Source organism: Marmota marmota, unplaced genomic scaffold, assembly GCF_001458135.2.
Source record: "Marmota marmota marmota unplaced genomic scaffold, marMar, whole genome shotgun sequence".
Classification (NCBI taxonomy): domain Eukaryota; kingdom Metazoa; phylum Chordata; class Mammalia; order Rodentia; family Sciuridae; genus Marmota; species Marmota marmota.
The window spans coordinates 371,501-488,679 of record NW_025999987.1 but is presented as its reverse complement, the minus strand read 5'-3'; the positions used below and the strand labels follow the sequence as shown (position 1 = coordinate 488,679).

The 117,179-nt window shown below is 41.6% G+C and overlaps 5 protein-coding genes across 14 annotated transcripts in view; 3 read left to right on the top strand and 2 right to left on the bottom strand.

Moving 5' to 3' along the window:
- The first annotated feature begins 26,277 nt into the window (after window positions 1-26,277).
- On the top strand, window positions 26,278-54,287 carry Trim26 (tripartite motif containing 26). Of its 2 annotated transcripts, none has more exons than XM_015507456.2 (8): window positions 26,278-26,574; window positions 44,544-45,030; window positions 45,188-45,283; window positions 46,498-46,728; window positions 50,094-50,116; window positions 50,536-50,651; window positions 50,897-50,929; window positions 51,484-54,287. In XM_015507456.2, exons 2-8 carry the CDS (start codon window positions 44,593-44,595, stop codon window positions 52,161-52,163), a joined length of 1,617 nt encoding a protein of 538 aa, XP_015362942.1. In that variant the 5' UTR covers window positions 26,278-26,574; window positions 44,544-44,592; the 3' UTR covers window positions 52,164-54,287. The 2 variants fall into 2 exon arrangements, with proteins under 2 accessions (XP_015362942.1, XP_015362941.1); XM_015507455.2 differs by lacking the exon at window positions 26,278-26,574 and adding an exon at window positions 27,045-27,219.
- Window positions 54,288-69,408: 15,121 nt separating this feature from the next.
- Window positions 69,409-76,891, bottom strand: Trim15 (tripartite motif containing 15). The gene is made up of 7 exons (XM_015507484.2): window positions 76,508-76,891; window positions 76,065-76,160; window positions 74,285-74,515; window positions 73,358-73,380; window positions 71,721-71,836; window positions 71,327-71,359; window positions 69,409-70,323 (listed from the first exon to the last, which is right to left on the bottom strand). The coding sequence occupies exons 1-7, from the start codon at window positions 76,889-76,891 to the stop codon at window positions 69,809-69,811; spliced, it is 1,398 nt and encodes a 465-aa protein (XP_015362970.1). The 3' UTR covers window positions 69,409-69,808.
- A 2,215-nt stretch (window positions 76,892-79,106) lies between these two features.
- Trim10 (tripartite motif containing 10) lies at window positions 79,107-87,302 on the top strand. 2 transcript variants are annotated; one of them, XM_048806035.1, is made up of 7 exons: window positions 79,107-80,132; window positions 81,482-81,601; window positions 82,205-82,435; window positions 83,171-83,193; window positions 83,773-83,888; window positions 85,043-85,075; window positions 86,446-87,302. In XM_048806035.1, exons 1-7 carry the CDS (start codon window positions 79,704-79,706, stop codon window positions 86,961-86,963), a joined length of 1,470 nt encoding a protein of 489 aa, XP_048661992.1. In that variant the 5' UTR covers window positions 79,107-79,703; the 3' UTR covers window positions 86,964-87,302. The 2 variants fall into 2 exon arrangements, with proteins under 2 accessions (XP_048661992.1, XP_048661993.1); XM_048806036.1 differs by having other exon boundaries at window positions 79,110-80,132; window positions 81,506-81,601.
- Window positions 87,303-89,723: 2,421 nt separating this feature from the next.
- On the bottom strand, window positions 89,724-112,483 carry Trim40 (tripartite motif containing 40). 8 transcript variants are annotated; one of them, XR_001505905.2, is made up of 5 exons: window positions 107,320-108,439; window positions 94,950-95,045; window positions 94,233-94,442; window positions 93,665-93,927; window positions 89,724-92,857 (listed from the first exon to the last, which is right to left on the bottom strand). XR_001505905.2 is itself a non-coding variant. In XM_048806046.1 (5 exons), the coding sequence occupies exons 1-5, from the start codon at window positions 107,662-107,664 to the stop codon at window positions 92,791-92,793; spliced, it is 741 nt and encodes a 246-aa protein (XP_048662003.1). In that variant the 5' UTR covers window positions 107,665-108,439; the 3' UTR covers window positions 89,724-92,790. The 8 variants fall into 8 exon arrangements, 5 of the variants coding, with proteins under 5 accessions (XP_048662003.1, XP_048662004.1, XP_048662002.1 ...); XR_007348764.1 differs by having other exon boundaries at window positions 93,665-93,868; XR_007348765.1 differs by having other exon boundaries at window positions 93,687-93,868.
- Window positions 112,484-116,193: 3,710 nt separating this feature from the next.
- Window positions 116,194-117,179, top strand: part of Trim31 (tripartite motif containing 31) — a 30,156-nt gene continuing 29,170 nt past the window's right edge. The window contains exons 1-2 of the mRNA XM_048806034.1: window positions 116,194-116,534; window positions 116,811-117,083. The gene's annotated coding sequence lies outside the window, so the exon portion shown is untranslated. The remainder of the gene's footprint in view (window positions 116,535-116,810; window positions 117,084-117,179) is intronic.

The window sequence follows — 117,179 nt, the reverse complement described above, 5'->3', positions numbered from 1 at the left end:
TGATGGGCTCCCTTCATGCTGGAGAAAAAACTAAAGATATTATAGCTCATTGCTTACAAAATTTTGCCACTGTGGGTGTTCCAAAACAGTTAAAAAAAGATAATGCCCCTGGTTATACTTCTACCTCTTTTAAACAATTTTGCTCATCATTTGGCATTACTCATATAACAGGAATTCCATACAGTCCACAGGGACAAGGCATAGTTGAAAGAGCTCATCAAACTATTAAAATATACTTATTAAAGCAAAAAGAGGGAATTGAGAAGGAGTATATATCCCCCAAAGATAAACTTAAAATAACCCTTTTTACTCTAAACTTTTTAAATTTGGATTCATCAGGGCTTAGTGCTGTGGAAAGGCACATGTGTCCAAAAAATGTACATAAGCCTAAGGTACTTTGGAAGGATATTCTAACAGGACAATGGAAAGGTCCTGACCCAGTGATTGTCTGGAGTCGGGGGTCTGTTTGTGTGTTTCCATAGGGAGAACAGCAGCTGATTTGGGATCCAGAGAGATTAACTAAAGCGATTTCTACAGACCAAAAGGAAGATGATTTGACTCAAATCTGTAACAGCTGATATCCATTACTCCAGTTTGGCTATCCTTACATCTGCGACAGTGGTTCTTCCACACCTGGAGGCTAATGAAACCAGGATGCTTTTTTCAATATCTATTTTATTATTGCCCTTTCCCACATCATGAAGTTCTATTTTGCTTTTTGAGCTCATACAGTCCTAGGTTAATGTTTTGCTGATCAGTTTTATTTTTTGACTATGGAGTTTTTAAACATTGCAATGGAGATTTCACCTGTAAAAAGTTACAAGGCCTTTACTATTATGTTATGTATTGTATATATTATATTATGCACATTATATATGCACATACAGACATACAACACAAAACACAAGTGTGATTGTGTTTTGTGTTGTATGTCTGTATTGCATATGTCCATATATCATATATGACGAGCACTCATGAAAAAATGGATCCAAATATTTTTTCTTATTTACATGATTTAAATGGTTTAATTTAAATTGGGTAAACAGCTGTTGAGGATTGTTTTAATATGTGAACAAAAAAGGAGGTTAATAGATCTGTTTGTTTACTTTCATTTTTCCTTTTCATTATATTTAATAATTCTGTTCAGGATAATGTAAATTGTTCAGAAAATTGCTTTCTTTTAGTGCCTGATGGAATGTTACATAATTTTTTCTTTAGCCATCATTGCCAGAATTCCTATCTTCATCCCAGTGCCGGTGAAGACAAAGATAAAACCAAACTAAGCTTCTGCAATAGCTGTCACAACAAACTGTATAAACTGATGCATCAATGAATAATGTAACACAACAAGTGATGTTCAATCAAAAAGTTGATTTGCTTTGGGAGGAAATGGACATATTAATGGATTCCTCTGCTTTGAACTGCTTGCAGAACTTGCCTGGACTACGTATCACTTGTATGAATTGTGAACTATCTGTTGGTGCAGTGACTTGTAGTAGTGCTGGGGTATTTTTGCTGATGTGTCATCAGTGGTACAATTTTCTGCTTGTGATGGTCGTTCAGCTAAAATTTGGGGGCCAACAGAGGTGAGGCAAAGAACCTCACCCCCCCACTGGTACAAAGGCCTATCCACAGTTGTGGCTGTATGCTGGACCGGTAGTCAATGACGGGTAAGATCCAATTGCAATGGTACCAACCTAAGACAGGAGGCTGACACCTTGAGGTCAGCTCATCTGATGATGGGTAAGGACCATATGTACTACTGGACAACCTAAGACAGGCACGGTCCCTAAGCCACATGCTTGTTGTTTAATTAAACAGAGAGGGGGAGATGTTGAGGGCGGCGCATCTTGGTGGCGGCTGCTCAGGGGCTCCCGCATCCTCCTCCGTGTCCCCGCCTTCCCTAGCGGTGGCCCGCCCTGTCTCCACCTCCCTCCGCAGCCCAGGAGGCGGCCGTCTGGGTGCCGCGAGCTGGGCCCAGGTATCCACGCTGCCCACGACACCTCTTCCGGGCGCGGGCTGAGGCGAGAGCAGGCCTGGTCCCCGGCCGGCGACCAGGACATGCACCTGAAGATGAGCAGGGAAATTGCCCAGCTTGCTGAGGTGAGGGGCAGGGCGGGGACGGAGGCGACCCTGTGAGCGCCGAGCCAACTCACTGGCCCACCTGGAAGGCAGCGAGCCCTGTCCCGGGGTGAGCCCAAGGGGGCCACCGAGCGCAGTCTGCAGTCGCCACCTCAGCCACGCTGCTCCCAACAGACTCTTGCCCGCCGGCAGCCTGCAGCCCTCTGCTGGGCACTTAGGGTCCAGCACGCACGCCTCCGCAGTAGCCGGGGGGCCCCAACAAACTTCCAGCTGATTGGCTCCTCTGCAGTGACGCTCATTGGGCTATTTCCCCCGCCTTTTCAGACCATGGAGCTGCTCATTGGGGGACTCTTTTGGCTCCGCCCATGCGACCCAGCCAATCTGCCTCAAGAACGGGGAAAATTGAAAATAACTTAAGAGTTCAGGTTGAGTGTTCTCGCCAGAAGTGCCAGAGGTGGTGGTTGGGCTCTCGGGAATTCCTGGAGAGCTCTCGAGGTTCGGTGTGGGTGCTAAACATAAAGTTCGTTCCTGCTTGACAAGTGGCTCTTGAATTGTGCCCAGCCAGACTGCGGCATCTGCCATTCTCAACCATTATTTCCTTCTGCCTTTTTGAAAATTCCAAGTGCTTCTCTCCTACTCCCCTACCTACCAGCCCCCCCTCCACCAAACTTTTGGAGAGGTCATGAGACATTGGAGCCCCTCAGATTGGTGGAACTGCCCAAATCTAACACAAAGAAGGGAGAGCTAGAGGGGAATGCAGTGAGAATAGAAAAGGAGACCTGTGCTCCAGCTTGTCATATAATAGAATGAGGTAGATATCTGGAAACAAGCCTCGTTTTCAAGCAGACATGAAACTGGAGAGCCTGAAGATCTAATAGGGACACAAAAGCATAGTTGTCTGGCTCAAAGACAATTATATACATTGGTATCCTAGAATTTTTATTTATTTATTTATTTTTTCATTTTATTTTATTTTTTAGACAGGGTCTCTTGATAAGTTGCTAGGGCCTCACTAAATGCCTGAGGCTGTCTTTGAATCAATTCTCCTGCCTCAGCCTCCTGAGCCCCTGGTATTACAGGCATGAGCCACCAAGACCAGCTAATCCGAAAATTCTTGCCCCACATTTTCCTTAGAGTACCAGTGGAATGGGATGAACCCTTCTGGGACACACCTCAAGTGCCCTACCTCCTCCAGGTGCCGCAGTCTGGCTGGGTACAAATAACCGGGAGGTCACAAGCCACTTGTAGATTCAAGCACGAACGAACTTTATTTCCGAACGCATGCGAACGCCACCCACGGGACCCTCCAGGAACTCCAGGCGAGCTCAACCAGAACTCAACGGGAACTCCGCAAGAACTCTACGGGAACTCAACCATCCTAATGGCTCGCTGGCACCACCTCTCAACCACTCCCCCTGGCAAAACGCCAGGCGCCATCCCAACTCGGCTGCGGCTCTCAACATCCAGGCATGCCTACAATTACCACCCAGTCAGTCCACTTACGCTAGGATGAATTTAATAGGTTACAGCTTTCTCAGTCCAATTGTTTCACCTCCAAACATTCCTGCATTAACACATGGGTTTAGGGGAACACCTCATATCTAAAGCAAAACAGAAAACAATTCCATTTATATTAGCATCTAAATAAATCCTCAGAAATGAACCTAACCAAAGAGGTGAAGATATTTACACTGAAAACTAAAATATATTGCTGAAATTAAGTAAGCTCTAAATAATTTTTTAAAATCTTTTTATTTCATGGATAAGAAGACTTAACCTTGTTAAAATGTCAGTGATACCCAACATAATCTACAATTTCAATGCAATCTATCAAAATTTTCACAGCCCTTTTCACAGAAATGAAAGAGCAGATCCTCAGATTTATATGGAATTGAAAGGAACCCCAAATAGCAAAAACAAACTTAAAAAACAAAACTAAAAGTGTCACACTTCCCAACTTCAGATCTTATTTCAAAGCTACAGCTATAAAAATAATATGGTACTGGCATAAGGACAGACATTTAAACGAGTGAGGTAGAATACCCAGCTGAGAATAAACTTTGACACATATTGTCAAGTGATTTTCAACAAGAGTGACAAAGCCATTTACTGGGAGAAAGCACAGTCTTTCCAAACAAATGATGCAGAGAGAACTGGATAAACACATATAAAAGAATTATATTGGATCTTAACTTTACATCAAAGCCCATTTGAGCTAAAATTATGAGCTAAAACTATAAAGTACTTAAACTAAAACATTGGTGAAAATATATGGCATTGAATCTAACAACAATTTCTTGGATATGACATCAAAGGCACAGGCAAAAAAGGGGAAAAAAACAGATAAATTGAGCTTCATCAAAGTTAAGAACTTTTGTGTATCAAAGGACACTATTGAGAAATCAAAAAAGAAGTGTTTAGGTGGTAGAAAATATTTGCAGGTCATAAATCTGAGAAGGACTTAATATCCAGAATACATAAATAACTCCTATAACTCAACAACAAAAAGGCAGCACAGTCAAAAACAGGAAAAAGACTTTAATAGACATGTCTCTAAAGACATATAAATGGCCAATAATAACATGAAAGGATTTTCAAAATAAAGGAATACAAATTAAAATCACAATGAAATACTTCTCTACACCTACTAAACTGATCAAAAATTTTTTTAAATGGGAAAATATCAAGTATTGGTAAGAATCTGGAGAAATTGGAGCCCTCGTTCATTGTTGGTAGGAGTGTAAAATTGGTGCAGCCACTTTTATACTCCTTAATCACTTTGCTAATTCCAATCACTTTGGCAATTCTTTAAAAAGTTAATCATAGAACTTCCATGTAATCCAGCAATTGCCCCATAGGTCTATGTCTAAAAGACTCAAAAGCAGGGATTGAACACCAATGTTCATAGCAGTTTTATTCACAATAAGTAAAAAGTGTAAAGAACCCAAGTGTCGGGCTGGGGATGTGGCTCAAGCAGTAGCGCGCTCGCCTGGCATGCGTGCGGCCCGGGTTCGATCCTCAGCACCACATACAAACAAAGATGTTGTGTCCGCCGAAAAACTAAAAAATAAATATTAAAAATTAAAAAAAAAAAAAAAGAACCCAAGTGTCCATCAACAAATGAATAAACAAACTCATTCATATGTATACATGAAATGGAAGGCTATTCAGGCATACAAAGAATGGAATTTTAACACATGCTTCAACAAGATAGACCTTACAACAAAGCCCATTTGAGCTAAAATAATGTCTCCTTGAAGACATTATGCTCAGGGAAATAAGCCAGATGTAAAAGAACAAATATTGTAAAATTCCACTCACATGCATTCCCCAGAATAGGTATATTCACAGTCACAGGAAATAAAATAGAGATTACCAGGCACTGGAAGCAGGAGAAAAAAGAGTTGTCATAAACAGAGTTCTTGTTAGAGAAGATGAAAATATTTGGAATATATATATATAGTGGTGATGGTTATGCAACATTGTGAATGTTAATGCCACTGAATTGTATGTATACTTACTCTTGGTTAATGATATACTTAATGATAAATCCAGTGTATTTTAACATTTAAAATGTAAAAAAAACAAAATGTATATGTATTTGGTCATTATGTCACAACTTACTCCAAATCAAGAAATAAATAGAATTACTGAAACAAAATATGTTGGGTTCTATGCATGTTAGTACAAGCTCTAGCAAGCCCAAAGTACTCTGTAGTAATTTTTAAAGAAGCAAGGTTTTAGAATAAAGGTCAATAGTTAGAATTGAGGTTAATGATGACTATGGTAGTCATTATTGTTCACAATTAATTTCTGGCTTTCCACTGTCCCTTTTGTGTGACCACGTGAGTTACTTTGGCCAACGAAATGTGAGCAAACCCTAGTGTATGTTGCTTCTGGACTGAAGCTTTAAGAGTCTCTCTCTCTCTGTATCTTTGTCTCTTTCTTTGCCATTACAATCAACAAGATTCCAAATAATTAGCTGTTCTGTCATCCTAGATCCCAATTTAACTACAAACTACAAAGTTGCAGCTGATCATGAATAAAGTATGAATGAGAATATACCTTTAGTCTTTCAGCTACTGATATTGGGGTGTTTCTACTGCAATAGGACCTAATTTATCCTGACCCTGAAATTACAGAAATCATAAAATCTACTTTTTTCTTCTTTCTTTTTCTTTTTTCTTTTTTGCCTTTTTAGTTAACATGAAAATAGAATCGATTTTGATATAATTATAAAAGCATGGAATATATCTTGTTCTAATTCAGTCCCCAGTATCTCTACTTCCTTTCCTTTCCTCCACTCCCTTCTCCCTTCCCTCTATTGATCATTCTGTCATTTACCCATAGTTATTTTTTACATTAATTTATTGTGGATGTACACAATGGTGAAATTCATTGTGATATATTCATATATGTTCGTGGGAAAGTTATGTCAGATTCATTCCACTGTCTTTTCTTTTCCTATCCCCTATCCCTTCCCTTCATTTCCCTTTGTCTACTCCACTGAACTTCTTTATGCCCCACCCCAATTGTAGGTTAGCTTCTACGTATCTGAGAAAACATTCAACCTTTGGTTTTTTGGGATTGGTTTATTTCACTTAGCATGATAGTCTCCTTTATCAGCAAATGTCATAAAGTAATTCTTCTTAATGACTGAGTAATACTCCATTGTGGATCTATATCACATTTTCTTTATCCACTCATCTGTTGAAGGGTCTTTCTTTTGCTTAAGAAAAGCTACTTTCTCATTCTTATAATCATTGTAGTGGATTATTACAATGAAAAGATTAAAATTATCAGAAACAAAAGGTACATACGGACGTGGGGATATAGCTCAGTTGATAGAGTACTTGCCTCGCATGCACTCTTCCTGAGTTTAATCCCTAGTACCACACACACAAAAAAAAGGTACATAGGACAGAGTCCAGCACACCAGTTTACCACTTGTCCTCTCTGGATAGATTGATTGATAGATAATTGATTGATTGATTGATTGATAGACCTAGCATTTTATTATCCCAACAATGATGTATGACAACACATAAGGAGTATTGCCAACCAAGAAGTCCACCTGAATCTTTAATTTCCGGGGTGTTTTGTTGTTGTGGTTTCACTGTTGTTGGTTTGTTTATTGTTGCTGTGACACTAGGAATTGAATCCAGGGGTGCTCTGCCAATTGACACAAATTTTGACCAGTGTCTAATCAAATGCATGGCTATCACACTCATTGGTAAAACTCTTAAATGGATTAGAGTCTTAGAGGAAGGTTTCAACTAAAAGATGATGCCTTGTAAATCCTTTCAATTCCATGAAATGGCTCAGGAAAAAGAGACTGGGAATGTAGCTCCTCCAGAGAAGCCTAATGGGCTCAGTCCCTGGAATTAAGCTTCACATTAGAGAAGGACATGAGATTGAGAAAGCAAAGAAATATAGCAAATACTACTATACTATCTAGTAAAGAACTGTTGGTATGGTTATTGTCACATGGAGATTACAGACATAAAATAGATTTTTTTTTAAATTACAAGTTTTTGAGAGTTACACATCAAAGGTCTACTAACCTAGATTTTAAAACAATAGTTTTGAGACTTACATTGACAGATGCAAGAGCTTCTAAGTCCCCAAGTGAGAAATATTCCCCCAAAGAACTGTGAACTTGCTAAGGGTCAGGTGTACCAAGCTAGTCAAAGAGCAGAACCAAGGCCTTGAAAAATAATGGACTAGGAAACCTCTCATAGAGATCAGAACTGGGACCTAACTGAGAAATATTCCCTATGCCCAGAGTGAGCCTAGAGGGATTTCAGATTGTGTAGCAATTGGTTCTTTAGGGTACACTCTGGTCAGTTCTCCAGCTCTATATGTAGTAGTCAAGTTTTTTGTGCATTGACCCATATATTTCCCATCCCATGCCTCAGGATTCCCATTTTTTTTCAAACAAGGACCCAATTTTACCATAACAGACATGGTAATATTGAGAATTCAACTGTCTCTATATTTCAACTTATCTTGTCATTAAGCCCTGGACCTGGCCCTCAGTTTTATCTACCTTCCTGCTGCAAGAGATAAGGCCATGGGTTCAAACCCCAGCCCCTACTAACAACAAAAAAGATATATTTAGGTAACCTTAAAAAAAAATAACTAACTATCTTGAGGAACTGTGGAGCTGGGGTGGTGCTGCAGATGTTGCCAAGATGTCCTCTGACTTTTAAACTTAATCTTTGACCACTGATTTATTACCTTTAGTCTTATTACACTCCGTAGTACAATAATTGCTTACATATTCAGCCCTACAATTGTATTTTAAAACATAATTCTATTTTGTCTTTATTTTCAGATGATTTTTTACATTGTATCCACTGATACATTTCCTTCCTCTGGTACTTTATCCCAGTTTACTGATGCTGGAAAATTTAACAATTGTGTTCCTAACTATGCAGTGGCTATCATTGTTTCACCTACCACCAAGAATGAGGAAAGCCAGCAAGTAATTCATATACTCCCAAATCCCATTTTACACGTCATTTTTTTTCTTGGCACTGGGGATTGAGCCCAGGGGCATTTTACCACTGAGCTACATCAATACATCAATAGCCATTTTATTTTATTTTTTATTTATTTTATTTTAGGCAGGGTTTCACTAAGTTATTTAGGGCCTAAATTGCTGAGACTGGCCTTGAAGTTGCAATCCTCCTCTCTCAACCTCCTAAATTGCTGGGATTACAGGCATACACCACCACACACAGCTTGAGATCACCTTCTGAGACCTCACTTTTGGTAGCCTCTGTTTCAAATTGAGTTCCCTGAGTAGCAGACTCTAAAGACAGGGATTAATGTGGAGGAAGTTGTTAGGGAGTACTTTCAGGATGTATGTCTGGAAAAATTGGAAATTGAGCACAACAAAACTTCAACTATCTTGGACTGGGAATGTAGCTAAGTGGCAGAGCATTTGCCTAGTATACCCTAATGCTTAATTTGAATTGTCAATTTGATTGAAGTAAGAAATGCTAAAGATTAACAGGATTATGAGTGTGTCAAGGAGGGTGGATTTAGGAATGACAGGCATGTGGGATAGCCAACTAAAATAGAGACCCTCCCTAAGTGTGTGCTGCACCGTCCATTAGGATGATGGCTTGCATGTAATAAAAGTTTGAAGAACAGGGGCTGGGGTTGTGGCTCAGCAATCGAGGGCTCCCCTAGCACGTGCAAGGCGCTGGGTTCAATCTTCAGCACCACATAAAAATAAACAAATAAAATAAAGGTATTATGTCCAACTACAACTAAAAAAAAAAAGTTAAAAAAAAGTGGGAAGAACAAGAAAGCAGCAGCAGATGCAAGCTAGATTGTTATTAAGCAGGTTCTTGATTGCTGCTGCAATCATCTGAGGATATCTGACTCTCGCTTCTTCACTCTTCCAAAGTGGACTCTGCCAGTGATTCTCCAGAGGCCTTTGGTCTCAGACTCATATAGCATCATTGATCCATCTTGTTCTTGGGCTTCAGCCTCTTGGACTGTGCAGCTTACTGGTTCTTCCATCTCTCCAGCCTGCAGATGGCCATTGTGGATTATCCAGCTTCTGGTTGCATAAGCCAACCTAATAAGTCTCCCTTTTATAATTATACTTCTTGCTGGTTCTGTTCCTCTAGAGAACCTGACTAATACACATATGAAGACCATGAGTTCAATCCCCAGCCCCTACTAATAAAAAAAAAAATAGGTAACCTTAAAAAAAATAACTATCTTGAGGAACTGTGGAGCTGGGATGGTGCTGCAGAGTCATCCTACACTGAGGCAAAGTCTAGGCCTTTGGAACTCAATACTGACCAATCATGACATGTAGGCTGCCCTTGGGAAGGGAACATAACAGAGCCAGGCAGCACTCTTTAGCAGAGGAAAATCTTTGGAGGGAGAGTATAAACTCTTGGTCACCAAGCCTAAGCAGCTAGAGAAATACATGCATAAATTTCATGGGGAAAAATTCTGAATGAACCTCTCAACATAAAGTATAATGATCCAGCCTGTAGATATTAATCACCCTGATGCTTGATCAATAGATCTACATACAAAATGGCCACCGTGGCAAAGCTGGAGGTTATGCATAGCTCAATAAAAATGGACTTTGACCCCAAAACTTCCAATACTGGTGAACTCTCAACCTCTAAATCAACTCTTGGCTCCTGATACAGGATAACTCATGAGAGGGCCCAGCTAATTACCAGATGATAGGTTGATTCTATTAGATCTCTTCCTTTATGGAAGGATATCACTTAGACCATACAGAGATAGATGCTTTGAAGGGACAGGATTGATGGTTTGCTAAAGACTCACCAGAACCAAAGACTGCTATATTCACATGACATATATCATATAACACAGCAAAAGTATACAAAATAAAATCAGCAAAGGAAATAGGCATACAGGGTGAAGTCCAAAGGAAACCAAAAGTTCAGGTTTTCAAGAGTCCTTTCCCAGGAAATTCACACAGAACATGCTTAATTCCTGAAGCAAAAATGTGTGACAATATATGTGAAGTGTTACCAATCAAGGAAACCTCATCTAAGCCTAGGAGTCTACATTTTTTATTTTCATTTATTTTTATTTTTATTCTCTCCAGAGAGAAAGCAGGTGTCCACACTAAAATACATGTATTGTTAGCCAGGCATGGTGGCACATGCCTGTAATCCCAGCTACTTCAAAGGCTGAGGCAGGAGGATCACAAATTTGAGGCCACCCTGGGCAATTTAGCAAGACTCTGTCTCGAATTTTTTATTAATTAATTTTTAAAGTTTAGGGATAGCCAGGCATGGTAGCACATGCCTGTAATCCCAGTGGTTTAGGAGGCTGACACAGGAGAATTGTGATTTCAAAGCCAGTCTCATCAACTTCAAGGCACTAACCAACTCAGTGAGACCCTGTCTCTAACAAAACTACAAAATAGGGTTGGGGATGTTGCTTAGTGGTTAAGCATCCCTGAGTTCAATCCCTGGTACCAAAAAAATAAATAAGTAAATAAATAAAAATAAAAGTTTAGGGATATAGCTCAGGGGTAGAACACTCATGGATTCAATCCCTAGTACCACCAAAAATAAATGAAGAAATAACAACAACAACCAGAAAACATGCATTTGGAGTATAAACTGTCTAGAAAAAAATGTATGGCTCAAAATCCCACACGTGTGTTTTAATCATCCCTCTTTTCATTCTGTGGGTAAGTAAAGGATGCTCGCCTTAGGGTTTGGGATGGCCAAACATATGATGCTTAAAACTAGAGAGGTTAATTCATTAGCAATTTATTAGCCATATATACTCATAAACCAGGGAAAAGAACACTGCACACCATTCAATGACATTTTGGGGTTGCATTTGGTAACAGTAAATAACCAGTGGCTGTACAGGCAGACTTTATAGTATCAACATGGTAGGGTACTGCCAAGATACTCTCCTGAGGGAGTTTGTGATTTGCTTATTTAATTAATTTTTCAGGTTGTCAGGGAACTGAAGTCTACTACTCAGGGATAAAAAGGAACTGAGCCAGCCCCTTTTGATAAGGAAGGTTGTTTAGTTATAGGACTTTATTGCAAGATCAGGATGAGGAGGGAAACTTGTGGTTAGGCCATTTGAGATCCTCCCAATTTTACCAGATGTGGAGTTTAATATTAACAAATAATATTAAACTTGCAATAATTTTATAAAATTAAGCACATAATTTTAGGCCTCATACTACAGCATACAAAATATTCTTATGAATCAGGACATTCAAAGAGCTCAGTTCTCAGGAGCTGATCAAGGGCCAGTCATGAAAACAGGCTCTTTTTGGTAATAAGAAGGGTTTGGGCAACACAGGTCTGCTCCAGGGTTGACACAGCCCTGTAAACTTAAAGAATACTTTGTCACCGTGGTGTTCCATAAAGAGTTACATTTTAAAGTGACATATTTGGCAACCTAGGAAATGTGGAAATAGGTTTATGCCCATGGAATTCACTGATCTTAACGCAGGTCCCATCACCCAGAAGAAGTTGGGTTCATAAAATATTATAGTGGTGTACTGAACTCTCTTAATAATAACTGGATGATAACTTGTGCTACAGTTTGAATGTGAGTCATGTCCCCCCAAGGCCCATGTGTTAATGAGTCTAATTCTGGTCTCATTAAACTAAAGTCAAGATGTCAGCTGGGCTGTGTTCCTTCTGGAAGTTCAGGAATCTGTCCCATTGCCTTTTCTAGTATCTAGAGGCTACCTGTATTTCTTGGCTCATGGCCCACTTCCTCCATCTTCAAAGTCAACAATATTGCATCTCTCAGATGCTTCTTCCATCCATCTCTCTCCCCGCCACCACCTCCCTCCCTCTTAAGTCAGGAAAGGTTCTCTGTTTCTAAAGACTCATGTGATTAAATTGGACCTGCCAGAATAATCCACAATGATTTCACTATTTCAAGTTCCTTAATCTCAATTATCTGCAAAGTCCCTTTTGACATGTAAAGTGACATATCCTGGAAAATCCTTTTGTTCCAGGCACTCTATACCACTCGTTTGTCACAACTGTGACCAAATAAATGATGAAAAATTATTTCACTGGAAAACATTGGAGACTCTTTGTAAAAGTAGTTGCATGGTAAATTGTAAAAATAGGAAATTTTTATTACATATTTGATTTTCTAAAACGTTTAGGATTATTAAAGTATTAAATCCACATTTGGAGGCTCTTGAAGAGATAGAAGTAGGCTTAAAAGCAGTGTTTTGTTATGTGTAAAAGTGTCTTGCTTGTTCAAGTGTGGGGTCCCAGCAGCATTCCAAGAACGTGCATCAGGAAGATTGAGTGCTGCCCAGAAATCTGAAAGATAAGAGAAGAGGGTAGCAATCAATAGTAGTTAAAATGAATTAAATGTGTGATTCTGGGGTTTATATTTTGTCCTTGGTGAGCAGAACTCTTTTTTTCCTCTGCTTTCTTGTTGGCATGTTCTGAGATGCTTTTTTCCCACCATACTCTTCCACCATGATATTCTGCCTCATCTCAGACTTGGAGCTATGGAGTCAGCCAACAATGGACTGAATCTCTGAAACCATGAGCCAAATAAACTTTTCTTTCTTTATGTTGTTTTTGTCAGGTCTTTTGGTCACAGCAATGCAAAAGCTGACTAAAATGCCCTGCCTCTCTGGTTCCATTTTCAATAGAGTAGCCATAGAAATTAAAACATAAATTAAAGTCAATAGTTGGAGCCTTTGTTCAAAATTTTCAATGACCTCCATCTTAAAGCAGAACAAAGTCCTTAGAATGGCTGGCCTGGTCTTCCCCAATCTGGATCCACTCATCTCTGACCTCATGAACTCACATCCTACACTCCACCTCTTCTTTTCTCTGATGCAGGCATACTGGCCTCCCTACAGTTCCTTATATATGCCAGGCATGTTCCTGCCTCAGAGCCTTTTTGTAAGCCCTTCTCTTTGCCTAAAACACATTTCTCTCAGGTATTCTTAAAGCTGACCCCCTCATATCTTTTAGGTCTTTGCTAAATGTCACCTTCTCTGTGAGGCCTTCCCTAATCTCCCTACTAAAAATTGTGATATCTACTCCCTATCTTACTTCATTCAGGCTGCTATAATGAAAATACCATACTGGGCAGGTTAGACAGCAAATATTTATTTCTCACCATATTGGAGGCTGGGAAGTCTAAGACAAGGTGCTAGTGCATTTAGGTTACAGTGAAGGGTCTCTTTGAGGTTGTAAGTAGCCAACTTCTTACTGTGTCCTCAATGGCATAAGACAAGAGCACTCCCTGAGATCTCTTTTATAAGAACACTAATACCATTTATTAGTGTTTCACTATCATAAGATAATGACCTCTCAAGGGTCCCACCTCCAAAAGCCATCATACTGGGGGATAAGCTTCAATATACAAGTTTTATAAGAATATTAATAGTCAGTACATAGCAGCAAAACTTTAAAATATATAGAAAATACTGTAGGAAGTGGGCACAGTGGTGCATCCCTGTAATCCAGCTACTTGGGAGGCTAAGGCAGGAAGATCCACAAGTTTGAGGCCGACCTGGGCAGCTTAGCAAGAACTTTTCTCGAAATAAAAAATAAAAAGGTCTGGGGATGTGGCTCATCCCCCTGGGGTCAATCCCCAGTATCACAAAAAAAAAGGAAAAAAAAGGTTTATTTATCTGTTTCTGTACTGCAAAACAGCAACAACAACAATTTTTAAATAATAATAATAATGTAAGATATTACCTTTGTGATTTCAGGACAGGATAGGACTTATTAAATTAAACTCATAGTCTAAAATATAAAGATTGATAAATTTAAATACTTTAGAATGAAAAACTTTTTTTAAGAGATACCATAGGGAGAAAAGACAAGTCTGAAACACTAAGAAGTTATTTGCAAAAAATATAAGCAATGAAACATTAGGTCCCAAATACATGAAAAACAAATACTTCCCATACATCTATAAGGAAAATAAAAATAGCCCAATGGGAAAAAGTATTTAAAACATAAAGGACAGTACAAAGAAAGAGGAGGACAGATGGCTAAAAGGAAAGGAAGTAAAGATAAATGTTCAACTTCACTAATAATCAGAAACAAGAAAAATAATCAGAAAAAAGCAAATTAAAACCAAAACAAGACATTTCACACATCAGAAAGGTAAAATGGCTAACATCAACAATACCAAGTAAAGGTGCTGCTATGATTTAGATGTTGTCTCCATGGGTTCGTGTGTTAGAGGTTTTGTTTTTGGTGTGGCAGTGTTGAGGTTCTGGGAACTCTAAGAGAGTGAGAGGTCATTGGAGGTACTATCTTCAGGAGAGATATAGTAGTTTTGGGGGGACCCCAATTAATTCTCATGATAATGAGTTGTTATAAAAAAAAAGTAAGAGGGCTGGGGATGTGGCTCAAGCGGCAGCGCGCTCGCCTAGCATGCGTGCGGCCCGGGTTCGATCCTCAACACCACATACAAACAAAGATGTTGTGTCCGCCAAAAACTAAAAAATAAAATATTAAAATTCTCTCTCTTTCTCTCTCTCTCTCTATCAAAAAAAAAAAAAAGTAAGATCATGGCTGGGGATATGGCTCAGTTGGTAGAGTGCTTACCTCGCATGCACAAGGCCCTGGATTCAATCCCAGCACCACAAAAACAACAACAACAACAACAAAAGAGTAATCCCAGCAGCTCTGGAGGCTGAGGCAGGAGGATCTTGAGTTCAAAGCCATCCTCAGCAACTTCAAGGGACTAAGTAACTCAGTGAGACCCTGTCTCTAAATAAAATACAAAATAGGGCTAGGGATGTGGCTCAGTGGTTGAGTGTCCCTGAGTTCAATCTGCAGTACCAAAAAAAAAAAAAGAGTAGGATCAGTCCCTTGCTCTGGCCTTTTGTCTTATGTGATGTCTCCTTCTTCCACTTGCTCTCACTATTGTGGTGCCATCTACTATGAGCCTTCACCAAAGCTGAGCAAAAGCTGGCACCATGTCCTTGAACCTCCAGAACTGTGTGGGGAAAAAAAGCAAACCCCTCTTTTCAATATGAAGTAATCAACCTCAGGTATTTCATTATAATAGCAGAAAACAAGCTAATATAGTTGCAGATGTGACTTAATGGAAACTTTGTCTACCAAGAGGAAGTATAAATTATACAACTCCTGGAAAATAGTCTCCTCTTACCAAGTAATACTATATATATACATATATTGTAAAGTTTTAATTCCATACCTAGTTACATACTCTAAAATGTCTTATAGGTATGTGTCAGGGTACATGTGTGAGAGTCTTTGTAGCATAATTGATCATAATAGGGAAAAGATGAAGACCAATCAAATTCCAGGAATAGTATAAGAAGAAAAAATGTAGGGGCTGGGGTTGTGGCTCAGTGGTGGAGTGCTTGCCTAGAACGCGTAAGGCACTGGGTTCGATACTCAGCACCACATAAAATAAAATAAAGATATTGTGTCCACCTATAACTAAAAAATAAATATTAAAAAAATATTCATACTTGAACCACTACACAGCAGTAAAAATGAATAAGCCAGAGCCACGTGCATGAAAATGATGAATCTCAAAAACAAAGACAAGTCACAGAAGACGACGTACATACATGGTGCTATGTGTATATAGTTCAGAAATAGGCAAACCCAGAAAATGTCCTGTTTAGGAATATATACATGTATAAAAGAAGTACAAAGAAAAGCTAGTGAATGATTGTTATAAAAAATGCAGACATCGACACATAAGATTTCCAAGTTTTGCTATAAACAGGGGGCAGAGAAATAGGGGAGCAGTTGCAACAAAAATCCTTTAAAAATTTATGATATCAAGGAGTTTATTTTATTTTGTTTTTAATGGGAGAAATTTATAACATGTTTGTATGTTCATGAGAATAATTCATGTGTAGTAAAATAAAACTGCTTACACAGGATATGAGGTATTTATGTGTGACTATTTAGTCTGAGAAAACAAGGGGGATAGAATCTTGCCTTGTTAGGTAGGATGCAACAGTGGCTCACTGGATGGTAGAGATATCATGGTGATTCTATGAAGGCAGAACTTGCTGGAAATCTACCCTCTTTGGAGCAGGCAAAAGCTGTTTGTACCGGGAACTCTCCAGCGCGAAACCTCTTCAGAAGTGGTACCTAATTAACAGCCACTGGCTGCTGGGTGTTGCTGATTATGCACTGCAGATGCTGGATGCTATGGAATTTTCGGGTGCTGCAGGAGCAAGTGCTAGAAGAGCTATGCACATGTTGCGGAAACCTGGCAAAGAGCTGACCACACCAAGAAAGCAAAATCTTTTTTTCTTTTTCCTTCAATGACTCTCCAGTGCCCTCTACTGGCAAAGCTTCAGGGCCAGCTGGCAAAGAAAACACTTAAAGGGCTCAGGACCATTTTTGTAGTCAAAGGGCAGTAAATCCATACCCACACTATGGGACGTGGAGGAATCAGGCCAGTAATACTTGCACCTTCTATCAAAATTAGCACCACTGAAAAAGGGATGGAGACCATATGCCTCTACATGTGATTCAATGGGTACACTGCACTGTTTATGAACTATTCTTGTCTTTAAAAAAATTGAGCCCAAATTTGAGAAAATCTCTTGATTTCCCAGTTACAAGATATACAGGGGTTAAGGGAATAAGTTAGTCAACACCATGAGGAAGTAACCAGCCAAATCCAGAATGTGGACCATTCTACAGGATAATGAACTGGTTTCTCCAACAAATCAACAACATGACAGTAAAAGAAGGATGAATTGCTATAGATATGAGGATTTAAAAAAAAAAAACATAAAAATACAATGCAATGTGTTTTCAAAATAAAAATTTTAAAAAGTTTAAAGCAGGATATCTCCTACTATGGTTTGAAAATGGTTTGTCCCTTCCCAAACTCCAAAACTCATATTGGCATTTAATCTCATTGTGAGGTATGAAGAGGATGGACACTCAAATCAATTGACTATTGTGTTTAGATGTGGAACCTTTGGGAAGTGCTTAGAATTAGATAAGGTCAGAAAGATTTTAGAAATATTGCTCAGAATAAGAGAAACTCTTCAATAAACTCTTATTGAAGGGATAGGAAAAGAGAAAGGGGACATTTTTCATCAACGTGCCTCTCTTGCCCTCCAGTTTTATTGGGGATGCCAGTGAAATTTCCAGAGTCCTTCCCAGGTCCACCTCTTGACTATTGACTGACAGCAGAGTGTCATCAGACTTCCAAGCCTCCACTGCTATGGCAACTCTAGGTCACCTTGGCCCTCGCTGACTTGTTCTAATTGGTTTCTTAACCATACATTCTTACAGATTTTATGGTTAGGAGAAACTATATTCATCTTCCAGAATCTGGTCTGTAAAAAGGGTCACAAAAGTCACTGCTTTCAAAGTAACTTGGTTCCCTCTTATCAACATTATTTTCTGCCTGCATTTTCTTACAGATAACAGGTAGTTTGCTAAGAAATGTGACATATCCTGTCCCCTTAGGCCAGGCAGGACTATAGACAAATTACTTTTTGGTAAAGAAAGCATGTGGGGGTCAGCACAGTGGGCCCATTTTATAGAATTATTCTCTTAACCTCATTCCCACCATCTTCATTTGTCTATCCCCTAATATTAACAGGGGTACTCACAAAAAGAACTAGTCAGAAGGGAATTTAAAAGACTGAACATACACAGGCACTGTCAAACATACATCTTTCCTATTCTACTGAGCAAAATTAATTTACATTGCTGTTGACCAAGAATTATTTACATCAATATTACTTTTCTACAAACAATATTACCCTTAAAGAGTACTCTAAATACTAAAATAGTAAGATAAAGCAAAGATACCCTAGAGAATTATATAATTCTGTGTAGGCCTGTTAGAAAATGCTCCAGTGCCATAGAGAAAGGACATAAAGTCATCATTTTGCCTATTTTCAAGTTTGGGATCCTTTTTTGCAAGGGAGGGGGCAATCAGTGAGGATTGAACCCAAGTGTGCTTTACCACTGAGTTATAGCCCCAGCCTTTCTATTTTTTATTTTGAGACAAGGTCTCGCTTGCCCAGACTGGTCTTGTAACACCAGATTTGTGGGATCCCAATAGACCTCCAGGAGCCGAATCCAATGCAATCACACAAGAGTCTTTATTGCAAGCTCGAGCCTGGACTCAGTGGTCCCGAGGAGTGAGTCCTGGCCCTTAGTCCAGTGAGGATTTATAGGTTTTTTTGGTATACTCTATGCATCACAACATCACACAGCAAATCATTTCATGCCGCAGTCTGGCTGGGCACAAATAACCAAGCCTCCACGAAGCACTTGTAGGTTCAAAACAGCAACTCTTTATTGCCGAACTCCACCAGAACTCCACACACGCTCCTCAGGAACACTCTCACCCTCCCCCGGGGTCCTCGCCACACTCTCCCTCGGAACCGTGAGAACTCCCTGGGAACTCCAAAGTAGTGGGCGCCGGAGGCAGCAAGAGCCGCCCTATTGCCAGACAGTAAAGGTCAAATATACAATTGAATACACAGCTTAACATAACCATCATCATCTCAATGGCTCCCTGGTCACCTCTCAACCACTTCCTTCTGGCAATATGCTATGGTCATCCTGACTCAGCTGTGGCCCTCAAAATCACACAACAAATCATTTCACATCTCGGGAAAATCAAACTACTCTTAACATTGATTAGCACATTCACTGGCGGGAACAAGTTGGGTAGGGGTGATTGGTTACTATAAGAGGGGGATTCCTTTGAACTGATTGGTTTAAGCCACAAGGGGAGTTCGTGCTGAACTACATGGTTTCCCAACATTTAACAACCACCATAAACTACTGGGGGGTCATCTGGCATCCCATCTGGTCATCTGGTCATCTGTCTCATTCTGATTGGTGGTTGCTAGGGGGTTGCTATGGGTCCTCACCTAGCCTAACTGAGTTGGGGACACTTGAGCCTCAGATCTTTCCTGTTATTGCAGACAAACAACTCAGCAGGGTGGGTATGTGCCTAGGAGTGCTCTGTGGGTTTTTCCAAGGACAAGAGCCACCCTCCTTCCCTGGACAGGCTTTGCTCTGAGGTAGAGGCTGGTTTCTTAAAAATGGAGTCACATCAGTTTCTCAGTCTCAAACTTGCCAAAGATGGCCTTGAATCCCTGCCTTAGCTTCCTGAGTAGCTGGGATCAACATGCATGCACCACTACAGCCAGAGGGTTTTTATTTTTTTTAACTCTTTCATACAAATCTTGTTTGAATCTGAATTTTGACAACTGTACAAATGTATCTTTGGTAAGATCAAGCAATTTTATTATGAATTGGGTATTAATATTGTAAAATTATTAAGTCTTTACATGAATAATTTGGTGTAGTGTAATAATGGCATTTTTATGTAAGCAAAGTCTATTAGAAAAGCATCTGGAAGCATTTACAGAGGAAGTGGAATATGTCTAGGATTCGCTTTAAAATATTCCAGTTTTCTTGTTTGTTTGTTTTAGTAGAAGAGCAAGGCAAACATAGCAAACCAAACAGCAAAATGTTGTTAACTATTGAAACCTAGTGATTCACAATATTTTCTCTACTTTTTTATAGGTTTAGAAACTTCCACAATAATTTTTTAAAAATATGTCATGAGGTATACCGTTTCATATTCTGGGGAACCATCAGTAAGTATATAAGGCTTAAACATCTTAGAAATTTTTAAGTTAAAGGTTGAATTGTCCCTGTTTATTGTACAACCTATTTTCACTAACTTTTGAATTAAAAGACTTAATATAGGGCTGGGGTTGTGGTTCAACGGCAGAGCGCTCGCCTCGCACATATAAGGCCCTGGGTTCAATCTTCAGTACTGTAAGGGTCCCGCGAAACGTCGGAGAAAGAGACCACCACCAAGTGACCACTCATGCAATTGGCAGAAGGGGGATTTATTGAACCAGCATGCTGGGGCTCCGTGCCCACTCAAGAAGGGAAAGCAGCCCAGAGCCCCCAGCAGGGGCTGAGCACTGCTTAAGTACACTTTTTGGGGAGGGCGGAGTGCTTTGTATACATCAGAACAAATCATCATGAGGCGCGGGAAAATTTAACAACAACTCCTAAACATGATTAGTTCATTCATTGGCGGGAACAGGTCAGGCTGGAGTGATAGGTCATTCCTAAGGAGAGTACACATTCAAACTGATTGGTTCAGGCCCTGCAATGCCTACGTGCGACCACACAGAGCCCTTATTAAACAACCAAATAGTCAGGGGGAAATATTTACTGGGCAGTTCCAAGCATTGTCTTAACAGCTACAGAAATTTCAGGTTTTGCAGGTAACATAGAAACCTAACAATACCTAATCCTTTACATTTTAACTCAGACCTTGCAGCTTAGAAACTTTACAACACCCGGTCTTTTACCCTTTAACTTTTACGCTTTAACTTCAATTTCTTTTACCCTTACAGTACCACATAAAAATAAATAAATAAAATAAAGATATTGTGTCCAACTAAAAGCTAAACTTAAAAAAAAAGACTTAATATAAACGTCAACAAATTTGGAAGACAAAGGATTTTAAAAGACAAAACAAGTCACAGAAGAAATTGGCTCAGGCTATGCTTTCTTTCTGCTCAAAACCCAGCAGTTAATGCTATTAGTGAAGCCAGATTTAAAGTTAGGTAGTCAGTGTAGTTAGATAAATCGGGTCTAATGCCGAGTGAAATCTAAAATGGAGGCCATGCTGGCAATGATTCCGGGAAACGCAGGACAACTCATGGAATGCTAATGAAGTCCCGAAAAGGCCCTAGGCCAAAGTCCACCTCAAAGAAATGTTAATGAACAGCCCCCAGCAAAAAGGTGCTGACTCAGAAGTCCTTCCTGACCAGATTACTTCTTTGGCCCACCTGTGTCCCACCCCTTGGGCCTTCCCACCTACATTCCATCACTGAAAGAACTATAAAAAGGGGAAACAACCGCACTTCCACGGATTCCACCTCTTGGGTCCCCTTCTTCCTCCGGGAGAAGTCTTTTCTGCTGTCCTTTAATAAACTTCTAATTTCTACTCTGACCTTGCCTCGGCGTGCTTCTTTGGTGTTATTCTTCAACATTGGGGAAGCAAGGACTCCTCACCGGTCAACAGCGGTAACATTAGCATTCAAAATGTCTTTTTTTTTCTTTTTTAAAGGGACAGTTAAGGGCTGGGGATGTGGCTCAAGCGGTAGCGCGCTCGCCTGGCATGCGTGCGGCCCGGGTTCGATCCTCAGCACCACATACAAACAAAGATGTTGTGCCTGCCGAAAACTAAAAAAATAAATAAATAAATATTTAAAAAATAAATAAATAAATAAAGGGACAGTTAAACTGTTAATTTTTAGTCTACAGCCCATTCTTAGCATAAAAGCAGCCAGTTCTTAGTAGCACAAAAGTTGTTTATTAGTATCTCTGCTAGAAACAGACATTCAGATCTACAACTCATAGTTCATGTAACTTTCAGTTTTTCATAGCAAGATATCCTTCACATAAAAGATTCAGATTATTTGTATCTTTCAAATAAGAACCTCATAGTTTTAAGTATTTTTTGATTGTTGGAGACCTCTTCTAAATCCTTTAGCATTCTTCAAAACTTTAGATTCTGAATACTACATTTTAACTCAATAAACTTATACTATGTATAGGAGATAAGAAGTAATATCCTCTCTCATAACAAGGTTTAAGACTGAGACTCCTGTAAGGAAAGATGTTAATAAGACAAAAAAAAACCATTTTTTTTAAACCCAAATTTTACATGACATGGGACCACTCAGAAATGAATACCCAAAGAAACAGGGAGATCTGTGTGTTTTTATGGATGGTCAAGAAGTATGACTGAAGGACAAAAGGGTATTATCTAATCATAACAAACTGGGGCGCAGGGGCAGTTAGCAAGGCCTGTTGGTCAGGTTCCTTCTTAGTGAAACTCCTCCAGAACTTCATACTGAGAATGAAAACAGTAACTTCCTGTGGCCTGTGGCTAGCTCCAAGGAAATTAAAATCTACAAGTTCTCTGGCTATTACAGCCTAGCTAAATCTACATGGTTATCTCCTGGCTTTTGTTTCTATAAATTGTAACTGCTTCTGTAAGACCTGTTGAAAAATAACCTGACTGCTTCCTTCAAATTGCATTAAATTCATTTTTCCTTTTGTTACCGCTGTTGACCGGTGAGGAGTCCTTGCTTCCCCAATGTTGAAGAATAACACCAAAGAAGCACGCCGAGGCAAGGTCAGAGTAGAAATTAGAAGTTTATTAAAGGACAGCAGAAAAGACTTCTCCCGGAGGAAGAAGGGGACCCAAGAGGTGGAATCCGTGGAAGTGCGGTTGTTTCCCCTTTTTATAGTTCTTTCAGTGATGGAATGTAGGTGGGAAGGCCCGAGGGGTGGGACACAGGTGGGCCAAAGAAGTAATCTGGTCAGGAAGGACTTCTGAGTCAGCACCTTTTTGCTGGGGGCTGTTCATTAACATTTCTTTGAGGTGGACTTTGGCCTAGGGCCTTTTCGGGACTTCATTAACATTCCATGAGTTGTCCTGTGTTTTCCCTGAGTCATTCTCCGCATGGTCTCCATTTTAGATTTCACTCGATATTAGACCCGATTTACCTAACTACACTGACTACCTAACTTTAAATCTGGCTCCACTTTTTACATTTGTCACTTTTTCATATGCGGGCACCTGACTCAATCTAGCCAGCAGGGATCTAGGCAGGTTCCCTGGATTAATAGCCAGTAATGTTGGCATCCCTTTGTGACATTCTTTTCTTTTTTATGTAACATAGAAAATTGTTCACATAAGGGTCTTCAAGGGATAAGAACAGAGAGAATTTCCTAGGTTTTATGGTCTGTCAACGGAGAAATGGAGACAGGAATCCTAATTTCTATGGTCTATTTCAGGGGACAAAGAACAAGAGAAGATCAGAAGTATTTTCTGCTTCTGCTGTCTCCTTAATTTTCAAGATGACATATTTTGGGGTACCATTTCCTGTACCTCATTATATGCAAACTCATTTTTAGAGGGCAATTTCTAGTTCTTCCTCAGGTAAAACCTGAGCTGCTCAAGAACATGCTTACTAAATCTTTTTGCTTGATTTAAGATTCTCATTTCATATGTAAGCTATTTAACATACCATCCTCTCTGGCCTAGTCTACACTTACTGTTTCAAAGTTTTACATTTAATCCCCATGACAACTCTATGAAGTAGATCTAATTTTCATTTCCCTTTTATGGACGAAAATCTGTGACACATAGAAGTTGAGTGACTTGTCCAGAAAGTGAAAGGAAGGAGGATTCAAGCCCATGTTGTCTAGCTCCCTTTAGGCAGCCCCATGTATTGCACTGGACTCCCCCTGATATAAGCACAGGACTGGAGTGCCCAAGCAAAGAATTTTAATTCTGTTCCAGGAACCTAGAGGGCAGTGAGTCATCCCAGCCACTAGAGTGGCAAGTGTGACACCTGCTACTTACTGTAAAGGTGCTTTGACCATGAAGCAAGCACTGGAGCTGTCACCAAAAGATTTCCTTAACTTCGAGGTGAATGAGGCTCTTGACAAACATCATAGAAAAAAAATTAAGGACCTTAACTCAGGATGAGTGGGACTCTTGACAAACATCACAGAAATGAATTTAAGGATCTTAACTCAGGATGAGTGGGGCTCTTGACAAACATCACAGAAATTAATTTAAGGACACATCAGTAAAAGACATAGAGATTTATTAGGAGAGACACATTTAAGGAAGAATGCTGGCTATCGAGAGTGAGATGCTTTGGAGGTTCTAGGGGAAACCTGGTCAGGGACTGTTGGGAAAAGTATAAACGGCAGCCATACCCCAGAGAAAAACCCCAACATGGCGCCTAAGGACTTCTTCTTCCTATCTTCTTCTTTTCTGCAGTGGCGGGAAAAGTTCCCGCCTGTGTGAACTCTCCCGCCAGCGCCAATTTCAAATCTCGCTGGCGGGGAACCTTAGCCCCAATGAGAACTAATTCCTGGGCTCCGAGAACTTGCCAATAAACGGGTTGCCTGCCATTTATCTAAGCCCTACCATCTCCCCCTTAGTTCTATATAAGCACACAGCTTTTTGCAATAAAATTGGAATTCTCCCGGCGAAGTGTCTTTGCGTGGGGAATTCTTTCAGGGACCAGCATGGGAAGGTATGTGAGAATGATATGTCTAATGACTAGTGGTCTGACAATTATCAGGATACTTTAGGCTGATGTGGTCTCCAATATCTGAGCAGTAGATAATGTTAGAAAATGCCTGATATTACAAGTTTCTTAAAATATTGTATCTCTTTACTAAATCTATTTATTACATTGGCTAATTAACAGTGCGCAATGTAATTCTCATAAATGGGTTCATTTATGGTAACTCTAATTTACAATTCTCTTAGAAATTTGAGAATGACAGGCTTGGGAGAGAGAACTGGCTTGGGGAGTGACAAGCCTAGGAGGAAAGATATGCAGAGCTTTAGCATAGCTATAAGGCTTTTAGATTGAAGTTATATTTTCCTGATCCTTCCTATCTTTTTTATTTCTTTTAACCTACCTCAGAACCACCTGTGTTCCCAGTGTTCATCGCTAATGTCTTTAGTTAGACTTGAGAAGCTGCATCAACCAACATGTAACATAATGAGAGAAGACAGTGCAAGAGTGATAGTGCTTCCAAACAAAGCCATACAGCTTTAGAAAGAATTTAGAAATACTCAAGCTGAGCTCTTTCAACATCCATTTATTGAGTGAAGACCATGTGCATGAAAGACAAGCTATGTCTCAGCTCTCATGGGGCTTACATTGAGGGGGAGGAGGAGGATGGACAAAGAAATTAACAAGATATTTTCAAATGGTGACCAGTGCATTAAAAAAAATCAACATAGAATAAATATAATTGGACATGATTTAGACTGAGGGATGGAGAAAGGCCTTTCTGAAATGCCAATTAAGCAGAAACATGACTGATAAGAATCGGGCAGCCATGCAAGGGGCTAGGGTGAGTGGTTAAAATGCAGGAAATGAGAAGGTGACAACAAGAGGTCATACCAGCCCTCTCCCACCCCCAGGCCCTGCAGAGGTCTTCCATGCCCCCCCCCCAAGTGTGCTGGAAAGGTATCAGAGAATTTAAGTCAAAAAGGGTGTGTGTGGAAAGACTACAAAGGGCTGGACCAGTGGACTGAGCAAGTTAAGTACCTCCTAGGATTCTGGGAGAGAACAGCTTAGTAGCATGATGTTATTTGAAGAGTATTTCAAACACACTTTCTTCCCACAACCCTGCAAGAGCAGGTAGCAGGTGGGTGTAGAATGTGTTGACACCATATCCAGAGCATAGGCCTGCCAGAGTTGTGTCCCATCCCCTCCTCCATTCACTCCAAATTTCCTCGCCCTCAGCAGCAGATGGGTGGAGGCTGGATGGGTTTTAGGATTTAGGACCCTAGGATCACGAGGTCATGAAAATTCCCCACCCCAACACCTGCAACGCACCGACAACGCCGCCTAGGTGGGCCCGCGCCTCTGTCTAAATCCCACTCTTACGATCTGGGAACTGGCGGACAGCAGAACCTTCAACGCCTCTTGCCAGTTTCTCCCAGCTCCGTGCCAGTACTGAATGTAGCAACCTCCCAGCTGCCGGGCAGTCTAGAGTATTTTCACGCAGCAGTGCCTGGGATACGGCGACGTCAGCACAGGGGATGGCCTTGCCGTGAGACCAGGTGCAGCGATTGCAGGCAGAGCAGGAAACCAGCATAGGCTGAGAAAACGGGATGCTTCGTCGTGGTTAGCTTCCTGGGCCGTGGGCTGCTGGGACGCGCCGAAGCCTCTTGGAAACCTCGCCACCAAGGTCCCTGGGAACCCGAGTCCCCGTCCACTTTGCGGGTTTTGTAGTTTCTAAATTCAGCGCGCAAGAACGGAAACAGTCCCACTGAGCCGGGCTAGGCCCCTATGCTCACAGAACCTCAGCTTTCTTTCCTGTCGGATGGGGACAGTGCCTGCCTTGCAGAAGGATATTTTACATACAGCGACTCACTTCGGAAATGGTAGTTAATTTTTGTAAATAGTCCCCTGAGAATATATGCTTGTTAAGATTCTGTCTTGTCCTGGAAACAAATTTAGGTCACGTTGAGAACAGGGAGTCGTTTAATGGTGAGCCTTGGCGAGCGCCACTTCGCATTAAAGCCGCCGGCGACCCTGAACCCGTGCAAGGAGATCGGGAAGTGGGGGCGTCTGGGGAAGACCAGGAAGGGATTATAGCACCCGAGTCCTACACGGGTGCTTCACTGGGCCTCATAAGTTAACTCCCTTAAAGCTTGTAACTATATCCGCAGGCACCAAACTTGGGCTGCGGATCTGACCAGTCTCTGCCCTTCCGTTTTCAGTTTCCTTTTCTCGGGCCCTGCTGCCCCACCCCCCGGCCCCTGCCGCCCCACCCCCCGGCCCCTGCCTGGGGATTTGCCCGGTGATCAGTGACGTCAAGTAGACTAAAGTTCCCATTGGAGGGCGGAGTTCAGCAGGGGCCAATCCCGGGGCTGATCGGGGAGAAATCTCGGCGGAGGGCACCGAGTAGCCGGGAGATTACGGGGCGGGGACGCGCTGTCGCGCTGGTTGCTCCAGCCTGAGTCGACCCGGAACAGACCGGTGCGGGAGAGAAGCGACCCGGGCCCTCGATTTGCGGCTCGGGACTGGTGAGTAAGGGGCATCCGATGAGAAATGCCGTGAAACAGCAGTCTCACACACGCGCCCCAGGCTTGGGGTGACTGAATGCGGCCGCAGGGCCTTGGGACAGAACCCGGCCTGGCCGCCGGGCGGGCTGGGCAGGGGGTCGAGTTCGTTGCGTCCTCTCTGCCAACCGAATCCCTCCTGCTTGCTTGACCCTTCATTCGCCCTTCCTCGTCAGTCTTTCAAGCTTTCCCGAGTCCAGCTCAGACTCTAATCCCTTATAGTCCCCAGGGCTAGAAGTAAGCGGGACCCGGATGAAGGTCTGGTGGCTTGGAGCCCTGTAGATAGCCATTTCGACTCCATGACCAAAGTTAAGTTTCCTTTCCTTTCTTCTTCTTTGGGTCGGAGTAAACCAGTTTCACCACACACACTTGGAGATGTATATTTTCCCTGCTAATTTTATCCCTGTTTAGCTTTAGGAAAAAAAGTATATTAATTTAACCTTAAGGAGTAAATAGGAGGGAAACATTTCAGAATTCCCAGTAGATTCCAGATTTTGACACCACAACCATTTGTGTGTGCTTCAAAAGAGGGGAGAATGACATTCATTCGTTCATGCATGCCTGAACCTCCTGTTTAACTGTTAGCTGAAATCATAATCCCTAGCATGTTTTTTTTCCACAACTTTTTTAAAAAATCACGTTTTCTAAACATAGATTTTTAAAAATGTTTCAAAATTAGTTTTCTTTTTTCGTAGACATTATTTTTTAGAGCAGTTTTAGATTTAAGAAAAAAATTGAGAAGATAGTCTAGAGCTTCCATATACCCCAAACATTTTACCCCTTAACGTTTTACATCAGTCTGGTACATTTGCTGCAAATAATGAAGCAATATTGATACATTATTGTTGACCAAAGTCCATAGTGTATTCAGATTTGCTTTTTTTGCCTGAATACTTTTCTGTTTGATGATCCCATCTGTGTTAACATATTGTATTGTTGTCATGACTCTTTGGTTGTGTCAGTTACTCAGACTTCGTTTTGATGACCTTTGATGCATTTTCCTTCACTGTAAGAAATACGTGAGATAATTAACTTAAAAAGAGAGAAAGTTTATTTTGGCTCACAGTTTTGGCGATTTCAGTCATGATTTATTGATCTCTGTTCTACTCACTTCATGGCCAGAGAACCAAAAAGAAGAGAAAGAGAGGAAGAAACTGGGGTCCCTTCTAAGGCATACCCTCCCCCCACTCATGATGTAAAGACCTTCCACTGGGCCCCTACCTCTCAAAGTTTCTACCACCTCCTGTGGTGCCAAGGGCAAGCCTTTAACACATGGACCTTTGGAGTATACCTATATATAGCCAAACTGTAGCAAATGGACATGTATATTTTAGGGTAACCCTCTGTTGGAATTTGCCTGTTGTTTTTCTCCTAAGACTGGTCTTATGGGTTATTTGGAGGAAAACCACAAAGTAGATTTCCATATTCATCACATCATTTCAAGGGTTTTATGAGGTCATCATGATTTATGACTCGATGCTGATCTTGATTACCTGACTGAGAGGTTTCTTCACTATAAAGTTACAGACTCTTATTTTCTCCCCTTTGTGTACTGTATTCTTGGAAGGAAGTCATTATGTACACTCCACAGGTAGGGAGTGGGGGGTGAATGATCCTCCTCCTTGAGGGCAAGTATCTCCATATATTATTTGTAATTCTGTACAAGGGAGATTGAGCTCCTCTTCCCTACTTAGTGATTTATTCAATCATTTGTTTATATCATTATGGGCTCAGATATTTATTTTATGCTTTGGGTTATAATCCAGTACTACTTTATTCTGTTGCATAATTGTTAGAGCTTTGGCCATTGAAATTTCTTTCAAGTTGGTTTCTCTGCTTCTCCTGTTTTAATAATGCTCTTTTGCTATTGAAAACACTTTTACTTATGTGACCTCTCTTGAACCTCAGACAGCTGGTAAACTTAGCAAAACATTTCCCCATGTTAAGAGGTAAGGAAACTGAATCCTGGGGGCAGTAGGTGACTTCTTAGATGTCACTTCCTGCAAGGGAATAACAGGCTGAACTTAGACTAGGTTCAACCACCATAAAAGACACTATAGCCGGGTGGCACACACCTGTAATCCCAGCAGCTCTGGAGGCTGAGACAGGAGGATTTCAAGTTCAAAGCTAGCCTCAGCAATGTCAAGGCGCTAATCAAGTCAGTGAGACCCTCTCTAAGTAAAATACAAAATAGGGCTGGGGATGTTGCTTAGTGGTCAAGTGCCCCTGAGTTCAATCCTTGTACCTCCTCCCAAAAAAAAGAAACTGCAGACCTCAGATAGAGCATCCAGGGGTGATTTCAGACTTAGACCCCCAGGATCAAAATAAAAAATACACAGAGAATGAGAAGTTGTTTTGTAAACAAAGGCTTAATTTGACTGTCATCCAAGATGAATTAGAATTTGCCAGCTTATTGACTCCCCCCATATCCCCCAAAATGAGTGTGTGTGTGTGTGTGTGTGTGTGTAGGCCCAGGAGACCTGAGTGATATTTATGGCCAAGAATATCTCTTAGTCTGCTGTGAAGCAAGTTTGTAAAGTGGAAAGGGAGAGTGTGATGAAAGCTAGGGAGAATGGAGAAGTAGTGGGGCTCTGAGTCTGGTGACACATTAATTTCACAAACATTTTATAGACACTACTTTCACTACTTTATGCCATATACTGGAAATAAAAAGAGACATGACCCTTGGGTTCATATTCTTATTGGGTAAGAAGAGGGGTAAAAATACCAAGTATGAGGCAGTGTGATAGTATTATCATAGAAATACAGTACCTCCAGACTACAGGAGGTAACTGAGGTAGGGGAACAGGAAGGAGCTCATAGATAAGGGAACCAATCCTGTTTAAGCCTTCAAGGCTGAGCTCTGCCTGAGAGAACATGTAGGAGGGCAAGGAAGAAAGTGGGGAGTTGTGAAAGGGGCGTCTTTCCTATACACGTAGTGGTCAGAGCATCAGGCAGGGTGAGGTAGGGTTGGGGGCTGGACTGGTAAGTTGGAACCAGATTGTGGAGTGCCTTGTGTGTCCCGATATACAGTTTTAACCTCAGCTATGAGTTTTGAAGTATGAGAATGACAAGATCCTTGTGTAAGAAGGATGATGCTCGCAGCATTTTGTAGGAGATAGACCATATTTCACCAAATATGAGATGCCATATTATTTTATATGCCCTTAACTGGAAAAACGTTTTGCCAATTAAGTTTATGATATATCATTGAACACAACTAATATAAAATGGATGGTATTGGTGTCTCAACCTTGATGAAAAATAGTGACTCCTTTAACTGCTGGTTTAGATGTCTTTCTCCCCCTGGTTATGAATGGTTAAAATATCTCTATTTCATTAACCCATATATGTTGAGTTCATTGGCTTCATTTGTGATCTTGAAACACTAGATATGATAAACTGGTCTTTTTCTGTGTAATAGAGAGAGAGAAAAGATAGAAAGATAGGTTGCCAAAATCAGCACAAAAATATTAGTGTTTCTGAACCAAAGATTTTAGCTATGTTTATTCTGCTTTGGTTGCTTTTATTAAGAGCAATTACTGTGCTTACGTTGCATATTAAATTTGTTGGTGTACCTGCCAAACCTTCATTTCAATTTGTTGTGTGCATGGGTTTTATATTCTCTGACCTCCATTTTTTTTTATGGGTTAGGGTTAGGATTAGTGAAGTCCAGAAAGATCAAGATTCTAGCCCTGGGCGACACAGCAGAGTTGCTGAGGCTGGGTAAAAATCCAGATGTTTTAGCCTTAGCCTAGGACTCTACTGCAAGCCTTGGTTAGAAAGGTTGGCAAAGAGTGGAAGAAGATTCTCCCTGTTTCCTCATTCAGAATTCATGGGAGCTGTGGGGAGCGACCATGATGGCTGAGAGCAAGTTGGTGATCTGTTATGTCCTAGCAGGTTTGTTCAACCCTTGAAAGCTAGCCAGAGAACTGCTCCTTGATGGGTGTCTGTGTTTGTTGCAGATATATCGACTGCACAAGCTATTTGTGTATTTCAGCCTAATAACCTTTATAACTTCCTCTGTTGGATCAGACAGTATCCTGTTTTTGCTGAAGATAGACACGTTCAAAGAAAGAAAAAATTGTTTGAGCATAGAGCTAGCTTGAGGTACAGACTGACAGGATTTGGAAAGATGCCTTCAGGATCTGATATCCTTCAGTTCATCTTCATCTTCTTGGGTAGATGAAGTCTGGCTGGGCACAAAATAACGGAGCCGCCAGGAGGCACTTGTAGGTTCAAACAGGAACTCCTTTATTGCCCCAACTCCAGCGAATGCCACCCACGCGGCTCTTCCAGGAACACCACACCACAAGCGGAACTCTCTCCACCAGGACTTCCTCCGCCCTCCACCCAGCTCCGGGAGAAAGAGGCAGTAGGAGCCGCCCTATTGCTGGACAGCAGGGGTCCATATACAACTGAATACACAGCCTGTTTCAATCCAGCATCATCCAGTCACAGCAATTATACACAGCTTAATTTAATTATCATCATCTTAATGGCTCGCTGGTATCACCTCTCAACCACTCCTTCTGGTAATATGCCAGGCGCCATTCTGGCTGTGTCTGTCAACACTTGGGTTGGCTTTATTTTCAAAGAGACTAACCTTCTGATTAACAAGATTGTTTTAGTATCTTCAAACCAAGCTTACTTCTTGAATGTTCCCAAGAAACCACCAAAATCTCCCCTCCCCAACTGAGTCTCCTTGTGACTGGCTATTGAGTAGTCTTGTTCTGCCCTAAAGCAACTAGTGATGGGGTGTGTGTGTGTGTGTGTGTGTGTGTATATGTAACAGGCCTTAAGATTTGTCACCTTTGAACTGAGGGAGAGCTTTGTCCTAAGCACAGGATCCCCAGAAAGGAATTGAATGAAGTTACCAAAAGAAGGAAGAATGGAATCTGAGTGGGTCCCTCCCCTCCCCTCAAAGATAAACATTTATAATGCTTACTAGTTAAGTCAGTGAATTCAATATCTTTTGCTGCTATAGGATTCCTATTATTGGGCTTCTCTCATGTTGTTTCTTTTCTTTTTATATTTTTACTGTTAAAAACGTACACATACGATGAGATTCTATTTCTGACCACCAGATTAGCAAAAACTTTAAAGTTGACAGTAACAGATGCTGGCATGGCTATGGAGCACCTCGAATACACCAGTACTCTCATTTTGGTAACAGTTTGGTCTGTTCTGATCAAGCTGAGGATGTGTCTACTTGCAAGGGTGTTCTAGGACATGTGTGCACATATATTCATGGGACCAGTGTTTATAATTGTCCCAAACTGGAAATAAACTCAGATGGCCAGAAGTAGATGGTGTTAAAGTTTATACAACAGCACCAAAAAGTTTAAAAATCAGCTCATAGTCACATGATTGAGCCTCATCAAAATGATGTTGATTACCCCTCCCCCCCAAAAAATTACATGCTGTTAATATGATTCCATTCATTTGAGGCTCAAAACCAGGAAAAAGAAATTATACTGTTTATGAATGCATGTGTAGGTCTAAAACTAAAGTAAAGGGCAGGCACTATTATAATTTATTCCACCACAACTATTTTCTCACTTTCTTCTCTCCTGGTTTCCGCACCTTTTTGGAGCCAAACCTTGGATACTGTGACCCAGTGGTGCTGTGCAACCCACTGTTCTCCCTTCTACAGGAAAAGAAGAAACCACCTTTCTCCCATCTTGCTGGAGAAAAAGGACAGAGGCTAGGACTGCTTGTATTCCTTCAGCAGACACCTACCATCCACCTTCTTTGCATCAGACATATAATTGCATGGACTTTGTCTAGTGGCTTCTTTTGGTCAGGAGGGGTCGGGGTGTGTGTTGGGGATGGAACCCTGGCTAGGCAAATGTTCTACTGCTGAGCTACATCCCAAGCACCATTTTTCTTTTCTTTCTGGTATTAGGGATTGAACCCAGGGACACTTTACCAAGAAACCACCAAAATCCCCCTTCCCCAACTGAGTCTCCTTGTAACTGGCAGTTATGTAGTCATGTTCTGCCCTGAAGCAAACTAGGGGTGGGGTGTGTTGTGTGATTAACAGGCCTTAAGATTTGTCACCTTTGAACTGAGGGAGAGCTTTGATCTGCAGCCTCAGTCCCTTTTATTTACATATTTTGAGACAGGGTCTTGCTAAGTTGCTTAGAGTCTCACTGAGTTGCTGAGGCTGACCTCGAAATTGTGATCCTCCCAAATTGCTGGGATTGTAGGTGTATGCCAGCATGGCTGGCCTAAGCAAAGGGAATAGTATTTTTAAAATATTGGGTTGGGACATGCAGTAGCACTTTAAGGTATAGAGAGGGTTTGTTTTAGCTGTGGATAAATTTGGAGGCAGGGAGCGTCAGGAAATGATCTGGGGACAAGAGCTGGGCCTAGATTATCTGGGGCCTCCCAGAAGAATGGAAGGGAAGGAGTTTGACTATCCCTGGAGCACCAGAAAGCCATTGAGGGGTTTCATCCAGGGGTGTTTACATAAGCATATTGACACTTTTAACATGTGGCAGGGTATGCTTGAGGGACAGAAGGAAAGCCAAAATGGCTAGAGCATTGAAAGTAAAGGAGAGAGGAGGTTTAAGTAAATTGGACACCACTGAGAGTTTGATAATCCTCACTATTGGATCCAATTTCAGCTTTTAAAGGATCATTCAATTATATCACTAGTTATAAGCTCTGGAAGGGCAAGGACTTTGCCATTTTTGTTCTCTTCTGTAACCTCAGTGCCTGGCATATAGTAGGCACCCAGTAGATAACCTGTTAGCTGTTGAGTGAATCGTGACATCCTCCTTCTTAAGCCTTCAGTGGCTTCCAGAGCTGTTAGGATTAAGTCCAGTCTTAATGTGGCTTGCATAATTTGTTCCTCCTTTTTCTCCACCTTCCCTCTGCTCAAATCCAGTGGCCTGCTGTGCCCCTGCCCCTGCCCTGCCCACCCCTGGCTAGTTGTCAATTCCTTGTACTCATAGCCATCCTTTCCCTCCATTCTTCTGCCTGTGAGGCTGTCCCTCCACATCACTTCTAGTGGTGAGGGAGGTTTCATTCTCCACACCCCAGAGTGTAGTGTGGGGCAGTGGAAGGAGTTCTGGGCAGGGAGGTGCATCTCCCACAAGCTCTGCCACTGAGCAAGCCAAGTCAAGCCAAGGCTCTGACCCTCACATTCCTCATCTTTAAATAAAGGGGTTCAGCTAATGTCCCAGTTCTGACTAGACATTAGAATCACCTGGGGAGTTTTTGTTTTTTACTTTTAAATACCAAAGCCAGGCCCACCTCTGACATTCTGACTCATTTGGTCTAGGTATGTGTTGAAGCCTCCTCCCCAGGTGATTTTTGTGTCATTTGGGCTGCAAACCATCCCACTAGAGGATAAAGGATTCCTTCTTCTTTCATTTATTTATTTATTTATTCTCCCCATGGTGCTAGTGATTGAACACAGGTCGTCAAGAATGCTAGGTAAGCGCCCCAAGATTACTTCTTATATTCTCAGGTGCACAGCACACAGATGACTTTCGGGAATATTGTAGGCAAAAGAGAGTTTGGTTCATGAGTCAACATAAGACAAATTTCCAGTCAACAAACACCTAGAACTTCCAATTTTCTCTTAGGCAGGGTTGCCCAGTAGACTGGCTGCAAGACAAGGACACTTTAAAGCCTTGTCTCATCTACCTCCCAGCTGGTGGCTGCCTCTGAACCCCGTGGGAATTGCTGCTGCTTGGAGCATTCTCAAAGCCTGGTCCTGGTGGTACACAGGGCCCACACTGCCTTAGGAGCACCACTATTTCTTGGCCTGTGGGAGAAAGTAAAACCCACATGGGACCACAGAAATGCACTGTCCAGGCACCAGGATCTCCTGGGGATAGCCTGGTGCTCAGTACTCAGCCACAACCAGGGTTATAAAATTTGGGTGCTAGGGTGCAGCCACTCCTCTAGTTTGCACATCTAGATCACACTTGCTTTTTGCCCTGAATTCTTTTTTTTCTTTTTTCAATATTTGTAGGCAGCCAAAGGAAAGTAAAAGTTTTTGCCCTGAATTCTGTTCTTTCTTGGGTTACTTGAGGTGTCTTTTGAAAGCTTGCTTCTAGGAGAATTTACTTATTTTGCATTAAGAAATGGACCTTGATCTGGGGCCCCAAAAGCCCTTAAACGAGATTCCCACAGGGCATGGACTCTAAATGTTAAGATGACAGGAAGAAGAAGCTATTATTTGGAGGCCCTGAACCTGTGGTCTGGAGGCAAGGGTGGAAACCTAGGTCCTTCAGCCTCAGATTACATATCTGGGATTAAGTGTTTTCTAGGGTACCTCTCTGTGGCTTCTAGGAACCCAAAGCAGCAGGATGCAGGGGGAAATGTTGCTCGTATTAGGGTACAAGAAGCCATAGAGTCTTGAGTGAGGGTTTAGCACTTGCAGGAGCAGAAGCTGGCTGCTGTTAAGAAGCACAGGGCTAGAGTTCTGACCCCTTTCCTTTGGAACTGGGCCCAGGCACAGGTGGAGGCAAAGAGTGCCAGTATCTGCCCACAAGGTGTGGACATTGACAGCAATGCTTTCCTCAGCTAGGTTTTAGTTCATAGTTTCCACATGCTGAAATGTACTGCCAGGAATTAATGTCAGCTCCTGCCAGTCTGTTGATATATGTAGATTAGATATCTACTTGTAAGACAGAAATGGATTATGGAGAAAGGGAAACTCAGCCAAAGGTAGAAAGTATCCTCAGTTCTGCCCATGAAGAGGGTGCCAGGAAGTCGCAGACCTTAGTTTTTGAAGCATCATCTTCTTTTGGTAGAATTGCATCTGGCTTGTAGCTTATTGAAGGGATACAAGAATGCTCCCACAGAAGTGATATGTGACCTCAGGTACAAAGTAATTCATGAAGTAACTTCCTTGGGATTTAAAATTGTTTTATGAGTAAAGGGAATGGAGGTAGACCACATTTGCTCTGAGTTGTGTTGTTTTGTTTTTCTGGCTCTACTCTTTTTTATGGTCTGCCCAAGATCCAAGGTGTAAAAGGGAGAGTAAAGGTTTTTGCCTCTTATTGTGGAAATTTGTGGAGATAATCAGAGAGAATATGCTGAAGGCACAATGATAAAAAGGTCAAAACCATAGAGGAATGGTGGTTGAGGGAAGAGTTTTTGGAGAGGATGATTATACACAGGATCTGACAGAACTGGGCATGGGAAAAAAGAAAAGCTTTTCTGGTTTGCCCATGTCTGTCATACCCAACCTCATTTCCTCTAGTTATGAAATATTGAGATCCTCCTTCCATCACTGAAAAGGAAAAACTGCTATCCAACAGGACTACCTTATGTAAAGCATGCAATAGTGATGGCTAGGGTACTTTCGGTCAGTATCAGCAGAATATGTGTCCCTTTTTTTCTGTCAGCACGACTCAGCTCACAAAGCCTTCAATGTAGATGACCTCATCAGAGCATCCTAACAAAGGAGCTGGCATTAGACCCCATTTTACAGTGTGCTTGGGTTGGGGAAAGAGTGTGATGAACTGGGCTGAGGTATTGGCAACAAACACTGCTTTCTAACCCTAGTGTTCTTGGACAGGTTGCTAAATCCATTGAGCCTCAGTTTTCTCAGAAGAGGATCCTGAACATGAAATATTGTTCAGATGTATAACTGGCAGATACCATTGCCCAGAAGTTGTTGTCACCTGGTTATTTGGTCCCAGAGCCCAAACTTGAACCTGTATTGTTCAAACCTGGGGTCTTATTTGTAAGTATTTAGCAGTACCACAGTCTTCAGTATACATGCAGATAGAGTCTGTACAACCAAGCAGTGAGATTTGTGTCCATCATCTTTTCAGTACTGTGATAAAATATCTGAGAAAATAAACTTAAAAGTAGGAAAGGTTTTTGTTTTTTGTTTTTTTTTCTTCACAGTTCAGAGATTTCAGTCCATGGTTGCTGTATTGGTCAGCTTGTTTGCCTCTGGGACCAAAAGGTAATTTTAAAAGAACAATTTTAAAGAAGGAAAAGTTTATTTGGGGCTCACAGTTTCAGAGGTCTCTGTCCATAGATGACCAGCTCTATTGCTCTGTGCCTGAGGTAAGGCAGAACATCATAGCCGATGGCTGTGGTGGAGGAATGTAGCTCAGGACATGACAGTTAGGAAGTAGAGAGAGAAACTCTACTCACCAGAGACAAAATGTATACCCCAAAGTCATGCCCCCAATGACCCACCTCTTCCAGCTACATCCTATCCTGCCTATGGTTACCTCCTAGTTAGTCCCTATCAGCAGATTAATGTACTGATTAGGTTACGACTCATAACCCAATAATTTCACCTCTAAATTTTCTTGCATTTTCTCATCCATGAGCTTTTGGGGAACACTCATATCTAAATCATACCAGTTTGGCTGGCTCCATTTTTTTTCTGGCTTCTTAGGCAACACATCATGGTGGAAGGGGGAGTATGGTGGATCAGACCTGCTCACCTCATGACAGGAGAAAGAAAGAGGGAGAGGGAGGGCTCAGGGACAGGATTTAGTCCCCAAGGGCACATCCTCAAAGACTAGTTCCCTTCAATTAGGGACATTAGCTCTGAGTTGTTTTGTTTTGTTTTCCTGGCTGTACCCTTTTCCTGGCTCAACTTCTACCTCCTACAGTTTCCGCTACCTCCCCATAGTGCTACCAGCTGAGAATCAAGCCTCTAATACATGAGCTTTTGGGGACATTCCAGATTTAAATGTAACAGGATTGAAAACGAGTGTGGATCTGTTTCATTTGTCTAGTTAGGGCAGACTCTGGAAGAAGAAAAAAAAAGTTCTATACAATTAACATTGTCTTCAATTCCGTTGAATCCATTTGTTTGTTCAGCACATGTGTGTTGAGCTTCTGCAAGGTTTCAGACACTTTTATCTCTATTGCAATGATTTAAATATTTTTGTTAGTTTCAGCTAGAGGCTGGGTGTGGTGGCTCATGCCTGTAATTCTAGCAACTTGGGAGTCTGAGGCAGGAGGATTGCAAGTTCAAGGCCAGTCCAAGAGAGTTAGTGAAGCCCTAAGCAACATAGTAATACCCTTTCTCAAAATAAAAAGAGCTGGAGGTATGACTTAGTGGTAGAGTGTCCTTAGGTTCAATCCCCATTGCCAAAAAAAGAATGTGATCGAATCTATAAACTCTTTCCCCAGAATATTTTTCTTTTTACTTTGTTTTGTTGAGCCATTTCAAATTGAGGGTTTTTTATGTTTGTTTGTTTGCTTGCTTGCTTTTTGTAATCTAGGCCATTAGATTACAAGTGTATGTGACTGCACCTGGCTCAAATTAAGTTTCAGTCATGCCACTCTGAATTCTGAAGAATCCATGGCCAAGAAATATAATATTCCTATTCAAGATCTCAATAAATGCCATTAAGGAAATAATCACCCAAATTATTTTCAAATTAGTCCCCCCAAATTTTTATAGCTTAAAAAATTACAAAAACAAAAACAGGATCCACTCATGTTTTTTTTTTTTTTGCATTTAGTTTTTACTTCTCTTCTATGACATTGACTTTAATAGACCAGGCCATTTGTCTTGTGGAATGTCCCACATTCTGGATTTGTCTGTTTCCTCTTGGTGTGGTTTAACTTCACTATCAGCACTTTTTCTGTGGTGACATACTACAGTGTTCTTTTATCCTTCATATTTTCTCTAAACTGGAAGTCAAATCTAAAATCTTAATTAGATTCATTCATGTTGCACATTTTTGGCAAGAAATCTCTATAGATAATGCTGTATAGTCATATGATGCTTTATTAGGAAGCATATGCCAGTTTGCCTCATCTGTTAGTGATGCTGTATTTGGTTACTTGATTAAGAAGATCACTAGATTTCTCCCTTATTAAGAAACATTAGCTCCAGGTGTGGTGACACACACCTGTAATCCTAGCAACTCCAGAGGCTGAGATAGGAGGATCATAAATTTGAGGCCAGCCTCAGCAATATAGTAATACCTTGTCTCAAAAATATAAAAAATGAACAGGGCTGGTGATGCAATGCAGTGGTAGAGTGCCCCTGGGTTCAATCCTCAGTACCGGAAGTGGAGGGGCACATTAAGAAATAATCTATTCAGTGTACTTTGGCACCATGGGGGCTATTCTGTCCCCACAAATCTTTCATCTGTGGTTTTAGCATTTATTGATGATACTTGTGTTGTTATAATGGCAGATGTTCTTTCTTTTTCTATCCTTAACTTTCTTTTCTTTTTTGTACTAGGAATTGAACCCATGGCCTCATGCATGCTATGCATGCTCTTACCACTAGACTATACTCCCAGCCCCAAATGGTGTCTAATTCTATTATGTTTCCTCTACTTATTAATGTTTTTCTATAATCCTTAGGCAGTTTTATTTATCTAGTACAATGATTTTTATATAGTTTCAAGACATTTGAAGATCCACTGAAGCCCAGTATGGAGCCTGGCTAAGTGACAGTACCTGTCCTGGTGGTGACACTACCATATTTTATGTGGAGGGGAGCTATAGCTAAGCTCTTAATAGTCCTTTTTGTCTTCCAGTAAATTGCAAAGTAAATTCTCATCCCCAAAGATGACACTTTCTTTTCCCCAACAACAACCATCCAAAAAAAACCTCAGCTTTAAAACTTCCAAGCCATTCAACAAAGTAGCATGAGAAAGGGCTCCAAAGCCCACAAGAGTTACCCATACCACTTCCTTTTCTTCTTTCCAAGTTCTTTACAGTGTGTTCCCACTGGAAGAATGCCTGGCAGGCTATTTCCTCAAAAGTAAGAGCAGGCAACTCAGCATTTCTACCAGCCTTACTGATATCCTAGAGGAACTTGATGACACCTTCATTTGCCAGTTGAATGCCTTGATCCCTTCATTTGAGCTGTGAACATGCATGTTTTTTCACACTCATTACATCTCTTAAAGTCACACATCTAAATCCATGAGTGCTTCCAGTTGGGATTTAGTATCACAGTATAACCATCCCTTACATTTGTATAGTACTTTACAAAGCACTCGTTATGTATTATAGTCACTATATTATAATCCTGTTTTGTTTTCTCTTTAGTCTTATAGAATCAGGCCCTTATTTCTATGTATTTAGTGTCACTGTTGACAAAGGCCACTGGACTCTGTTGTGATAGACTTTGATTGCACATATCAATAATAATATTGATTTGCCTGTGGTTTTAGTTGCTGCATTTCACTTGCTTACCTTTGTCTCCTGTTGGCTGGCTTCCTGGCCACTATCCTAGTTGCCATCCATGGATCTACAGCAGAGCTACTTCCCTACTCCTGCCCCACACCAGGAAGACTTTGTTTACTGTAACTCTGGAGCACACTTGGCACCCTAGTTGGTTCTGCTCATTTATTCTCTTGCTGCTGCATTCAGTCTCAACTCTCTTTGTGGTTTGAATACTCTGGTTTGGGGAACCAGGGGTCTGGGTTCTTTCCTAGATTTCCTTTTGTGTACCAGGCTTATGCTTAGTACTTTGAACACAGTTTTTTCATATTCTGTGTTTCATTTAACTAAGAATGAATGAAGTTACCCTAGAATGGTAGTAAGGAGGATAAAATGCTAGAGGTCACCTGGTCCAATCCCCTAGTTTTACTTCTGAGGAAATAAACATGCCTAGGCTTCTTTCAGTTGTATCATACCACAGAAGTTTTAAAAACCCTTGGAGGTAAGCATTACTCTCCCCAGATAAACTGAGGCCTGGAGTACTTAGATGACTTCTGTGATGTTGTCACAGAGTCAGAGGCAGAAGGCAGCTGTTGAGTCAAATGTGCTGAATCTTGTCACCTCTGACAAGAACAACCAGGCCTGCTTGACCAGGAGAGTCACAGTTGAGAGTGAATCCAATACAGCCAGGCTGTGCTCTGCTGACAGACTGAGTTTAGAGTCCAACTGCCTCCAGGACTGAACCAAGGCCAAACCCTAGAATAGCCTGCGGAAACACACGCAGAGGGAGACATTACACTCAAACTTTTTGCTCTTTTTTTTGTTTTGTTTTGTTTTGTTTTGGTACTGGGAATTAAACCCAAAGGAACTCTACCAGTGAGCTATATCTGAGCTATATCCCCAAACTTTTTTTTTCCAGATTACATTTTTTATTAGAATATTATAATTAAACATTGTATTTGTGTTCCTTTTGACAAAATTATGCATATAAGGAATTTTATTTCAATCCCCATTTCTCCCTCTCCCTTTATCCCTCCATCTCTACTGTTCTTCTTTTCACTCCTTTATTTATTTTTGATTGGTACTTTCTACATATACATGAATGAGAAATTCCCTTTGGTGCATTTATATATCTATATATAATGTGATTCTGTTAGATTCTTAATATATTTTTTCCCTGCCCCTTCCTTTCTTCCTCCCTCTCATTCTTCTATTTCTGCTTCACTGATCTTCCCCGGATCTTTATGTTATCTGATCCCCTGCCCAACTCCTTTCTTTCCCTTGTTTTGTTTTAGCTTCCACATATGAGAGAAAACATTCAACCCATTCTCTTATTTCACTTAGCATGATTTTCTCCATTTCCATCCATTTACCGGCAAATACCATTATCATTCTCCTTTATGGCTGAGTGAAACTTCATTGGGTATATACCACATTCTCTTGATTCATTTATCTATTGACAGGCATCTGGATTTATTCCATAATTTGGCTATTGTGAATTGTGCTGCTATAAACACTGAGGTGACTGTGTTGCTATAGAATGTTGATTTTAGTTCTTTTGGATAAATACCAAGGAGGATAGCAGCTGGGTCATGTAGTGGTTCCATTCCTCATTTTTTGAGGAATCGCCACACTGCTTTTCCAAAGTGACTTATTTGCAGTCCAATCAACGATATATGAGTGTACTTTTCCCACATCCTTGCCAGTATTTAATATTTATTTTCTTGATAATTGCTTTTCTGATGAGTGAGATGAAATCTTAGTGTAGTTTTTATTTGCATTTCCCTGATTGTTAAAGATGTTGACAATGTTTTCATACATTTGATGGCCATTTATGTTTCATCTTTTGAGAAATTTCTGTTTGGTTCTTTTGCCCATTTACTGATTTTTTTTTTTTTTTGCATTGGGTTTTTTAAATTCTTTATATATTCTGGATATTGGTCCCCTGTCAGAGGAGTTGCTAGGAGAGATTTTTTTTTCCCATTTCATAGGCTCTCTCTTTACACTCTTAATTATTTTCTTTGCTGTATAGAAGTTTTTTAGACTGATGACATCCCATTTATAGATTCTTAGTTTTATTTCTTGAGCTTTAGTTGTCTTGAGGAAGTTGGTACCTGCACGTATATGGTAGAGTGTTAACCCTGTGTTTTCTTACAGCAGTTGCAAGGTTTCTGGTTTAATTCCTAAGTCTTTGGTCCATTTTGATTTGACTTTTGTGTAGGGTTAAAAATAGGGTTCCAATTTCATTCTTCTACATGTAAATATCCAGTTTTCTGAAAGAATTAACATTTTAATCCCTCAGGGGACAGTCTCCAACTTCCCAGACTCACTCAAAATTGGCCTTCTTGATCTTGATCCGACCTGACTCGATTTATCTATCTACACTGATAGCCTGTCTAATTCTGGCTTCAATAGTTTGACTTCTTCTTTTCCTGTTTGTATCTCTTTAATTTCATTCTCTTGCCTGGTTGCTCTGGCTAGAGTTTGAAAACTGTATTGACTAGAGTGAACACCCTTATCTTGTTCTTGATTTTAGAGGAAAATCTTTTAGTTTCTCTCCATTTGGTATGATGTTGGCTTTGAGTTTGACATATATAGCCTCTATAATGTTGAGGTAAGTTCTTTCTGTCCCTAATTTCTTCAGTATTTTTAACATGAATCATTGCTGGTATTTTATCAAAAGGCCATTTTTACTTGTATTGAGATGATCATATGGTTCTTGTTCTTCTATTTACATGGATAATTACATTTATTGACTAGTGTATGTTGAACCAACCTTGCACCCTTGGGATGAAGCCCACTTGGTCATGGTGGATTATCTTTTTATAGTGTTTTTGAATGGAGTTTGATAATATTAAGGATTTTTGTATCTGTTCATCAGGAGGTTGGGCTGTAGTTTTTGTTTTCCTAGATGTGTCTTTGTCTGGTTTTGTTATTAAGGTTATATTGGCTTTATAGATTGTATTTAGGAGTGTCCCTTCCCTTTAAATTTCATGGAATAATTTGAAACTGATGTTAATTCTTTTTTAAAGGTCCGTAAATCTCAGATGAGAATCCTGGGCTTTTCTTTGTTGGTAGGCTTTTAATTGCTATTTTGATTTCATTACGTGATATTGTTCTGTTTATGTTTTCTATGTCTACCTGATTCAACTTGGGCAGGCCATATATGTCTAGAAATTTGTCACTGTCTTCCAGATTTTATAGTTTTTTGGAGTCTAAATTTTCAAAATAGTTTCCAGTGATCCTCTAGATTTCAGAAGTTTCTGTGGGCTTATTTGTTTGCAGAATCAGCTCTTTGCTGACCCTATGCATTATTTTTTGTTCTCAATTTTATTAATTCAGCTCTGATTTTTTAATTTCCTATCTTCTACTGATTTGGGGGTTCGGTTTGTTCTAACAAGTCTAGGCCTTGAGGTGGAACATAAGCTTATTTGAGATCTCTATTTTTTTTTTTTTTTAATTAGGCACTCGATGCAAAAAGTTTTCCTTTTAGTACTGCTTTGTTATTCCCAACCCTTTTTATTTTTTATTTTGAGACAGGGTCTTGCTCCATCACTCAGGCTGGCCTCAAACTTGTCATCAGCCTTTTGAGTTGCTGGGATTATAGGTGTGCACCGCTGTGCCCAGCAGTGCTCAGACTCTTGATGCTCCCTGATGCTTCTTGAGTTTTATAGGGAACCTCAGTGTTTTTAATCCTTTTGAAACCTAGAGGAGCAAAGAAAAGAATCTCTTCATTTGGTTAGGATCTTGTGGACAGATGTGCAGTCTGTGCACTGCCTAACATAGAAAATACCATGTACATGGTAGACATAGATTTATATTCATTATGGCCATTTTCCAGCAGGTAATGGTTGATTATTCTATTAGTTGATGCATTAGAGCACCTTTCCAACAGATGAAGAGAATACACACTAAGGCAGTACTATTTTCTCAGTAGCAAGGTTCAGGCTAGTGGCAGCCCTGCTCTTCACTCTCTGAACCTCAGTTTTCTCATGTATAAAATGAGTTGGACTAGATTGATAAGATCCATTTTGCTCTGACACTGAATGAGTCGTGTAAGGGCTGATGATATTAATTGAATGCTGTAGTCACAGCCCTTTGCAGGGTGCCACCCCTGCCCCTTTGCTCTGCCTACCCTTAACTCCTGTCTGTTTTTTAAGGAGGAGATACCCTACCAGTGAACTGAGACTACACTGAGCTAAGGGCACTATGGCCACATCAGCTCCTCTGCGGAGCCTGGAGGAGGAGGTAACCTGCTCTATCTGCCTCGATTACTTGCGGGACCCTGTGACCATTGACTGTGGCCACGTCTTCTGCCGCAGCTGTACCACAGATGTCCGGCCCATCTCTGGTGGACGTCCTGTCTGCCCGCTATGTAAGAAGCCTTTTAAGAAGGAAAACATCCGACCTGTGTGGCAATTGGCTAGCCTGGTGGAGAACATTGAGCGGCTGAAAGTGGATAAGGGCAGGCAGCCTGGAGAAGTGGCCCGGGAACAGCAGGACACAAAGTTATGTGAGCGGCATCAGGAAAAGCTGCACTACTATTGTGAGGACGATGGGAAGCTGCTATGTGTGATGTGCAGGGAATCACGGGAGCACCGGCCACACACAGCTGTCCTGGTGGAGAAGGCCGCCCAGCCCCACAGGGTAAGCCCTCCTCACTCGGGAAGTACCCTCTGTCTTCCTTGGGATGCTCTTCACAATACACACCTCCAGAGGCAAGGCCTGGCTAAAACCCCTCTGGTGGGTTCTTACTGGCCCAGCCCAGAGCACCCATCTGTCTCCACTGCTTGTTTCTCCATAGGAAAAAATTCTGAACCACTTGAGTACCCTCAGGAGAGACAGAGACAAGATTCAGGGCTTTCAGGAGAAGGGAGAAGCTGATATTCTGGCTGCATTGGTGAGTGGGCCTTTAGGAAGCCATGAGCTAGTCATCTATGTGGGGCTGGATGGGGAGGACAAAGTTGATGGCATTGAGGGGGTGTGGGAGTAGCTCAGGAGGGTGGGCGTTGTGCTAGCAGGGGCAGGCCTGGGCAGTAGCCCAAGCTCCATATGTATGCACCAGCTGTGTGCTTCAGACTTTAGACTTGCTTCTCATCTCAAGGTGAGTAGTTTGTCTGGATATCAACCAGGGTCCCTGCCCTCCTCATGACTCTCAGCTGCAGGGCACATGTTGGCAACTGTGGCCTTCTGCCAGGGAACTAAGGAAGACCTAACTTGCTTCATTCTCCATTTCAAGGAACAGAGGAGAGATGTGATTTCCTGAGAGTGAAAGGCAGCCAAGAGGGCTTGGGAGGAGAGAGCTGGCTGCAGGGTAGGAGCTGAGAAGGAAGGGGTGAAGAAGGCTGAAGCTGTCTAGGGAGGCCCAGTAGGTGGTTAGTGGATACAAAACTGGTAGCACTTTAGAGGTGGGTCAGGAGGGAAAAAGCTGACAAGATGGTTCCAATTTTCTGGGGGATTGTATGTACTGGGAAAGTAGACAGTAGAAGAAAGTTGGGGCAGGACCTATAGCAAGTGACTAGGCCCTGGGAGATGGAGAAAGTAAACCTAAAGATAGCCCAGGTCCAAGGACCATCTGAGGGCCCCAGTATGCATGGATGCCTGCTGGGGGACTAAGGACTCCAACCAGACCCCAGTCCAGCCTCAGCAGGAAAGGACATGGTCCCTGAGCAAACATTCTGTTTTCACTGAGGAAACATGATACAGTCCTGCATGACAAGGAGCGGGTGCACGTAGACCTTTTATACGTTATGTTAAGATTCTGAAGGAAGGACTGAGCAGGCTTGATGATATTAATCAAGCAAAAGCAACACAGAGATTTTGTCCAAGAAGGAGAAATGTGTTAGCTCATGAGTAGGACATACAAGAATAGATAGTGGAATCAGTTCTGATTGTGGTAGCAGAGTGAACTGGATTGATTTACTAGTCAGGTCTTTTGAGAATATTAGGGTAGACCAGAGCACTTAATAGCTTCTCTCATCTCAAGGGTTGTAGAGTTCACAAAGGGGAGTAATGAGGGGGAAAAGCTAGCCAGTGCACCTCTAATGCTGAGTCCTGGAGGTATTCTACATCCCAAGATGGAGGTGTCAGCCTTCTCCCTTTCTTCCCCTGCAGAAGAAACTGCAGGAGCAGAGGCAGTACATTGTTGCAGAGTTCAAGCAGGGCCACCAGTTCCTGAAGAAGCGGGAGCAGCATCTGTTGGACCAGCTGGCCACCCTAGAGCAGTTGCTCACAGAGGGTAGGGAGAAGTTCAAGACCCGGGGCGTAGGGGAGCTTGCCCGACTGGCTCTGGTCATATCTGAGCTGGAGGGCAAGGCACGGCAGCCAGCTGCAGAACTCATGCAGGTGAGTGACCTCACAGGGCAGGGAGCTGGGAGACTGAGGGTGTGTCCCGGCCTGCCTCTACAGCATAGGACCATGGGAGAATTGCTTTCTTATGGTGCCTCAGTTTTCTTACCTGAAAACTGCACCTCATCTGAAACATGGAAATAGTAATCATATCCTCCCCTCTTATTCCAAGGGTTATGTGAACATAAAGTGAGATAACTGACATGGTGTCACTTCAAATAATAAATAGTTTACAAAGAGTATCTAAATAGTTAAAGTGTGCTATAGAAGTGGAAGTCAGGGTTATCAAGATCATCATTACCATGCTCATCACTACCCCCTGGAGCCCTCCTTGTGATAAATTATCAGTAGATACTTGTTTGGTGACAGCTTAATGTGGTTTTGGGATGAAGAGTGGGTTCGTGGCTGGGGTCCATGACAGCAGCTCTTGTCATGGACCCATAGTGTCTGGGAGGGATAGGCAACTGGGGGAGGGAGACATAGATGATGAAATTATCCTCAGAAAATAAGGAGAAGAGCAGGTGAGGTGTCTAGGGATGCTTCCTGGAGGGGGTGGCTTTGATTCTGAGAGTAGGTTGTCAGATTAAAATGACTCCACATCGCCTTCCTCCTGGTACTTCTCAGAGAAGTCACTACCCTGACTCAGTAGCCTTTGGAGGGACAGAGGGCTCCATCTTTCCATCCTAATTAGCCAGGAAAGGAGCCATCTCGTGGTTTCCCCCCTCTTGCATGGTTTAGGATGACTGGGCCTGTCTGTCAGCAATGGAACCACCAGGAACTCTAGGATAATGGGATAGCCCAGTAGCAAAGCAAGTTCCCCCATGTGTGCCAGCCCAGGCAGCATAAAGAGATGGCCTCTTACTGCCTCTCCCTGCTGTGGATTTGGACATACAAAAGAGGACATGCAAGGACTTCGCTCTTCTAATTCAGCCTCTACTGGCAAAATCACTGAGGTCCGGTATATAGAACGGATTTATGCCAGGCCATGGGGCAGGTCAGGATTAGGGTTGAATTCAAGCCTGGATGTTCTGACTTCCAGGTTCTCTGCTCTTGTTCTTTTCTCTCATTTTGTCCAAATGTGTGTCTGGCCCCCTCCTTTCCTCCAGATGTCATTCTGTTCCCTCCGATTTCTTTTTTGCAGGCTCTTTGGGTCACTTGTTCCCCTTCTTCTTCCCCTTCAGGGATGCACATCCTTTCTTCCCCTAGCCACCCACACCACATGTAGATACTTGGTTCCCAGTGTTGCAGAGAGAGACCCAGGGCTGAGGGCGCTAGTAGGGCTGAAACCTGGTCCATCCCAGGAGTTGCCTCAAGGCAAAGGCACTGCTTTCACTGATTCAGAGCTTTCTGAAATTCTCCTTGCCATGGGTCAGGGAACCAGGAGAAAGGGGATGTCTGCTTAAAACCAGCACATGAAATATTGGCACTGGTGGGATTTTTTGTGTGTTCAGGTTTGGTTTGACTGCAAGGAAACTGAATAACTAATTCCTTAATTATTGTTAGTATTTTCCCAGAGATTATTTGACTATTAAGGGACAGCAAGAAAGAGAACCAAAGCAGGGTCCAGAAGTCTAATAGAGAAGCAGAGGTGAGAAGGATCAGTAGCAGGATAAAGTACATGAAACAGAGACCTTTGATAAAGGGAATGGAAGAGGAAAGAGTCCCTGGGCTGGGAGCATCAAGAAGATAGTAAAGGGTCAGGGGAATAGAACCCCAGTGTCCCAGAGGGACACTGACCTCCTCCCAGTCTGGCCCACAGTGGATCTTGCATAGAAAGTTTGCACCTCTGCTTCTCCCACTGTTGGTCACTGACTATACCCATGAAGACCCTTGCAAGTACTCTCTGAAAATAACCAGATAGTCTAAGGAAGCCAGCTTGTTCCCTCTCCATTCCCATTTACTACTCTCTTCTCCATAGCATATATCACTTACTAACATAATATGATATTTGTTGCTTCTTATCTGCTCCCCCTGCTAGGATGTCAGCTCTACACAGGTAGGGATTTGTGTCTCTTTCTCTTTTATTGCTGTCTCCTAAGCTTCTAGAACAGTGCCTGATATATAGGAAGCACTGAATAAAGATTTGTGGAATAGATGAAGGAAAGCAAAAATCAAATAATACAAAGTACTATGGAGGCTTTAAACTCACAGAAGAGGATCTAAACAGTGTTTCACAAGCACCCCACCCCTACTCACCCTATCCCACCACCAGTCTTTTCCTCATACAGACAGCACCACTTTCTTCCCTGCTGCTCAAGCCATGGCTTGTCCTCAGTTATCCTTGCCTATTTTAATCCCTTGAGTCTATCTCCAGAACATTCCTGGAATGTGCACCTTCTGTCTCCACTGCCACCTCCCTAGTTCAGGCTGTCTTCCTCCCTCTCTGGTCTACAGCAGCACCTCCCAGCTGACCATCCCGTATCACATTGCCACCCTTACTGCATTCTCCTCAGGGCAGCTAAGTGATTGGTCGCTTAGGGTTTGGGCCAGTTGCTGTACAGTAGCTCAAATAAAACGGAAGTTTATTTCTATGAGGGTCTATAGAGGTATCCATGAGGTCATCCAGGAAGCTGGATTTCTTCCATCTGGTTGTTGCACCAGCTTCTAGTGATGTTGTCCTTAGCAATGTGGTGAAAGTTGGGTTCATCACCACCGTGTGGAAATTTAGTCAGGAAGAAAAGAGAAACTGAAAGAAATTTTCTTTCTTTCTTTTTTTTTTTTTTTTTTTTAAGGACTTGACCCAGAAATCATAGTCATTGCTTTCTTTCATATCCCATTGGCTGGAAACTTAGTCACATGACTAGACATGGTTATAGGAAATCTGGGAAATGTAGTTTTCAGGATAGCTATATGCCCATGTGTAACTCAATGGGTTCTGTTGCTAAAATGAAGACAACACAGTGGGTCCTGAAAGACACTTTGCAGTCTCAGCTGCATGTAAAGCAGATCACATATGTCATCCTTTTGCTTGAACCCCTTTCCACTGTATGTTGAAGAAATTCATACTCCTACCACCCATATCCATCCCTGCATGATCTGGCCCTGCCTCCTTTTCCAAGCCCTTTCCCATTTTTTTCTTACCAGTCATGTGGCTAACACTTTCTTGTTCTTCATACCCTAGCTCATGTGTTTCCTTGGAGAGGTTAGCCCTGCCATCCACTAGTCGCTTCTGTCATTGTGATTATTTTGTTTGTTATCTTGTTTTATCCAATGCTCCCACTACAGTATCAGTTCCATAAGGAAGGGGCCACATTGATTTTGTTTACTGAAGTGCCCCACCTCTAATGCAGTACTAATTACATGGGAATGCAGTCTTATTTGACTCACATTGGTGCTTATGTTTTTTTTTTTTTTCCTTCCAGGATACCAGAGACTTTGTGAATAGGTAAGATTTTTCTTTCTGTATTGTACCTCATTCCCCTGTACCTGTGTCCCCTCCCTTCTTCTTTGTCCTGTTCCATGTGAACCAGTGAGGAGTGATCAACCTGATGGTCTTGTGGGAAACAAAAGCATGATCTGGAGGACTACAGATTCCTTTCCCCTGAGCATGTCTCTGAGTAATTCCAGCTTCTTGTAATCACTGTCCTTGTAGAAACCTAACTTAGACAGAAGCCCTTGTATGTGGAATCTGCTGATGGACTTAAGTCCTGACTCAGGTAGTATTTCTGGGCCTCTGTTTTTGTGTCTCTTGATTGGAGACACAAAATAATCTGACCTTTCCTGCCCCTTTCATAATTGTCATGAAGATTAGGAGAAAAGTAAGAAGAGCCAAATCACAGGTTGTCATGCCTGTTATCTTCTCAGGTATCCACGGAAGAAATTCTGGATTGGGAAACCCATCACTCACATGGTTAAAAGAAAGACTGGAGAATTCTCAGATAAACTTCTCTCTTTGCAGCGAGGCCTGAGGCAATTCCAAGGTAAGGGTTGAGGAGAACATCAGGGCAGGAATCAGGGGGGGCCACCACATAGAGAGAGAGCCCTTGGCTTCTCCCCATCATAATCTCAACCTCCCTCTTTTGAGGGCCTCCTGATTGTTTTCACTTTTATTCTTAGGGTCTCGGGGATGGAGCTGTATCACAAAATTAGTACCAGCCAAGTAAGAAATGGACCCATACATTTGCTAGGCTTGAAGGTCATCACTATTTTTTTTTTTTCTCCCCAGGAAAGCTGCTGAGAGACTTGGAATATAAGACTGGTGAGTTGAGTGTATAAAGAGTTTTCCCAGATTCATCTCAGTTAAAGGAAACTCCCCCTACAGAAATTTTGGCTGCCGCCTGTCAGCCCAGGTAGCCCCCCTAATTTCCCAGCTGCAGTCTTGAAGCCCCATTCTCCTTGCATTTTCTGGCCAATCTTCTACTCTTTAGTCTGCCTTAGGGCCTCTGCTTGGTGTTGGAATGCTCCTCTGCCCCATGTTATTCTGTCCTCACAGGTATTACCACCAGTCTTTTCCCTGTGGCTAAGTTTCTTCTTGTCTGCCTGACCACGTGGTCCTGTATTTGGAGCAAATAGCAGTGGTGGCTCAAGGTCAGAGGCCATCCCTGCCAAGGCCAGTGCTATGCTCCCTCTCAGTCCTGCTGCCAGGTTGCGCACAGCATACTTCTAAGGGATAGAGCAAGATGTCAGTAGCAGCCCTTGGATTATGTAGTGTGGCAGCCTTTCCATGGATACCATCAAGACCCCTTCAGTTATGCAGTGTGATAGCCCTTTTCACCTTGCCACTTACAGTTACTTCTTCCCTTGTCCCCACAGTAAGTGTCACCCTGGACCCACAATCAGCCAGTGGGTACCTGCAGCCATCAGAGGACTGGAAGAGTGTGACCTACACCAGCCTGTACCAGAGTGTCTACCAGCACCCCCAGCAGTTTGACTGTGAGCCAGGAGTGCTAGGCAGTAAGGGTTTCACCTGGGGCAAGGTGTACTGGGAAGTGGAGATAGAGAGGGAGGGCTGGTCAGAGGATGAAGAGGAGGGGGACGAGGAGGAAGAGGGGGAAGAGGAAGAGGAGGAAGAAGAAGCTGGCTATGGGGATGGATATGATTGGGAGACAGATGAAGATGAAGAATCACTAGGGGATGAAGAAGAGGAGGAGGAGGAAGAAGAAGAGGAAGTTCTGGAAAGCTGCATGGTGGGGGTGGCCAGAGACTCTGTGAAGAGGAAGGGAGACCTCTCTCTGCGGCCAGAGGATGGGGTGTGGGCGCTGCGCCTCTCTTCCTCAAGCATCTGGGCCAACACCAGCCCTGAGACCGAGCTCTTCCCAGCACTGCGGCCCCGGAGAGTGGGCATCGCCCTGGATTATGAAGGGGGCACCGTGACTTTCACCAATGCAGAGTCACAGGAACTCATTTATACCTTCTCTGCCACTTTCACTGGGCGCCTCGTCCCCTTCTTATGGCTCAAGTGGCCAGGAACACGCCTCTTGCTGAGACCCTGAGCCTAACACCTGTTCTCAGCCCCACACCCGTGGATGTGTCACTTCTCTGAGATCCCAGGACTCTGATAGGGGAGGTCCCTGGCCAGAGCACCTGGAGCAGGGCAGAGGAGGAACCCCATGGCCACTGCCACGCACCTCCCCATCACGGTGGCCCTCAAGACTTCCCTCAGTGCTGTCACTCTGTCTGTAATGCCCTCATCAGGCTCTTCTGCCTCTTGCTGGTTTCCTGTGGGACCTTCTGACCCTGAAGTACTTGAGGGCTCCCTTTCTCCTTTTTAACTACCCTATGCTCTTATCTTTGTGCTCTCTTTGTTGAATAAGGGGCCAAGGAAGGATTTTCTGGTCCAATATGGCATCCTGCACCAGCTAGTCTTGGGAGGGACCATCATTTACACCTGAGACCCATTTTGTTGCCCTCAAAGCCCTTAGGTTTCCCTTGCCAAAATTCACTCAGCTGTCCACCTTCCCTGGCATTTTAAACAAACCTGCTCCCACCTCAGCTCAGATTTAAACATACATGAAAATGCTAGAAATAAACTGAAAAAACATAGAGACTTCCCAGGGCATTTAGGTTGGCTGCCTGGAATGCTGGTAGGAATAATGTTCTCACAGAAGGTTCAGGACAAAGTCCTTTAAAATCAAGCTGGGTGTATGAGGTTTCCATAGCTAATAGGTGGGACTCCCAGAGCCTTGGGGGAAGGCTTTGGGATAACAACTGTGATAACAAGAAATCAACTGTGTGGTTTGGTCCTTGTGAGGGGACTTTGGGGTAACATCTGTGATAACAAGAAATCAACTGTGTGGATTGGTCCTTATAAGGGGAATTTTTTTTAAAAGATCTAGAACATCTTGTTCTTGATTCCTATATCTAAGAACACCAGAGCAGATGCCCAAGACAGCAAATCCTCCCCTGCTAAGGGGACTCTCATCATTTTTTCCAGGGGTGTTAGGCTTCTGTCATTGGCCACTCAAGAGTTCAAGCTCAATTCTCTGGAGTGGAGGGGAAGACAAAAGCTGTGAGGAAAGGGAAGGAAAATAGGAGTCCACATCAAGCCTTTTAGATCCTCGTGTCAGGGAAGAGATCAAGGTATCTCCTCACTGCCTGTGGATCCAACCCTTGGTCCAAATGCCGCTAGTTCCCACAGTTTAACACAAGCTCACTGCTCTAGCCAAAGTGTTGTCCCAGTTTTTGTCCTTACCAATTTAAGTGTTCCACCAGTCCCCTGCTTACCCAAGCATTGATTCCTCCCCTCTGGAGGATTGATTGCTCCCTTCCACTCTGGTTCTCAGTGGTCTCTTAGCCACCATATTGTCCCAGAGTGGCCTACTTTGTATCACATGCTGCCTGAGTCACATGTACATCTTATTTCTGTATCTAGTTTGTAAGCTCCTGAAGGGTGGATATCATCCCTTAATACTTCTCTTATAGTCTCCATGGCACCTAGTGCTGTGCTGGGCACAGAGTAGGTGCTCAATAAAGACTTGTTGAATGAACAACCTGGAGATAATGTATATATTTATTATGACATAGAGGTCACCATACTTATTTTGGCTTCAAAGAGCTTCTATTGATACTAATATCCCAGAGTTTTCCTTTGTTTCTAGAACTCTTGACTGCTTTCTATCTTCTCTGCACACATACTATCCTTTCTGTAAATCCCCAAAGAAGAGCCTTCCATAGAACACAGATGGTTTCACCTTGTTCTTCCTCTCCTGTAGTTCCTTCCTTGAGCTAGGTCTAGCAGTAAGTGATCCACCTTGAGAAGGGTGGTAGCAGCTGGTATACCCATATTCTTGGGAAATTGATGCCCCCAAGAAAATGCCATCTATAGCCAGTCTTGGCTGCATTCAGTATTTAGCCACTTCTAAATTTTTGAAATTGCCATTTTAAAGACAGAAACAGATTCTACAAAACTACCTCTGAGATGACACTAATGGCAAAGAGCATATTTCCTCCCTGTACTCCCATTTGGGGACTCAAATTTTCCATTTTTATTTTTTAATGTGCATAGTTTAGTATTTTATGAACTATGCCTACATAAATGATCAACTTTCTGTAGTGCTTCCAAAAAGAGCAATCCCCTACTTCATTCCTCTCTCAATAAACCTGGTTCATCTTTTTAAGCAGACTATTAGTGTTTATTTTCATTTCTTAATAACTTGAGTTTAGGGACTTATCCCCTGATTTCCCATTGTAAGGGAGGAAGATTTAGTTTTCTGCCTTCAGTGTACACACTTTCCCACCTATCCCCAGCCCTTCAATGTGGTCCTAACATTGAATAAGTAACCAGTCTGTCCATTATTATGTCTGAGTTCCTGCACAAGTTTTTGTCTTCCCTGGAGTCAATAACTGCTCTCCCCACCACTTCTGCTTTATTTCCTGTGACTTTATTACTACTCTAACCCCTCCCCAGTTGCTAAAGATCTCAAGATGCTCTTATAATTTTGTCTGATGCCTCTCTTCTGAAGCCTCCTGACCTTGAATCGAGCCATTGCTCCCTCACCTGTGCACAGCTTCCTGCATCTCCCTTCAACATCATATTGAGGATCCTGGGTTGGCTGCATTTCTTTGTCTTTTGTCTTCCCTCCTAATTTACTTCATTTTGATGAAACATCATCTAGTAATTTCCTGAGAAAAGGTACCTGTAAGTTAAATCTTTTAAGTTGAATATCTGGAAATATCATCCCACTTTCACAATTAAGAGTTTTGCTAAGTAAAGGATTCTTGAGTGGAAATAATTTTACTTAGGAATTTCAAAGGATGGCTCCACTGCCGTCTGGCTTCCATCTTTGCTGTTGAGAATTCTTGTGGACCTTGGTTCCTGATCCTTTGATTGTGACATGCTGTTTACTGGAGGTTTGGGGGTTTTATCTATGTCCTCACTTAGATTTCTTGATGTGCCTTTGTATGTTTTTCCCCCTCCTTGTGCTGTATAACTCAATGAGCCTTTTGTGCAAGAGATTTATAGTCTTTTGGTTTGGGGAAATTGTGTTGAACTATTTCTCGATGATTTTTCCCTCCATTTTTTACCTGTTTTCTCAAATTGATTATCTCCAGCCTTCACATACCTCCTGAGTGCATTTATAGAGTACCCATGATATGCCAGAACATTTCTAGGTTATAACAGTGATAAGGGTAACACAGTTCTGCACTCGTGGAGTTTATATTCTACTGGAGGGAAATAGGCAAATAAGTTAAAGTAAAAAATAAAACAGTAATTAGCACCATGGTAAATAGCACTGTGACAGATAGTGACCTGATTATTTTATAATGGGTGATTAGAAAGGTGTTCTCTAAGAAGATGTCATTAAAGCTGTCTTGAGTAGTAGAAAGGAAGGAAGAAGGTGACACCAAGAATGCTGATGTCCTAAGGCAGGGACAAGTGGAGTGCAGAAAGACAGTGTCTGAAGTTTGGTTATGGAAGAGCAGAGAGAGCGCAAGAGATGGAGGTGGACAGGTAGGCAGAGATGAATTCCAGGGCTTTGGGGACCATCCTAAGAGTTAGGATTTCATTTCTTAGTGCAATGAGATGCAACCAAAGCATAAGCAGAGGACTAACATTCAATAAGCAAGTATTGTGCACCTGTTATGTGCCAGGCACTGTTCTTGGCACTTGGGACACATTCCTTTCCTCAAGAAACTTACATTCTAGAAGGGAGTGACAGACAAGAAAAGTAAGTAAAATGAATACAAAATTTATAGCATGTTAGAAAATAAGTGCAATGGGCAAAGAAAAAAAATCTAATCTGTTTATTTGAAGAAATGAATACAAGGGAGGGCTTAGGGAATCTAGAAATAAGGCTTTTGCAAAATGGTGGTTTTGACTTATGTGATAGAAAAAAATGAATGTGAACATGTTTTGAATATGTTTTGATGTTAAGGTCAACAGGACTTGCTTGGAAATAATCAGAAAAAAAAGAAATGAACTGGGGTTTTGAATAAGGAGACAGATGAAAGTTAAGAAGTAGGTTTAGGAGCAATAGTAATAAAAGTCAACAGTTCTGTTTTGCTTATGCTACATTTGAGATAATCCACTGGGCATCTAAGTGGAGAAGTCAAGCAGTTAATTGACTATAAGAAATCAGGGCTGGAACAACTGGATTGGGAGGATAGGTAGACAGATGCCACTTAAATTCATGGAATGAGTGTGAAGATCATAACTATAATGGGTCCATACTGATCCTTGGCCTTTGATGTATAGATTGGCCAGGCAAAAAAGCTGGCAAAAGGAATAGAAGCCACAGCCAGTTGGGCAGAAAGAGGCCAATAGTAGAAGAGAAGAGCCGATGTTTAAAGGAAGGTATGGCCAACTGTGGTGCTCCTGAGAAGTCATGGAGGTGACAGTAGGAAAGTGATGGCTTTGGCCATGTGGAGAGGATGGAAGATGAAATGGAAAAAACAATTGTAACATTAAAAAAATTTAGCAGAAAATGGATGCTAATAGTTGGAACACTAGATGGAGGGCCTGTGGACTGTGTCATATATGGTACCCTCTGCACCCTACCCTGTCCCCTGAAAGGATGATCTCTGTGGAATGTATTAACCAGGGTCTCTTGCCCTCTTTCTTCTAATTGGGCTTAGCTAATGCATCATACCTGCAGGAGATCTAGGGGTGGGAGCAGAGAAGCTGGTGTTCATTCCCCTTTTTGTCCTTTGCCAGGAGTTGGCTAATGCTATTCTCTTCTATCTTAGGCCACAGCTCCTGTTGGAGTCACAGGTCTCCAAGTTCCATCGCTGCTCCTCCCTTACCCTTTCAGAGCTGGGGTCAGTAACTGCACTTGCCAACCCAGGAATGCTTCGCTGTTCCTTGGTTTGCCTTAACCCTACATGCATCTTTTTAAATAGTTCCTCCATTAAATTCTCCTTAATTACTCCTTTTGAGCAGTGGTCATGGTAACAAATTAACTTTCAGGTGGGGGCAATGGAGGAAAAGAGGAGGAAGGTGGAAATGAGACACTGCTGGGTTGAGTGTTTGTGGAACTAAGGAGACTGCTTGTGCTACACATTTTTTAGGAGGATGAGCAAAGAAGGTTCCTTAAAGCCTGGTTATATTTACATTAAATTCTGTGAGAATAAACATAATGAGATAAGATGTAATTATTGAAGTAATCTTTGGGGTGTGATGAAGAGAATGGAGGGAAGAGAAGGAATGGAGAGCATGCTTGACATAGAAGTAATAAGCTGGTTCCCAATCTAGCTCATGGACTTGAGAGACAGTTCTTGAAGAATCTTCCCGAAGGAGTCAGGAACACTTTTGAATAAAAGAAGATTGAATGATGAAATGATGACAAAAGTGCGCTACCGCTTGAGCCACATCCCCAGCCCAAAAAAAATTGTCATAGACTTGTTCTTTCATCTCAATATTTATACCTCTTAGGTCTCTTAATTACCTAGGACCTCCAGTGCAAGGTTGAACAGCAGTCATGATGTCATTCTCATTTTGTTCTTGTTTTTTAATGGGCTGCTTCTATTTTTTAGTTGGAATTATTAAGTATGTTCAATTTGATGTTTGATAGAGTAAGAAAGTTTTAATTCCTAGTTGAAACATTTTCATTAGGAATGAGTATTAAATTATATCAAATGCCTTTCTATTTATATTCAAACAACCATCTTTTTTTCCTCTTATTAATGAATGACATTAATGAATATGTTAGATCATTTTTTCTACTTTGGGACAACAATCATTTAATTTCTGCTTGATTTCATTTATTAATTTTATTTAGAATTTTATGTTTATATTTAAAATAAGGCCAAAATTTTTTTTTTCTCTACATAAAGTGATTTGGTAAGCAGAAATTATCTTCTTTTTCTCCCAAAGTTTTCATAAAATTTGCCCACAAATCAACATGGACATGGTGTTTATTTTTGTTGGGGGGTGGGTTCAGGGGAGAAGGTATTAAATGTTTTATTTCTAATTTTACTTAATGAATGGTTATAGATCTATTTAGGTTTTCCATGTCATCAGGAGTGAATGTGAATAAGTCATTAATATAAGGTTCTGTTTTTTGTTTTTTGGTGGTGCTGGGGATTGAACCCAGGACTTTGTGCCTACAAGGTGAGCACTCTACCAACTGAGTTACATCCCCAGCGCAATATAAGGTTCTTTTTTAAAATTTTTTTTAACATTTATTTTTTAGTTTTCGGTGGACACAACATCTTTATTTTATTTGTATGTGGTGCTGAGGATTGAACCCTGCGCCCCGCGCATGCCAGGTGAGCGCGTTACCACTTGAGCCACATCTCCAGCCCAATATAAGGTTCTTAACAGTGTATTTGGTCCTTTTTTTTTTTTTAATTTCTATTTTTTTTATACTTTTACTGTATCTTGGTCAATTTTGCTGAAGATTTGCTATATTGGTAATCTTTTAAAAAACCAAGTTTTCATTGTTGTTGAATGTTTTGATTATCTTCTTTATTTCACTCATTTTTGTTCATCTCTCTCTTCCTCTTAACTTTTTTTAGGCTTTATTGTTTTTAACTTACTGAGCTAGACATAGTTTAATTTCACTATTTTTTCCTCCAACATATATGTCTAAGACTGAATTTCTTATCTAAGTAATGCTGTGTGGACTAAAAGCTATGTCCACAAAATTCTTTGATACTCTTCTTCCTCTTTGATATTCCTTCCATCTGTACTCAAGAGGGAGAGGAGCTGGAGGATAAGAATTTTATATTCTTTCTTTCTCCTTCATATACTTCACTCCTACCACTTTTATTTCTTCACTAATATATTTTTCCAATCTCCCATTCACCCAATGTACCTATATTTTAATTTTCATTTGTATCAATATCAGATGAATAGTATATAAATATTGAGAGATTCATGTACAAAATTTTCCTTTTTTGAATAATTTTCCCCTATCTTCTGCCCTCTAAATAACCTATTAGTCATTTTGTTCATCTGTGTACACAGTCAATTTAAATAAATGTGTAAATGTTGTACAAAACAACAACAACAACAACAAAATAGAGAGGTAGAGGGGTTGAGGGTGTAGGTGAGTGGAAGAGCCTGCACTTAGCACACGCAAGGCCCTGGGTTCAAGCCTCAGCACCAAAATAACAAAGTGGTAGAGCTTAATTCTGCCTTCCTTGAGTATTAGTTGGACTTAGTGACTTAATCCTGACACATGGAATACTATAGCAGTGATGGCATGTGAACTTGAAATTGGAAATTCTAGCTTCAGATCACTTCAGATCCAGCTGGTATGTTGACTGCAGCTACATTTCAGAATCAGAACCAAAACCACCCAGCTAAGTTGTTCTCTGATTTCTGACCCACAAAAACTGTGAGATAATAAATTTTTATTTACATAGATGCTAAAATTGGGGGTAATATGTTACTATGTAGTAATATGCAAATAATGCAGCTGTTTTATCTACATCAAACTCTGCCAAGTGATATTGTCTTTCAGTTGTAATATTTTGAAATTTTCATTATGATTCTTTGGTCCATGAATAATTTAGAAGTGTTTTAAAGTTTTATGACTGTATAAGCATTCTAAATCATCTTTAACTTTTAATTTTATTACATTGTGATCAGAGATCATTGTCTGCATTATTGACAAGATGAAAATCATTTAGACATTGTTTTATTTTTAAAAAGAGGCCTGTCAGTTACGGCTTTATTATGTCATTGTGCATGGAAGGAGATAGGTACTTTCCAAAACTATAAGCAAGAAGTTTTGCAAGCATTCATATTGTTGGAAAATGTGCGTATTCAAATATTATGCCCAGAGAAATTATCAAACAAGAAAGTTGTTTAATGAAATAGACACTTTCAATGAAATGTTTTATCTGATTCTACAGACCAATGTTGGTATCTGGAAAGAAACTTTTGTTACAAATTAACATTTTCAAGAAGAGATTTAAGATAATGGGAAACAGAATTAGGTGGATTATAGTTACAAATTGCCACACAACTCTATACCCAGAACTGTGATGCTTTCTATTAATGTCCTTGGCAGGATACCTTACAGAACATGCAGGAGGAGAGATCATCACTCTTTGTTTCCTTCTGATACTCCTTTCAGCAGCAGCTGCTACTTGGGAGAGCCAACATCCCCAACACTAAGCATAGAAATTCTACTGGCTAATGGCAGGAGAAAAGACAGGCTAGCAGCTTAAAAACTTTAAATAAGATAGAAGAAAGTGGGGGAAAATATTAAACAGAATATGGAGCATGAAATGTTTTACTTTGACAGTGATGTTGATCTACATCTAGGCATTGGTCATTTTCCCGAAATGTTCCACGAGACTCAAAAAGACTATTTCCACCATGAAGTTCAAGGTTCTGTATATGCCCATTAGATAAATCTTTTTATGCAAATATGCCACATCATTATTAGAATTAGAATTCCATGGTTCAAATATTTTAGGTCCTTAGTGATTTTTTTTGTCTTTAAGTATCAATTGTCAAGAAAGATGTGTTCAAAAATCTGCTACTGTGATTGTTGGTGTATCCAGTTTCCTTTGTGGAATTCTCTTAATCGTTATATTCATTAGAGCTTAGAAGTGTTAGTTTCCAGATAAGTTGCTCCTATTATCAAAATGTTGTATCCTTCTTTCTCCAACCTAATAATACTTCTTTCTTTTTTTCTCTGATACTGATTTATTTACATCAGCTTTTCTTTGGTTATTATTGGCTGATGTATCATTTTTAATCTTTCAGTGTCACTTTGTTTTCTTGTAAATAGCATAACTGTGTTTTGTTTGTTTGTTTTGTTTCTTTGGTTTTATGTTTTGTCTCTGAAGCTAGGAGTTGGTCTTCTGGCAGATATGAGTTTACTCTGTTTTTTTTACTATGATTATTGATAGAACAATTAATTTCCATCACATTGTCTTATGATTTCTATTTATTTTCTTCTCTCCACCTCCTTCTCCTGTTTGTTAGATTGATTGAGACTTCTTTATCCCATTCTTTCTCTTCTCCTGGTCTGGAACTTAATTCTCTTTCCATTTATCCATAAATGGAAATTTAAATGCATACTTGAATTTAAAAAATAAAGTGTATCTGTGTCACTTTCTCTGAAACAATACAAAACCTTGGAATGCATTAACTTGGATCACCTCCTCATCTGATGTGACATTATCATCATAGCAGCTTTGTCCCACCCTTGTGTTGCTTCCATTTTCTTAAAAACAGTGCTGCGAAGACAGGTTTGTCATTCCCTGAGTATGCACATGCCAGAGTTCCCGTAGGATGAAACTATGGATCACAGAGCGACAACTTTACCAGGTAACGCCAAATTTTTGAGAGTAGTCACACCAATTCACACTTCCCCTGTGGGGTTGAACTGTCTTGTTGTTCGTCATTTTTGGTAATGTCTGCCTTGTGAACATCTATCTGCCTGTCTAGTTGATAAGTATTAGAACACTGTGGTTAAAATTTGCATTTCCTGGGCTGGGGTTGTAGCTCAGCAATAGAGTACTTGCTTAGCACATGTGAGGCACTGGGTTTGATCCTCAGCACCACATAAAAAAATAAATAAATAAAGGTGTTATGTTCATCTACGCCTAAAAATCAATCAGTAGATAAATTTGCATTTTCTGGCTGCTAAGGAGGGTTATGTAGGGTTACTTTTCAGGTTTCCTCTCCTGGTAATGCCACTCAAATGTTTTATCTTTTTCTCTCAGACTATCTTTTACATACTCATCTGCAGTCCTTGATGTGCTCTTTTGATTCAAGCCTTTTGTCAGTTGTGTTTATTATCAGTATCTTCTCCCATTTGCAAGTTGTCTTTTCACTCTTTTTAGTGCCTTGGTTATCAGAATTTCTTAACTTTAATGCTGGAGACTTTATTAATCTATACCTTTGTGGGAAGTGCTTTTTTATCATACTTAAGAGATCCCTTCTCTACTTAAAGATATCCTCCTGTATTATCTATTAGAAGATAATATTTTACAGATTCACATTTTATGTTACAGCGTAAAATTTAAGCAAAGTTGCAGTTATTGCTTCACAGATAAAGTTTTATTGGTTTTCCTTCAAATGTTGATTTAACTTTTCTTAAGATGACCCTGAGCACACCATATTTTAGTGTTAAGATTCCAGTTAGCTGCTGCTGCTGTTGTTCCATAGACTTAATACTTCTTCATATTTACTCACATATTTACCAGCTTTTTTGTTCAATAGTTAGGGTTTTTGGGGTTATACTCTTCAGTTTTTGTCTTCCAATGGGAAAAGGAGTCGTGTGTGTGTGTGTGTGTGTGTGTGTGTGTGTGTGTTTTCTATTGTTTGGTTGCATTTTGGAGGGAGGGAGCTAAGCAAGTACTAAGCAAATGCTCTGCCACAGAGCTACACCCCCAGCCCTGCTTCATGTGTTTTAAATTACGTTGTGAGCTCATCTTCAGGAGGTGTCCCAAGGACATTCCAGTGGTGCTTCTGCCAATCAATCCATGTGCAATTACAGTTAGTACCAATTTCATGTTTATTTTTTGGCTTTGGGGGATCCTGCATCACAAACCAAAAATTTGTGTGTGTACCAGGCCAGGGTTTCTGTTTCTCAGAAATTTTAGGAAAAGCTCCCCTGCTTTTCTCTCTTCTGCCATGGGGGGGTCTTCCTTCAACCTGGCCTTTCTTTGAATGTGTGGTCTACACAGTGTCCAGGCCTGATGCCAGTCTCAGTTGTGACTGCTTGTTACTGAACCAACATTTCATATGCTGAGTTGTCCAGGATAACTAAAGGCAGAGAGTCTGGTGCAAGGGAGGTATCACACCCCTGTCACTCATGCTGCCTGGATTTTCACAGTTACTTAGGACTTTAAGGCTGCAATTCCTCCAGCAAGGCAGTGGTGCTCACCTATGTTCTTGTAAAACTGAAAAATAATCAACCACTTAACTCACAGTGGCACTGACAGAAACATATTTTTTTGACATTGGCTGGCAATGTGGTAAAGTTCAGGGTGAGTTATGTTCATCAACTGTAAAGTTGGTTCAAGACACGATTCAAAATCCCCCCTAACAAATCCAAAGTGACTCTGAACTTGACCAAAAAAAGAACATAGCAAGGAAGATCATGTGATCCTGACACATGCCATGATATGAGAGAATGAGACTTGTGTGGAACAAATAGTTCCTTCTTAAAAAAAAATGAGATTGGGGACTGGAGTTGTGGCTCAGTGGTATAGCACTTGCCTGGCATGTGTGAGGTCCTGGGTTTGATCCTCGGCACCTCACATAAATAAGTAAAAGATCCATTGACAACTAAAGAATATATTTTTAAAAATGAGATTGCCATTTCTCCCTAGGTCTCATTTATTCGAGGAAATAACCCATTTTCTCTACTACTTAAACTTTCTTTACGTTGATTGCCTTGTCCTTAAAAGAGTCATTAGATGTCTGCCTAAAGGCAGAAGTGTGAATCTAAGCATTTGGGGGAGATTAAGTAAACATACTAAGGCTACATGACTAAAACGTGAATTAGGATTAGAGCCAGGGTCTTCCTGCTTTCAGAGCCCATGATTTTCACCACTGACACTAAGGTATGAGACCATTGCTTTTCCAAGAGGCCTGAAAGAAAGTGTGTGAAATTGTCTCCCAATCCTATGAGAAACAAGGGAAGACTTAGAGGGTATGGGGTACAAGCAACACTCTTCCTCCTTTGCATGGACCACTCCTTCAGGGCAGTCAAGTCGCAGGTTCACAGAGTTAAAAGGGATTCTAGATGCTCTTTAGGCGCTAGGGAGATTGGTTGATTTTTTTCCTAAAGCCAAAATCATTGGCAGAGCCAAGACTAGAAGAGGCCTACACTTCTCCAAGGGGGGCTCTTGACTTGTTTGCATTTACTGTTAATTCTGCACAGTTCTTAGGGCCACTTGCCCAGTCTCAAGATCTCTATAAAGAGACCTCTGTGAAGGGATGATACTGGTGGCAATGGTTTATTTTCATCATGAGAATAAATAGCTATTGTATCTTCTTTCTATTGAGTGTGGGAGGGAGGAATTTACAAAGACTCACTGTTCAAAGCCCCATACTCCTAAATTACAGATAATTTGTCTAGCAATTCTTACTAGTTTAAACTTTTCTATGTATTTGAGAAATAAGGGAAGACTTAGAGGGTATGGGGTACAAGCAACACTCTTCCTCCTTTGCACTTCTCTTTGAATTCAGGTGACACCCAACACTAGAGGTGCAGAAAAAGCTGATGACCAGAGGCCATCCCTGGCTTCACTCCTTCTTTTCATCTGTATAAGTTCTCCTTGGTTATTATTGTCCTAGAGTGCTGGACTGGGCTTAATCCCAGATTTAGATTTTGACCATACACTTATTGATCACAAATGAGAAAAATAATGCATGAGTAAAGATTGTCCTTTTCCTAAATAATTTCTGTTGGATGCATGTTCTTGTGGTTCACACCACTTTCCTTCTGCCTCTGCAGACCAGTCATGGAGACATTAATCATTCAGCCTCCTGCCATGGTCTCATTTAAGGATATTTGCCTCAATTCAATCACCATGGCCAAACACCAACATTAACCGCTTACTAAAGACCAAGCACAGCAGCAAAGCCCATTATGTGTATTAATCCATTTAAGTCTCACAATAGTGCCACAGAACAGGTACTTTTTGTCTCTTTTTCACATGAGAAGACCAAGATTCAGAGGCATTAAGCAATTTGCCTGTGGCAAGGCTACAGGTGAGAGTCTATTACTAAATAAATCAAAGGACTACCACCTGTGCCAAGTACCACTGACCTCACTGATTGGCCCTGCAGTAGGTCTTATCAAGGGTCATCCAGACATATGCCACACTTGCCCAAAACTTGCAGTCTGGTGTACACACACACACACACACACACACACACACACAAATCAGGACTGAGCCAATTGAAAGCCTTTCTCAGGAAATTGGACCTTGGAGATCTAGAGTAGAAGCAGTGGGTAAGAGCTGTGATACAGAGTCTTACTCAAAGTGTGGTCCACAGCACCAACTAATCATCTGAGAGCTTTTTAGAAATGTTGAATTCTCAGCCTCCTCCGTATACCTTCTGAATCAGAAACTGCATTTTAATAACACTCCCAGATGACTTTTAAACACTTGAGAAGGACTGATATAGAGACAGCATGGCCAAGAAGGTCCTGAGTAAGTGGAAAGATCTGTGTATAATTACTAAGAAATACTGCCTTATCATGTAAAGCTTATCTCAGAAAGGAATAATAGTTTAATATCAGAAGATCTGTTAAGGGATGACCACATCCATGGACAAATAGAAAAAAAATTACAGTGACTATCTTGAAACATTAAAAGAAGTGGGGAGGGTATTAGTCTAAAATCTAAGGATTATTTGAACTACCCTAAGAAAATTAGGAATAGAAAAATACTACTAGAGATTGGATGTTTGTGTCCCTGTAACTCATGTTGAAACCTGATCCCCAAAGTGATGGTATTTGTAGATGGAGCTTTAAGTCATTAGTGCAGAGTCCTTATGACTGAAATTACTATCTGTATAAAAGAGACCCCAAAAAAGGACCCCTTCCACCATATAAGATTATAGTGAAAAGACAGTTATGAACCAATAAGTGGGTCCTTGCCATACATGGGATCCACCTTGATCTTGGACTTCCCAGCCTCCAGAACTAAAATAAGCTTTTGTTGTTTATAAGCCACCCAGTCTGTGGTATTCTATTATAGCAGCTCAAAAAAACTAAGATACACTTTCTAGTCCAATAAAGGCTCAAAAAATCCACAATTATCAACCCTACTGAACTTTCTTTCATGTTCATAAGAGACTAAGGGTGCCCTCTATCACAGCTACTGCTCAATACAGTGTTGGAGGTCTTGGCCCACATGACAGGATGAGAAAAATCAGAATTATATGAATTAGAAGGAAAGAGTCAAAACTATCTTTCAGATGACAAAGTAGTAAATTTTCTGTATAAGTGACCTACAGAATGAACAAAATATCAGAATAAGAATATGGTAAAACTGATAGCTATAGATTAACTTATAAGAATCTTTATTGCTTCTTTATATCAGCCTAATCAACAATAGGTTATAATTTTAAAAAATAATTTTGCATAGTGGCACTGTGTGCTTTTGAAATCCTTTTAGATACATGCAGTTATGATTCATTCAAGTGTTGCAGAGTAGTGCATTTTATGAATATACTATTATTTATTTAGTAATTGAAACTGTGCTGTACCTTTTTTTTTTTTTGGACTGGAGATTGAACCCAGGGATGCTTTGCTACTGAGCCACATGCCACATCCCCAGCCCTTTTTATTTTTTATTTTCAGGTAGGGTCTTACTAAATTGTTTAGGGCCTTGCTAAGTTGTGAGGCTGGCCTTAAACTTGCCATCCTCCTGCCTCAGCCTCCCCAGTCACTGGGATTACAGGCATATACCACCACACAAGCCCAAATTATTTTCAATGCATCTCATTGTACACATGTGTGACTATTTCTCCAGAGGGAGAATTACTAGGTCAAAGGATATGCATATTATCAGATATTACTAAATTGTTCCAGAAAGAAAATTTCAAATTCCCATAGTTTCAAAATTTTAAGTTCTTCATAATCAAGTTTCAAAATTAAATGGTATAAAGCAGATCTAAACAGCCAGAGAAAGAACATTTATGAATAGGATGATAATATCAAAATTCTCTAAATTAATTTTCTCCAATCATTTCAAATTCAGTAAAATTTTTATGTCAATGTTAACTTCAGTTAAAAGAGCAGCATAATTTCTAAAAAAAAAAAAAAAGAAAGAAAGAAAGAAACTGGATTTTTGATTGTAAATCCAAACTGTAAATTTAGATAAAGGTTCACAAGAATCCACAAAATCAACCCTAGTGAACTTTCTTTCTGTTCATAAGAGACTAAGGGTGACTCTGTCACAACTACTGCTCAATATAGTGTTGGAGGTCTTGGCCCACATGACTGTTTGAGAAAATCAGAATTATATGGATTAGAAGGACAGAGTCAAAACTATTTTTCAGATGATAAAATAGTAAGTTGTAATCCAAACTGGGTTTACAATAAACTCTGTTAAGCAATTAGAAGCTATAATCTAACTATGCATAGCAATATGACTAGATCTTAAAATGGTAATGGGTTGTGAAAAAGCACAAGATACTGAACTAGTACTGTTATATATTTGAGGATTCCTATATATCCAAGGACATATGAAATGCATTAAAGAAGTAGCTATCTGTGGGGGTGAGAAAAATAGGAATGAAAAATGGAGAAAATATAACTAAAATTAGACCTCACATAGACTGACGATGACTATGTACCAAGAATGTAGTGTAATTCTCTACACTGAAAGTCCAAGGGAAAAAAAAGAAATGGAAAAAAAAAAAAAAAAGGACATGAGTAAAGTCAGTGAGCCTATCTTTAGACAGAATGGTCCCACATTCAGAGCAAAGCAAGTGGAGCTGAGGGACAACCCGTCTGCTGCAGCTGTAGTTCATTACATCCCTCCCATGGTAATCACTGTTCCTGGGCTCTGCAGAGGTTCCCTATGGACCCCACCTTACATTAACCTTTCTGGTTTTCTGAGGCAGCTCAAGCGTGTGACTGCTCCTCACATAATCCAGCATTCTGGCAGTTCTTTCAAAACTCAGGGTTCTCATGTTCCTCAGAAATCAGCTACTCTTGTAAAAGTACTGGGAGCATCTTAGATTGTGCTGAGTATTCTGAAGAGGAGATAGAGGATTTTTTAAAATTTATTTATTTATTTATTTATATGAGGATGGTTTTATATCACAAATAGCAACACAGATATCCTGAGATTCTCTGGCTTAGGTGTAGGAAGGTGGGATATTAGTGCTCAATTTGAGAAATAGCTAGAACCAGAAAGGGTGTGGTGGTGAAGAAATTAGCAACCTTACCAGGGCTCTTAACTTGCTGTTCTGGTTTAGATATGAGGTGTCCCCCAAAAGTTCATGTATGAGGCAATGCAAGAATTTTCAGAGACAAATGACTGGGTGATGAGAGCCTTAACCTAATCAGTGAATTAATACACTGATATGGATTAACTGGGCAATAACTATAGGCAGGTAGATTGTAGCTAGAGGAGACAGGTCACTGGAGGTATGATTTTGGGGTTTATATTTGGTCCCTGGTGAGCAGAGCCGTCTTTCTGCTTCCACATTGACATGTCCTGAGTGTTTTCTTCCATCATGACCTTCTGCCATGATGTTCTGCCTCACCTTGGGCCCAGAGCTGTGGAGTCGGCCATCTGCAGTCTGAGACCTCTTAAACCATGAGCCCCCAAATTAACTTTTCCTCTTCTAAGGTTTTCTTGTCAGGTCTTTTGGTCATATCAACACAAAACATTGACTAAAACACTTGCTTTGCAAAGTTCTTTTAATGTGTGATCTGTTTCAATGTCCACATAATAGTAAAAGGAATAATAAATATTTGGGAGGTTGGTTAGATCTGAACAAAAGTTTCATTTTATTAAACAATAGGGTCTGGTGATTGTCCCATTGTCAACAGGCAGGTTTTGAGTAGAAGAAGAGACAGGATCATGTCTTGATCACAGAATGATCAGACCCTCTGCACCTTTCCTCCCTCCCTTTACTTGTCAACTTTCTATGACTGTAATGAGATACTTGAGATAATTAACTTGGAGAAAAGGTTCATTCAGTTCATGATTCTGAAGGTTCAGTCCATGATTTAGTGACCCCATTGCTTTTGACTTCTGGCAAGGCAACACATCATGTGAGAGCTGTTGGTGGAGCAAAACCATTCATCTCATGAGCCAAGAAACAAAATGGAAGAGGGAGAGACCAGAGTCCCACAGTGCCCTCCCAGAGTACAGCCCCAGTGACCTAAAGGCATTCCACTAGTCCTCACCTCCTAAAGGCTCCATCACCTCCCAACAGTGCCATGCTGGGGATCAAGTCTTTAACACATAGGTCTTTGGGGAACACTCACTATCCAAACTATGGCACCTCCACCTCAGCTCCAAGTCCCCATAGACAGATTAGACACATGAAATACAAAAGTCTGTGGGCCACATACTTTACTAGAACCTTCTCTACAAGTCTAAAGAAATGACCCAAAGGGCTGTTGAGAAGTCTCCATAGAGGTGGAGACATCTCCTAGTGTGTATCAAAATAAAGTCAATGGTAAAAGCAAGCCCAACAAAACCCTTCCCATGATGATTATTTTGAACCTTTTAAATTTTTATTTACATCTGGCTGGATGCAGGGGTGCATGCCTGTAATCCCAGTGGCTGGGGAGGCTGAGTCAGGAGGACCCAAGTTTGAGGCCAACCTCAGCAACTTAGCAAGGCCTAAGCAACTTAGTGATACTCTGTCTCAAAATAAAACACAAAAATGGGGACTGGGGATGTGGCTCAGTGTTTAAGCACCCTTGGGTTCAATCCCTGGCACACACACACACACACACACACACATACACACACACACACAAAGTCTGTTCCCCCTCTCCTCCCAAAACCCACTGGCTCCCAGCTTTGCCACTTATGCACCCCTGGTTCTCCACTCCCAGGAGTACTGTCCGGGTGTAGGGTATCAGGTGAGGACGGGAGGAAACTGAAAGGCATAAGATAAATAAAATAAAAACAACTACTGTTCTAGACTCCAAGATCTCATCTTCACCTGCCTCACTGGCCAGCCAGGGACAGAAACAGAGTTGGGTCCTAGGGCGCTGCTGTCTCTGCTATGTGGTGCTTCCTACTTCAAAGTCAAACAGGAACCTTTTTTCCAGACGGCAAAGAAAGGGTAGACTCTGCCTGAGAAAGAGGCGGTAAAGGTGAAGATGGGCACCTGGGTGTCTGCGTCTAGGAGGGTCACACGCCCCGCCTCATAGTCCAGGGTGACGTCTATGCAGTGAGGGATCTCGCTCAGCGGCAGGTCGGTTCCCGGGGAGGTGCTGGCCCAGCACTGCTGGTGCGAGATGATTACGGCCCAGACTCCCTCCTGGGTGCTCAGGCCCATCTCCCCCTTCCTCCTCACTTCCTCGGCAGCCACTCCCACCGTGCAGCCGCCTCCGTCGCTCAGCTGCACTTTCACTTGCCAGCGGTGGAGTCCGGAGCAGAAGCCTGGAGAGCCCAGCACCACCGGCAAACTATCGAAGCGTTGGGGGCTGTCGGCCAGGTTCCGCTTATTCCGCGTATACCTCACTGACTTTCTGTCTTCTGAGAGGACCAGGCTTGCATTGGCGGTCTGAGGATCCAGAGTGACGATCCCTAGAGGAAGGAGAGCGCAGACATCAATAGAACTGACAGCAACCAGGGCCCTGCTGCAACCTGACATTGGCCTGCTCCTCTGAATCTCAGTTTCTGCTTCTGTTCTGTAAAAATAGACAATGGCAACTTCTCTACCTAAATGCCAAGCAGTGCTTGCTTCCCAGAGAGTAGCGGCTTTGCCCGCAGCAGCAGCATAGCCTGGGATTTGTCAGACACATTATATTGGGCCCCATCCCAGACCAACTAAGACAGAACCTGTTTTAACAAGATCCCTAGATGTTTTTTTTCCCCCTCACATTAGAAAAATCACTGATATATTTCAGAATGACACAATGCTTGTGGAAATAATTTCTAAATTAAGCACCAACTTAAAAGTAAATGCTATAGCTAGACATGGTGGTACATGCCTGTGATCCCAGTAACTTGGGAGGCTGGGGCAGGAGGATCACAGGTTGGAGGCCAGCCTCAGCAATTTAGTGGGACCCTGTCTCACAATAAAAAAGCAGGGGGCTGAATATGTGGTTCAGTTGTAGATCACTCCTGGATTCAATCCCTAGTACTCTCCCCACCCACACACACACACAAAAGGAAATGCTTTCTTTTGAAAATTGTACAATATTGTTCAAACCTATGGAGAATCTAGCACAATACCAGGCAAAAATCAAGGACTTGTTAGCAATTTTGAATGAATAATATCTTTACAAGTAACTAATGTTAATTGAACATTTATTATGTACCAGGGATTATATTAGCTCTTTGAGTGTATATCAGCTCTTTAATCCTCACCGCTCCTTATGGGGTAGGCACTATTATAATTTCCATTTTATAGAATAAGTGTGGGATGAAGAGGCTTAATAATCTGCCCAGCACCCTAAAGCTAGCAAGAGCCAAAATAGAGAACCCAAGCAATCAGGATCCAGAATGCATGCATATAATTGCTCTGTTTGCTGCCCTGGATGAAAGGATGAGTGAAGAATGGCTCCCCAAACCCTTAGTTGTTTACCTGAATCTGTTTCCAGATGACGCACCAAGTTTTCTGAGGGAAGCAGAAATAGAAAGATCTGTAACTTAATGTTTCTTAAAGGCACTCCCAGGGCAAGTTGTCCTGGCTACAATATGAGGACAGGAACAATGTGAGGAAGGATCTGCATTTGCTGTGGTCTAATAGAAGAGAAGTGGCCTCACATTCCTGGACTTCCAGTCCAGTGTCTGTCCTCAGGGAAAGGAGGAAATACAGTCTGGGAGATGACTTCCATGAATAGAGTGGGGTCACTATGGGAAGCTTGGGGGGGAAGACACTTGAGCCAGGTTTTAAAGGTAGGAAAAAAATGTAGATGAATGGAAGGCAGAAGGGCACCTAATAGGAGTGGGGGAAGCTTCAACCCCTTCCCCTTTACCTGAAAATTTCTTCATCATCTCCGGGAGGGCAAGTATTTTCCTGTGAAGGTCACGAATCTTCTTGATAAGGTCAGAAGAAATGGTCTCTGGACTCACAAAAGTCTTCATCTCACACCTGCAGACAAGTTGGTAATTGGTTAGGTCCGATTCTCAATAATTGGGTGATACTAACCAAACAGGACTACAATTAAACTAAAAACTGGTCCTACTGGCTGTGGTGAATAATTAGATGGAGTATAATTTCTCTACCTTTGATAGAAAGATACAGTTACTAATGCAAAAGGCCCTTCAGATAGACTTTACAGGAACTAATGGCTACCACTCCTTAAGAATTGGAGGGTTGGTCCTCTAAAAGACTATTTGGAACTGTCAGCCTCTAGAGGGCAGTGCTGTACAATTTGAAAAACAGCCTTAAATTTTATTATTTATTAAATTATTATTATTATTATTGTACCAGGGATTGAACCCAGGGGCACTTAACCCCTGATCCACATCCCCAGCCCTTTTATTTATTTATTTATTTTTAATTTGGAGACAGAGTCTCACCAAGTTGCTTAGGGCCTTGCGAAGTTGCTGAGGCTGGCTTTGAACTTGCAATCCTCCTGCCTTATTCTCCTAAGCCACTGGAATTACAGGTGTGCCCCACCATGCCTGGCATGAATTATTCTAATTTGTGTGCTGATATTTAAAAAGTGAAAGGGCCTAGGAAGGAAGAATAAAGGAGATGGGGACCAGGGCTCAGTGGTAGAGCACTTGCCTAGCATGAACTGAGGCCCTGGGATCAATCCCCAGTACCTTTATTTAAAAATAAATAAAGGACATGAAAGAAAGTACATATTGACACATATTGCAGTAGAAAGTCCCTGATTCTGGTCCTAGTGCAGCCCTTATTTGTCACTGGCTGTGTGGCTTTGTTAGTCACTTGTTAGTCACTGGCTATATGACCTTGCACAAGCATTTTACCCCCTTGGGCCTCAGCTTCTGCATCGGACTGGAAGATCTCTAGTGACCTTTGTGGTCTCAGACTCTGACACTCTTTGAAAGCATATTTGGAGACATTTCCTGATTAATAGACACGTGGGATTATCCCTACCCCCACCCCCTCCATGAATGAGCACACAGCATATGACAAGTGTTCCCCATTCTGAGTCTTAATGAGGATTGCTAATGCACCCAGCAGAGAGGAAAGGAAGGAGCATGTATTTACAATGCCTTTCAGCACCTGGCAGCTGTCCCATTTGGGTAGCATTGAAAAACTCTGCGGGAAGCAGGAGAAATGGATCTGGGGAAATCTGGCTAGTCTTCCCAGGTTCCATGCCTGTCATAGTCTATGATGATACTTTCCCTTTGAGTATTACTAATAGTGTGGATTACATATGTTCCTAGATCAACTTAAAAACACAATTATTATTTATTACTCCATTTCTAGGAATAAAAATAGGTTCCCAATACTGGCCTATCAGTTTAAAACTAAACCTTTAGAATACAAAACTTCAGGGAGTTTGGACTTGGTGTGTGAGGGAGTGGCTCTTTTGTCAGTGCTTTTGCCTTTCTGGGTGACTATCCACAGGGAGGAGGTAGTAGCAGTGTCACGGGTATTCATGTGAAGGAGCTGGTGCCGGGGAGTATGCCCTACCTGTTCTGGTTGACTCTGACATCCTACAAAAGAGAGACAAGAACATGCACTTAGTTTCCATATATAATTCCTGTTAGGGATTCTGTACCTCCTTTCTTCCTTCAAATATCAGCTCAAAACTCTTTTCCCCCAGTGAGTTGTGTCTACTTATTACCTACTCATTAAACTGTCCTGTTACCTCATGTTTCCTTGCTAATGTGGACTCTGCAGCCAGTTCTTTTGTGATAATTTCTGTTTTAGTCTTAGAGGGTAAGTTCTGCCTCCAAAGATTAAGAGCTGGGGCTGGGGATGTGGCTCAAACGGTAGCGCGCTCGCCTGGCATGCGAGTGGCCCGGGTTCGATCCTCAGCACCACATACAAACAAAGACGTTGTGTTCGCCGAAAACTGAAAAATAAATATTAAAAAAATTCATTCTCTCTCTCTCTGTCTTAAAAAAAAAAAATTAAGAGCTGGTAGAGAGCGGGGACCAGCCTTGGAGTTCTCAGCTGGACCTACAGAAGACAACATCATAATAACCATGACAGACTCCATTTAAGGAATTCTCTTTGTGGTCACGGCCCATGTGGAGTGTTTTACATGGATTCTTTCTTATAATGTTTGCAAAAACTCTACAAAGGAGTTGCTATTATTATTCCTGTGCATAAAAGAGGTTAAAGAGACTCCTCTAGTGTTACAACTAGAAGAGCCAACATTCAAACCCAGAGCTCTCTGAACTCTTAACAAGCTCTTAACAAGACCACAGTGTATGCTTTGGGCAAGTTGCTAGACTCTCTGGGCTAGAGGAACTAGACAAGCATTGGTCCCTCCCATTAGAGATAATCCTCACTTCCCTTTCTGCTTCTCTCCAGCACATTCCAGCTCACAACATAGTGCCCCTTCCCGTGGAATCCCTCTGCTCTCCCAAGAGGGGGTGGGGCGTCTCTCACTTGTAGAAGCTCACTTCCTGGCTGCTGACACTTTTCCTCCAGCTCCTTGACTTGGACTCCAAGCTGGGTGACCTCCTCAGAGACCTTAGTGATGTACTCATCCCTCTCCTTCCAGATCTGCTGCTCTAGCTCCCTCAGCCTGGCCAGCAGGAGATGCCGCTGGTCCTCCAGCTCCTGCTGCAGCCTCTCAAAAGTTGTTTCTACTTGTTGTTTTTTGTTTTCAATCTGAGTCTGTTAGGGAGAGAAAGATAGACATTGTCAGAAGGGGTTTACAGAGTTGACTTCCAGAAGAATTATTTTATTTTGGGTTCTCAGGGGCACTCAACCACTGAGCCACATCCTTAGCCCTATTTTGTATTTTATTTAGAGACAGAGTCTCACTGAGTTGCTTAGCACTTCACAGTTGCTAAGGCTGACTTTGAACCCCCGATCCTCCTGTCTCAGCAGCTTGAGCTACTGGGATTATAGGCGTGTGTCACCATGCCTTCCCAGAAGGATTACTGATGTACTTATTAAGAGGAATAGGGACTAAGGAGCTTGAAGACTCAGTCCTCCAAATAAAACTATGGTAAGTTGATAGGTCTCAGAGTAAATTTACCAGTGACAAGGGCTATGCAATTAGCTTGAGATTCAAATAATGATGCCACATTATGCTTTCAGAATCACATTAAGCTTTTCAAAGGGCCTTCCACATCTACAATACCATCTTAACTCCACTGTACTTTCTATAGAGTTAGGTGGAGATGATTATGGTAATTTCTTAGAGAGAAATTAAGGCAAAAGGAAATTGTGATTAGAATCAACACAGGTTGGTGAACAAGTATGTGACCCTGGTTTTAGCCACTGAGGTCACCATCTACAGGGCATGCTTTGATGGGAGTCGAGATCTGGAGAGATCTTTCTGTCCTGATAGTCCATCTCCTTGGTCAAGGTACCAGCAATTCCACACTGTGGATTTCCTCCTGGCTAACTTTGTAGCATGGATAAAGAGGTGTGAGGGAGCCAGATAGAGCCCCCACCATTAGCCTACTGACCTCAGGGTCATTCTTGTGTCCGAACTAGAATCCAGACACTTACATACATCTTTGAACCCCAAGGCTCCCATCTGAAGGTAGTGTTTTCAAGCAGACACACTCCAGCCAAAGAGTAAAGGACTAGGAGTCAAAAGACTCTGGTTTTTGTCATTTCATCATGAACCTGGGCTTTGCCATGTAGCCTTGCGAGCATCACTTTTCTGGAACTTAGTTTTTCACCCTGTAAGAAATGGATAAAAATGGATCTTGGAGCCAAGTGCTGAGACGTGCCTGGAATCCCAGCAATTCATGAGGCTGAGGCAGGAGGATTGCAAATTCAAGACCAAAGGCAACTTAGTTCTCACTAAGTCAAAATAAAAAATATTCATATTTTTAAATATATGTTATATGTATATATATATTATACATATTCAATACATATTTTATATGAATATATATTCACCTATCTCAAAAAATATAAAGGTCTGGGGATGTAGCTCAGTGGTAGAGCACCTCTGGGTTCAATTCCAGTACCACACATTTATATGTAAAAAGGACCTTAGGTTAGAGGACATCAGAATCACTTCTAGCTCTGATGTTCTGAGATGTTCTGAGATCCCAAGTGACTTTGTGTGTGGCAGCAGAAAAGTGAATAAGAACAGTTTGCCAGGTTCTTTCCAGGCAGGCAACAGATACGAGACAACAGACTTCCCTAGTCAGTTAAGAAAAATCCCAGAGAAAATGGTGGCAAGTGGCTTGGCCTTTACCAGAAGTGCGTGGAGCTTCTGATCTTCTCGACACTTTATGTCTTCAATCTTGTCCTTTTCTGTGCTCAGAGCTTCCAGACGACTTTTGAGACGATCCTGTGGGAAGAAAGGGCAGAGAAAAGTGGCTCCGTTAATAATTCAACTCACAAATATAAATTTTCTCCCACATTCTGGGAACACTGCAGAGCGCCAAAGAATTTGAAGGTGACAAAGATCCAGTTCTTGTCCCTAAAAGGATCACTACTTAAGGCAGGAGTTTGTTGAGAGTGAGTAATATTAGATAGATAAATGCAGTAGTCAGGCATGCACACAGCGAGATGGGAACACAGAGGACAGACCTGCCTGTAGGGCAAAGGGAAGGCTTTAGAAAGCAGACCCCCCACCCCATTTCCTCAGCCACACCATCCTACCCAAACCGGCCAAGGGGAAGCCAAGCTTCTTACCCTGTAGGGTTGAATGGCCTCCTCGAGGAGGCCCACAGTGTGGGCCTGGTGGGAGGGACCCTCCCGGCAGAACACACAGAGGAACTCTGAATCATTCTTGCAGAAGAAGTAGATCTTCTCACCGTGCTCCTCGCAGTTCATCTTCCCCACAGGACCCAAAGGCACAGGGGCCAAGAGGGTCTCTGTCTGCTCCTCTTCCTCTTGGCAGAGCGGGCAGAGCAGGACCCTGCAGGAGGGCTGGGCCCCCATTTGGGCATGCGCAGGGAAGCAGAGGCTACAGAAGGTGTGTCCACAGGCGGCACTTACTGCATCCTGAAGGGGCCCTGCACAGGCAGGACAGGCAGCCCCCTCATGGACCAACTGCAGGGAGGAGGTGGAAGGCATCACGGTGCCTTCCCCAGCCTGTCCACACTGGCCTCAGCCACGTTCACGCAATTTCCTTTACCTGAAATTGAGTCACTTTTAAATACGTCACCAAAGGAAAGGAACACAGAGCTGACAGAGGAAGGCAGGAATGTCCGCACGGAGAAGCCACCTGGCTCCACCTCTTGCACACCTAGGAACCCTTGGCCACCACCCATCAGCTAAATGGGTCCAAACTCCAGGGCATCTTGAACTACCTAGAAGTGGCCAGGTGAGCTAGATAGTTTTCCACTCCTCTGTTATCTTCTAGTTCCTGGATCGGGGAGAAGAGCTCCCCGTGAGGTCACGTCTGAAGTTTCCTGGAATCCCTTGACCATAGTGGGGTGGAGAGAATTGGGGAGGAGCCACTTCCTGTCAGATTGAGCAGGTGGGAGCCATAAACTCGCTGTGAAGTTTGCCTGTAGCGTCAAAGTCCAAGCTGGAATGGGAGGTGACCGACTTCCGGAGACTCTGGGGGACTCTGTTCAGACGTACAGGTCTTCTTGGAGGTTTCCCTCCTCTGCCTGTCTTTCTTCATCGTGCCTTGTTTGCCATGCTGGTCTTCCCTATACTCCTAAATGCCCCACTTCTGTGGACCACCATCTCCAGTGGAGTTTGGTTAATCCTGGATTTCATTTTCATATTTTAACTGCAGGTGGGAAAAGATAAGAAACCATAATGCAAATTATGTGTTGATCAAAAAAAAAAAACATAGAAAACTCAATTAGTCAAAGAGATAAACAGATTCAACTATATTTATCTAGGGTTTACTATTTTCACATTATTAGGTCCATTCCTAATAACCACCCTTTGGGGCAGGTGTCATTACTTTCATTTTCAGAGAAGGAAATGTAAACAGAGAAGTAAAGTCACAGGCTGATAGCCACAGGCTGGGGACAATCCTAATCTCCAGGCTTCAAGTCTTGTGCTCTTCCTGCACTCCCAGCCAAGACAAAGATCAAGAAGCCAAAAATTGGGGGAGTGGGGAGTCTTTCTTTGCTCACCTGCATCTGCAGATAAATCAGGGTCCCTTCCATTCATGATCAGCCCGGCACCTCCTTGTTGCCCCCTTTTCCCTCCAGCTACTTTGTATATCACCCCTACCCTCCACTCCTATCAAGAGCACAGTCTTGGAGCTATATTGTCAAATATGTGAACTACGGGCCACACATATGGCTACTGACTATTGAAATATATATGTAAAATACATCTGAAATTCAAAGATTTAGCACAAAAAAAGCAATTAAAATATCTCATTAATAAAGTTTTATACAGCTGGGCATGGTGGTGTACACCTGTAATTCCAGTGCTCAGGAGGCTAAGGCAGGAGGATCAAAGTCAGCTTTAGCAACTTAGTGAGGCCCTAAGCAACTTAGAGACACCCTGTCTCTAAATAAAATATTTTTAAAAGGACTAGGGATGTGGCTCAGTGGTTAAGTGCCCTGGTTTCAATCCCTGGTACTACTATTACTACTACTACTAGTAGTACTACAATTAATAATAATAATAATAATAATAATAATAATAATAATGTTTCATACAGATTACATGCTGAACTCATAACATTTTGGAAATAGTGGGCCAAATAAAATATATTCTTAAAATTATTTTTTTCTGTTTACCTTTGAAAGGCTACTAGAACATTTTAAATTGCATACGTAAACACCAAAAAATCATCTTTAGGGGCTGGGGTTGTGGCTCAGTGGTAGAGTGCTTGCCTAGCATTCACAAGGCACTGGGTTCGATTCTCAGCACCACATAAATGTAAAATAAAGATATTGTGTCCACCTAAAACTTAAGAATAAATATTTTTTAAAAATCATCTTTAATTTTAGTAAATAAATAAAGAAATTTCATATGTGGCTTGCACTGTGTTTTTATTGGACAGTATTACTCAGAAGACACACAGCTCTACCTGCAAATCATGGTCACTTCCTACTTGTTGACCTAGGGCAAGATGAGGGAACCTGGCTAAGCCTCGGCTTTCTGCTTTACAAAGCAGAAAGCCTAATAGCACCAGTGTTACAGAGCAGATAGGTGGAATAAATAAAATGATGTGTTTAAAGTGCTTTTATCAGTATAAGGTGTGTAGTCATCATAAAGAAATGATAGCCATGACTATTTTTCTTTCTCCTCCCCCATGCAGGGTATATTTTGAACTCATTTGAAACCTCTGGAAGCCAGTTGGGACATCACCAAATACACCCCAGCACAGGACCTTATCTGAGTCCCCACACTCTCCTCCCTGCTGACTGGCAGGCCCTGGGATGGCTGATACCTCCAATCTCCCTGGAGACAGCTGGTCACATTGCAGGGAGGCAGGAGTGGCATCATCACTCTGGGACCCAGTCTCCCTCTTGTCCCCAAAAGAAGACTGATCTCTTCCCATAGCTGACAGCTGAGATGCCAACACACTCCTCCACTGTGACGGTCTCTGGATGGACAGAAAGCAACAGCAAGCCCCAGGCCAGGATCATTGGTCCAGACAGTAACTGAGGCCATCTCTGGAATGCTGTGAGCCCCTCTGCCTCTTCTCCTCCCCTCCTCTGCCTTTTCTCCATTTCTGCTATTGGCAGGTGTGTGTCTGTTCCCAAGAGAGCAGGAAAACGGAACCCTGGCACCAGAGATGCAAGTGGGTGCCTTGTCTGAGTGTGTGTGACTATGTTTGTGTCCGTTGTGTGCACATGTGAGTGTGTGAGTGTGTGTTCTGTGCCCTTGCTGCTCTCCCAATCCTTCCACCTTAATCAAGCAGAGAGAGTGACCTTGAGGAGTCCACAGGGCCAGCAGAACCAGCATGGCCTCAGCTGCCTCTGTGACCAACCTGGTAGATGAGGTCAACTGCCCCATCTGCCAAGGCACTCTGAGGGAACCTGTCACCATCGACTGTGGCCACAACTTCTGCAGGGGCTGCCTCACTCGCTATTGTGAGATACCAGGTTCAGAATCCGAGGAGTCCCTCACCTGTCCGCTCTGCAAAGAGCCTTTCCGTCCGGGGAGTTTCCGGCCTAACTGGCAGCTGGCCAATGTGGTGGAAAACATCGAGCGCCTCAAGCTGGTAGCCATGCTGGGCCCAGAGGAGGAGGACGTCTGCCAGGAGCACGGGGAGAAGGTCTATTTCTTCTGCGAGGATGATGAGGCGCAGTTGTGTGTGGTGTGTCGCGAAGCCGGGGAGCACAGGGTTCACACTGTGCGCTTCTTGGAGGATGCTGCAGGTCCCTACCGGGTAGGAAGGGGGACCTGGGCTCCCCAGAGTGGGATCAAGTTGGACTGGACCAAGAGAAACAGAGCAGAGTTGTAGATTATTTGGACCATCCTGAATCCAAATTCTTTCTCTCTACTTATATGGTCACCCAGGCAGTAAAACTAGGCACAGAAAATCACAGGTTTATCATTTAAAGGGTGTCTTATATTGTTTACTTGTGGCCCACAGACAACAGGACCTCAGTAAGTGCTTATTGAATGAATGAGTGACCAAAACGTGTATGTGTGTGTGTGTGTATTAGGCTTGTATTTGAGGAAACAATCACACACTGTGTAATTGTACCATTGTTTGCATGTTCACAAGGGGGAACAGTCTTTTGGGTGTGGATCTGAGTGTGTATTCAAGTGTGTAAGTGTAACATTTTATGTTTTTTGAATAAATTTATATATATATATAGATAGATAGATAGATAGATAGTTTGGATAGAATATGTAGTAGATAAATAATTTTATCTCTTAATTGGATATGTGCCAGTTTTCGTTGTTCATATATTGTTTTACTACAAGTGAGAGTATGTGTGGATGTCTTAATTAGTTAATTAGCTCTTGATGGTGAGAATCTATATGTATTTTTGAATATGCATATGTGGGCTTTTATATGTATGTACCTGTTCCTAATTCCATCCTAGAACAAACAGTTTTAAAACAATTCATCAATTATTTTTGCATTTCCAAGTTTTTTCTCCCTTATGGAATCATACCTAAGATAATTGATTCTATAAAAGAGAGCATTGTTATTTGTACAAGTTCCTTCTGGATATGTCAGAAAGCTGGAACAATTTCAGTGATATTAAGCTTGAAGTATATCAGGACAGATTCTAGATACCACCTACTAAGCTAGGCATGGTGGCACATGCCTGTAACCCCAGTGACTGGGAGGCTGAGGCAGGAAGACTACAAGTTAAAGACCAGTCTAGGCAACTTATCAAGAAACTCTGTCTCAAATAAAAAATAAAAAAGATCTGGGAGTGGCTGGGAGGGTATCTCAGTGGCAGACTGCTCCAGGATTCAATCCTCAGTACAGGGGAAGGAGGAGAGAGAGAGAGGGAGAGAGAAAGACCACTTCCCAGATGCAAAAGAAAGTGGATGTTTAACCAGAAGAAAGGGCAAAAGCAAGTCACAGACTTTAATGGCACAGGAGGAAGGGGAAGGCCCAGATTAAAACTCTTGAAACACAGTGTAAGAGGGAAAAGACCCAAAGAGTGTGAGCTGTCAAGGTGCTGAAGACTCAGGGCTTGTCTACCATTCCCAGAGACAGAGGGTTGGATAAGATGACACCCCTTTAATAAATCTTTTTTTTTTTCATCTTAGCATTTTATGCTCCTTCTCCCTCAGGAACAAATACAGAAGTGTCTTAGAAATCTAAGAAAGGAGAGAGAGGAGATTCAAGAAATCCAATCAAGAGAAAATAAAAGGATACAAGTCCTCCTGGTAAGTGATTACCCTTCCCCAGGTCCCTCCTATTCCTCAGTGTCCAGGGTCTCCCTGAAAACAAGCAACACAGCATAGGGCTTTAAAGTCATCCTGTGTCTGAAATCCTGGCAGTGACACTTCACTATATGAGCTCAAGCAACTCTTTAACTTCAGTTTACTTATCTATTAAATAGAGATAAAAAGTCATTACCACCTCAATGAATTGCTGCAAGGATAAATGAGATCCTGCCTGTAAAGTAGCTTGATAGTATGCACACAGTGTGTACTTCCTATAAGACAGGAGGTCAGGTGTCCCCTCTACCTCCTCTGAGCCCTACCCCTTTTAGAAGCTCCTGCAGATGGTGACTGAGGCAGTGCTGTACTGTCCAGTTCCCAGAACAGGATGGCAGGTGGAAAGAAAACCATGCCACAACTCCAGATCTCTCTGGGGAGATGGCAGGGATGCTGAGGGCTATGATTGTACCACCAAACCTTGGAGGACATGGACCTGGGCTAAGAGGGAGATAGGACCAAGTAAGGAAAAAGAAGAAAACAGATGAGGACTAAGGAGAGGAGATGATGAGGGAGGTGTTCTCCTTGGCTCTTATCCTGCCTTCTCAGACTCAGGTGGCCACCAAGAGACAACAGGTGATTTCCGAGTTTGCACATCTGAGCCAGTTCCTGGAGGAACAGCAGAGTATACTCTTAGAGCAACTGGAGAGGCTAGATGGTGACATCTTGAAGCAACAGGAAGAGTTTGATTCCCTGGTTGCTGGGGAGATCTGCCGGTTTAGTGCCCTGATTGAAGAGCTGGAGGAGAAGAGCGAGAGGCCAGCAAAGGAGCTCCTGACGGTGAGGCCTGGGCCTGCCCACTGTGCTCTCTGTGATCACCATCTTTACCTTGTCTACGCCAGGCTACCTTCACTCAGGCATCTCTACATCCCAGATGGGAAATGGGTCACAGGACTATAGATCCTGATTTTAGGCTGTGCTTTCCCAAATGCTCCCTGGACACTGTGCTCCCTGGTCTCCATCTCTCCATCCTATCATCTCTCAAATCTCACAGGGCTTCTGTGAGGTGAGAAAGTAGAAATGGCACTTCAAAAAGTGCCAAATATTATGCAAACAAGTGTCAGGTGTTACTTCCAATGCAAGTCAGTCTTTATAACCTGAATGCCTCTTCCATCTGCCAGAAAATTCTTACTGGTTTATTTATTTCACTTTCTCAAACTGGAGGAGGGATATTGGGGACCCAACAAGGAATCATAAAGGCAGCATGATTTAGGAGGGTGCACTAGGGACTAAGAAATAGGAGACCTGGGAATGAGATTCATTCCCCTTTGCCTCTAACTAGCAGGGACCAGTCACCTCACCACCTGAGTCTACACAATACAGAGGTTGGGCTCTGATCCTCAAAGCCTGTGAATCCTAATGTTCTGGAACTCTATGAATCTGGCGTCCTTTTTCTGTATAGGTCTAGAAAAGGGTATTTTGTCTTTTGTAGACCTAAGAAAAGTAGTAGAGAAAAACTGGAACTAAATCCTTCTCCCCCCCCTCCCATCCCCTCTGCCTTTCTCTTTCCCCTAGGATATCAGAAGCACTCTAATAAGGTAAGCAATGCAATTTCTCTTTTCTTTTCCACATAAATACACATATATAGCTGGGCGTAGTGGTGCACCCTGTAAACCCAGCAACTCAGGAGTCTGAGGCAGGAGGATTGAAAATCTGAGGTCAGCCTGGGCAACTTAGAAACACCCTGTCCCGAAATAAAAAAATAATAGAGCACTTGCCTGGCATGTGTGTGGCCCTCTGTTCAATACCCAGCACTGCAAATAAATAAATATTGAAAAGGACTGGAAATATAGCTCAGGGGTAGAGCACTCCTGGGTTAAGTCCTTGGTGCCATAAATAAATAATAAATATGTGCACCACATACCTAGTTATTGCCATACACAGATACAACATCCTCACATTAAGGACATACATTCAAACGTAAGCTTCCACATGCCAAAATATATTCGCACTTATAGCTGTAGATGCACACCCTCAGATAGCAGTGTCGTCTGCCCTAAAGGAAGTATGTCTGTGAAAACTGGTGTCTCCAAGCCATGTTAGAAGATGCCCACCTGACTCTGGAGGTGTTCATTAAGGAATATAATTCCCAGACCCTGTCGTTTCTGTGCCCCTAGATGTGAAACCAGAAAGTGCCGGAAACCAGAGGCTGTGTCCCCTGAGCTGGGCCAGAGGATTCGGAACTTCCCCCAACAAGCCCTCCCACTGCAGAAGGAGATGAAGATGTTCCTGGGTAAGTGGACCCCAGGCCCCCACAGAGGTGGTCATGAAGACTGGGTTTGGAATAGGTCTCCATGCTCCATTGCCAAGTGGTTGTGAATTTGGCGAGGTTTATTCCCTTTCAGTGCCTTTATTTTCTTGTTTGCAGATTTTTAATAAAATCTGCCTCTCAGGATGATGTGACAATTAAGAGAGGTAACAAAGGTAAAGATTTCTGGGGAAAAAATTCAACTGATTTGAAAAAATAGACAAAACTAATCAGTTGGCATTAAATAATATAAAAGAGAATGATTGCCAAGCATCTATCATTCTCAGTCATTTAAAAATCCACAGCGGCATTTGTAATAAGTTTTAGATGATGGATGTTGTTAGTTTTTCATAACCTGTGACAGTAGTTATCTTTACCCTGTGGGAGCTGACTCATCCATCCCTCCCTTTCGCTTTCCTTCTGTTAGAGTGGCTCCCAGAGCTGGGCTGCCACTGTGGCAACTGTGTTCCACCCTTTTCTGGAACAGGGAGTGTTGGTGGGAAAGAGTGAGGAAAGCTTGAGAGTCCAGAAGGAAATAAAACAGATAGCACCCCTGCAACTATGACATCATAATGATGACCCATCCACAAAAACATCATCCTGGAAGAATTTTCCCTATAAATCTACTTCCCACAAATATTCCCATTCGCCTGACAGTAAAGGAAATTTTTCTCTAATCAAAGGCTGACCTTTCACTATTCCAAAAATTATTTCTAAGCAGGATAGAAAATAAATCTAGCTACTTATCTAGCAGATGTTTCTTGAGCATTTATTATGTGCTGAACTGTGGATACAGAGGTAAGCAAGGCAATATGGCTGCTGCCCACTCAGACCTAGGGCAGTGGTTCTCAAAGGGGGGCTCCTGGTCAACAGCAACAGTATCAGTATCCCCTTGGGAACTTGTTAAAAATGCAATTTTTGAAGCCCACTCCAGAGCACAGGAATGTGAATCAGGTGTGTGTTAGCAAGTACTTGAGTAATTCCAATGCAAGTTCACGTTTAGAACCGCTGGCCTAGAGGATTCTAACTTCTATTCTTCTCCTTGTCCCTTCCCTCTTCTGGACCTGTTCCCTTATCACTGGGTGTTCTCTGGTTTCAAAAATAATGAAATCTCATCTTGTTTTATTTCCTCTTTACAGAAAAACTCTGCTTTGAGTTGGACTATGAGCCAGGTAAGCAGCCTACATCAGGATGGCGATCCTAAAAAGGAGAAACAATCTTGCAGGGCTCTACACTGAGCACTACAATAACCATATATATGTATAATCACACACATCATATACACACACATGCATATGTATTCACATATATTTGTGTGTATACACATAGAGAGTCACCCCTGCATACCCATGGGTTCCATATCCATTGATTCAGCCAACCTCAGATAGAAATATTCAGAAAATCTGTTTGTACTAAATATGGCCAGACTTTTTTCTTGTCATTGTTCCCTAAACAATACAGTATACCATATTTACATAGCATTTACATCTTTGTATGTATTATAAGTAATCTAGAGATGATTTAAAGCATATAAGAATATATGCGTATGTAAACACTATACCATTCTATATAAGGAATTTAAGCATCTGAAGATTTTGGTCTTCATGGGGTTCCTAGAACCAGTCCCCTACAGACATCAAGAGATGATATATAAGAAAGGACAGGTGCACATACATTCCTCATGAAGTTTCACATTCTGATCTGCACATGTTGAGTGGATAGAAAGATTAAATTGGAATGGGATAAGGCCTATCAGAGAAGCCTTTTTGCATGAGAGGAACTTTGGTCTGGGTTTATAATCACATTCTCAAAGAGCTGCTCCCTCTCAGGTGTCATTTCATTAATGACAGTTTGAAGGAGGGCAGCATTATTTCCCATCTATCAGCTAAAGACACTGTCCTTTGGAGGAGGAGTCATAGAGTTGTTGGGATAGCTCCCTAACCCATGGATAGATCTGAATTTATGGGTTTTCCTCAATGTATGGATACTAAAAGTAAAAATTTGAAGGGTTCTGCCAAAGTTTTTGCTGTTAAAAAGTGGTCATCAGAGTCTGGCAGTTTGGAGTGACTGAAGCAGGGTGAATAACCCAAGGCTGTCTGAGTCAAGGCTGACTCAGATAGCCTGCTGGTAGCACAAGTGTGCAAAGGAGTCACCAAGCCTGGAGAGAGAGCAAGGGAGAAATCCTGAAGTTGGGCCCCAGGGGAGAAAAGTCTCTGCCTCTGAGAAGGAGATGGGGGAGGGGCAGCTGTGTGTACCAGCAGGAGGGAGGTCCAGCTAGCAGGTACTTCTTGCAGCCCAGCAGGACAGAAACCGAATAAGGGCTGTAGCCCCTCTGAGGTTCCTTAGAGGAACCCCCTGGGCACCGTGTTGAGATGCAGAGTCTGAGAGTCTGAATTACAACAAGTTCCCAGGTGATGCGCATGCTGAGGGTCCTTGCAGGTGCCATAACATTAGAAAGCGGGTGCAAAGAAGAGTTTTAGGCTGTCCTTGAAGGTCATAGCATGTTTTCTGACATCTTTGTCTCTTTGGGTTTTTCCCATAGCTCACATCTCTCTAGACCCCCAGACTTCCCACCCCAAGCTCCTCTTGTCTGAGGACCACCAACGGGCTCAGTTCTCCTACAAATGGCAGAATTCACCAGAAAGCCCCCAGCGTTTTGACCGGGCCACCTGTGTCCTAGCCCACAGTGGCTTCACAGGCGGGAGACACACATGGGTGGTGAGCGTGGACTTGGCCCACGGGGGCAGCTGCACTGTGGGTGTGGTGAGTGAGGATGTTCGGCGTAAGGGGGAGCTGCGGCTGCGCCCAGAGGAGGGTGTGTGGGCTCTGAGGCTGGCCTGGGGCTTTGTCTCTGCTCTGGCCTCCTTCCCCGCAAGACTGGCCCTGGAGGAGCAGCTCCGGCAGGTGCGGGTATCTCTTGACTACGAGGTGGGCTGGGTGACCTTTGCCAATGCTGTCACTCATGAGCACATCTACACCTTCACTGCCTCCTTCACTGGGAAGGTCTTTCCCTTCTTTGGGCTCTGGGGCCGAGGGTCCAGTTTCTCTCTGAGCTATTGAGAGGGTGAAATTACCCTCCTCCAAATACAAGACTCAAATCAAGTATCATGTGAACTTGATCTCTGGCTGAGTCATTTGGAAGACTTGGAATAGAAATGGCTTCTTTAGATATGATGGTAAGGGACAAGATGAGATGAACTTTAATCCACTGATCAAGGTTTTCCCCAAGTGACCAGTGGATGGTCAGGGTATCTGGGAACTCCATTGCTGCAAACTCTCCTCACCACCATCAGTCACAGAAGAGCTATATACAGAAAGAGCACTGGATTTGGAGCCAGAAGACCTGAGTTCAAGACCAAGCTTAGTAACCAACCAATTGTATGAGTTCAAGCAGGACCCCCAGCTCTCTTCATCTTGTCTTCTTAACAAAAAATGTTAGAGTTCATTTATTCATATTCTCAAGGAACATTTATTGTGGGCTAACTATGAACCAAAAAGTGTAGGCAGCCACTGGCGATTTGAAATAAAAATTTTTAAAAAAGGGCTGAGGATGTGGCTCAAGCAGTAGCGCACTCGCCTGGCATGCATGCGGCCCAGGTTCGATCCCCAGCACCACATACAAACAAAGATGTTGTATCCGCCGAAAAACTAAAAAATAAATATTAAAGAATTCTCTCTCTCTCGCTAAAAAAAAAAAAAAAAAAAAAAAAACAACAACTCATCCTGTATCTGAAGGAGCTCTGGGAAGACACAGAGACGTAAAGACTATATTTTGGCACACTATGGTGGCTTCTGTGACAGGGGTTCAACTTGGGTATTATGGAAGCTCAGAGGAGAGGGTGAGTCAGGGATAGCTTTCTGAAAGAGGTGGGTCTGAAGGAGGCATGTGTTAAGTGAGGAATGGAGGGGAGGAAGCACCTTAGGAAATGGGGACAGCAGAGAACTGGGTAGATGGGCTGTGACTCAGGGGGCACTAGGTCATCTCCATAACCTCATGAGCAGACATGCATCATCCCAACCCAACACCACTCACTGCCCCTCCTCCTGGTGGTGTCACTTTGGCTGAGACGAAGGTATACGGCCTTAGGAAAAAGATGACAGGGGAGGCTTAACCATAAACCATAACCCAAAGACCACATTCAACCTCTGGGGGGAAACCATCCTCCTTATCAAGGTGAGGTCAAGAAATAAGGTGATGGAAGAAAAGGTCGGGGGATGAACTGGAGGACCTTTGCCCCTTAGCCTAAAGAGTTGAGGCTGCTCTAGGAACAGACAAAAGGCTACATATGAAAAATGGCGTGAAAAAGGGGAGATTAGGGATATGGAGATGAGCAGATTTGGAGTACAGAGGCCTGTGGGAGACTGGAAGCCTGGTGGTAATGGAGGGACTGTGGTCATGCTGGGTCTGGGAAGTCTAGAATTGCCCCTGTACTGATTCCAGGACAGATATGGCTGCCTAGAATTTGGAAAATGATATCTGTCATCCCTATGCATTATGAAAATATTTTTTTAACTGTACTGAGTGATGGTCCTTTATTTTCTAATTCTTGATGTTGTATTTTATTCTGCTTACACATGCCCCTTACTCTGACAGTCTGTTTAACATTTGTTTACCCTGCCCTTACATAAACTTCAATTCCTCATGTCTTCCTACTTGGTCCTCCATGAGAAGGTGCACCACTCAGGGTGCTACCTCAAAGGCAGAGGGCACCATAGAGTTAGGTCCAGGCTTAAAATTCCCCTGAGAATTCTGTTGTTCAACCTCGGAGGAGTAGGTAGGAAAGTCATGGTGATCAGGAGCCAGGTATTCAAGGGGGGTTGAATGGCTTCTCCTGAGTGTTGTATATTCTCAAATGTTGTATATTCCCCAAATAATGACACACACAGTATCTATATAATGATAAAACATATCACACCCCCAAACCTGGGATTCCACTAGAATGTAGGATTATATATTTTTTGTTTGCTTCTATTGGTTATTCCTGGGTCTTTAAAAATGAATGAAATGTTAGATGAAGCCAGGTGCAGTGGTGAACACCTGTAATCCCAAGGACTTGGGAGGCTGAGCCAGGAGGATCCCAAGTTGAAAGCCAGCCTCAGCAACTCAGTGAGACCCCGTCTCTAAATAAAATTTTAAAAAGGTCTGGGGAAGTGGCTCAGTGGTTAAGCACCCCTGGGTTCAATCCCTGGCACCAAAAAAAAAAAAAGCAGACGATGAGCCTACTTAAATATGTGTATGAAGGTCCAGGCCAGCCAGAGGGCTTCACAATTATGTTACTTAATCTTGGTAACTCTGTGAGTTACCCATTTTGAAGCTAAGAAACCAAGGCCTAGTGAGTTGGTTATTTCTCAGCAAGAGATCTTAACTACTAGGCTTTACAGCCTTGTTCAAAAGCAGATGCCTGGGGAACCTGGTGAATATGTTAATACTGGCTATGCTCCACACAGGCAATTTGGATTCAGAAAAAAAAAAAAAAGGCTTATATTTCTTAAACTGGGGAATAAAACTGCTGGTGAGTGAAAATACTCATACTGACCTGCTCCTCCTTTAAGGTAATTACTTACTTGAAATTTATTTACTTTTGGAGGAAGTAGATAAATCCCAAAACAGTGACCTTACAATAAAGCACCCCAATGAACTTCCATGCTCTGCTTCCAGAAATCAGACTCTGGGTTCCCTCCCCAGGAAGTAAGTGCTAAAGTCTAGAGACCCATACTCTAGTGTCACACACTGTGACATCCGCAAGTTTACCCCAATTTTTTTTCACAGTTTGCATTACAGCAGACCTTTCTCTTGCAAAGAAAGGAGGCCCACTCCAATTAGTTCAGATAACAGGAAAGTTTATTATAAGAATAGACATCAAAATAAGGAAAATGAGATTTTCCACCATTATTAAGGCTTCACAGAAGCTCTTGCAAGGGTTAGGGGATTGGAGAACAGTACCAGTTTCCATAGGAAGAACTAGAAATTTGAAAAATGCTGATAAATAAGAACAAACACAGCTCACTTTGACCAAATGCCATAATAAATATTTTAATATATTAACTCATTTAATCATCACATCAACTCTATGAGGTAGGTACTATTGGTAAGATCCCATTTTGCATGAGAGAGAACTGAGATGTGGAGGCTGAGTATGGTCCCACATCAGCTGAGAGTGAGCAGCTGCTCAAGCACTGGAAATCAGGTGGTTTGGTTCCCAGGCTGTGTTCATGGTCATCATGCAATTACAAGCCCAAGAACTGGTAGGAAGGAGGGTTCAGGTCCAAGGAAGTGTAGAGACAAGACCATTCTGTAGTCACTCAGCAACAGGGTCATGAACACTTGCTCTCAATATCTGCTGTATGGCAGCTTGGCTGCTGTCTGCAGTAGTTTCCCTGCCAACTAATGATACTATTATCAAAGATCCCTTTTGAATTTCCAGGAGAACCTGATGGTTTCAGTGAATCACTATTGTCCCTCTTTGACAGGTTCTTCTCAACAGGCAACCCATAGACTCAATCAGCCAACCATCTGCTGACCAGATACCCACCCTTGTCCCAAACATCTATGGTTCCATTGGAAGAGGTCTAGAGGCCCTGGCAGGCAACTGCAGCATAATGACCTCTAGTTTCAGTCTCCTCCCACTCCTCCACTTCTGGACAGGTTCTCTCTGTGACATTAACCCATTAGAGGAGTCAGGGATTGTTAGCTGTCAACTTCAGGGGTCTTCTTTCCTTGGCTGCTATCTTGTTTTTAGATGTGGGGTCTTAGGTTTCTTGAGATCAACACCTTCTTGCCAAGTTACTACACTCTTGTTTTCCTGAACATCTACACTAGGCTCTTTCTCCTCTGGCCTCTCTAGAATCCCCAACTCGCTGCCCAGTTCATCTTGCACAAAGGATCCAGACTAGTTACTGCAAACACCACTTTCCTTTTCACTCCCAACTTAAAAGCTTTTGATGGCCCCCTACATCTTGCTCTCATCCATCTCACCTGTTTGAGGTCTGGTCTCCCCAGTTCCTGAGCATTCCAGATGAGCAGTCAGTTTCCTCATGTGTCTACAGTTGTGTCATGGCTTTTTTCTACCTCTATACTTTCATTCAAGTGATAGCCTGACCTGGAATATTTTCATCTTTCTCTCCAACCTGTCCAGGCCCCACCTCCCCCATGAAACCTGCCCTGACTCATCCAGCTTCACTTGTTTCTCTCTTGCAATTCCCAAGCATTTAACATCCACGACACTTCATTTAACCCAGTTACACACTCTCTTGTAGCTCCTGGATGGGGAAGTGGAATTTTTTAAAAAGTAGTGGAAGTAACATACTTGATGTTTTACACTGTGGGAGACACTGCAGCAGACACTGAGCATGCACGATGGAGTTTAATTCTTACAACCACTGCAGGCCACAGGTACCATTACCCACACTTTAAAGGGGGTAGTACTGATGTTCAGAGAGGCTAAGTGACATGTCAATGGCCACAGAGGCATTAGGTTTCAGCACTGGGACTTAAACTCAACTTTGACACCCAAGTCTTCACTCTTGGCAGTACAACATGGCACCTCCTTGAGGCCATGGCTTTTTTAAAAAAAATCCCTAAGTGCCTAGTACAGTATTGACTCAGCAAAGGCTTAAACAATACTGGTTAAAAGTCAATTGATGGCGGGTATGGTGGTACACACCTGTAATGCCAGTGATTTGGGAGTCTGAGGCAAGAAGATGGCAAGTTTGAGGCCAGTCTCAGTAACTCAGTGAGACCCTGTCTCTAAATAAAAAATTAAAAGGGCTGGGGAAGTAGCTCAATGGTAGCACATCCCTGGGTTCAATCCCCAATACTAAAAATAAAAATAAAAAAAGCAATTGATGACTCCTTTCATACATGGAGGATCAAGTTATGCTATTAATTCACTCATGCCTCCATTTACAGTTTTATTATGCACCAACTATGAGCCAGGCACCAACAATTGAGAACATAGAGTAATATCTTTGCTCACCCAAAGAAGTGAGATACATGAATAAGTAATTAATATACAATTATATTAGTTATCCATTTTCCATTAATACTACCATAAGTTTACTACCTTAAACAATCCATATTTATTGTCTCAGTTTTTGGGGGGGTCAAAAATTTGGGCATAACTTAACAGAATGTTCTGTGTAGGGTCTCATAAGACTGTCATCAAGGTGTCAGCTGAACCAGGTTCTTATCTGGGAGCTCAAGTGGAAAAGAATCTACTTCCAGTCTTACTCAGATGTTGGCAGAATTCATTTTCTTATAGCTGGGAGACTAAGGGTCCCTGTTCCTACTGGTTAGAAGGTAGATCCTCCCACTTCAACAGGTCAGCAAGTAGAGCTTCTAGAGTTGAGTCTGCTAGGAAGGAGGAATCCTAAGCCAAGTAACATAGTACTAGAGTGACACTCCACCATCTTTGCCATTTTTCATTGATGAGAAGCAAGTAATGATTCCCAGTCTACTCAGGGGAAGGAAGTCACACAAGGGCATGAACACCAAGAGGTGAGAATCATGGGGATCCCCCCTGGAGTCTGTCTACCATGACAGTTGGATGGTACAAAGAACAGGTGCTACTGAAGCTCAGAAGAAATATTCCTCCCACAAACCTGCTGGGATCCATGTACTAACGTGGCATCATCATTGGTGAGCTCATGCCACCCAGATACCTGGGTGCTTATTTTAATACCATTGGTTTACAGGCAAAATGGAGATCATGTAAGTGGTCCTGGAGATCATGGATCTGACCTCCACAGTGAGAGCCATAGCATGAACCTCATTCAGGAAGGAGACTGAGTCCAAGTGTCAGAGATCCAGGCATCAGATCATGGCTGTAGGGATGACGAAATAGGTATGTGTTCTGGAGATGGCAGACCTGATGATGCACCAGGAAGATTAATTGGCCACTGGACCAGCTGGAGCAAGCAGAGAGAGGAGTTCATCTAGATTCTTTGGAGTAGTCCTAGAAACAAAGAAATCCTTGATAAATTCATATATTCTGTAGAATCTTCCACTGTTAGGTAGTCACTAGCAATGAGCAGTGAAATGCAGGCAAGGTCACAGGTGTTTTTTTAAATTACTTTAAGTTTTTTCCCCCCTGGGACCAGGGATTGAACTCAGAGGCAGTCAACCATTGAGTCATATTTCTAGCCCTATTTTGTATTTTATTTAGAGACAGGGTCTCATTGAGTTGCTTAGCACCTCACTTTTTCTGAGGTTGGCTTTGGACTCCTGATCCTCCTATTTCAGCCTCCCGTGCCACTGGGATTACAGGCATGTGCCAGTGCACCTGTCTTTAGGGTCCTTCTTTAAACTACTTCAAAGTAGAAGAGAAAGCAAAGAGTAGTAGTTGATTTGTAGAAAATAAACAAGCAAAAGGAGCTAATTGGGAAACATGGCAAGAGAAAAGGATTAATGGAACTAACTCTTACAGGGTCCATTAATGTTGACATAAAACTCAGAATTATGGCTTTAAGTGTCTCCAATTGTCTGGGAAGGAAGATTCCTTTAGTGAGTGCACTAAGGTAACTTCTGACAAGCTATTGACCCCAATGCTCACATTAACATGGGATTGACTTGTAGATGAAACCTTCCCTAAAGAGGATGGCCACTATGGCAGTTTCGGAGAGGACCAACTAAGGTCAGTAACTCCACTGCCCAATGTGAAGGAAGAGTTGAACACTTGATTTACAAAGAGCACAGAACATGGTCCCCAGTTCTCCTGGTAAACAAAAAACAATAATAAAATTGGGGACAGCATTATCCTCACTTTTCTTTTACTTTATTTTCACCTCACTTTGACTTCTAATAAAGTTCTCTTGCATGACTTTTGCTGTCTGACTTTAAATCTTCTTTCATCTGAACACAGCAGCTGACGTTTGGAATTTCAACTCCCTGCTTTCCTTTGACACCACTGGCCATGAAGCATGAAGGCAAAAATGATGAAGTCCATGTGCACCTCTATGTGATGAGTCTGTACATGCAGGAAGAGAAAAGGGATGGCTCATACCTTTTCAGTAAGTCACTGGCAGTCTAAAAGAGAGAAAGAGAGTGAGAATCACAATCAGGTCTCAGGTTCCTGACACCTCCAAATTCCCTTCCAAACTTGCTCTTGAAGGTCACTCTGGGGGCCACCTTGGAAGCTGCAGGGGATTATACCCTCCTTCTACACCTTACCAGGCTGAAGCAGCAGGGTGTGAACTTGGACAAACACCACCACTACTTGCCCCTATGTACAACGTGAGTACTTCCTTTACATCTCCTGGAGGGGTGCTGTAGGTGGGCTGCATACTATTCAGAGAGAATCCCAGTGTTGGGGATGTGCCTCAGGTACACACCGTCAGTGTATTGGCATCCAACTCCTTGGCTGTACTCTCCAGATCAGCAACCAGAAGGCTGATCTGTGCTATTGCCTTGGAGAGCTCAAGGATTCTGGCCTCTTCTGCTGATGTGTCCTCCAGCTGCTGTTGAGGGATAATATCCAGTTGTCCCTTGTTTTGGTGCTGACTCACCAGCTCAGGCTCCAACTTGTGGTTTCCACAGTCTACCTGAAACTCCAGAAAACGGACTCCCTAAGACTCAATGTCAGATGGCTCCCTCCTGGCCCTCCACAGTTGAATACCTGAGTAAGAATGCTGATTCCTCAGTCCTCTTCCCCTGGTGGGACAGCCTCCCTGTGTCACAGGCATCACAGAGGCAGCTGTGTTTCTCATAAAGAAAGACTATCCAAAAGAAAGGAAACTTCCCACCTAGGGCTCTTGGGACAGGGCCCTTGGTTGGTGTAGTAATTTTCACTTGATGTCTCTTTTGATTGTCACCAGAGAGAGTAAGATTGATTTTCAGTTAATATAAGTCACATGAAAGTCAGAGGGCTTATCATGCCCCAGGTCACTCCACTAGCCAACCCTGAAGCCCAACCCAACACCCAGGTATTTAGCCTCAGCAACCTTCCATCCCCTTCAGGCTGCTCAGGGGACAGACATCCAAAACAGGAAGAGAGGTGCCTGAGGACTCTCCAACACAATCCCTCCCTCCTAGGATTTGGAGAAACCCACCTGCAGAGCCTGCAGCTTCTCCTCCTCCTGAGCCTTGAGCCGCTGAAGTTCTCCAATGTCCTTTCTGAGCTTCCTGAACCGGCGGGTGAGTCGTTCCTAAAGAGAGGGGCACAACTGCTCGTCAGACAAGTGGTAAGGGCGTACCCACTGGGGGAACCCCACACAGCAGGTATGGTCCTGCCCAGCACGAGGCTAATGTAGCGTTCTGCCTAAAAATAGTAGGTACCTTTGAAACAAGGAACTTGAGAGTTTATTTAATAGAAAAATCATGGGAGAAAAGTAATGAGTAATTTTTTTAGTCTAGATCCACACAAAATAACAGATAGTGATAGAACCATTTCCACTTGAGTTTAGGGTGCTCTTCTCTCCAAATATAAAAGTCATATGACAATTTTATATATGTATATAGTATATGTATACATATACATGTATATATACATATATATTCACTTTAAATTGATACATAAAATTGTACATATTTATGGGGTGCCATGCAATGTTTCAATAAATATTGTGTAATGTTCAAGTCTGGGTAAGCATACTATATACTCAAAGATTTATTTTTTGGTGATAATAACATTTAAAAATCCTTTGTTCTAGCTTTTTTTTTTTTTTTTTGAACCCACAGGCACTTAACCACTGAGCCATATCCCCCATCCTTTTTATATTTTATTTTGAGACAGGGTCTCTATAAGTTACTGAAGCTGGTATTGAACTTCAGTCCTTCTATTCAGCCTCCCAAGTTGCTGGGATTACAGGCATATGTCACTCCACTTGACTACTTCTAGCTTTTTTGGGAAACACTATACACTATCATCATCTACAGTCACCCTACAGTATAACAGAATTCCAGAACTTCTTTCTCCTATCTAACTATAACTTAGTACTCATGACCAACTTTTCCTCATAGTTAGTCTTCTGGTGCTTCTTAGCATTTTACAGTAACAAGTGAAACCAGGCTGGAGAGAATTGCCTTAAAGAGAAGAAGGAAAGCTCTGGTACCATTTCTTATTCCTACCACATCCTGTCCCCAGGATGGATAGCAAAGCCACTTATTAAGTACAAACTGCCTATATCCTAGGCAGGCATGTGCTCCCTCTTTCAATCTTAAATCAGAATCTAGATGGGTCACTGTATCCCTGAAACTATGGATATAATGAATGATTTGAGTTTTCTTTTTTTTTTTTTTTTTTTAATTTTTCAGTATTGGGGATTAAACCCAGGGGTATATGACTGCTGAGCTACATTCCCAGACCTTTTATTTTTTTATTTTGAGACAGTGTCTCTCTAAATTGCCCAGGCAGAACTCAAACTTGAGATCCTCCTGCCTCAACCTCCTGAGTTGCCAGGACTGCAGGCGTGTATCACCACACCCAGATATGATTTAAGTCTCTCCAAAAAAAAAAAAAATGCGTTTAGCCAGGAAGTAGTGGTGCACTCCTATAATCCCAGTAGCACAGAAGGCTGAGGCAGGAGGAGCACTAATTCAAAGTCAGCCTCAGCAAAAGCAAGGTGCTAAGCAACTCAGTGAGACCCTGTCTCTAAATACAAAATTGGGCTGGTGATATGACTCAGTGACCAAGTGTCTCTGAGTTTAATCCCCAGTATCCCCTTCCCAAATTGCTTGTAGGTTTTTTATAACCCACGAGAAAAGCAAAAGTAAACAAAACCGGTATAGATATCAATAGAGGTGAGTATTGAACTGGAGGAAGGGGGGATTGTCAACTGAAGACTCTGAAAACATTCTTCTCATAATCCCTTGTTCAATTAGTACAGAATGCATTTGCCCTACCAAATTTAAAAAAGAAAAATTATTTGCAACTATAGTAATAAAAACAGTACTGGTGCAAAAAGAAATTTAAAAAAATGAAAGAAAAGAGAGAGCTCAGGGACAGACCATATTCATACAGGAATTTTAAAAAGAAAGAACAGTGCATATATTAGCAGGAGGAGGAACAGAAGCTATAGAAGATGGTCCTGGGAAAACTGGCTTGTGATAACAAAGAAATAAAACCAAGTCCCTATCTAAAAAACTGCAGTATGAAAGGTGAAAGTGTAAAGTTAATAAAAAATAATATTCACATATAAAGTTGTGAACTGAGGGGTAGGGAAATAATGCCATAAACAAACACCCCAAAGCACAAACGATGGGGAAAATGTTTAATTTGATCACATCAAGATTAAACATTTCTGTTTAATAACAACACATGGACAAGATTAATAGAGAAATGACAGATTGGATTGAGGTTTGGTGGCACACACCTGTAATCCCAGCTACTCAGGAGGCTGAAACAGGAGGATTGTAAATTCAAGGCCAGCTTCAGCAACTTAGCAAGACCTGTCTCAAAAAGGCTAGGACTATATAGTTCAGTTATAAAGCACCCCTGGATCCAATCCCTAATACTGAGAAAATGAAATAAAATACAATATGATAAAAATAATTCAATACAATATAATACAATACAAAATGTCCTAACAATATTTACAAGTGCTCACATGGGGCCTATCATAATTGTTAACTTGACCTAGACTGGCCTACTATCTCTTTCTGCCTGCTTCAAGACTAAAAGACATCTACCAGCCTCCATGACTGGAAACACCAAATAACGTGAAGAGTGAAATGAAGTGGCACTGAGAACCTGGAAGATCTTCACCTATTCCCAGAAAATACATGAATACTCCTCCTCTGTATTAGCCTATCCCTCTCCCTTATTATTCCTATCCTATATCTGTAACCCCTCAGCCTTCTGGAGTTGAGTAGCTGATTCATGAGCTAAGCTCCTTCTTCACCATTCTTCGGCCACTGAACAAAGCCTTTCTTTCTCCCCAACACTGTCTCTCAGACATAGGTTTTTCTGTGGGATGAGTCTTGAACCCATAACCCAGGTAAGAGGTCAGCTAGAGCATTCTGGCAAACCTGTCACTGGGTACTTCCTGCAGGCATTTCCCAGCAGAGGCAAAATTTTAAAACTTAAGGCAATAACTGAGTGTCACTGTCACTCACTGGCCTTGCAGGGGAAGGTGACAGGCTGAGAAGGGCTGTGGAATTGCTTGTGTGAGCACAAATGTTCAGGTCTTAAAAATCACAAACAGCCTTTGCCCTTCAATCTGCTCACTTCTGCCCTCACAGTCAAATGTCTATGAGCAGTCAGTCTGTCCTCGCCATTGTCCATCCTGATGGCCCTACATTCCGTGGCCATCTGCCTTGGTTTTTCATCCTTCTCTTGAAGCTCCTCTCTCCAGGGTGACCTGTGATCTCCATGATGAAGTGAGAAGACTTCTCAGCTCTCTTTTTTTGTGGATGGCATTTCCCTCTCTTGTCCCACCCTGTCCTTCCCAGCCTTGTGCCTTCTCTGTTTCTGCATTTCAAAATCCTATAAAAAGAACCCTGATGGGAGGTTGGTTCCTTAACCCTTCCCATCTTAGATTATGTCCTTAACTTCAGATTATGATGAGTCATAATTCTGAAACCAAATCTTTTTTTCTAACAGTTAATCTCATATTTCCAATTCAGCTAAGTATTTCCTGTCCTGCTAGTAACTCAAAAAATCATTTGGAGAATTCAGACTAGTCACCCCTTCCTGGGCCTCTTCTACAACCCTTTCCCCTTGGCCTTCGTAATTCTGTCATTGTACCCACTGTTCTGCCTGCCCTTCTGTCACATTTTACTTACTTTTTTAAAAATATTTTTTAGTTATAGATAGATGCAATATCTTTATTTCATTTATTCATTTTTATGTGGTGCGAAGGATTGAACCCAGTGCCTCACATGTGCAAGGCAAGCACTCTGCCACTGAGCCATAACCCATCCTACATTTCACTTTTTATCTGTGCTTCTCTTCCCTTCAAACTGCTCCTCTTTGACAAGATAAGCCCAAACTCCACCCAGCCTCTAAGGCTCTTCTCTCTGTGATAGGACAAATTGTAACTTAGAAAAAATAATTAGATTCCTATACACTTTCACCAAAATATATCTTGGGTATTCTAAGTTATCCAAAATATACATTGAAAAATATTCATTNCTAAGCTCTTCTCTCTGTGCTGGACTCCTATTTACATTTCAGTCTCTCTCTCTCTCTCTCTCTCTCTCTCTCTCTCTCTCTCTCTCTCTCTCTCCTTCCTGCACACCCTCTGCACTGGCCAACAGGATTGCTTGGGGCTTTCTGAACACACCCGTGAAGCCCCACCTCATTATGGTTTATCTCTTATTTCCTCTTGCCAGAAATACTGTCTTTTTCTGATGGTCAGAACCCATTTTCCAAGTTCAGTTTTAAAAGTCAGAGTCTTATCTTCTGGCAGTTTAAAATTTAATGAAGGGTTTAAAGTCAACTTACTGGCACTGTGTAAATGAGAAAAGAAAGCAGAGATAACAGCAATAAAGATAAATGCATGAAATGATGGAAGATTGCAGGTTATATAGATGTATCATTTACAATACTCAAAATGGGCAAGGTGGAGTTCTCTGTTTCAAAAAGTATGTTTTCATTCATTTTTGCAGTAAAATAATATTCAATGAGAGTATGTCATATAAATTAGCCACTTGTTTGAGTTTAAAAAGCAAATTTCTACAAACATTTACTACCCCTCGGCAGCCAGCATCCTGCCAGGATAGTTTCCTGCTCAGAAGGTGATGAACTACCTGAGAAAAAGAAAGTCTGGAATAATTAGTAAAGAAATAAGAGCCAGAGCCAGAAAGTGGATTCAAAAAAGGGGAGCTCCGGAGAGGTCCTCCAGTCCCAGTTGGAGCTAGCACTGAATGACTAGAAAATGGCTCAGGTTCTTTATTTAAGAGAGAGTACATCAAAGGCAGGGATAAGGTTTCAGCTTGTGGAGTCTTGCTTCGCGATGGCTTGCAGTCAATAGGTTGATTGGCCTCTTGGCAAGCCACACCCATCTCTGAGAGGTTGTGTGGCTGCGTGGCTCCAGCAGGGTCACTCATCTCCGGTGCCATGCAGAACCTGTGACAGAGCTGAATAGAAAGTCACAAGTATCAGGCAATCTCAAACCAGAATCCTGGAGTTCCCAGATACCAGACTTTCTTATCCAATGGCTTCCATGCCAATTGGGTTCATGCACATTTCACTGGTGGCTTCTAGCAATTTACCTACCAAAAATACTCTTTAGTATTATCTTCTGGCAGTTTAAAATTTAATAAAGGACTTAAGGTCAACTTACTGGTACTGTGTAATGAGAAAAGAAAGCAGAGATAACAGCAAGAAAGATAAATGAATGAAATGATGAAGATTGGAGCTAGAGCTGAATGGCTAGAAAATGGCTCAGACATATTGGAATATAGTGAATAGTTTAATGCCTGTCTTTTCTTGAATGAATATTTTTTTAAGTTTGTGATCCTATAAGCTGTCAGATAAACTATGATTTCACAGTAAAAACGAGGGTGTTAAGCAGTGATGGAATATGAAAACCTAGCAACACTGAAATTTGTTCTCAAACAACTCAACTAATAACGTGTATAAAAGAAAATTCAGTTGACAGACAAAAAGCACCCATCCCCAATATATTAAATAACAACAAAAAACCCCACAACTAACTTTCAAAATGCATGCTTCTACAGAATAATATCATCCACATCATCATGCTCTAGAAAAGGTCAGGAAATAGACATAAAGGGTTTATGAGTAAAATATAGGAGCTCAGCAAAGACTCTCATTTGAATCTATAAGACCAAAAAAAAAAGCCAACATTATAAAATATAGATATAGCTAACTTCAATAGAATAAGGGCACCTCAAGTCAAAGACAATTTGATTTCCAATTCAGAACAGAGAAAAACACTTGGTGATACTTCCTGCTACTTGTCAAGAAAAGTAAATAAACTCTCAAAAGTCACGAGTCTTAAAGTAATCAAGAAATTTAATGCAATGACCATGAAAATCCCAGGGAGCACTCTAAAAAACAAAGAAACAGCCAGATATGGTGGCATACACCTATAGTCTCAACTACTTGGGAGGTGAGGCAAAAAGAATGCTTGAGTGCCAAGTTTAAGACCAGCCTGGACAGCATAATGAGAACCCCATCTCAAAGAAAACAAAAGCAAAAAACTTACAAAGGTGATATAAGAACATTCTTCTGAAAGGAGAGTCAACAAGATTATCAAGTCTCAAAAAATTTTTCAATGGCAAAGATACTTCTAGATTTAAAAGTAAACCATGAGACCAAACATATCAAAACTATGTAATAATAACATTAGTACAAAAATAATAATCAATGTAGAAGAGTGAAAATTTTCCATTACATTGTTATAAGAACTTACTTTATGTCAAATCAGAAATAACACATAAATGTGGAAAGGACTCACTATTATAGAAATGTTTGCAGATGACTGGATACAAGAATTTTAAAAATTAACATGGATTTATCCGTCACACTATACAGTATATTAAATAAGCTTAAAATTAATAAATCTTTAAAGATAAAAGAGCAGCATAATCATATTAGACAAATTTCTGAGTATTTAAGATAAGGAGATTTTATTTCTATGAAGAATAGAAGTGATTTTAAATATAAAATTTCTAATTTTTTTGCCCCCAAAATACAAGAAAAAAAGAAAAGAAAGAATAAAATAAAAAATGTAAGCTAAACATAACTAATACAGTTTATTTTTCAAAAGATTAAGTACTATGAGGTGATGATACAGAATTTATGTCCTGATTCTATGGGGAAATGTAGAAAGTGACTCTTCATAGATAAAATAATCTCACCACCTTCCCCCCTGCCCCCAGCATGTAGAAATCAAGTAAAACAACTGAAGTCAATGTTTCACACTTATTAAACCAACAAAATACATGAAAGTGCTAGACACCATCATTGGTCAGTCAGTAAGGAAACAGGTATACAAAGAAGACTTAGTGGCATTACAGACTTTTCAGCCTTTCTGGAATACAGCATAATTCTTTTTCAAAGGATATAATTTATGCCAGGCATGGTGGTACACACCTGTAGTCCCAGAGACTCTGGAGGCTGAGGCAGGAGGATGGCAAGTTTGAAGACAGCCTTAACAACTTAGTAAGAGCCTGTCTCAAAAATTAAAAATGGGCTGGGGATATAGCTCAGTGGTAAGCCGCCCCAGAGTTCAATCCCTAGTACTGACCAAACCAGACCAAACCTGTTCTGTAAACATTAACAGGTGCACACAGGGCCCACCATCATAACTTCTACCGAAATAGACTCAACTGTCTTGCTCTTCCTCTCTCTACTTTTCAGGAACCTCCTTATCCTTGGATAAATTGTATATCACCTTTTCCTCAGCTGTCTGTCCTCAAGCAGCCTCTTGGAACATCTTAGATCACTTGTTTCAAACTGCAGACGGGTGTTCCAGCCAGCCAGCCAACTCTGTGCAGGTTCTCTCATAGTTCACTTGCCTGAATTATATCACCCAAACTATCCTCTCTTTTCACACCTTTTGCATCCCCACCTCTGCCACACTGCTGATGTTCCTGCTTCTTATATTATTGAGGAAATAAAAACCAGAACACCCAAACTGTCTCTAAAACTTAAAAACTACTTATACTTAGAGACAGCTTCTTTTGTCCCCTACAGAAGAAGTGGAAGAAGTGCCCTTTCTCCCAGCCCAGGCGTCTCTTCTCTGCCACTATCTAAAGGGCCCCTGGGTCTCTTTCAATGCAATCTACATCATATCTTAAAAAGCTCTTCTCTCAGCACTGGGACACGATTTTCTGTTTTCCTCCTGTCCTTCCGTGACTCATCCTTGTCTCCTTTTCTGGGCCCTCCTCTCTCCTACATCCTAGTGATCACCTTTCCCATGACCTTCCCTGAAACTGATTTTCTCTCAAGATTCCCTTCTAAGGATATTACATCAATTCCCTCAGATGTAAATATCATATTCAAGCCAGGTGCAGTGGTACACACCTATAATCCCAGCAATTTGCAAGCCTGAGGTAAGTGGTTTGCAAGTTCAAAGCCAGCCTCGGCAACTTAGAAGACCCTCAGCAACTTAGTGAAACCCTGTCTCAAAACACAAAATAAAAGGAACTGGGGAGCTGGGCATGGTGGTGTATGCCTGTAATCCCAGTGGCTCAGGAGGCTGAGGCAGGAGGATTGTGAGTTCAAAGCCAGCCTCAGCAACTTAGCAAGGCACTTAGCACCTCAGCGAGACCCTGTCTCTAAATAAAATATTAAAAAGGGCTGGGGATGTGGCCCAGTTGTTGAGCGCACCCCTGGGTTCAAGCCTCAGTATCCAAAAAAAAAAAAAAAAAGAACCAGGATGTAACTCAGTGGTAGCATGCCCCTGGGTTAAAGTTCCAGTACATAACAAATAAGTAAATATCACCTTCATTCCTGCTCTAGATTCTGAGAATATAACCCCAGACTCTCTTTGGAGATAAAGAGTTGATATCCAATTACATATCTAAGATCGCTACTATGGTGTGTCTCAACTTGGACTCAACTTGTCCCAAATGAAACTCTTGATATTTCATTCAAACCTGTTCTCCCCATTCCTTATCTGTCACATCATCCCTTTGGTTTCTCAAACCAGAAACTCATGAGGTCATCTTTGATTCTTTGATTTTTTTCCTCACCCCAATTCTCACCTATCAATAAATCCTAACAATTCAAACTCTGATTATAAATTCTTTAAATATAATGAGACCTTCCAGACTTGGGTCTCTGCATATATTCCCTTTCCCTCAGCTTTGCACTGGTCCATTTTTCTTCCTCTAGGCCTTAACTTCAATGTCATCTCCCCTAAGAGACCCCGTCAGACCACACTAACATAGTCATGTGTTATTCTCCATCTCAGGGTCTTGTTTGTTTTCCTCCTAGATCACAAAATCATGTAGTTTGTTTCATTTCTTATTTGTCTGTTTTCCTAAGTGAAGGCTCATACCTCATCATACATAAATTCAGAAAGAACTCACTGTGTTTTCCTTAAGTGAATAAATATTGTTGGCATTTATTTGTTCTGCAATTCCTATTACTGTTTAAACATGAATTTGAAGACAATGATCATGAATCATCTGGTACTTCCTACAACAGCTAGCATGACATTCTATACAAAGTGCAAACCTGGGTAAATCATTTAGTAGATGAGTAGATTTCTCCCTCTCGTGCCTGTGGCTCATTAGCCAGTGGGAAGCTCCTCCCCACACTCCTGAGGACACCATACCTGGAAGGTGCAGAGCTCTTTGCCTCTTCAACTTTCTGAGCTATTTCTCTCTTTTCTATAGTCACTCCCAAGCTGGAATAACTTTTTTCTCATTTTATATCATTACAATAGTCTCCAAAAATCAAGAAGACTTTGAAAACTCAGTCTTCATCATTTCAATAGAAAGATACTCATGGTATACAAATACTACCTGGATTGGGGTGAGGCAAAGGTTGGTAAAAATAATTCTAGAGGAATTGACAAAATAAACATATGAATATCCACAAAAATTCTGAAAAATAAGAGAAATTGAAGATCTATCCGACATTTAAATATATTACAAGGTGGAAAGTGGGAGGGAAAGGTTTTGATTCCCATGATGGCCATCATGCAGTTTCAGTTATTTAAAGTTTATAACTTGCCTATAATCCCAGTGATTCCAGAGGCTGAGATGGGAGGATCTCGGGTTCCAGGCCAGCCTTAGCAATTTAGAGAGGCTTTACACAATTTTGCAAGACCTTGTCTCAATGAAAAATAAAATTGGTCTGAGGATGTGACTTGGTGGTTAAGCACCCCAGATTCAATCCCTAGTACCAACAATAAAAATATAGTTTGTATCTGCCTAGCAATAGTATACTTATTCTTAAAGAGATTAATGCACAGATTAGCAGAGGATAGAAATTAAATGGAGACCATTTAACTTTGCCAACCACATGAAGTAAATATACATTTATGGCATATTACAAAGTTGGCATTCAAATCAGTGGGAGAACTATATGGAATATTTATTGGTTCCTAAGCAAACAGGAGTTGAAGGGTGGACTTCCTGGATTGAAGAAGTATCTTGGGTTGAAGTATCTTGGGTAAGGATTGAAGGAGAGAATGGGAATGTGTCAACAACAGAGTACCCTGGAACAACAGGAACCTGTTTTAAGAACATGATGCCAACTATGAGCAAAACTTAGACAATCATTAAGAAGAGAGAATTGTTCAATTTTCATATTCCAGATGGTAACACAGGTTTCTCTAGTAAATTAGCACCTACACAAAAATGCCCGTTCTTCATCAACATTCTAAATCAGGTGACTTAAATATCTGGCAAGAAAATACCAACACAGGGCTGTTGGTAAAAATCAGCAGTGGAATGCTTGTTTAGCATGCCCAAGGCCCTGGGTTCCATCCCTAGCACTGAAAAATGAGAAAGAGAGAGAAAGGAGGAAGGAAGGAAGGGAGGCAGGGACCAATGCATGGGAAGAAGATGGAGCCTGGCAAGAAGTATTGAGACAGCAGAGAAAAGAGAGGAGCCGGACCACAAAGGGAGAAAATGGAAAAGGAAGCACAGTGTCTAACAAGGAAAGAACAAGACAAAATTGGTAGGAAATTTTATAACATGTATTCTTCAAATGTCATGATACCTGTAGGGGAAATCTAGCTCCACCAGTCAAGCAATGTTTTATGAATTTAAGAACATTTTCAGAATATAAACATATTGCTTGGTTTTAATTCACTCACCAAGCCCTCTAAGAAATCAGAGTTTTACCAAATACCTTGAACTCTTAGTGATTAAGACTCAAAAGAACAACAACAACAAAAAGATTTAGGAGAAAAATTTTTTTAATGTGCTCTAGATGTAAAACAATTATTTGCTGTAGAGAAATTATTAATGAAATGTCGTAGCACCTCTCAAGCTAGTTTTCTAGCTGAATAAGAGAGCGTAAGTAATTTTATGGTATAAAAGAACTCTGCTGCTTATTATTCTTTCCTTCATGGCCTAATTATAAAATAAATGATTTTAATATTCTTTTGTTTCTACAAATACCTGTCCTGAATTGAACATATAGTAGGACTTAAGCCATTTTTATTATCAGAAACTGGTACTAGCATATGTTTCTTTAATTTGAATTGGTATTACTTATGTTTGGTATGATATTAAAGTTGTCATTTTTGGTTTTCCAGAAAATGGCTTTAAAACCATAGTTTTATTTATCATAAAAATTTTCTATATCACTATTTATTTTGGATTATGTTGTAATGTTATACATATTTGTAATTTATAATGCATGCATAAACATTTAAAAGTAAAGAACAAATTTACAATATGTAAAATGGTTTTGCATACAAACAGGAATATAGAGAATAATAAAACAGAATAGGATCAAGAACATATGTAAGTAAATATACATTTATGGCATATTACAAAGTTGGCATTCAAATCAGTGGGAGAACTATATGCAATATTTAATAAATGGTGATAGGACAAATTGTAACTTAGAAAAAATAATTAGATTCCTATACACTTTCACCAAAATATATCTTGGGTATTCTAAGTTATCCAAAATATACATTGAAAAATATTCATTACAACATTGTATACAACCTCAAAACAAAATAATAACTTGAAAATAACACAATGTTTGTCTATTTATGTTACATTCAAAAAATGAATACCATACAATTGTTGAAAAGAATTCAGAAGATCTGGATGTACTGATGGGAAAAATGGGAAAATGTCCAAAATATTTTTTTGGATGATAAAGACAAGCTACAGGAAAAAAAATCGTGTGTATGTGTGTGTGTGTGTTTTCAAGAGTGCATTTGTACATACAGTTTTCTGGAAGTATACACAAAAATCTAACAATGATTACCTCTAGGACTGACAATGGGGGTAGGCAGGAAAAATGATTTTGAGTTTTGATGGTATACCTTTTGGTGTTGTCTGAATTTAATACCAAGAGGTTGAAATTTTTCTGATAAAACATTAAGTAAGATAAAAATAATCATGATGAGAAGGAGAAAGTGAAGAAAAGACAAAGGGGGAAGAAAAAGAGAGAATCATATATTAATATCCAAGTTTCAGTATACTTGCAGGATAATTGCTAGCATAGGTAAAACTTGATTTCACTTCTAGCCAAGTTTCTAGTACTATCAACTAGGGAGTATATAATCTTAGTACTGAACAGGCTTTACATTATCTGGTACAACTTCATTCTACAGATGAGCACACTAAGAGTGGCTCAGGCTTCCTGGAAATCTGCCATTACAGGGACAGTATCACCTTTAAGACAGCCTCACATTAAAGCTTGAAAGTCCAACATCAGCAGCAAAATATACACGGAAAAGCAAAGACAAAGATATAAAATAGAATGAAGCAGAGGGAACAAAGGTGTCAGTTATTGATCCTCTCTGTAAGGTGCCACACACAGAAGCAAATAGCTCAGGGAGCCATGGCAGGGGTGCTCAGCCTTACCTTGTAGTGACTGATGGCATTTTCAATGGTCGGCTCAGAATGAGACTGGTGTTCAGGGGACTCCAGGCATTCCACGCACAGTAGACATTTGCTCTTCTCACAGAACCTCTGAAACCTCTTCTGGTGCTTGTGGCAGATGTAGCCTTCCCCCAGTACCCTCTCAGAATAGGGCTTCCGGCAGAGGGGACAGCAGAGAGCCCCAGAGGCCAAGGCCTTCTCCATGTGCTGGGCCAGGCACACACGACAGAAGAGGTGTTTGCAGTCCGTGCTCACAGCCTCCTTCAGGTGTTCTTGGCAGATGGGGCAGACAGCCTCCTCCTGTCTGTCCTCTTGTAAGGAGACCATGGTCTCCAACCTGTCCCACCAGCCTCCCACTGGGTCTTCTGAAGAATCCTGCCACACTTGATAGCCCTAGATGAGAGGGCTCAGCTGGAAGGAGGCAGCCCTGGACAGACCCAAAGGACACAGCTCAGGCTCCAACTTCAGGCAGTTGCCCCCTTTCCATCAAAGGAGACAGTTCTGGCCACCTAAACCATGATTCTGAATGAGTTTCAGAAATACCTCATTAGCTTTGCTATGCATCCTGTGGTTTCCCTATATCTGCTACACTTGAAATCACTATTTCCATACAACTCTAAGAAGCAGGTGATTCAAAAACTCTTTTATTTCTCTCCCCCCCGCCCGCGTTTTCTCTTGAGAGCTTTCTGTGAATATTTATACAGTTCAAAATTAAATGACCAGGATGTCATTGTCATGGCCAGAAACAGAACCACCATAATTTATAAGTTGAAAGTCTTCTCTGATTTGCTGTTGGTTGCCAGGATTCGGCAGGAGTTCAAACTGTTCTCACCCACAGTAATGTACTGCCGTTGATACAGCCAACCATTTATAGCAGCATGTTGTCAGCAAGTCATTTTCCTAACTAGCATCTTTTCCACGGTTATAGATGCCACATAAAAGAGAAAGAGAAAGAAAACGGGACAGAAAGCAGAAGAGAGACTTGTGTAATGTTTGAAGCCATCTTTTTCTTTCTTTTCAAATTATCTCCAAAGATGACCCAAAGGAAGTCTCTGCCACACCACTTCCCTTAAATATGGTGTGTTCACTCTCATCTTGCCTAACTTCCTTCCCCGCAAAAGCTCTTTTATAATCCTACCTCAATTTCTCCTTTTTGATTTCAGGTCATTTTCTCAGGCTCCAGATCTGGGGAGAAGGCCGGCCGGGTGAATGGTTCCTTCTTAAATCAGGCCAATTATATATGCTCATGGGTCAGTAAAACTGGGGGAGAGGTGGAGCAACTCACCCAATCTTAGAAACACTGAATTACCAGGGAAATGAAAGTCCCCGTGACCTAGGGTAACTGGAAGAACAGGTGGACTTTAGTTGTTGCAGGGTGTGGCTTGTTTGCTCACGGGAAAGAGGAAAGTCTTGGTGCTTTTAATGCAAATATTACAGAAACTGACAGTCAACTCAGAATGGAGGCCACCAGAATCCCAGCTTATGGAACTGTAGGATCCAGGTGTCATGAGACCTTGACACTTACTGCTGGATGATGCTGGAACATCAGTTGCCCACCCCACTGTCCTCCAGTAACCTTCCAGTCAGGCTGATCTCAGCATTGACATTGGGAGAGACACCAGCTGGTGCCAGTAATAAGGATCGCCGCTTGAGGCTTTTAATGATCTAAGATTCTTATTTGAAAACCTCAATCCATAGCCCCCTCCTTCAATCCTACTTTGCCACCAATTGCTATGTGGAGTTGTGTGGTATTATAATAAGATAAGTATACTTTTGGTCTTCATCCCTGGTTCTGGAAGACAACTCCTCAAACCCTTGTAGTTTCCTGAGTGATAGAAGTGACTGGTGTATATTTTGCTATTCACAATAGGACCCTTTCAACCAAACCTGATTTTATGCCAAAGAGGTGGCTCTTAAAATATGGGGCCAGTTACTAGAAAAGCCAATTATGGTTAGAGAGTTGGAACTTATAGCTCTACCTCCTACCTCGAGAAAGAAGAGAGGGTCCTGGGAACTGAGTAATCACCAATGGCCAATAATTTGGTCAATTATACTTACATATTGGAATATTCATGAAAGTCTCAACAAAAGGGTTCAAAGAACTTCCAGGATGGTAAATGCATCACATGCTGGGAAAATGGTGCTCACCAAACTCAGTGGGGATACAACTCAGCGGGGACACAAGATCCTGTGCTCACTTCCCTTCTGGAGCTTACCCTATGTACCTCTTCATCTGGCTGTTCGTGACTTCTTTGCACCAAATCAGTAATAGCAATTAAAGTGTGTTTCTGAGTTCTGTGCACGATTATAGCAAATTGTTAAACTTAAGGATGGACTCATGGAGAATTCCAATTTGTAGCCAAGTCAGCCATAAGTGTGGGTAACCTGGGGACCCACTACTTATGATGTGCATCTGAAGCAAGAGGCAGTCTTCTGGGACAAGCTCTTAACCTGTGGTATCTGTATTAACCACCGATAGTGTCAGAATTAAGGACATTCAGTTATGTCAGAGAATTGTAAAATTAGTTGGTGTGAGAAAAATAAATCCACATATTTGGTGCCCAAATGTTTAAACAGATTTTCTTTTAGGTTGATACCAAAAAGTCACTTTCTCAAGTCATAGTTCCTTGGCTTTCTTCTCAAAGGAGATGACTCCCTAAAATTTCAAGGTCACAGGTGGGGTGGGTAGCTTCCTCACTCCACACCCCCACCTCCTGACCATTATTTCTCAGACTCAGAGTAAGAATATCTGTCTGAAAGATCTCTGGTTGTCTACTCTGGCTCTTCTTTGCTACCCTTCACACACCTGTCTCCTTTAATTCATTGAGGACTTGGGTACAAGGATCACAGGTTTTTCCTTACCCCATGTCTTTCCATTATCCTAAGTACAAGACTATGTAAATGGACATCCAACACTGAAGTCCCTCAGTTCCTTGACCTGCCCACGTCTAATGACCTTCCCTTTTGCCACCTACCCTGTGACCACTCTCTGCACTTCGTTGGAATTCAGATTTCAGCACTTGAAATCACAAATCTAGGCATCAACCTTGTCCTGCTGCTCTCTCTGTAAGCTACTCACTGCCACACCTGTTCTTTAACCTCTAGTCCTTGACCCTCCTGCATTGGACATTTCTGCACAATCTCATGGGATAATGTAGGAAACAAAATATAGAAAAATGAAATAACTGTCCAAGGTCACAGTGGGGTAAATCTAGACCTGAGATTCATATTTGGATATCCGTTATCCCAGACCCATGGCTTCCTTGCCACAAAGTATCATCTCTCTCCACACCTTTCCTTGCCCTTGATAAATGAGTGGGTGAATGGATAGATGGATAGAAAGACTGGATAAGTGGATATATGGCCACATAGATGAAGAAAAATAGCATTTTATGCCAATGTGGACTACTGATCATATAGTAACTTTTACTATAGTTATTTAGGTACTTGTTTTTCCTACAGGTTTATTGAGCAACTTAAAGGCAGGAACCCACTATTTAGTAATACTAGCTTGTGTATGTGTAAACAAATATATATGTGTAAAATACTAGCTTGTGTATGTGTGTGTGTATGTGTGTTTGTATGTGTGTGTGTGTGTGTGTGTATGTGTGTGGTGTTAGGGAATGAACAGCTTTATGCCTATGCTGTACCAACAGAGCTATACCCCCAGACCCCTGAGTAATATTAGCTTAAGAAAAAAATTGTAAGTAAGGCTGGAAATTTATGAAGTAAGGGTTTTTACACACAATTACCTGATAATAATTCACAGAAGACTCTGCCAGACCCCAAGCTTTCACAAAAAGTACTTCTACAAGGACATCTACCAAGCAATTGTTTATTTAACCTTGAACTGATGTTACTCAAGTTATTTGCCATTATGGCCAAGAAACAATGTTTCAAAATATCTGATGTAATCTTCATTTTTGAAAACTTCAAAAACTTCCCCTTGTCTCAACCTCCTTGAATACACCCATAGTTTGCTGGCATGCACAATCCCATTGCAGTGCTATTCCCAAATAAATATCAGTATTTGGGAGAAAATATGATTTTTAAAATTTAGATTGACAATCCTAAACTTGAATTTCAGTGATATTTTCTCAATTTACATCCAAACTTATGATTCTGAGACCTTAGTTCAAGTAGTCCCCTCCTTGTAATTCTCTTTTCCTTGGCTATTGGTTCCCTCTCACCTCACCCCTCTAATCATCCGTAAAAGGTAGACTACTCCAACCTTGTGCCATGAGGTGTAGCTAAATGAACTTCCAAGGCAGAGGCCCCGGGTTCATGCCACCACTCTGTCTTTTCCCACCTGAGCCTCAATGCCATTCAGATTCTTTTTTCCTTGTCTTGATCTCCTTGAGTTTAAATTCCTGCACATCCTTGGATGTCCCATCACCACTTCAAGTTCAATGTACCTTCTAAATTATTCCTACCTGGATTTTAACCTGCCACTCTGCCCAGAACAGGAATAGAGAGGGTGCTTCAGCTGAGTGCTTTTGGTAGCTGACTCTGGGTGCAAAGTAAGTGGCACTGTCTCTCAAGATGGAACATGACTTCTTCCTTTCACCTCTGGAAGGTAGACTGCTGCTGCCATGACTTGAGAGCACTAGGATATTTCTTTTAAAGATGGTGGCTTAAAATTGGCAGTGTAATTACTCAGAGCAAAATATAATAAACACTGGAAAGGATGTGGGGGAAAAGGAATAGTTTTATACTGTTGGTGAGATTGTAAATTAAATTAGTACAACCACCGTGGAAATCAATATGGAGGTTCCTCAAAAGACTAAGAATTACCAAATGACACAATATAATTAAAAGTCAGCACACTATAGTAACACATGCATACCCATGTGTATAGCTGCACAATTTATAATAGCCAAGTTATGGGACCAGCCCAGGTGTCCATCAACAGATGATGGGTAAAGAATGTGGAACATATACACAATGGAGTTTTACTCAACCATAAAGAAAAATTAAATTATTGCATTTGCAGGAAAATAGGTGGAACTTGAAAGCATTATCTTAAGCAAAATTAGTCAAACTCAGAAAGTCAAGAGTCTTATGTTTTCTCTCATATGTGGAAGCTGGAGAAGAAAAAATGATGGGGGAATCTCAGAGAGACCAGTAGAGTAGAAGAAGGGGACAAGGGGAGGGAGAAGAAGAAGATAAGGGAGGCACTGGAAATGAAATTGACCAAATTATATTGTTATATTTTGTGCATATTCAAATATGTAACAACAGATTCCACTATTATGTATAATTGTAATGCACAAAAAAATAAAAGAAAAAGAAAAATATCTGGCTGTGTAAAATTAGTCATAAAATATGCAGACGGGGCGGGGGTGGAAGTAGGAGAGAAAGAACATAAAATTGTATAAGAGGAAGAGGGAGCCAGGAGAAAGGCAGAACCTACAGGGCAGCAGAAGGCAAGGGGACTGGGGACAGTTTGCCAATGAGAAATGTCATGTGGGAGAAATGTCAAAGAATGGTGAAGAATGTAAATGCCTAATACAAAATCTTAAGTTATCTGCTCTGCAATTTTGTCCTTTGATGAAAGCCATCCTCTAACCTGGAACTCAGTACCACCTCTCCCTTAAATCTCCAGGAAACTGTCAGTTGATATAATATACACAACTACTTGAGTAAGAAACAACATAAGTGTGGTGGACCACACCTGTAATCCAGCGGCTTGGGAGGCTGAGGCAGGAGGATACAGAGTTCACAGCCAACTTCAGCAACAGAGAGGCCCTAAGCAACTCAGTAAGACTCTATCTCTAAATAAAATACAAAATAGGGCTGGGAGTGTGCTCAATGGTCGAGTGGCCCTGAGTTCAATCCCTGTTATCCAAAAAAAAAAAAAAATTAACATACGAGAAATTACAGATTTCAAATATTTTCACCAAGAAAAAAAAACAAGTAAACAAACCCCCAATTAACCTGAAATGTATTGAGGCAGTTCATCATCCACAGGTTGAGAAAGAATCTTACAAAACATCTGCTCCTAAGAACAGCCAGATGGACCAGTATGGACATTTTGCTTATAGAAGTTGTGGAGAGGGATGAATCTACCCTGAGTGGAATGTATACAAGTGGTTGACTTACTGTAGGCATAAAGTTAGACACACTTATTTCAACAAAATGATGAGGCTACACAATTAGACACTTCCTTATAATATGGGAATTTATGAGCTGCAAATTCCAAACTTACTGAGGCATTGAGAAAAATCAAAAGGCGTAAGCAAGTGCAGAGAGTGATGTTCGATAAGGCTATGAGAGTCAGCCTGAAGTAAGACTTCAGCAGAGGAAACTTCAAATACAATTCTGATTCAAGTAATTGGGTGTGCAGAGAAACAAGTACCATGAAGTTCATCACTTGCCCTGGCTATTTCCAAGGCCCCAGGATGGGCTGTGGCAATGTGTTCACATGGTCACACTATTTTGTAGATTTGCAAAAGTAATGTATATTTAACTGCAGTTAGCATTTCTTTTTCCATTCCAACTTTCCTCTGTCCTTGTATCAGTGGGCATTTGGGGATCCAGCAAAAGGGAGATTGAGTTAGGCTTACATGGTTTGAGTGTACTAAGACATGTGGCTTATAAATACCTCTGTGTTTCATCAGGTTATTGCTAAGTTTAGAAATGGCTTCCAGGAATACTTCTGCCACCTGCTGAGATTACTCACTTGACAGCAAAGACTAAAGTGCAAGGTCAGAGGAATTGTCACCATAAGAACGTGTCTTAAGACATGAAGCACCAGAAGTCTGTGGCAGCAGAGCCAATAAATCCTTCCAATACCAGAAAATTCTAAATGTAGGATTCAGTCTCATCAATGTCTAATCAAAATGGAAGCTCTCATCTTTAGGAGTATATTTACGATGCAACACATACAATTGTACATTTGTCATGAGATAAAATTGTTTTTTACATATTTCTACAAAAATCTAATTTTTTTTTTTTTGGCAGTGCTGGATCTTGAGCACACCAGGACAACACTGTGCCACTGAGCTATATCCCAGCCTTCTATATAAATTCAACAGAAGTTATTCTAACATCAAAAAAGTGAATTGTAGATGGGCGCAGTGGCCCACACCTGTTATCCCAGCAGTTTGGGAGGCTAAGACAGGAGGATTGCGAGTTCAAAGTCAGGCTCAGCAAAAGCGAAGCACTAAGCAACTTAGTGAGACCCTGTCTCTAAATAAAATACAAAATAGAATTGGGGATGGCTCAGTGGTTGGGTGCCCTTGAGTTCAATCCCCTACTCCCCCACCCCCACCAAAATAAAGTGAACTGTAAGAGCTGGGAACACTGGTGCTCGCCTGTAATTCCAGCAACTTGGGATGCTGAGGAAGGAGGATGGTGGGCTCAAAGCCAACCTCAGCAACTTAGTGAGGCCCTAGCAATTTAGTGAGACCCTGCCTCAAAATGAAAAATAAAAAGGGCTGGGGATAATTGGTAAAATTACCAGTATAAAAAAGAAAGAAAGAAAGAAAGAAAGAAAGAAAGAAAGAAAGAAAGAAAGAAAGAAAGAAAGAAAGAAAGAAAGAAAAGTAAATTGTAACAATTATTTTTCATTTCCAACCAAAACCAGTAATTTACTGGAGAGAAAAGATTAATTTTAAGTAGAATTGATGCCTAGATTTTTGTAATCTATTGATGAGAGGAACAAACTGTATAAACACATAGAAATTTTAATTTTTTTGTTGATTTGGCATAAAATATCTACACAGATATTTACCAGAAGGACTTTACCAGAAGGATTTAGCAATGAACAAGTCAATGACCATAAGCAATTTATAGAGTGAGTCACTACCAAAGGAAACTTGAAATGTCTTGAAAAAATCTTAGGATCATAAAAGAAACTCTTAGCATTGGCAGCCTTCCAAATGAGTGCATTAAAAATTGACATGCGATTATCAATGATTGTGAAATAAAAATCAACTTTTCTAAATTTTCAATAGTAACTTAAAATTTTTTAAAATTAACCACATTTAGAAGAGATACCAAATTATTCTGAACCAAGAAAACACATTTCAAACTGTTATCAAATTAAGAGTTAATCAAATAGTAGAAAACTAAAAATATAGGAAAATATAGCAGTTGTTCAGGCAACTATTAGAAATATTTATCAGGATTTTTTTTGGTTGCGGTATTTGTCGGTTTTTTAAATTGTATAATTTATTGACACTGCTTTTTGCATGCTAAGCTAATATTTACTTTGATTCCTAATTTAGTCTGATGTTGTATATTTTTTTTTCTTGAAGAGGTCCTACACTGCGAGCCTCAAGCTGCGCGAACCTGGATTGAACCCCGCCCTGAGTTTTCAAGCTGTAAGGTTGTGCTCCTGGAAGGCTTCCAGCCTTGGCGGTTTTCCATCAGGAAGTCCTTAAGAGAGTCTAAACGGAAAAAGACAGATATCTTGGCAGATGAGGTCTTGAAGGTGAGAAGCAGAGTTGCCGCCCATGGATCTATCTATGAGTCCCTACTGAAAGCTCTAACCGTCGCCAGAGGCTGCAGCTTCCAGAGCTCAAGCAATTTTTAGTTTCTGTCTTTGCAGCGGCTTCCGAATTCCAGAGGCAAGGGCTGCACAATGCAGTTTGCAGAAAACCTCCACCAACACGCATCTCCGGGCCCGCAGCTTCGTAGCATTCATAAGCGAATATGTGCTTTAGGATTAAAAAACAAAAGCAGAACAAAAATGAACCCCCTCAACTGGGGAAATATAATCAAGATTACTCCCAGATTGTTTATTTTTCAAATAGGCTTTTTAAAACACCTTCAGCCATTCGGGTGTGGGGACGCGCGCCCAGTTCGTTCCCGAGCGTGCTCACCAACAGCTTTGCCCCAGCCACCCTAATGTCCAGCAACTGTCACCAGAGCTGCCTCACTCCTTGTCCGGCCTTCAAAGGGAGAGACTTCCTGTGCCGCCTCTAGGCTCACAAAGCCTGTCGCGGCAGCATAGCCCGCAGCCAGGATGCTGGACTGTCCTCTCACCGCCAGTCGGTTCTCTCTGGTCTCCGCGCTCCTTCTGGCTTCTCTAACCCGGCGGACTTCGGGTTGCCAGCGCCTCACCTGGGTCTGCGCGCCTTGAATCGCTCACAGAGTAGTGATCCCCAACCTACAAATGAGGAAACCGAAGCCCAGAACCCTGGAAGGCAATCCCCAGTGGCCACTGAGAGTAGTCACCAAAAACAAGTACTGTAAGTGACTCTGGGAAGATTTACATTTGATTTCCTACAACAGAGGAACAGTCTCTGAAAACTAGCCTCCACAAATTCTTCTCTGCGGACCCAATTCTCCCCATACCGATCCATTTAGCAAAATCTCCGGGAACAGTTCACCCCAAACCAATGGAATGAAAAAGCTTTGTTTAAAAGTGAAGCCTGCCGAAGAGGAAATCTTCGTGGGGGGACTTACAGGTTTTTAATGCATCATTTAGCTTCTGTTTTCTGTTTGGCTCCTCTTTCTCCCTCTAGAGCTGGCTGCAGCTCCGATCTTCTTGTCACGTCCTATTCTGCAAACTGAGACCTATCAGGGGCCTTTATACCCAGGGCTGCTCCTCATGCTAGTGTTGTACTGAAGAGAAAATTATCAAAGCCACGGCTGTGCACCTGCCTTCTCCAGGCCCCACCTGAATATTTGTACCAACAGGCTGTTTCTGAGTCTGGTAAGGAGGGCCACTCTGACCTCAGCTCTCCTGGGATATTTGGTGTATAGGATGCAGGGTTCTCTTCCAGCCCAGACTGCAGGTGAGGGAAGCAATGTGTGTGTGTGTGTGTGTGTGTGTGTGTGTGCACAAGTCAATGTAGACTTTACTGCTAAAGAAAAAAGAAATCGGAAAAAAA

Excerpts from the sequence above, each read along its gene's own strand:
- Trim26 (XM_015507456.2), top strand. The coding sequence starts at position 44,593 with ATGGCCACATCAGCTCCTCTGCGGAGCCTGGAGGAGGAGGTAACCTGC. Across the intron at positions 45,031-45,187 it reads AGGCCGCCCAGCCCCACAGG|GAAAAAATTCTGAACCACTT; the intron begins GTAAGCCCTCCT and ends GTTTCTCCATAG. Across the intron at positions 50,652-50,896 it reads AGGCCTGAGGCAATTCCAAG|GAAAGCTGCTGAGAGACTTG; the intron begins GTAAGGGTTGAG and ends TTTTCTCCCCAG.
- Trim15 (XM_015507484.2), bottom strand. The coding sequence starts at position 76,891 with ATGCCTTCCACCTCCTCCCTGCAGTTGGTCCATGAGGGGGCTGCCTGT. Across the intron at positions 71,837-73,357 it reads GTCAGAGTCAACCAGAACAG|GTGTGAGATGAAGACTTTTG; the intron begins GTAGGGCATACT and ends ACTTGTCTGCAG. Across the intron at positions 70,324-71,326 it reads TCATCTGGAAACAGATTCAG|GGATCGTCACTCTGGATCCT; the intron begins GTAAACAACTAA and ends TCCTTCCTCTAG.
- Trim10 (XM_048806035.1), top strand. The coding sequence starts at position 79,704 with ATGGCCTCAGCTGCCTCTGTGACCAACCTGGTAGATGAGGTCAACTGC. Across the intron at positions 82,436-83,170 it reads CAGCAAAGGAGCTCCTGACG|GATATCAGAAGCACTCTAAT; the intron begins GTGAGGCCTGGG and ends TCTTTCCCCTAG. Across the intron at positions 85,076-86,445 it reads TGAGTTGGACTATGAGCCAG|CTCACATCTCTCTAGACCCC; the intron begins GTAAGCAGCCTA and ends TTTTTCCCATAG.
- Trim40 (XM_048806045.1), bottom strand. The coding sequence starts at position 107,664 with ATGGTCTCCTTACAAGAGGACAGACAGGAGGAGGCTGTCTGCCCCATC. Across the intron at positions 99,919-107,319 it reads ATGCCATCAGTCACTACAAG|CTCTGTCACAGGTTCTGCAT; the intron begins GTAAGGCTGAGC and ends CTTTCTATTCAG.